Below are 144,179 nucleotides of genomic sequence, written 5' to 3'. Positions count from 1 at the left end.
CAATGTGTTCAGTTGATGAGATGCTGGTGTCAGCCAGAGAGGACTTTAAAAATCTTATTACCTGTAAGAATGCAGCTGATGATTGCGTCCATAACCTCCTACGTGAGGATTAGAAAGAAATGGAAATGGAAATGTCATGTGGCGAGGGCCTCCCGTTGGGTAGAACATCACCTGGTGCAAGTCTTTTGAGTTGACACCACTTTGGCGACTTGGGATGAGATGATGATGATGAGGACAACACAACACCCAGGCCCTGAGCAGAGAAAATCTCTGACCCAGCTGGGAATCGAACCCAGGCCCCTTGGCATTGCAGTCTGCTGCACTTACCACTCAGCTATCGAGGCGGACATTAGAAAGAAATGATAATGGAGGACTGTAAGAAGTATACTTGTCTACAAGTAATGGAGATGCAGTGAGTCGACATCAAGGTATATTTTGCGACTGTTACAGGTGGTTGCTTGTGCTGGAACTGTCCACCTTTTTCGAAATGACTTGACAATTGTCCTCTTCTACATTGCAAGAGACGATCATGTCCTCTTCTGCAGCTCCAAATTGACTGACATAGTTCACAGTCCCACCACTAGAGGGTGGAAAACGGAATCTGCCAACACCACACCCAGTGACGTCATCATCACATTGTGGATATAGGACAGGCATGATAGCTCACCAGTCTCATCTTGGGTATTAGTAAACCGCTTCAGCTGCATTTCTATTTATATTTAGTAGTACTAAAAGCCACATCTTCAGATGAACATATTGAATTATTCACATCTTCAGGTGAACATACTGATTTATTTAAAAATCTAAAGAAGTCCCTTTTTGCCTCCCTTGATAAGTGTCTCACACAGACTTAACCCATTCCCATTGGGGAAATTACTCCTTTAAGTGCCATTACCGTGTTGTATGTGTGAAAAAGAAAGCTGGAAATGGAAGACATTGAAGTCAAAAAAGAAAAACTGGAGCATATGGTGATGACAACTGCCATAAAGCCAAGACAACTGCCATAAAGCCATAAATGCATTTGTAAAAAGCAGAAGCTACTGCGGATGTGCAGACAAGGCTTACATATTGCTTTAAGCACAGTGTATGGCGAAATCTGGCTACCACTGGGGCATATAAAATATCTGCATTTATTGTTAATAGAACTGGTAGGTGGCTATAGGTTGGAGTACGTTTTCTGCATTAAAGGACACACCAAAAAAAAACGATTACATAGCTCCAGTCTCATCTCGATCTGCTTAGAAAGGATGGTTACCTTGTATCTAACTGTGTTGGACTGGATGTTGAGCATCTAGCAACAGAACATCGCTTGCAGAGATTAAAACCAACGACATAACAACATTTAATGACCACTGATTTGCAAAATGTAAACATGAAGATTTATATGGAATTCCCTCAAGAATGTGCAGCAGAAGAGCTAGTAAATGTCTATAGGAGAATGAGACAGAGTTATACTCTATAGTCCACTGAGCAATGATGTACGGCGTTGCACAACGTACCTCCTCCCATTCAGACTGAGTAAACTTCATCAACTTTCATTACACTCTCAATCTCCATTAATAGGTACTGGTCACTGTCTGCTTCTATGCCCACATTCAGATGCTTTGACCCACTACCAGTTAAATTACATGCAGAAGAGAATAGCAGTAGTGCACTTTGAGAAGTTGGTATCTTCTCATCCACTACAGCCACACTCTGTCCTTGCAGAGTCACTGAAATGTTTTGTAGTTCAATGGATGATGTGTATGCTGGTGTCCAGTACTGACCTGCACCACACCCTCTGTGCTCTGCTGTTGGGTGCCTTCATCGCAAAAATCGATGAGTTGCACAAACAATAGCAGATCCTTATTTTGCTCCAATATGCCGATGAGTTCCACTACAGGATCCCAAATACCGGAGGTCTCTATCGCTGCAACAGGTTCTGACAAGATGGGCTGTTGTTTGCTCCACCATTGCTGCAGGTCTTGGTTTTGATGCTCAAGAACAAAGAAAAATTGTTACATGCAACAGTAATAATAGCAACTACCAACAGACATGTAATATTATTAAGCAGGAGATATTTACTCTTCTGCTTTGTTCTTTTCTGCTGTGAGGTGCTGGATGATCTCGATTGCTGCTGTTGATGCTTCACGGTCCTTCCACTGACTGACTGCAATTGAGGCTGGTAGTGATTTAAAAATAAAGGACTAAATACTGCTGAAGTGGTTTATTAATATCCGAGATGACTACTCATAGCTGCAGTTGCCCTACCTACAGACAAATGCCAAGCAAGGCAAAAAGGGCCTTCTTTAGATTTTTAAATAATTCAGTATGTTCATCTGAAGATGTGCACGATTCGATATGTTCATCTGAAGATGTGGCTTTCAGTGCCACAAAATAAAAGTAAATGATGAAATGCAGCTGAAGCGGTTTGCTAATAGCCAAGATGAGTGTGGTGAGCTACCATGCCTGTCTTATATCCCCAAATGTGGTGTCATCAGATTGCGTTTTCTACCCTCTGGTGGTTTCATTGTGAACTACGTAAGTCTGTCTGGGGCTGCGGAAGAGGACGAAAGTTCGAAACAGAAATATTAATATGGAGATTCCACACGAATGTGCGGCAGAATAGCTGCCAGTGCACGCCCAGAAAGATGTGGAGTGTTATAACAATAGTGTTATGCTAAAAATTAGAGGTAAGATGAAAGTCACCGAATGCTCTCGTCTAGAAGAACTACTGGAGGGTACAAAGCTAATTGTTAAAGCTGTAAAAGAGGTAGTTTGCTGGAAAAAACTTAGATATGTTCCAGAATTCGCAAATATACATTCCTTGTACTTGCCAAATTATGGGGTGGAGAAAGAATCAGAAGAGTTCAATGTAGATTTAAATTACAAGGTAGAAATCAGGTGGATGTTATTAAAACCACACCAACCAAAAATAAAGAAAGAATTGCTTTCTGTGAGTAAATTTATAAGTAGAAAGTAATATAGATTTTTTTACAAGAATACTTATTTTCAGACTCTCTCTACACCATAAAAAACATAAAAAAGACTCCTAGTTACAATGACGTGAGCGTGCAATTGGATGACTTTGAAAAGTATTTGAAACAAGGTAATGGAAGGCAAGGTAACCCTCGTTTCCTGCCTATATGGAGAAGAGGAGTTCGATGTGTGCATAGGTGTGTGTATGTGTGCTGTACCTAAGTCTGTCAGCACTACTCATATAAAGAGAAATTAAAACAAGGAGAGTTTACAGATAGCATTCCTAAGTCTATTAATGCTCCAGTTAGATTATGTGAAATACATGCTGAATTTAAAGCATATAACAAACATTTATTTGGAAACTATTGCAGAGTGATGAATATGGCTGATGCAGATGAAAGAGAATGACGATGTTATTTTTAATGATAATTATTTATTTTCCTCAGTTCACAAAGTAACAAATGCATAAAAGCTGCAAGGTGGTGTCCTATCTTGGCCACTTACAGCAAGTGCAAGGTCCACATTATCTGCCAATTTGCATTTTTATTACTGAATTAAGTGTTCGAATGCAACCAGCAAAGCGTGTATATCAAGTTACGGGTTCTGCACACGTAATCATAACTACCACAACTCTGTTAAACACAGTGAGCACAAGTTGCATTGCAGTAAAAAATCACATATTATAAAGAACTTTTATGGGGCATAGTTCTCTGTCTGAATCCACTGCAAATGGGCTTGGTGCTGGGGAGAGATTTTATAGCACCCACAAAGAGGCCCACCCAAAGTCAGCATCCTGTGTGGAAGCATCTCTTTGATCTAACCCTAGACTAGATGCCTGTACCAGACAATGGCGGCACCATCACCAGGCGGCAGAAGGACTTCCTGTGAATTCTGAAAACACTGCTGGTGTGGTGCTCGGCCAGTGACCTGAGACAATGGTTGCCTCCCAAAAGCATTACTGATTGGACAGTTGCTTGGCATCCAGACAGCAGCTGTCCAGTTAGTAAGCCGGAAAGATGGTGATAGTGTAGTTCATAAGAAAATTGTTACTATTGGATGGGCTCTGGCATTGGAGCAGCAGGTCCATCTGATTGCTGGAGAAATTAGTGACTCACGTTTTGGCTTTGAAGAAAATGTTCGTTAAGCTCCATCCATTCCTCCTATGAACAGGATGTGATCTCATGTCTGGGCTGGCACTGCATTATTAAGTGATTTCTCTCATAAATTATTTGTGTTTTACTTGTACGTAGTACACCTAAGATTTCCAGAAAATTTTTATCCTCTACTCGCCTGTAGCGTCCAGGCTTACTACCCATCAAGAATGAATCTCTGCTATGAATTTCTAACATGTTGCTCTCATCTGACATTCCAACATCGTAAACCATGAGCAGGAGGATCAGAATTTTCCATGAAGCCACCCTGCAGGCTTCTAAGTTTAGACTCTGCAATGTTTTCAGTGATGCCAGTTACCCCATGGCACTGCAGTTGTCTACTCTCCCCACCGCTCACCCTCAGAACAGGCTTACTAACCATCAAACAAACCCACCACTTGTGATCTGTACTCCTTAGTAAAGGTTCATCATCTTCACCATCATGAAGCATCATCAGAGATCTACACCTCCAGCAGAAGTAACTGACTCATACACTCGATTGTAAGCATTAAACCATTCACCTCCCTCAACGTTTATTACTTGCTGTGTGTGTTTGTGTTTTTCGTGGTTTTCTTTTATTAACAAACTCTACTAATATTGTAAGTACCTTAATGCCGAAATTATGTTCCAACTTTTTGTAAAATGGATAGCCCCTTATAATTACACATCCACTGTTCAGTAGTGGGTTGAGAAACCAAATGTCACATTCATGTTCTACATACTTCCATGGACAGCACATTATTAAGGGAATGCAACTGCTAAATTCCAATTCCTATGTCAACAAAACTTATACTTGAATGGAGTTGCGACTGTATTAGAATAGTATATGAGGAGAGGATATGCTAATCTATGGCTGCAAAAGAGGGGGCAGCAGTGTTTTCATTAACTGCAGGGCATGATCAACTGAGATGGCTTTGTAACATCAGTTAACAATTCTGTGCTACGCTGGAATTGATGCAAGAGGAAACTACAGATGTTTATTTAGAGAGGGCGTATGGCTGTACTGTGTAATTAGGAAAAGAAGCATTTCAGTTGTGATGCTGTAGACTAATACTGAAGATTAGATAGGTAGATAGAGTAATTAATGAAGAGATACTGTATCAGAATGTGAAGAACAAAACTTTATGTCACAGCTTGACTAAAATAAGAAATAGGTTGACAATACATAGTCTGAGTTATCTAAGGTACCATTAATTTACTTATGGAGGAGTGTGTGTGTGTGTGTGTGTGTGGTGTGTGTAGATGTGTGGCAGGAGGAGGAGGAGGAGAATTTGTTGAGGAAGAACAAGGCTAGAATGCAGCAAACAGCTTTAAAAAGAGATAGGGTGCAGAACATAAAATTCAGATTTTAAATGACTTGCACAAGATCATCTGGATGAATAGTATTAGAAACTGGTCATTAAATGACTGTTACGGTGCAAATCAGCTTCATACTTCTTACTACAAATTATTTTACCCCGATTTTCTTCAAAATCCATGTTATATGCGCTACATGTTTCATTCCAATGTTAGGCCTTTTTCTAAACTTATTTGAATAATCATATGTAGAATAGTTACAAAGCACCAGCATATACTGCATTTCTGCAGTGGAAGCCTCCACTTAGAATACACTCATTATTTTCTCCATCACAGCAGACCTTTATTACACAGTTTGTAGTGAGGAGGGACAATGTAGTTACTGGCAGTGTTTATCTGAAGAAGGATCAAAGGGTAGAAATCAGTTATATATATGATGCAGGAAGCAACTCATATGACTCAATAACAGTGGCAGTTCACTTAACAGGTTACATGACGACTCCAGTAACCCAAAGACGAAGTTCTGCACTTCCCATGTGAACTGAGACTTAGATGGACTGTAAAGTGGATCACTTCAGCTCTCTGTGTACGAATTCACAGACCTAACATCAAAAGCCCTCTCTGGGCCTGTGGTCGGGTTTAACATACAGATATCATTAGAGTATATCTAAAATAAGGTTTACATACGTATTAACCAGAGTGCTACACTGATGCAGTGCATAAAATTTGTACTTTTGTACTCTGTGTCCAGAATAAAAAGACCCACATACTCACTTTACTCATACACCTCCAGTCTGAGTCTTAGTACAAATGGGATCATATCCTCTTCAATCTCATAACTTTCTTTGTTGTAGCTAAATTGCTGTTCATAATGTTAACAACAACAATAATAATAATGATAATAATGACACTTTATTCAACATTGAATGATTAATTGCATATGTATAAAAACAGGTTACAATTCTTGATACATAGCACAATAATACATTCTTCTGAATACATCATTGATTAACAAAATAATTAAACTACAAATAAAATGGTTTGCTTAACACTATTTACAAATTTTTTTGAAGCACTTTTTATTCTGCATGTAAGTATGGTAATCTTCTAATGTGTAAAATTAATTTTGTAACAGAAATTTCTTTAGATGAAATTTGAGCTTCGTTGTGGGTAGGATCAAAACTTTACTGGGCAGTGCACTGCTATCTTTAAACCTCCATACTGCTGACCCTTTTCATACGGTGCTGTTCTGTGACCACTAATGTAAAATTTTTCTTTACTTCTGGTATTGTACTGATACAAATTGGAACAAATGTTGGGTTTCAGTCTTTTAACAAGTAATATGGCTTTTAGAGTCTAAATGTTTACTACAGTTAGTACACCAGTTTTTGGAAACAAGTCACGGCATGATTCGTTATGTTTTGCTCCACAAATGATTCTTATAGCCCTTTTCTGAAGTAGCAATAGCTTATTTATATTTGCTTACACCAGTTTTTGGAAACAAGTCACGGCATGATTCGTTATGTTTTGCTCCACAAATGATTCTTATAGCCCTTTTCTGAAGTAGCAATAGCTTATTTATATTTGCTTTGGTGCTTGTTCCCAATATTTCTATTCCATAACTCTGAGTGCAACATCTTACGTCATTTTACATAAATCATAAACAGAAGAGGACCCAATACTGAGTCCTGGGCACGCCATATTTTATATTAGTGATTTTGGATTTGTGAAGACCATTTTCAGTTTTAAGCAGTACAAACTGTTTTCGGTTACTCACATAAGATTTTATTAGGTCATGAGCAGTGCCACTGATGCCAATGTTCCATAGCTTTTCTAGTAGGATTGTTGTGTTCACACAGTCGAAAGCGATCTCAAGTTTGAGGTATATGATTGCAACATGTTGCTTGTTCTCAATGCCACTTATTATCTCTTCAATTAAATGTACAGCTGTTGTGCTGGTTGATTTACGTTTTAAAAATCCATTTTGATTTTCAAACATTATGTTGTGCATCTGGAGAAAGTTTATGATTCTGCTGTATATGACTTTTTCAGCTGTTTTGGAAAATACTGAAAGTATTGAGATGGATCTGTAGTTTTGAATTTTGAGTTTGTCTCCTTTTTCAAAGACTGGTGTTACCAGAGCTATTTTTAGTCTGTCTGGGAAGTTGCCGGACTCTATTATATTATTTACTGCTACAGACAGGGGTACAGACACACTTTTTCTGCACACTTTTAATACATTAATACTGAGGCGATCATGCCCTGCGGAAGTGGAAGACTTTAGAGAGCTTATGATGTTAATTTTTTTTTTTTTTTTTTTTTTTTTTTTTTTGCAGTTTGTGTGGGCTAGATATATGCTATGCTTAGACCGATTGCCTTTAAAATTATACTGTAGGTTATTATGTTTGTCATTGATAGCTTCCCCTACTGAAAAAAATATTCGTTGAATATATTAGCAATTTCAAGTTGATCTTTTACTACCATCCCATTGTGGTCATATTAAAGTCCATGCAGCATTTGTCCCTGCCTGTTCTAAAATTGTTTATGACTCCCCAGACATCAGAAGTAACACTGTGTGAAACCTGAAGCTTGTTTGCAATGTAGCTGCTCCTGGTCTGTATTAATAATTCTTTATAGTAATTGTGATAAATTTTGAAGGCCTCCTTTAGCTTGAGATTTTGTGTATTATTCAACATTGCACTATGCAATAATTTCAGTTTTTCCCTTGTTTCAATGACATCATTATTTATCCATATACTTTTGTTTATATTTTTAGTTTAACTTTTGTGGCTACAACTGAGCATGTGGCATCAAAACAACAGTAGATGTCAGCAGCAAAGCTATCATAAGAAAAGCTATCATTCTCAAACCATTGCATGTGTGCTAACATGCAGTTCAGTCTATTGATGTTATCATTATACATAATTCTTTTGCTTACACATAGCTTCTTTTTAGTAGCAAAGGGCATCTCATTTGCCTCTAATTGAAGCTGTGCTGCATCGTGATCAGAGATGGCTAGTTTTAGAACAGCTGTACTGTAGGAAAGATGGGTCATGTTTAGTATTATATTATCCAGACATGTTTTGCTGTTGCCAGTCTCTCTAGTTGGCTCGCGGATAAGTGGCGTCAGATTGAATTCATCGAGTAGGAGATGTAGCTTTTTGGTGTTGGAATCAGTGGTTACTGAGTCTATAATTATACCCCATGTTATTATGGTATTTACATGGCTATTTAACCTACAAAATCTACTGTCTATATATATCAACAAGTCAGATAGATTTCTGAAAAATGTATCCTTGCATGCCCCAGGTGGCCTATACACACCAATAATTGCTATATTTTCTCTATCCCATTTTAGATTTATTGCAGCAAATTCAGTGATTCCTTCTACACAGAATATACTTACATCAATACCACTGAAATTACTTGCTTTAACAGTGAAGATTGCTACGTCATCCCCAGCCTTGTTTTTCATGCTAAAGGCAGAACAAAATTTCATGGAGAGTCGTTGACTAATGCTAATTAGGTCTTCTGTGTACCAGTGTTCAGTTATGACTAAAATATCAGGTTTATCAAGAGATGTAATGATATCCAGATCATTGTGCTTGTTTTTAAGACTACCGAAATTCTGGTGTGTTACATTAAGTCTGAGTTTCTTCTGCTGGACTATACAGGATGATTTAGGACTACCAAAATGTCCAGCAGGCTTTACAAGTTTCCCAGGCTTGCCTGCAGTGGCTGTTTATGTGGCAGATTCTGATTTGGCAGGTTGGCCCATTCCATGGCAATACACTTATTTACACCGCTTTGTGGAGAACTTCGTCTAATTTTCTCGACAATTAATTTGCTGACCATCTTTTCGCCTCTTTTATTCATGTGTATACCGTGAGTTGTATTCAGGCCTCTTTCTAGATTGCTGACATTAACCATGGACACATTGTGAAATTTATTATATATTGTTTTACGCCTATCATTCGTCTTGTGCTCTTGCAAGTTCACTATAGATTGTTCCATCAGATTGTGTCTCTGTGGATTATTAACTATAATTACTTTAGTGTTAATCGGCTTACTGAGTGCCACTTTCATTTGCCTGATAGCGTCATTTGCTTTATTTTTTGCTAGATCATTCGTATCTCCTATGATTATGAAACAACCATTTGATGAATAAGACTCACTATTTTGGACACACAGCTTTACCACAACAGAAAGAGGTGCTCCAGGTTGAACGTAGGCCACAGCTGTGAAGTCGTCCTGGATACTCGCGATGTTTTTTCGCTATTCCACGACCATGATTGTCTGCATATGTTAGAATCCGTCCCTTCTTGTGTTTCTGGTTCACCTTGGTTCTTCTATTGTTCTGTTGGGACAGTTCATTCCACACACTTCCACAGATTTTGCTGTTGTTGTCTTTGTTTGTTTACGTTCACTTAGGTTAGCACATGAGGTTAGGGCTTGTTTTTTGAACTTAGTACCAGCAGTTATTTTGGAGTTCGGAGTGTTGCTCTTTGTTTGCACAGATTTAAATGCTACATCTACCACTATTTTATCAAGAATCTGATACCTGTTTCTACTAATAACGGCCGGGAAGCTTTCTTTTGTTTTTAATTTAGGACTACAGTTGTTGAGCAGGCACTGTGGACCTATTTCATTCCCTTTTTATTTAGTAGAGAAACCTCAGCCGTTAGACACTGAATTTCACTTATTAGGTCTTCAACTAATACTGAAAATTCGCACTTACAGTCACAATTATTTGCGTTTGTTATTTTACCTGTGTTTTTGAGGCAACATTAAGTAGAGTTCCGGCCTATGATGAATTCGTTGCTTTCTTTCACTGATGGATCAGTTCTAGCACATCTAAAATGGAAAGAATGTTTACATTTCATACACCTGATGCCAGTTTACAACAATTTTAAACATTTTCTACACTTTTCAACGTCTAAATTAGGGTTTGTATGTGGACTAAGGAACGTTGCACTTCTACTTGCCGCCATCTGTTAAGGTATTATCCACAGAGTCGGCAAGTCGCGGTGCTCGTCATGCAGATGGGCAGGATATTCCAGATTTACCTACAGAACACATCCCTCACCAGCATCCTCATTCCCATCATGGTTCTCTTCCTTCAGTTCATCGGTTTCCTCCTTAGACAGCCTTTGGAATACTCCACATGGTAGACTTTGTTGCATGGGTTGCCCAAAGAGGTTGTTTGCACCCAGGTAAAGGCTGTAACTTAAATCGTCAGAAGGCCTCTATTCCTCCTCATTTATTCATGGTTCTTTACCTTGGTATACCAGTGCATGCACTGATGAAGTCCCCCATGAATCCCACTTTCAAAGAAGAGCAGCCTGTCAACATCAGTCTACGGTTCAATGCTGATGCATATCTTCCTTTAAATTGCGCCCCAAAAAGTCCAGGTGTGGTCAAATAGAAGGCAGGATCCAGAAATTATGTGTCGAGGCATACACTTCAGAACTTTTCAAAGATGTCCACAAGCTGATACATCAGTCTTCATGTATAATGTTGCACATTTGCCCAAATTGATGATACTGAACTCTATCCAAACATTCACCATGTGATCATACTCCACATCTGTTATGGCAGCCTCTGTTAGTTTAATGGAGAATTTGATTATGTCAGGGAATGTGGTTTCATTGAGACTCTCTATCAAATCACTTCTTTGTCACAAGCAGTAACTTTGCATCATTGAGATATACAGATCTGGTGAAATGCATGTCCTCTGGACAAATCAAGTTTCTGAAGAGATGTGTGAATGAAGTGAGGCAAATCTAAAAAGTGGAGCACTATTCTTGGCATGATTCTCTTTGAAAACGAGGTGTGCATCTCAACAATGTCAAGAATGATACTGGTCTTATCATCTTTCAACCTTAAATCAACCAAATACTGAACTAGAAACTGGAAATCACACCCACTCAAATTATGAAAAAAGACAGGTATCCACTATGGCAGTTGATACTTCAAGCTGCATGCATTATGAGCTGCACCATGGAACTTCCCTGTTAGATGATATTGGTCTCGAGGGGAGTTACATCTCTATCTTGCAGCAGCCCGCAAATATGACAGTCAACTGCCTTCTTGTAGAATGTATCATTCTCTGAGTTTGCCATGGAGACATTGCTGCTATAAATGTGATCAACCTCCCGGGTAAGTTCTTTGAACTTAGTGAGCAACCATCTAGCAGGATTGTCCCCAACATAAGATTCGAATTTGTTTTGACTAGAGTCATAAATGAACACAACTTGACATGCAGCAACATATGGTACGTGGCGTTCTGTGAAGATGGTATGGGAGACGAGGGATCACCTTTACAATGTGCCACAGGACTAAGAGACACTCAAAATTGGTGTAAATGATAAAGGGATATCGCTCCTGATGGTGGGCGTTCTTAAACTTCAAGAACATTTGATCCTCAGGAGGCATGTCCACATGTTTGGGTTCCTGGCTTGAGCAGTCATTGAAGTACTCACTCACACTAAATAAGTTGAGGCACCAATGGCAAGAATACAGTTTATGTCTTTGTTTACTCATTTGAGAGGAGAGTAGGGGGGACATGCTTTTGATCAACATGTAGTCTTGCTCAATGCCCTTGGAGCAACAGGTCTATATGTTTTGGACGTTTACTGGCTAATTTTGAGGAGTGCAACTACTATACACTTGACTTATTTGTTGTGCAGAGTGCACACATGATCATGTACACCACCTGGCTCATCAACTCCCAGGGTATAAATATGCATCGAATAATTGGGGTTCTGAGTCTTCAATTTTGTAATGTCCTGGAGTTTTACAAGGAATTCAATGGCTTGGAAAAGATAATGCCTGCAGACATGAGATATTTTATATGCATCTTTACAATATGCATGACTAAGTAAATTCTGTTGCTAGCCAGAAGCAACCATGTGAAGCAATATTTGTCCTCAAAATCGTAGACATTAATGCATAGATTTTAGCAATATTCTTCAGGAAGATGGGTATAACTGGACCCCCCAATAAGTGAACCAAAAATGAGCAAGTGCAAGTAAAAAGAAAGTGGAGTTCATAGCTGAACATTTTATCTCAGGAAAATGAGCCTGTATGACGGATGCTCTTTGTATAAGTTCTAAACCACTGAACCACTCAGCAATCGACTTGCCTTGCAGATCATACCAGTAGCCACCAACATTAACGTCCTCTTTCAGAGAGGGGAGTGAGGGGGGGGGGCGGCTGTGTCATGGGTGGTGGTGGGTACATCATAGGAGGCTGTTGCTTCATGGCCAGCTGCTGCTGGTCCATCATGGGCAGTGGTGGATACATCCATGAGCCAAGTTGATGCATCACTGACTGTGGATGCATCCATTTGTGTCTACTGCTGCACAGACAGGTGTGGATACATCCACTTGCTGGGCTGCTGCTGCATGGCTGGCATCGGACACTTCTGTGAAGCTGGCTGAATCATCATCATCAACACCATCACCACCATCAGGATGGACAGCAGCAGAGCAGCCTGCACATCATGGGTGGACCATGTAATGTAATGTGGCGAAAAATGATTTTGTGTGGAGAAGCTTGGGATATGTATCATTCCATAACACAAGAAAACAGAATACCTCATCATATTGCAGATATCCTCCACCAAGTAAATAATACATATCTTGTGTAATCTGGGGTGCTGGTTCTTAATGGTGCCATAAGTTCATCTTCATGTTACTGTTTCGCCACTCAGGAATCATGCAATGGTAGAAACAAGTTCCAGGAATTCGTGTTCACAACGAGTTTTATTTCGCACGCTAGATGTTTGGTGGTGAACTACGTGTAAAATTGACTTTACACTGTCTCATAACTGATGTCAAAAAAACTCCAACTGGGATAGGGCTGCTTACAAATGGCCTCTATTAATATGATTTTAAACAATTACTGACATTGTTACATATCAAATTTTAGGTTTAATAATTAAAACTTTAAATATACCTTACCTAATTACAAAGAAATTTACATGAAACTAAAGAGAATAATTTTCTACAAAGACAGGAAAGAATCTGTTTCTATTAAGACTAAAAATTACCTGTTTTATCATTACAACAACATATTTCATTAATTTGCATATATCACTTTACTTACTTAAAGGATAACCATCGTATCACTTTCTGGTGAACAGAGGGATAAGTTTTATTGAATGAAAGGCTGAGATTAATTAATTAAATTTTGTATGAGAAAAACTTTAAATTTCTAAATAGTCATAATTACAATTCTATTAACTAACACCAATTAAAACTTTAGTATGCTTAGTTCTGACTAAGAAATTATCATGTCATATTTCTATTACGGATATAATTTGCTTTTTAGTTTCAAACGTAAAAATAGTTGTCTTTCGATGACTAGAAATATCGGAACTTTAAATGTTAGTTACTCCACAATTATAATAGAAATTTTATTCCTACCATATGCCTGAAGTTTGTATAATGTACGAATTGTGATGGAATATCAGCTTTTAACCCAACATGTTTCCTTCATTATACATATTGGTGAGGCCCAACGTAAACAATCTCAAAATAATAGCTTAAATTAATGTAAATTATTGATTTGCTGCAAAAGAAAATCTTCAGTGTAATCGAATCCAGATAAACAGAAAATACAAAATCAAAGCAGCATATTGATATTACACATATGCCCCCTTTGCTAGAGTGGAAAGGATATAGGATCCCAAAGGATTGTGGTAATACAACCAGCTGCTGCTGGAGGCACATATCCGCCACCATCATCTCTCCCACACCACCTGCACAGACAGAAGGAGGAACAATATTAAGTATCAGGCTTAACTTTAGAAAAATGAAGATGTCTATAAGGATCTATAGTGTTTTTACTTATATTTCAAATCAACAGGCCGAGGATGCTTCATCATGGATGGCTGTAGGTGCACAGATGGTGTGATGGGCTGCTGCATACTCAGCTATGGCTGCAACATTCTCAATTGGTCTGCTGCTGCTACATGTGCGTAGCCAACTTCCAGCATCTCCTCCATATCATTTGTAAAGTCAGGAGGAACAATATTATCATGCATATTTAAAAAAAAGATATATTTAGGGGCCTATATCGTTTCTACTGATGTTCAAAATTAACTGCCTTTGAATGAGACAACAGCACGTTATTGGCTGTTATCACCAGCCAAATCCAGTCGAGTTCAAGCTGCACATCGAGTATGTCTAGAAACAAACAAGAGAACATGTGGCATTAGTAACCCTGCATGCAATTGCGTTCGTTGTTAGGAGAAAAAGAAGAAGAAGAGGAATACGAAAGAGAAATACTACGCACTTATTCACACCTCAGTGACTGGTATCATGCTTTACGAACTAATGCTGAAGTAGGAGGTAACTCATCCATCTGGGACGAATTATTGAACACACCTACACTGCCTCACAAGATCCTCAAGCGAACTGACATTCAACAGAGGTGACAGGATGCTCATGTCGCAACAGACTAAGGGGGAGGATAAATTTGTCATCTGATTGCAAATAATAAATGAAAACACACAGAAAAAACGACAGAAATCAATTCCACATACCAGTATCGCCAAAGGTCAATCTGGGACACTTATTAACGACACCATCATTGTCAGCATGGAGAAACATGGTGCTTCATAGTGCTGACAGGGGTCTAGGGAAGAAGAACAGGGGTAACGGCAATGCGAATTAATGATTGAAAGGATACTGAGAAGCACTAACCAGGCTACTCAATAGAGAGAGAGGCAAGGAATGTAGTGGTAGCCAGTGGGAAGCACCAGGAGTTGCTTTGACCAGTCTAACACAATAGCACGAGTATGTGGCACCTGTCACAAATATGATTCGAATGAGCAGCTACACTAAATTGCTCCTTCACATAGGTTAGTGCCACGTATTTCAGGGATGCTTATCCCTGCATAATCAAATTGATCCCTGCCTGCACAGGCGAGACAGAACCTGTGTAGAGGTTCCCGTGGTAAGGTGCTGCACGTGTAGCCAATGCACAACCTACAGTCAAAGGAATTGTATTTTTCACTATTACTCTGTGGCATAGTGCTGGCACTACTATACTCCAGTGCAGATGCATGATATATTATATTCAAGGTCATATCTGGGCTGCTGAACATCTGGTGATGAAAATAATACTTTCAACAGTTACAGAGCTAATGGTAGAAAATATTCACGTGCTAGCAGCAGTCTGCAAGCGACTTACTGCCACCACTATCCAGAGAATCCTACCCATGACAATAGATAACATCAACTAATGTTGACCTGCTCTGGGCGTGGCTGATAGCTGGCTACTATCTGAAACACTTAAACTAAAGCAATACTGCCTGTGGCCATTACAATTGTGTAGACTACTCACTGCTGCTGCAAGCTGACCAACTGAGGCACTGTGTGCTTGCATGTGAGATGGTAGTGATGCCTAGGAAGAACATCCATTTTCCACAAAAGGTGTGCACCTCAGTTTATGTACTAGATATACCATACACCATACACAGAAAAGCGCCTTGGATGCATGTGGCTGTTGACAAGTGATGCTTCAAGACATATATTGAGGATATTTCTAGAATTGTAAGCTCAATACTCAGTGAGCTGCACAGGCAGTGTGTAATGAATACTTACCTGAACACTTTAAGAGAAGAAGAAAGAGGACAATGTGCATAAATAAAACAAGCTTTTAAAAAATACAGTATCATTTATTGATTATCCAACTTTAAAGTATTTGTACATTTTATGAAGCACAAAAATAATTGCTTATGTGTCCACACTTTTTCCTCAGTCTCCGAAGACCTGAGCATTTATAATCATAACGATTTCTTATTCATATACTTTTGAAAATGTCATGAAACCACACAACGTTTTTATGATCTTTGATGTCAACAATGTTATCTCCATGATCGTTTGAAAGTATTGTCACCATTTTTTTGTACTGTAAAGCGTCATCATCCCACTACCTCTAATGATCACTGAAGGTTAATGTGGGTGCTGTCCAATGAATCTGGGCTCTCTTCACTGTTCTAAATGGTTTGCCTAAAATGACGATTCCTGAAGATGTTGTCAGTACTTGTCCATGATTTTCAAATGCAAGGAATGCAATATCTTTGAACACAAACTAACCATACTCGTCCTGAAAGCCCAGCATATATGCAACAGTGCTCATGATTTGAGGGACCATCATGGTGCATTTCAGCTGTGAAAAATTACCACCTCATTTATACTATTTGCTCACAATTCTTGTGATAGCTGAGTAATTAATAATATGATCATGCAAAATTAATGCATAGCCACAGTGTTTGATAGGAAATTGTCTGATTATTGAAATTCAATGTGGATGTCTGTATGAACTATCTTGATATTTTCGTTTTGCTGCAAGTAATCAATCACAACGACTAGTGCCAATTCTTTAAACTCCTGTGGATTGAAAATACATCTCAATTCATCATCCTCATAGTAAGAAGATCAAAACTCGAGTATGTATCATACAGTAAACTCATACTGTCATTGTTCCTGTCAAGCTATAGAGTATTGTATACATAACGAATTCAGGAAGGCTTTCTCATAGGTCAGGCTACAATTTTCAGATATGTTGAATCCTCAGTCACGTTCCCTCACCTGCCTCTCTGCAGCATCAGAATAATTAATTAAGGCTTTACTGTTTGCATAACCATCTTCATCAGTCAGCTAAGTTTTGAGGGCAGTGGTAGAGCTGGATGCTCATAGGGTTCCCACAAATGGAAACATAGTAGTAGCTGAGGTCCAGAGTTCAGTACATGTAAAAGTTTCAGGCATGTCTCATCTGATACTGAAATGTCCAGCACTTTCTAAAATAATTTTGCCAAAAAATTGTTTATTCCACTGCTTGCACCTCATAAACATGTGCTTATCATCTGTTGCATTTTGAACAACAATTTGTTCCTGTTTAGCATTCCAAATCGCTCCCTTATTGTCCTAAAAGAATCCCACAAGCTCTTTGAGAGTGAAGCACGTACTAAAGCACTTACTTATAGATCTGTCAGTGAGCCATGCTGCATATTATAGAACATTCAGATCAGAATTTGATGCAGATACGTGAATTTTGACTGTTGTAGAGATTCCAAAGTTTCTTGTTTGGTAGACCTTAATGCCATTAAGCTCATATCACAACTCTTGAAATAGAACAGTGAATGCGTTATGGGTAAGTCTTGATGTTACTGCTAGAGCACTTGCATCATTTTTCATAAATTGACTTCCAAGTACAGCAAACTGCTGCTTGGAATTGTTAACTCATCTTGATGTTGAACCAGTATTCATATTTCATATTTATAACTGAACATAGTCGAAGCAAATGGTTTGTGAAGCATATATTCCTGACAAGTGATTTGTTCATCATATTGAACTGGTGTTGTTATTTCAAGTAACACCATTGCAAAGGTTTCAGTCCAGTCAACTGCAAGACATGATTCTGACATGTTATCACCTTCTTCCACTACAGAATGGTGAACTGTTTGGCATGTGGGTTGTTTTTATACCTTAGTCCCATGCTGCTGCTTGAAAAAGATGTACCATGACCCTCTCCTCAAAAATCAACCAGTTTCGTGTCCTGTCAACAATATGCAGCTTGAGACGGATTAATGTCTGAACAGTCACTAGGAGATACACTGGGCTACTGGGAATGTCAGTGAGTTTGTATCCTGGTCCTATGGTAGAAAATAATCCATAGGTAATGTACAAATTCATAGTGATATTAAACCCAACATGGATCATACTAACAGGGAGAATATTTACTGATTTATCAGACCCGTAAATTCTCTCAGTACCGAGCAAGATGGCATTGTGGCTAGCACACTGGACCCGCATTTGGGAGGATAGTGGTTCAATCCCTCATCCAGTCATTGTGATTTAGGTTTTCCATGATTTCCTTACATCGCTTCAGGCAAATGCCAAGATGGTTCTTTGAAAGGTCACGGCTGACTTTCTTCCCCATCCTTCCCTAATCTGAAGAGACTGATTACCACGCTCTCCTGTCTTCTTCCCCAAACAACCCCAACCCTTCTCTCAGTATTATTAGTCAAAACTTGACTCCTCAGAAAACCAAGTACTGATCCTATTGAACCTTCCTAAAACCTATTGTATGTTCTGTCATTTTTATCTCTGTTTTAAAAGTACTATCATTCGCATGTGAGTCAGAGTCTTTTACAGATCATTTTATAATTGCATTTCACTTATTGATTCATCCTGTAAATCTTTCCGGATTGTGGGATACAGAACAGACACACACACACACACAGATACACAGACAGAGACACACACACACACACACACACACACACACACACACACACACACACACACACAGATACACACACACACACACACACACACACACACACACACATATATATATATATATATATATATATATATATATATGTGTGTGTGTGTGTGTGTGTGTGTGTGTGTCTGTGTATCTGTGTATCTGTGTGTGTGTGTGTCTGTTCTGTATCCCACAATCTGGAAAGAGATATATATATATATATATATATATATATATATATATATATGAATACAGTAATTATTTCAGCAGATACATGAATTTTAGCTTTATTCACTAAGGTTCTTGCAGATGCTGCACTGTCTTGTTTCAAGACTTTTGTATCTTAAATGATCTAGAAATTCTGCTACTGAATAGGAGTAATGATCCAATAAGAATGCCTTTAGGGTTTTACAAAAGAGTAAGAATGAATGATGCTATATCTTTTACTTTATACAGATGACTATTGTAAATTTGTATAGCGCTGTTTACTGTGGAGGTTTTATAGGTTGATGTCCTTATCGACTGGACATGAAAGTTTTCCTTTTGTCTCGTATCATGTTCATGGGCATTAAAATTTTCATTTACTTTCATTCAATTCTTTCTAATATATTTATGGGAAAGAGGAAGAATTGATGACTTTTGAAAGAGGGGTTTTCAAGAATTTACTTTCGAGCATTGCTCTTACAGTTCTTTTTTGAGTTAAGAAGATGACTGAACGAGGTGGTGTATCATCCCAGAATATAATTCTGTTCAGTAAGATGCTGTGGAATTGGGCAAAGTAGGCATTTCAGGCAATGCTATAACTTGCTTTGACAGAGAGTAAATGCAGACTGTAAGATATTTTATTTAGTGTTCCATTAATTTTGTTTATATGTGTGTGCCATTTGAAGTTATTTTGAAGCTATAGGCCTAAAAGCTTTGTTTCTGGAGAAGATGAAATTTTGTTGGAGTTCATTGTCACACTGGTGCAGCATGCATTACCTTTTAAACAAAAACTTAGGAATGCTGTTTTTTGTATTTAACTTAAGTTCATTCGCGTCAAACCATCTATTTAACTGTTCTGTAGTCTTATTAACACCTGTTTGAAGCTGGCTTGGGGTATTTCCTATAATTAGGATGCTTATCTCATCTGCAAAAAAAGTGTTTGTAACTCATTGTTCAGGTCTAGATCATTTATATACAGGACGAAGAGGATTGACCCAAGAATGGATCCATGAGGGACCCCTTTATTTAGAACTTCTGCGTCTGAGAAGCATGTCCTGGTGTTTTCCTTTAGTTCATGCTTTATTTGTGTTTTTGTTTCCTGTTCGTCAAGTACAAAGTAAACTTTATTAGTGCAGTGCCTATACTGCCATATACTTGGAGCTTCTCCAATAGTAGGTTGTGGTCCAGTATGTCAAAGGCTTTACTTAAGTCTGAACAAATGCCAGTAGCTCTTCGTTTTTTGTCTATTGCTTGCAGGGCATTTTCTATAAAATCATGGGTTGCACTAGTTGTTAATTTATTTTTCCTGGATCCATGCTGAGAACCGGTGAGAATTTTGTTTTTTTTTCTAAGATTTTCATTAACCTATTAGGCATTACTTTTTCTAAGATTTTATTAAAGCCTGATAATAATGAAACTGGTCTATATTTGTTTTGTCTCTTTTCTTATGGATACGGACCACTTCAGCAATTTTTAAACTGTCTGGAAATGTGACTGTCAGAAAAAATGAATTTCCTGTATCTGCAAGAGGAAGTGAACTGTTTTTAGTACATTGCTTTATGTTGTAATAAGTAATACCATCAATCCCTGATGACATTTTCCTATGAGCTGATGTAGCATTGATTATAACATCTGGGGTTGTTCCATCAATGTAGATTGAAGAGGAACATGAGTGCACTTTGTCTTTCTGTTTCTTTCTAGTATCTGTTTTGTCACTGACTATTAAATTATTTGTGATCTCTGGAATGTAACATTTAAAAAGATTTGCTATGTGTTGGGGATCAGTTAGACTCTTGTTCTCATGCTTAAGAGCGATATATTCCAGTTTATGGGACACTTATTTGCTTTCTTTTTTATGACTTTCCATATTGCTTAGTTTTTATATCCTGATTCTGTTGTGAACTTACCACTGGCCATTTTTTTGCCTATCGTATCACTCTTCTGTAGATTTGAATGTATTCCTGAATGTAACTGTTTAGAAGAGGGGGTATGTTATTGTTTTTCCTGTATTTGCGTAATTCTCTTTTCCTCGCACTTGATATTTCGATCACTGTTGTTATCCATAGCTTTGCTTTTTTAGTTGTGCCTCTTATTTTTTGTGTTTTAAGAGGGAACGCAATTTCGAAGTAATGAATGAAGATGCTAGAGAATTTCTTAAACTTTTTGTTGGTGTCATCTATTTGCAAAACGTCTTCCCACCTTTCTCCTGATAAATGGGAGTTGTATGTTTCTATATTATGTGTATTAAACCGTCTTGCTGTTATAGTTCTAATTTATATTCACAAATATCTGATCCAAGGCGGTAGCAGTGGTTTTTCTGATTCTTATTGGGATTGTTATTGTCTATTTTAAGTTGAAGGTGTGTGTGAGATTGAGCAATATTTCTTTCTTTTGCTGGTTCCCAGAGAATCAATGTTGAAGTCCCCACAAAGCACTACTGATTTTTTTGTCTAGATGAAGCTTTTTTTGGTACATATTCAAGCTTATTCAGAAATCAGTCAAAATTTCCATTTGGGGAACGATAAATACATGATACAGTTGTATTTGCCCCGCAGACTTCAATGAGTGCCAGTTCAATGTCTCTCTCTGCAGTGAGATGCTGAAACTTACTGACTGATTTATATTTATGCTTAATGAAAATTGCGGTACCTTCATTTTTATGGTTATTGTTACAGAAATAATTTGCTGTTGTGTATTATGGTATAGAAAAAGAGTGAATTTGGTCATTATTTAGCCAGTGTTCCGTAAAACGAGGGCTAATCACAAAGTACATTACGTTTTGGAATTAAAAATAAATAAAGTATCGGACTTTTTTTAATTATATACAGATGAAAGGCACACTTAAATACTACTTTTCTACATAGTTGCCATTTAAATGAAGGCACTTATCGTAGCGATGGACGATCTTGGAAATTCCTTCGTCGTAAAATTCGGCCGACTGCGCCTTCAACCACGTGGTTACCTCTTCTTGAGGCTGTGCATCGTCATCAAAACACTGCATAGCCAACCACTTCTTCATTACTGGGAATAAGTGGAAGTCGCTCGGTGCCAGGTCGGGACTGTACGGCGGATGAGGAAACAACTCCCACTTATAAGATTCGAGGACTTCACAAGTGCCATTTGCCGTGTGGGCCCGGACATTGTCGTGAAACAGCAAGATCTTTGAGCACAACTTTCCCCTGCGCTTGTTTTGTATTGCTCTTCTGAGGTTGTGCAGAGTTTGGTAATATCTTTGAGAGTTTATTGTAGTGCCTCTTTCCAGGAAATCCACAAAAATCACACCTTTTCTGTCCCAGAAGACAGTCGCCATCACCTTCCTTGCCATCATTATCTGCATGCATTTCTTGGGTTTTTGAGGGGAATTTGTGTCCCCCACTGCATTGACTGCAATTTTGTCTCGCAGTTCACATGCTTAACCCATGTTTCGTCACCAGTAACGATGCGATCGAGTAATGAGTCGCCATCTTTCTCGTAAGCGTACAAAAACGTTAATGCTGCAGCCATTCGCTGATTTTTGTGAATCTCTGTCAAGATTTTTGGTATCCATCTTGCACAAAACTTATGGTAACCAAGCTTTTCGGTAATGATTTCGTGCAACAAACTTCGTGAAATTTGTGGAAAACTCATAGAGACTTCCGTTATTGTGAAATTACGGTTTTTACGGACTGCGGCATCGACTTTTTCGACAAGTTCGGCAGTCACTATGCTGGATCTTCCACTTCGCTCTTCGTCGTGAACGTTAGTTCGGCCATTTTTAAATTTTATGACCTATTGACACACTCCACCTTCAGTGATTATGTTGCCCCATACACTTCACAAAGCTGCCGATAGATTTCTATCGGTGTACAGTTTTTTGTAGTCAGAAACCTTATTACAGCACACACTTCACACTTCGCGGCATTTTCAATTAACGCTGACATTTCAAACCGTCACAGTAACTCAACAGAGTACAGCACGAACCTCTCACTAGCACGGCAGGATGCCGACTGAGCGGAGGAATGCCATGACACCGAGATGGCCGTGCTAGCCCCGCCCCTAACGGACACAAACAAAAACGTAATGTACTTTGTGGATAGCCCTCGTATACAAAACACTGATAAAGTTAAGTTCTGCATTTAGTAAAATCTTTACATCTAAAACTTTGTTATTGACTCTATATTTTGAAAGCATACAGAAATATGTTTGTTGCAGTAATTTATTTGATTACCAGTACCGAGATTTACATTAACATTTGAGATTCCTAAGGGCATTTTTATTATATCACTGACCTCATTCTTGCTTGATAAGGACATGTCCATAAAAAACCATGTGTGGAAGCCTGGAGTCGTTTTCTCCATTGATGGAGTCTGCTTATTTTCTTCCAATGAACTGTGCATCGCTTCTGCATAACAGGAAGATGATTGCTGTTTTGCCAAACAGAGAAGATGTGATGATGTATCTGTTTCCTTTGATGCTGTATGTCTTATCTCTGATTTCCTGACAACAAATGTTTGTTTTTTCCACAGTAAGCTGTTTCCCTAACCCACTTAGATAAAGTCCATGTCTAGTGTGGAATCTACATTCTGTACCACTCAGAGCAATGGCTTCTACATTTTCATATTGTACACATACTTTCGAGAGTAACGTTTGCAGCACTTATTTCTCTGTTTACACACGATCACGATGGTAGGTCGTATCGGTATGGAATAGTCATTAACAGGACATTTGTATGAGTCAAGTGATCTAAATACTTCTTTAATTCATCAGTAGCTTTAGGAGTTTCGTTTTTAAATACGTCACTTGCCCCTCCAAACAATACAATAAAATCATTATGAGTTAATTTGCCGATTTCAGGCAGGTGGACAAGATTTCCAATTACAGACATGAGAGCACCAAGCTTAACAAATGCTGTTTCTTTTTCAGATATTCTGTCACTGATCCATGTAGCAACCCCACGACCACGACTATCAGCAAGGACAATTAACTTTGTGTTACTTTTTCGTGCTTTCTCACACTGGGGTTGTGCATTGCGGTAGTTAACTGTGAATCGTCATTAAACATTGAAGAGACGCATTTCCATTAGTCCTTTTCTTTGTGTACACTTTGAAGCTCAATACGATTTGTAGTACCAATAAGGACAACCTGATTTCTGTTTCCTCATCACTGTATTCCTGAATTGATTATATTGTCGGAGTTATTTTCGAGATTAGTAACAGAATAATTCATCTTGTCTTATGAAATTACACTAGAAACTGTTGGGCTTTCCTGGTGAATAGTGTGCACTTTAAGGATACAGGATACTTGTAAATGGTGGAAAAATCGAAAAAAATTTTATGATTTCATTAAATTCTGTAGTCTTTCCTGATTACATTGATATATACATTATAGGGTTTCAAATGAGAAATTTATATTTATTTATTTTATTTATTAATTCATCTGTGGAACAATAAATATTGTATGGATGTCCTCAGTTTACAACACATGAACATACATTTACATTTAGAATGAAACAGGTTTCTCATATTCTGTGCAGCTTTTTTATAACTAGTCATACACACATTTATAATTACATAATATTTTGGTGGTATTGTCATATGTTGCTAATAATCTACATCTATGTTAAACATTCTTTTACAGTATAACAACTTTTACTTACCAACCCTAGGACTCACTCTGCTAAAATTTCCCTAGTACTCCATCTGGGGTCATACATGACCCCAATCAATATATAATTGATTGTACTAATCATTCAGAGAACAACGTACTGTCGTTTAATACTGTTTGTTTGCATTTTATGTATTATTTAGACACATTTCACAGCTTTTTTAACACGTATGTACATAATAGAATTAAAATACATATGGCAGAGTAATTGCATATCAGAAGTTACAATATTACTCTAAGTCATAATTTGTTTCACTCATAAATGTTTCACAATGGCTTCAAATTTACAGAAAATGTGATGAACAACTCAACAGGAAACATAATTCTAACCGGAATCTGTACCATAGTCATCTGCACATATTTTGCAAGTAGTAACTATTTCAGAATGTTCCTTGCAAACAAATTTGTTACACTTTTTGCATGTTGAACTGTATTTTGTGTCCTTTGATCGGGGGCAAATGGAGCATCTGCCTCGCTTTCTCTTCTGATTGTCGGATATTACGTCTGCATGTCCATTGTCATCAAATCCACACTGTTGGATACTGCTAATAATATCCTTGTTCCTTGCTTGTGGTAAACTCAAACGAAGTTCCACTTGGGGCTTTGCCATTTCTTTGGCCAACTTCATTAGAAAAAGACGTCTCTCTGTTTTTTCAACAGCAACACAGAAGAGTCTGTAGGCATTGAGTGCAGCTAGATCGACAAGATCATAAAATACTGCTAATGGCCAACGTTTTGTACCCTTTTTCACAGAATAGTAAGATCTCATTTGATCTAGCGTATCGACACCTGATTTTGTTGAATTGTAATACAACACTACTTCTGGTTTTCGTTTTAAGTTGTTTTCTTTGGGCACTTCAAATGATTGATGTTTTGTTGACAGGAGTAGCACAGCCTTATTTCTTTTTGGAACATACCAAACTAATAGGGTTTTACCACTGTATGCAAATCTGGTAGTGCATTCTTCCCTAGTATTCGAAGGCAAAAACCCTTTTGGGACTTCTTTTCTTGTAGAACGTAGAGTACCTACAAGTGTCAACTTCATTTTCAACAATTCTTGGCCAAGGTCATAGCTCGTGAAAAAATTGTCAGTGGTTATATTCCTACCACTGCCACCCAGATGACGCACTAAATCTAAGACCACTCTCTTGCCTTGATTCACTTCTCTCACATCACCACTCCTTCCAGTGTACATTTGAAGATTTGTCAGATAACCATGTTCACAGCCTACTGCGCACCATATCTTGATGCCATACTTTCCTGGCTTTGAAGGAATGTAGACCTTGAAACTGCACTGACCTTTGTATACGCAAAGATGTTCATCAACAGTAATGTTGCTGGAAGGTATAAATGATGTTTGACATTGCACGGCAAACAAATCAAATATTTCCTGTACAGCTTCAGCCTTATTTCCAGTCCTCTCTTTCCTTTCAAGTCTTGTGATGCGGTCATCAAAACGAAGTGAACGCAGAATGTCCTGATATCGCCGCCTCGACATAATAGCACGGTATAGAGGAGTGCCATATTCAGAGTCCTGAAATTCGTCAATAGGTTTCCCCCGGCTCTTCTGTACGTCATACAGAATCAGCAAGCTTAAAAATGAAAGAAGCTCGCATCTGTCTGTATCACGCCAGTCAACTAATTTTCCAGACACTTTCAATTCATTTCCTCGTTGATTTGTGAACTGAACTATTCTATCCAGCAATTCATTAGTAATAAACTGCCTGAAACAGTCAACAGCTGAAGTAACACTAACTGTACTAGGAATACCTGCTGAAAATCGTTGTATATTGCGAACTGGAAATCTACGAATTGATGGTCCTTTTGTACTCCATGCAATATCCCAACCCCTGCTTACCAGTACTGCACTTTCATCTTCTCCACTGTCATCATTTTCAGCAAGAATATCATTTTCTTCTAATTCATGTAAACACATTTCATCACTTTGGTCTACCTGTGTCTCTGTTCCATCATCTTCGGCGTCACTACCTTCTGAATCACTACTGCTACGAAATAAGTCTTCCATAGCTTGTTCTACACTATAGCCAGGAGCAAAACGTATTCCATCCATGCTGAAATTACACTGCAACAACAAACGTACAAACGAACTTCCAGTTTGAGATTAGTTCTGAGTAACACCTGAATATCACCTGAATTCAGTGTTACCAACTCAAAATACCTAAGAAAGAGATTGATAGTAGACAATCTATACATTCTATGAATTTTACATATAATCTATCTGGGGTCATAATTGACCCCAACAGTAGTATTTGTTAATTATTGATTTAAATGTTGCGTCAATTGCTCTAAAAATTTTTGCGAGAGAACTACAATACTGTGTGGTAAAAGTCATAAAATTCTGGATTTTTACAAGAAATAGAAATATTATTTTATCCATAGTAAAGATGATTGGGGTCACCTATGACCCCAGAGTGAGTCCTAGGGCTAAGAAGGTTTTAAGCTTTTGTCTGAAAGTGAGGGGCTCATTTATTTCTTTAATTTCCTATGGTAATTTGTTATACAGTTTTATCCCATTATGAAGTATACTTTTTTTGTGTCTTTGCCTTGTTCTTTCTATCTAGATGGAGGTGGTGACAAGCTCTTGTTTCATGGTCATGTATTAGGCTGTTTGTGTTGTACATGTTGAGATTTTTCTTAATGAACATTATGTTCTGCAAGATATACTCACAAGAAACAGTTAGAATGCCTAGCTTTCTAAATAATTCTAGACAGTGGGCCCTGTTGCTGCTGTTTGTTATTATCCTTATGGCTCTTTTTTGTACTTTGAGCACAGTTTGTATGTTACTGGCACTTGTTCCCCAAAACATGATCCCATAGCTGAGGACTGAGTGTAGATATCCGTAATACGTTATTTTAAGGCAGGTATTATTGCATACTGGTGCAACGATTCTAAGAGCATAGCATGCTGTTGATAATTTCTTTGCCAAATTGTTGACATGGTTTGTCCATTTCAATTGGCTGTCTACATTCATCCCTAAGAATTTGTTACTTGTTACACATTCTAATTCATTATTATCAACTTTTATTCTAGTGGCATTGTGTTTTATGTTCAATTGGAAGTTAATATAGTTAGCTTTCTTTACATTTAGGTTTACTTTACTTTTCAATGACCAGTTGTGGACATCATTGAGAGCCTCGTTTGCTCTTTCTGACAGTTGTGTTGGATTTTCACCTGTTATTACTATGTTGCTGTCATCAGCAAAAAGTATTTTTTCTCCACGTCTGATTCTTTGTGGGAACTCGTTTATGTATACAAGAAACAATATTGGGCCTAATACACTTCCCTGTGGGACGCCTATATTCACATTTTCTGTGTCAGACAGGTGTTTTACAAGGGAATTGTTTGAAACTTGTGATATCTCAACTCGTTGAACTCTGTTTTCCAAGTATGATTTGAACCACTTCTTTGTCACACCTCTTAATCCTATTTGCCCTAATTTATGAAGTAAGATTTTGTGGTCAACTGTACCAAAGGCCTTGGACAAGTCTAAAAAGATACCACTTATATTTTCACCTTTGTCCAGTGCTTCTAAAATTACTTTAGTGAACTGTGCTATAGCAGATTGTGTGCCTTTTCCAGGCCTAAAACCAAATTGGTCATTGGAAAGAAGGTTATATTTATTCAGGTAATTTAGCAGTCTCTTTTCGACTAGTATTTCTATTATTTTAGAAATGATAGACAGTATAGAAATCGGCCTGTAGTTCTCTACATTTTCCACATCTCTGTTTTTAAGTATAGGTATGACTTTTGCTTGTTTTAGGTTCTCTGGAAGGTATCCAGATTCGAAAGATTCATTAATTATGTCTGTTAATGGGCCCTTTATGCAGTCTATACATTCTTTAATTACGCAGACTGGGATTTCATCAAGTCCTACTGAAGTTTTATTTTTTAGTTGGTGTACTAATAGTGCCACTTCCCTTTCTGTAGTTGGCAAGAGCACCATTGAGTTTGTTGGCTGGTTCTGAGTAGGTAAATCATACGTATCTGGAAATTTCTGCTGTAATTTTTTTGCAATACTACTGAAATATGAGTTTACAAAATCAGCTAATTTTTTAGGGTTACCTACTGGTACATCTTTGTTTTTAATATGTGAATTGAGGTCCTTTTTTAGCAGAGTTAGATGTTTCCTGTCTGACAATGTTCCAGGCTGCTTAGCTCTTGTTTTCAGCTTCAAGTGATATTTTGTTGTTTGAAAGTTTTTTTGCAGCCAGCAACACCTTTCTGTATATTTTCCTGTACTTTTTGTAGAATTGCCGAACTTCTGGGTTAGACTGATTATTTTTTATGGAGCTGAGATATCTAAAAGTTTCTTAGGATTTTTTGATACCTGTAGTCACCCATTGATTTCTCTTTGTAGTTTTAATTTGATAAAGAGTTTTGGAAAACATCTCTTCAAATCTGAGTTTAAAAATTGACATGAATTTGATAAATTTCTGATTTGCATTGGTTTCTGCATAGACTTTCCTCCAATCTTCATATTCTAGTTGGGATTTAAACTCATACAGGGTTGATTTGGAAAACATTATTTTGTATGCACACAGTTTAGGAGTAGTTTCTACATGAATGTTAGTTTTTAAGATCTGGCAGAGGTGGTCTGATAGGCCCAGGTTTTGGACAACAATATGACATTTTTTACTATCAATATCTTTAGCTACATGATCTATAGATGAGGAAGATTCTTTCGTTATTCTAGTTGGACAATTAACAAGGAAGGATATTCCATAACAGCTTAGAATATTCACATATATGTTGCTAGCCTTATCAGGCTTCATCATATTATGTTTAAGTCACAACAGATAATTACATTTGCTTTTGGTCCAGAAACCTTGTCTAAGCTTTGATTCAGTTTTGAGAAGAATATATCAATGTCTCCACTGGGAGAGTGGTACACACAAAATATGGTTAATTTTTTTGCTATGCCAGATCCTATTATTTCAACAGTGGAAAGTTCAAAATGTTTGTCCTCACCTAGATCTAAAAGATCATATCTAACTTTAAATGACATACCTTTTTTACATAGATACATGAACCTCCACCATTCATTGAGATTCTGCTACAGTAACATGCGAGGTCATATGATGCTAATGCAATGTGTTCAATTTCCTTCCCTTTGCACCAGTGTTCAGTGATACACAAAATTTGGCCATCAAAATTTTCCAATTCTACTTCTAGATGTTGTGCTTTGTTCTTTATGGCTTGAATGTTTTGGTGAAACACTGTTAGGCATTTGTTTTCATTTATCTTGGTGGCACCCTTCCCTCTAGACCTGATGCTAAAAAATCCTTTAGATGATCAGGTGGCATGGTTATTCTTCTGTTGATGACAGTGGAGGTGAAACTGTTGCCAGTTAGACTTGGAAGTTGGTGTATCTAAAGGTATCTGCCTTATGTTAGTCTTGTAACTGAGGCCGGGTACCAAAAATCCTGCAGAGTTGTAAGTTTCCTGGTTCTTGTGCTTCTTGTGTTTGCTTCTGTTACTGCTGATGATGGTGAAGCTGGTGAAAAGTCTTTCACTGTTGAAGACTGAGGAGGGGCCAATACTGAAGAAAGGTCGTTGGCTGCTGGTACATCAGGCTTTTTTTTCTTGTTAATGATGCAGTTGCGTAGTATGTAGCTGCCTCTGCTGAAGCTGCTTTGGAAACTTCTGTCATAGTTGAATCATTCATCTCAGCTGTTTTTGAGGAAAGTGGAGATTCTAGTGCTGGACCTGTTGTCAGTGATTCAGTTTCATTTTCTTGTTGGAAATTTTCAGTTGCTGTGTTTGGTGGTGGAAGTGGTATGGTCATGCTATTATTGTCCTTAACTGCCTTCACTGCATTAAGGATATCTTGACTAATGAATGATTTTCCGAGTTTATTTCTGTGAAGCCCATGCCTGGTAAAATGACTTCTCTCTGTAGATGGTATGTCCACACATGTGGCATTTGGGAGGCTTCGGCAGATTTTCTCAAATTTCCTATTAGTAACTGTGATTTCTTTGTTGACACAGGATTTTTATATAAGATCATGTCTTTGTGAGATACTGGCAATGAAGAAGTTAACATCTGTAATTTTCTGTAATGTACTTCTTAGAGCTCCTGTGGCGAGTTTGCCCTCGTTCCTATAAACATCATTAGCACCTCCTATTATTAAACAGTTGCTTCCGAGCTTCAAAGAATGTTCACAGTATTTTAAAACCTCGCGCAAAGGGGCACCCGGTTTCGTTATTCCACTAACCTGGAATATAGTTTGCATTTTACACAAAATGTCGGCTAAGCCCTTTCCATGACTGTCTGAAAGTATGAAAATATCTTCTTTGTTCTTCTTACCTCTACCAGTAGTTATCTTGTTTGCACGATAAGTATGTTCCATGTATTTTCTGGTATTTCCTTTCTTGTTATTACAGGACTTCGTAGGCCTACTGAAATGATTTGTGGTCGCTGTATTTGATGAAAGTACTTCCATTCTTTGGCTCTTTTCACATATTTCATATTCATCACATGTTAAAAATTCAAACTTATTTGCTTCTGGGAGACGAAAGTTGTTTTCCTTACGATTAACACGACAAAACTTTTTAGGCCTAGTAAAGTTACCGTTTTGTTCGTTTACAACCGTTTCACTACACTTTGAATGGTCTATCACTTCTTCCAGCTTCTGTACACTATATATCACTGATTCAAGCTTCTCTACATATAGTTTACCTAACAGAAGATCGTATTTTAATGAAGAAGTCGTGCATTCTTCTTCGCATTCCGTTTGTAAACACGCGATATAACGATAGTTACAGTGCACATTTTCATAGTCACAGGTCATGTTTTTTTCTTCTAAGGCATTTAAACAGTGACGATGGATCCATTTCTGTGACCACGAACATAATTTAACACCATATTTCGCCTTCTTACTACATTTTACACACACAGGATTTAAAAACTCGTAATTTTCCGCGGATCGGTTTATTAGTACGTCTATACGCGCCGCCATCTTGATTCCATTTGACCTATATATACCAAATTTTAAAGTTACAGTCCTGTATGCCACCACACCTCATTCGTTTCTGTTACAGAAACCAGTATTATTTCGAAAATAACTGTGAACTTTCTGTTTCCAGCGATTATATGTATGATACATTGTATCTATTGGTAACGGTGTAGGTTTCTAGTGTCTGTAAATGATTATCTTTACTAGTATTTACTTTTGTTTCACTGGAGCAGTTTGTTCAAGTGTTGCTGAACGTTTGTTGCCCAAGTGCTACATATATTTGTGGAAGTACATATCCTTTAGTGTGCAATAAATACGAACTATGCCATGCATCAAGAAATTCAATAACAGGAAATTCCGTGGTAACCAGTTCACAAACAAAGCAAGCCACACTATGTATCAGTTCTGCAGGGAAGAAACTCCCACGTGGCACGTCTTCTAGTGATTCAAATTTTTGTGTTAACAACGATGCTCTCTGTACCTGATTGTTGATGTGGGCATCTTATCTTCTTTGATAAGGGATGTGGCAGAATGTCTATAATGTGATGGTGTAGGCTGTCTGGAAATGTATAAGAAACTATGAGCGATTACTGCAATCGAGACTGATAGTTTCTTATATATTAGATTATCACGATTGCTGTCCGTGATGCAATGTTGAAAATACAAAAATGTCTGGAAATAACTGAACAACAAAGTAGCAGGAAGGGTTTAGCGTCAAAATCAGTTGTTGTGTGTAGATCCTGCAATAAATCAACCTCGAAAATGACTTCGAACATCGTGCATAATTCATTTGATGTGAATTTGAAGTTAGTGTGTGCAATGCATGCAGTAGGAAACGGAAAAAAAGCCTGCTCATACGTTTTGTGGTTTGATGGACGTTACTCCTCCTCCCAGTAGGTTCAGTATGCACATAAAAATATGTTTAGGTGCCTTGACGCTTGTGTCTAAAGCATCTATGATATGTGCAGTAGAAGAAACTGTAAATATCAGTGGAACCAGGGACATTGCTGTTGCACTTGGTGGGACATGGCAACATCAAGGACATCGTACCCTGAATGTGTTGTAAGTGCTACTTTTCTGGAGAATGGAAAAGTTGTTGATGTTGAGTGCTTATCTAAGTACTGCCACACCTGCCATGGTAACACTGAAGGACATACTGAACATCAGTGTTCTAATAATTATGATGGTTAAATAGAGGTATGGAGTGTGATGGAGCTCTAAAAATATTTCACAGATCAGTTCCTTTTTATAACAGTAGATATACAAAATACTTAGGCGAAGGGGAATCTAAAGCTTTCAATAAAATTAATGAGTTCACTTGTTTATGGCGATACCTTTGTTAAAAAACTGGAGTGTTGTGCACATGTTCACAAGAGGATTGGTGCTAGATTGAGGAAGCTACAAAGAGAAATGAAAGAAGGTTGCTATCTGATGGAAAATCTCTGTCTGGCCGAGGCATATTGACAGAAACTGAAATAGACCTTCTTCGAAGTTATTATGAACTGTCCATTACACGAACTGCACCTCTGAATGATGTTATAGCAATGAGGAAAGCTGTATGGGCCACCTACTTTCATAAGTTGTACACAGATGACCACCCTGTCCATGGACTTGGCCTTAAAGAAGCAGTTTCTTGGTGTGGTTACCAAAAAGCAAAAGAAAGTGGTCAAATACACCACCATAAGCATTCGCTTCCTGAGCCTGTGTTGAATGAAATAAAACCAACTTTTAAAGACCAGAGTGACCTGTTTTGCTTAGTAAATGTCTTCATGGGGGCACACAGAACACAAATGAAAGTTTCAACCATTGCATATTGGAAATGTTACCCAAGAATGTTTTTGTAGAACTAAATACATTAAAGGTTGGTGTACATGGTGCAGTGATATGTCTCAATGATAAAGTGATAGGAAGGTTGGAAGTTCTGAGAAGTTTTGGCATAAAATATGACTCTAATATGGGAGATCAATTGCTTGCGTGTGACAGACAATGGGTACATAAAGCTGAAAGATTCGCTCTTCAATTTACCAAAGAAGCAATAAGTGCTAAAAGGAATGCCAAGAGGATGTTTGAAGATGAAGAAATGCTGCAGGTTGAAGATTTTGCTTCAGGAAGTTCTGAGGTACAGTTTAATTGAACTTGTATCTTCATTTTCAATTTCCTGCAAGTTGTATTTTTCAGAATTCAGGTACAAACATTTCCTAAAGATTATAAAGCATTGCTCTAATTTTTTTCTGTAACTTGCAATAGCCCTTCCTTATGTAATAGACCTAAGTTTTATTGCAGAATCATCTAAATTATAGAAAAAATAACATTTTATTAGGAAAAAAATTATAAAAATTAAAATGTAAGATGTGATATTTTTTATCCTTGTAATATACATAATAGGTGGAATTAAATATGTCTAGTATCTCAGCTATCATGTCACGCATATCTGGTAAAAATTTGGTCTCCTTCAAATATATAACATTGGATTAAATGGTACCTCAATTTGAGGAAGCATTTTGGAAAAAAAAATTACCTCCATTTCTTTGTAATTTTTTTAATAACCCTAAGTAGATTCCAAAATATTCAAAACACTTCTAATTTGTTTAGATAGTGTCCTGCATTACCTGATATTAACAAAAAACTGTAAAACATATGCATTATAAACAGTGGCTGAAAGAAATAGATATTGATTTTTAAATAATATTGAGCTGGAGGAGTACCCTGTATCCTTAAACCTCTTATCTAATTCTATCTTACATTTTTCAGGTACTTTATTACTGGTATAACACGATATGCATCTTAATCGACATACACAATCCTAGTTTTACAAGTCTGGCACATTTCAATACTGTTATTAGCAACACTTCTAGAGTTAAGAATCACACTGTTCACATTCGACATAGAGCACATGGCTACTGCATTCTGTAAATTAGCCACATCCTTCTGAAGTCGATGAATTTCTTTACTGTGGCAGCTAATTTCATCAATCAACTTCTCGTACATCAGCGATAGTTCACAATTTAAGGAACTGTCCTTTAGTTTCATTGTTTTCGTCATGTTTTAACTGCAGAATTTTTGCACTTCCAGAGTGCTAGCAGTTTCGGATTTTCTTTCACTGAAGGATCAATTTTTCCGCAATGAAAATGGAAGACACTTTTACATAGCCCACAGATAATGGCATTCTTAACTGTTTTGTTGCACTTCCTACATTTTCCACTGGAGCCCACACGACTTATTCTAGTTACCGCCATATTAGATACATACACTGATGAAAGAAGATATTGTCTATGTCACTTAAACCAAGAGGAATCTCTACAACCATGCTGCCTCCAAGGTGAAGTTTATTGTTCTACTCAGTGATGTGTGCAATGCTGTTATAGGTTTCCAGACCATTCCGTGCAATAATCCACTCATTGTTTCTTAGATCTACTGAGGGAAGTAATTTGCTCTTAATACAGATGAGCTCTCTTTTAGAGAAAGAGTGTACGGCATGACATCTCAGGCTCGACTAACAAGGTGATGTACACATAGCTTTTGTTTTTACACATTTGTCAGGGGAAACATTAGACAGAAATGCCCAAAAAGGTATGAAACAAAGTCTTTGTAGTATCAAAAACTGTTGGTGAAATATCGGCGCAGTTCTACCAGCCGATGTAAATCCCCGTATGAGTCAAAGTACAGTATATTAGTATCTTAACATATGCAACACAGTGCGTTCCTAATCCTCCTGCAATGTCTAAATTTACAATTCCACACTCTTCACACTTAGGAATCTTCTTTGTCAATTTCTTCCCCTCAGTACATCTAAGAAAGGATGAGTGGATTATTGCACTGAATGGTCTGTAAACCTATAACAGCATTCCAGACATCACTGAGTTGCACAATAAACTTCACCTTGGAGCCAACATGGTTGTGGAGATTCCTCCTGGCTCAAGTGATATAGACAATATCTTCTTAGGTACCCTCTGCCACACACCGTCAGGTGGCTTGTGGAGTATGGATGTAGATGTATTCTGCATAAACATACCATTAAATCTCAGGATGTTGAGTTTCTTGACGAATTCAAGCAGATTAGTATCGGTAAGTGGTCTATTAGGTAGCGTAATTAGGGGACATCTTTTAGCAAGATGTACAAGGCTTTTTTATATGGCTTTAAATATAGTCACTAACTGATAGTGATGGCCTCTATCATCCTGTTATGCCTTTTAGGTTCTTGTAGCTGCTTCTCAACGTTTTGTGCATTCTTCACTCTTTGGGCTATGGCAATGACCGAACTGCCAATAGCCGTGCTAACACTGGAATTAGAAACAGCATAATTGCCTCGGATGTCTCACATATTGGCAAGACCCAGGGTGTTTTAACACTACATCTTCTTACTCCTTCTGCTTCTTCATGATGCTTTTAGCTCATAACATGCAAATTGGATGCAATTTCTTAAGCACCCAGTAAGTTTTTCCTGCTTCAGAATGCAACGAGTAGAATTCATTATATGTTTGAAATTTATTCCTGCATCCAGTTTGGTACCCATTGCTTTATCAGTTTCAAATGCCCCAACATGTTGTTCTGTGCCTACATCCCTTCCACAATATATTTGCTTCACCTCACCAGCTGAAATTCTTTCTGCAGCATGACATTCCACCAAATCTTGATTTGCAGCCTACATAGATCATACACCTTCTACACCTCATCAAGTACATTAATCCCCTTATCACCACAAGCCAGATGCTTTCTCACTTCGTTCCAGGTTGATTGAAACTGTTTCTGGGAAGATGAAGCTCGACAGGGAGTTTATTGAGAATGCCACTACCACTTCTGTTGATTCGCTTTGTATCACACAGGGTATGCTGCTGCACTGTCTGAGCTTTGTACACCATTATATAGCAAATTGCAAGCGTTCACCAGCTGCTTTGTGTTTCTGGAAAGCCAAGCCATTTCACTAATGCTCTGTTCATGTGATGCCTTATGACATGCTCTACAAGAAACGTGTTTGGTTCAGAAATTTTTTTATAATTCCTCTGAGAAAAAGTCCCTGCAGTTTCTCCACCATTGCTGTCCTTTAAAATGTATGTTCTCACGTTTGTCCTGTGTACTTTGGACGATATCTCTGTTAACCATTTAGGAAAGTGGGACCTCTCAAACACAGTTTTATATTTTGAAACACACACCTAATCACTTGCCCTGAACTTCTGATTGCGTAGATCCACCATTATAATATGATTCTATGCTATATTCAGAAGTCCATCATCATGCACATCAATAGGCCTCTTCCTAATTGTGTGATGTTCAGTGCATTTACTCTCCCCAATAGTTTGTGAGAGAATGCCTAACCATCTGTATAAGCCACAAAGATTAAACTGCACCAAACATATGATTCTGTTCAGGTGCTCCACAGTACTCACTTTCGTGTGGGAGAATTTTGAATAGTGATTTATCCCACATCGCTCCGTTACTTGAAATTCTTGTTGTAAAATTCATCTCCATGGTCAGCCTGTAGGCTGTCAGTACACAATCTGTACCAATATGAAGCAACTGCTACACTGATAAGTCTTTGCTTTCTCTGGAAGGGCCTGAAGAATTTCAAATATGTTTCTATGATAATTAAGATATATTGGAACCCTCTATTCGATCTTGAGCACAATGTCTGTCATATGCATGAGATGAGCCTGCCATAGATCATCCCAACCATGTATTATGAGTTGTCTGCACTGAAACATTCTGTGAGCGGACCTGTGAAGTTCACAGACCACCATCTGCATTGTTATTATTCAGTAATGCGTCTTTCTTGAAGCTCTGAGATGAGTGATATTACTTCTTTCATGTGCGCTGTATTCCCTGCTGGTGCCGACGTTTTCAGTAGCTGTAGCTGGTCTATAAATTCATTAGGATCATTGTAATATAAATACTCCAGAAGTAATGTGTTCATCTTTTTATTCTGAATGTCAGTGCCAGTTCCGGAACCGCTTGGTCACAGCGGCTGGCCATGACCTTTGCTAAATTTACTGCTTGACACTGTTCTAATAATGATAATATATTTCCTACAGTTTGTGCTTTTTAATCATCCTTCTGGAGTGTTATCTTACCTATGTACATTACTCATACATCAGTAGCTCATATATCAGAAGCTGGTGCATCCACCATTTCTGAGGTACAGTTGCAAACTGAAAGCCACTGACATCACGTATGAATACTGATATTTACTTAAAGCCTAATGCTGAGACCAATGATACTACTGTCTGTCATAATATCTTCGAGAAATACCTGTTTTGTCCTAGCCCATTCTAACTTAAAACTACCTCTAGGCTTCAATCTGAAAGGAAATAGCATGCGAAAATCCTATGTCACTAGGTAAAATATGTTGGTGGCTGATTCTTAAGGAGGATATTGCTGAAGTGTGCCCAGAAACGCCCTTTAGACACATCCTCTCATTTAAAAAGCCGATGCACTTCTCTTTCAAGGCACAGTAAGTCTTTACCTCCTCTAAGTCGGACCGCAACACCCTTTTCCTTCAACATGCAACACCTTCATACTTTCCATTACTGTTATATCTCGCAAAGAATGCTGCTCATCCTTAAAATGCTTTGCCACAACTGACAAGCCATTCTCTCTATTATTGTGCTCTTTATATCTAACTTTAAAATTCCATTCTGTCTGTCCCATATATCTTGGTTCACAATCCTGACATTTTACATCATACATTCTCGATTTTCTCATCCAGTTCTCATCTGCATCGGTCTTATGCTTCAGTCTCTGCCCTAATTTGTTGCCCATCTTGAAAGCTATTCTGACTGCTTTCTTGTTAAACAACCTCGCTAATTTATGTGACATGGTCCCTGATATGGCATTTGTCTAAATTTTTATCATTTTGCTGATTACCACGCCTAACTGTTACATCCAACACATCTATCAAACCCACATAAAAACCGTTTTCTGACACTATTTGTCTAAGAATTTTCATTTCCTTATGTTTGATATTCAGACTTAGAGGTACAGAATTAGTCCTGTGCACTGCCATTTTGAAAAATGCAGATTTATGTTTATGGGGGTGGTATGAGGACTTACCAGTAACGGCCTCTGTGAATGTGGATTTCCTAAAAATTTCTATCTTGTGTTTGTTATTCTTATTCCCGATTTTCAGATCGAGATAATTTAACATTCCATGTTGCTCACACTCCACTGTAAAAACTATGTCCTTATGCATCTTATTGAAGTTATTCACCAACTCATTTACTTCTTCCTCGGATCCATCATATATTATAAAAATATCATCAACATATCTCCTGCATGTCTGTATTTTGTCACTGAGCTTAACGTTTGTCTTTAAATAAGTTATTTTGAACTTATTAAAGAAGATGTCTGCCAAATTTCCTGCTAAAGCACATCTCATTGCTAAACCTTTATCTTGTGCATAAAACTTATCACTAAACTTAAAATAGTTGAACGACAAAACAAACTTTTGTAAGCTTATAAATTCATCACTTTCAACTTCAAATATTTTACCACGCTCATGTAAGTTGTTTTCTATAACTTGTATCATTTCCCTCTGTATACAAATTATGCAGTAAGTCTGTATAACTTATATTTCTCTCGCTATAAGAAGGGTTGTTTTATCTTGTTTCCTTGTTTTTAGGACTTGAAAATTGGATGACATTGTCCCAAAACATATTGCAACTATAATCACATCACTGTCAGCTGGGCTGAACATCCCCAATATTGCTTGAATAACAGTTGTATGATGTCTTCACTTGAGTTAACCTTGTGTTTATTGCTTGCTCACCTCCCTTTAGCCTCTCATTCATCTGAGATTCACCTTTTGCAGCTGCTGCCTTGGCTGATCTCATGTTGTGGGTCTCAATTTTTCTGTCGACTTATAAACATATGTTGGGCTTATGCTTCATCCCATCAGCATGAGCATACTGTACCCTTGGGAATTTGCCCATAGCCTATAACATACTGACAGGATAATGCCTTGGTAGACTACCTACTACACATAATCTCATCGAAGTTTAATCTACATTGCCCCTCATTCCATTTCTTGTTTTATCAATAACCAGAAAACCATAATGCGAGATATTCCAGAAATCTCTGCATATAGTGACGAATTGTTGAATGACAGATCAGTTTCTACACGAGCTTGGTAAATATGCTTTAAATTCAGATTTTTCTGCTTAAAAGCTATAATAAAGTTTGCATTATCCCAGATCAATTGAGGAGTGCGATGGACTATGGGCGTATTTGGATTTACACCCTTTTTCCATCAAAGCGCTAAATCGATACCTCCATATTTGAATTATTATTCCTGAAACTTTCAGATCGATACCTTTCATGTAAGGTAAGCAGCCATCTTATGTGTTGTGAGTCGACTGTGAGTTGCGTTACGTGTCAAGTTGAGAGATATAACGAGTAGAGTGAGTGATAATGATTCAGAAAATGACTTTACAGACAAAACAAAGAGAAAGAACAGTGGGGAAAGTTACAGAAACAAGAAAGGAATGATCGTAGGTGCAAAGAAAAGTAAGTCTGTAGATCTATGTTATCGAAAAGAGTCTAGTGCAATGGTGACAGACGCGATCCAAGAAACAGTATGTGGTGATAAATCTCGAAAGGATGCATTTCTCTCAGGATGTGTGGAGAGAAAGGATGTTAAAGAAATAAAGAAGATGCCCAAAACGAAGAACACAGAAAATGTATGGGTGTGTTCATTTTCTATCTAAGGTTGTTAAGTGCCTGTCTTCAGACATTTGCTCCTTCGTGTGCTGAACATTTCTGAAAAGCGTTTTTAAGAACTGTTCAGAAGAAGGTTCTACAAGGTGATAGCTTTGAAAAAAGACGGGGGTAAACATCAAAATAGACCCCATAAAATAGGTAAGGAGATTTGGGAGTGTATTAAAGAGCATTTAGCAACAATTCCTCATGCAAATTCACATTATGCAGCATCCAAATGAAGCAAGTTGCAATTTGAGAACCCAAATTTAAATATCAGGATATTGTTCACCCTCTTTCAAAAGTATTACTGAGCAAAATATGATAGTCAGCTTAATATGCAGTATCATGCATAGTATAAGTTCTTCAAAATATTGAACTTTGCATTCAGACAACCTAGGTCAAACATTTGCGAGCTTTGTTCTGAAACTACTACAAGGCTTAAATGTGAAGAAAATAAGGAGCTCAAAAATAGATATGAGTTGCACATAAATTCTGTTGAGGCCTATTATGCAGAAAAAACAGCTTATTGCACACAGTAAATCAGATAACAGTATGCTGTGCTTAGAATTTGATAATGCACAGAACCTTCCATTTCCAAACCTGGTGGTGAATATGCAGTTTTATAAATGACTCCTCTGGATGTTACGTTTCTAATGTGCACTGCCATAATGATGGTTCAAGTGTTTTTTACAATTTTATGGAGTTCAAAGGTAAGAAGGACCCACACTCTGTTTGCCTGAAGAGTCAAGAACATTAGAAAAATAAATTTTTCTGATGCTACAGGAAGGCAAAAAAAAAAAAAAACTTTGTTATGATCGCTTTTTGCACATGGTTAGCAAAAACACTTGGAATATAAGTATCACACATTTTCCCAGTCCATGTTCATTCATATAGTCAGTGTGACCGGAATTTTGGCATTTATGGAAAGAAATGTGAAGAAGAGGGAAACTGTATGTTCAGAGGAAGAGTATGTCCTAGTCCTTAAACAATGCAGGGAGAAACCACAGATATTTCAAGTCATTGATGGAAGTGAGCTTATTAAAGATTGGAAGAAAAGTGTAATGGACTTCTTCTCATCAAAGTCATGAGGAAATTTCTTTCCTAGTTGCAGTCATTTGTGATAATGCACTTTGGCAGTGATGGCACAATCCAAGCTTCATAATCATATTTTAAGGTCTTTATACCTTTTAAATATATTAAGAAATCAACAAGATTCCTGAAGATATTTCATTTTTGTCATTAGTAGACAAACCAACTTCAGCAACAGCATAGTTGAGGGACATTCAAGACCTGTTGCGCTTCATTTTGGATACAGTAAAAGGCTGCTGAGAAGAACTTGTTGCGCTTCATTTTTGATACAGTAAAAGGCTGCTGTGAAGAACTTCTAGAGAGAGTAAGCAATGAAGAAGCTACTGATCCTATATGAGAACTTAAACTATAATGGTCATAAACATATATTTTTGGCAATATAGAGTTTAACTGAATAATAAAATCACAAAAGGAATTTTCCAACTGAATTTCCATGATATTTTTTAGAGTTATCATGGTTTGAGGGAAAAGGGGCGTAAACCGCTCATTATATTTTGGATAACATACCACAAATAGAAGAAATATCTTCAGTTGTAAGGAACGATTCTGTATGGTCTAAGACAGAATTATCACACCATTGGAATATAATTGTTTTTCAATAAGATATAAATATGCAAATCTTCAACTGACTTTCACCTGAAACACGTTTTTTGGACTTATGCCCATAGTCTGTCAGACTCCTCAATTGCTTTGGGATCCTTGAGGATGTCTGGGTCAAATAAAATGTGTCTACTTACATATGATAACCAACCAAAGCATAAATATTTTCTTATTTCATTCTGGTTTTCCACTGCAATATCATCAAATATGAATATGCTGTATGGCTTCACTTTTTCAGGTGGCTGAAAGTCATGTATGTTCGCACAGCGTGGGCTGTTTATCAGAGACCAGATAAATGTCGTATGCTACTTTGTCTTTATATCTGACATTCATTTATTTTTCTTTGACTTGGTGACTGTGTCTCAGCAATCAGTGGTGACAGTGTCACAGAGGTGATTCTAACACCTCCGGGGGTAGTGTATCAGGCTATGTGCCAGGGGTACCAGCGATGGTGGCGTTGCTGACAGTGGCTGCAGTGCTAGCCTGGAGGTGGCTCTCTGACTCAAATTATGAGGTAGCTATTATTCTTTTAGTAGGTCATTGGACAGGAGATGGGTGGGTGGGGATTTAAACAACAACCATTCTTCACACACATCGTTCTTTGTTCACTTTATGTACAGTGCATAGTGCAAATAAATGCTCTCTGTAGGCCTCAGACTCTGCCTGAATGGCATTAAAGCCAATAGGCAGTATTAACAACATAGGAATTCCATCTGAGAACTCTCCCTCTGCAGTCGTTGTAGGTTCAACAGTTATGTACTTTGGCACAGGGGGTATACAGGAATTTAGACACTGCTCCATTTGTTTCTTTGTCACACTATTTTTGCTCAAATAATCCACAAATTCGTAGTAAGCAGCTCTTACATGTGACAGTCAGTGACACAATCTTTTTGTAGCGATCATTATTGCACAGTACATAGCATCTAATTCCACAACACTTCAATATTTCAAGTACATATTTGGACCCCATTAAGTTAATTCTAGCATGGGCTTGCCATACATATCAACTATGTTGACTTACGGCCTAGCATTTGAAAGTCAATTGGAATATGGCAAGAATCATACTCGTCCATCACCTTATTCTTTATATGATCCATCATGCTGTTCATATATTCCCACTTGCACCACAAATATTGAACTTTAGAATCAACACATTTTGTGTTTTCGATTTCAGTATCCACAGGAAAGTTATTATCTGAATCCATGCCCACATTTACACATTTAGACCCATAAGCAGTGACGTTATGAGTGCTTGCAAACAGTAGTACTCTTGAGAGAAGACTTGCCTGCAGTTCTGTGAGCTGCAGCAACTCCAAAGTGGTGAAAACCGTCACAGCCATGGCACAGTTTAGTTGAACAAAAGTGGCTGCTGCAGGGGTGATACAGTATAGTTGAATGAAACCAAGTCCAATACTTTGTGCAGCCTATCTGCAGGCTACTGCTGCTGTGGCATTGTGGCCAGTATTTGTGTGTTCTTGTTCAATAGTTCTGCTAGCACAGGTTCAGCGGCATGTTGCATTTCTGGAAAATAACAAACTGTGGCGCCGATGAATCGACACCAACATCGATATACATTCATCTTTGGACTCTAAGCACTATCTTTGGCTGTTCCGCCATGTTGAGTTCAGTTCTTTGTGATCCTTGTATGTGTTAAGTTTAATAAATGAACTATTGCTAAATGGGTGTGATTATTGGTGCAACCAACCCAGTAATCCTCCTCACTGGTGACCCCGAGTTGTTACGTCTTCCGTTTTCGCCGTTTTACTGTGTCTGCGACCTCCGCGTTGGTTATTTTCGCGTGTATTACATTGACACAGCATAATGACTTCGGCCCCTGCGTCTAACGCCGGATTTTGTGATCGACATGCATCATGTTGCGAGCGATGTACACCCACCAGGACTGCAACACAATGCCTCTCACTCGATGATTCCGCCGATTTCGCCTGACGTTTTCGAGCCTGCAACAATAAGTGAGGTTAGGAGTGCGCATGACTCCAGCTATCAAACGCCTTTGTTCCCACCACATGTGCCCTTCCTCATTGACTGTGCAGTTACCTCTTACGGACCGCTGTGCGGTGCGGGACCAATGCTGATTTCTGCAAATGCTTTGTTGGACAACCTACTACCACCAGGACAATGATTTGCCACGCCGCAATCCGTGCAGTACCACACGGATACATGCCACATGGCCGGAACTGCTTCGTTCATAGGTCTACCTCCTCAGCATCTGCACCTGCCTCGGTTCAGCAGCAGTAGATGCCTTCCTACTTCAATAACTCGGCCTGCAACAGGAACAATAACATGTAATCTGTGCCTGACCTCCAACTCTGTCCCACTGCTACGCTTCAGTGTTTTGTGCCACGACATTCACCTTATCCGCACACTGTTTTGAGTGGAGTGACTATGAACAGTGAACATTCACACATTCCGTCTCACGTTCGACATTATTTCCCACACTGTGCTTCTGGACAGCCCGCACCTCTGCAGCCTCCCTGCAACACAGGTGGCACCGGCTCTGATCATACGTTAAGCCTTCTGTGGACTAACACGTTTCAAACTTTGAGCTTTTTCTCACCTGTCGCCCCCGCGCCAGATCCAGTCGAGCTGCCGCTACGATTCTTGGCACATCTCAGTGCCTCATCCATGTCGGTCTTCCGTGACATATCGATCCGAACACACCCGCAACGTGTTGAGCTTCTGCAACCACAATCGACACATTACGGTGTCTCACCCGTGTCGACCTCCTGCCTTGCGACGGATTGCAATCAACCACAACATGTCACCTTCATGCTGCCAGCTGAACAGCCATTGTTGCCACATCCCCTGGAGGCACACTCTCCTGGAATACTACAGCAACAACAGCTCGATTCAGGCAGTGCCCCGATTAACTCAACTCCACCTGTTCTTTCAAACATTCTGCAACGCTTACCGACGCTGCCACTGCTTAATCCCGATAGAGCAACAATCTGGTTCAAAATTGTGGACGAAGTGTTCGACCATTACAAACTAGACGAGTAAACCATGTTTCTGTGCCTCATCACCCACCTGCAGAACCAGGAGGACTTGATTGCTGACCTGGTCAATGCCCCGGACTCTTCTACCCAGTACACTCTAGCGAAAAAGACAGTTCTACGTCAGCTTGCACGCTCAACTGAGGCAGCAATATGGCAAGTGCTCCATGTCGAGCAACTAGGAAATGACAAACCTTCCCAGCTCTGGAGACGGCTACGTGCCCTGGTCAGTGCCGATCTATTCTCTGACACAGCTCTCCTCGCCATCTGGTCAGATAAACTATCTCCTCTCATCCGCTTTGCTCTGGCTCAAAGGACTCCTGAACCTGTCGAGCAAAGAATGACAATTGTTGACAAGCTACACGATGCATCACTGCTCCACGTCGCCAGCCACTGCCTACCTGACAAGTCTCAGGCTCAGGCTCATCACCCTGCGGCCGGACACAGCCGGGGCCGTACTGTGCTGAGCGTTCCACTCGCTCTGGGAAGCAGTAAACAAGCAACTGGGATGTCACCGGCTCTTCCCACAGTCACGCCCCCTCCTGCAACCGAACCTGCTGCGGCCAGCGAACTTCAGCCACCGCCACTGGCAGCGAACTTTCCGCGGGAAATGCAACTGCACTACCCGTACTGTTAGTTCCACACATGGCTTGGTGAGGCAGCACGGAGTTGCAGACCTCCCTGCTACTTCCCAAACGCCAATCGCAGGTAGGTTCGGGTGCCGCCTCCTGCGCACAACATGACAGGCACCCCCCAGTACTCCATTCTGTCTGGGAACAACCAGATAATTGTGGACGACTTTACATTAAAGACATTTCGTCAGGATACCTTTTCCTAGTGGGCACAGGCGTCGTTGTTTCACTGCTGCCCACATCCTTAGCGTCGTTGAATATCCGCCATCATCATACTTCACTTCAAGCCGTGAATTCAACTAAACTACAATGCTCGGGTTCAACTTCCCACGTCATCTTACTCTCAGCAAACTGCAAACTCGAGTGGACTTCTTTAGTGTGCGAAATTGACGAACCTATACTAGGCAGTGACCTCTTGCGACAACATAAAGTTTCACCGGACCTAGTGCAAAACACCGTGTTTCATCATCCGTCCAAGACTCATTTCCCCTGTGCTCCGTTGAGTAATCCCCCACCGTGACACATCAGTCCAGTCTCATCTCATCTGTACATGTTCGTCTCTGTCGATGACGTTACAAGAAACCACACACAAGTGCCTTGTCGAGCTTGAACACGTCGCTCGCCTACACAAGGAAAACTTCGAGCTCTCTCTCCAGCTCCACAAAACTCAGCTCCAGCTCTCCGATGCAGCAAAGGAATTACAGACACCACAACAAGGACAAAGCAAGGTCAGTAACTGCGCCGAATCTGCTTGTAGTCCCAGCAATCGAGCCTCCGTGTGTTTACCTACCACTACCCCTCGCAACTGTGCTATCAAGACTGCCACAATGTGTACTGACAGTTCCACAGGGCCATACCCTCCTAACATGGCAGCGTTTGACACTCGGTCGGACACAAGTGCGCATACGGGATGAGCATCACATGTTCCCAAACTGACAGCTCCTACCCCACCCATTGCAGGCTGCACCCCAAACTATGCAATTTCAGCTCCTTAGTGCTGCCGTGCCACCACCAGTGACAACACAAACAGTGCAATCACACCAAGCATTTCGCCCGCGACCATGCTGCCACAGGCTGCGAGCCTCGGACAATGGACTCACAAAGGGCTCACGATCTCTACCGAGATCACCCAACCACGGTGCCACTGCTTCGGGCTGGCGGCCATCTTGTCACGTTGACTCCTGGGACACTTTGCCTCGGCTACCATCAGATCCGCTGAGTGGCTTCGAACACGACGACCACTCCTCGCTCGCCCTGCCCGCCACACATTGTAAACAAACTGCCTCCCGTGCCACCGGCAACATTTCTGTCATCACCAATGGCACGCTTCCCAAGCTTTACCTCACGCCAGGTCCTCTGATCTCAGTAAATCACACCGACTTTGTCCTGAGCGCCTCTCTGACCTTAAAAATCAGATTTCCGAACTACTAAGCTGTGGCGTCATTGAAGGTTGGTTGGTTGTTTTGGGGAAGGAGACCAGACAGCGAGGTCATCGGTCTCATCGGATTAGGGAAGGACGGGGAAGGAAGTCGGCCGTGCCCTTTGAAAGGAACCATCCCGGCATTTGCCTGGAGCGATTTAGGGAAATCACGGAAAACCTAAATCAGGATGGCTGGACGCGGGATTGAACCGTCGTCCTCCCGAGCGTCATTGAACCCCCTGCCAGTAGCTGGTCTACGCCCATATGTATGACACCCAAGAAAGACTGGTCCTGGCACAGGTGTGTAGACTACCATCAACTAAACGCACAAACAATTATGGACACCTACCCCATACCCAACATTGCCGACTTTACCAGTTCCCTTGCAGTGCGACCACGTTCTCTGTCATTGATTGCAAACGGGCTTACCACCAGATCCCCATGTTACCTGAAGACATCGAGAAGACAGCAATCGCCAACCCAATCGGGTTATTTCAGTTTTGATTCATGCCCTTCGGTCTGAAAAATGCAACCCAGACCTGGCAACGCTTCATCAACAAAGTGCTATTCAACCTAAAATTCTGCTTTGCATATCTTGATGACATTCTTGTGTTCAGCTCCTCTGTCGATGACAATATTCGACATGTGCAAACTGTTATGAACAGTCTCATGGCAGCAGGCATTGAGACCAACCATGACAAATCAGCTACATCAACCCGCTGTCACATTTCACCACCCCCTGAGAAAGTACAAACAGTACTAAACCTACCCAGACCTGCGTCATTCAAAGAGCTCTGGTGCTTTCTGGGGATAGTTAATTATAATCGCTTACATCTACCTCAGGCTGCGGAAATTCAGGCTCCACTGACTGACGCCTTGGCAGGCACCCACACTTCTGGATCATGGACTATTCCATGGACCCCTGTTATTACTGACTCTTTCACCGCCCTCAAGAATCTTCTTGCCAAGGCCTGCACCATCTCGCATCCTCATCCCAATGCGCACCTTTTCATCACCACAGATGCGAGCGATACTGCCATCGGCACTGTCCTTAGCCAGACAATCAACGGCCAAATTTCGCCTCTGCAGTTCTTCTAGCGCAAGCTCACCAATGCACAATGGAAATATTCTGCATTTGACAGGGAGTTGGTCACGGTCTACGAAGCGATCAAGTATTTTAAGACTGACATTCAGGGACGCCCTTTCTATGTTTTAACGGACCACAAACCCCTGGCTGCAGCCATTACATACCCGCCAGCTGACCCGCCTCCTCGCTGCTTCAGATACATGGACTTCATATCTCAGTTCACCAGTGATGTCAGACACATAAAGGGTGCTGACAATATAGTTGCTGATTTCCTTTCACGAGTTGACGCCGTCCATTTGCTGTTAGACCTCCCTGAACTGCCTAACTTCCAACCTGCTGATGTGGAAACACAAAACCTGATTTCAGACTACTTCTTCACTACACTTCGTCTGCACCACCTTCCCTGGTGAGATCTGGTGTGACGACAGTACGGGAATGTTATGCCCTCTCATCCCAACCACGCTCCGTCGAGCTGCCTTCAATGCATTGCATAATTTAGCTCACCCTGGTGTTCGTGCATCTGCCCGCCTCGTAGCAGAGCGCCAGCAATGGGCACGCTCCTGCATCACGTGCCAAAGATGCAAAGTACACAAGCGCTCTTCACCCCCCTCGGCACCTTTTTGATCCCTCCTGGGTGTTTCCGGCATATTCATATTGACATTGTCTGCCCTCTCTCCCCCTCTAACGGCTTTCATTATGTTCTCTCGTCTATCGACTGAACAACTCGCTGAGTTGAGGCTGTCCCCCTCCCCAATATTATGGCAGAAACTGTTGTTCGAGCTTTCATCGAGTCATGGGTATCGCGTTTCAGATGTCCAGCTATCATCACGGCTGACCAGGGCAGACAATTTCAGTCTGCCCTGTTCAACAGGATTTGTAACATTTGCGGCATCCGACGCATCCATACCACAGCATATCAACCACAAAGTAATGGGCTAGTTGAGTGCTGGCACCGCACTTTCAAGGCGGCTCTTCAATGCCACGACTCTCTATGGACAGAGGCCCTACCCTTGTGCTACTCGGCATTCATGCAATTTATAAGGAGACATCAAAGGCACAATAGCTGACTTCGTATATGGCCAGAACATTGTTCTCCCTTGCGAACTTGTGAGCCCTTCCGCTTCTCTCCCTCAGTCTGACTTACCTTCCTTCGTGGACTGCGTCAGACGTCACTTCATCAACCTCCATATCCCTCCGCCCACCAGCCATTCCCACCCTAAGGTTCACGTCCCTAAATCTCTGGTCAATTGTGAGTACATCATGCTCTGAGATGACACTATCCGTGCTCCCCTCCACCCCCCATATACCGGCCAGTATTGAGTTCTCCGGCGCTCAGCCAACACCTATGACATCCAGATGAAAGATTCAGCTGTTACAGTCTCTCTCAACAGACTTAAGTCTGCTCATCTTGAGCCTTCTTCTACCCCCCTTCAGGCCACGACCACGCCACTCAGTGTCATGGCTCACGACGCTCCAACCACTCCCTCCACGTCGGACTTACACACTCCGTTGAGTGACTTCCAGCTCCAATCGTCGAGCTCTCCTCCAACCTCGCCCTCTACTCTGGTCTCACGCACTCTGTCCAGTGACCACATGCTCACCACGTCGAGCTTACCTACGTTCACGCCCTTGCCGCCAGGCCCTTCGTCGGTCCCTTCGACCTCTCCCCCGTAGCCTGCCTCGCCCTGCCCCCCCGTCTTGAATGTGCCCTCGCTCGAGGTATTTGTGCCTGTCCCCCCAGACATAATCCACAACATCTCAATAATACTGCGTAATTATACACTGTTCATTGTGTGTTTCTCTTCATCCAGTGCTCATGACACAACCTCCATCATTCCCTGCCACCTGGTGAAATGTGTTCTCCTCCCGCCCTACGCTGACTTGGACATGCTTCGTGTGTTCGCCACGCCCACTGGAGACATCGTCGTCGTCGCTCTGTTCCACCCGCAAACCCCCGGCCTACCCGTTGCCACACGTCCAGCACGCCCAGTACGACACCCGACTTGCTTCAACGACTTCCAGGTTCAGTGGCCGAATCGTCCTTCACAACATCTACCCGCACAGCTCCCCAACGACACTGTCGAGCTGACCGTGGTCCAGCTCCTGCGAAACACCCCTGCCGACGCCATAATCACCCCCCCCCCCCCCCCACCCCGGCCTCTCAAGAGTACTCCATACTGGGGTACTCTTAATTGTTAGGGAATCTGTCTCTGCAGTAGGGATATTTTTTGAGAATGCAGTCCACTAGCTAACAAGGTAAGAAATGTAAGTAAAGTAATGTAGCTGACAGACATGGTGAATGAAAAAGGAGGTAGTATACAAACAAATGTGGTGTAACTGTACTGATGATCTATTTTTGAACTAGGCAACATTGGGTGCTGTGTATATTGTGCAATTCATGACACTACAGCTGGGACTGAAAGCTTAAAAGAAAGTGCAAAATTCTTGTGAGACAGAAGTCATTTAATGTTGCAACATTGGATTTATACATTATCAGAAAACTTCAATTTGTGTTCTGAGGAATTATGAGCTTAAAGTGGTAATACTGGAATGAAGAACAATGAGTTTGCTGATTAACTGATAACTGTGGTGCTAGACTGATGTGAATATTCTGACAAGTAAACTATTTGGTAGCATTTTGTGAGCATTTAATTTTCTGGTTCAATGAGAATAGTGCTCAGAGTGGAATAGAGAAGTGGGGCAATGATTTGGGACAACTTCCACCTCCAGTAATTTTGAATTGAGTAGTAATTGAGTTTTTTAATGGTGACTCTATTCTTTTTTCATAACATAATGATTGGTAAATCTATGCTCATGCACATTTTGAGTTTTTTCTATTTTGCAAATGAGTAAGAAACAAAAGTCTTTTGAGTTTAACCAATTTCAGACAGTTATGACTAAGAGTAATATTTTGTATTGAAATGTTGATTTGATTTAAAATTATTTTCTAGTTCACACCTTTCGTACTATAGTCAAATTTAGTATTTATTATTGTAATGTTATGAGAACTATGTAATGTATTTATTTATGATGTAATGCTATCATTTGCCATTAGTGTTAAAAAAATTTTTTCTTAGACTTAAGTTAGAAGTAAAAGTAAGTGTACTAAAGTAGGGTATTTTGTCTATTTTTTTTTTCATGTACATGTGGAGGAGAACCACCTCCAAGAGAACTGATAGCAGTGCATTTGCTTGCTAACTGCCACTTAGACCCGTTGAAGGTATGGACAATTTGGTGAGAAAGTGTGTAAGAGCTCACTGAGAAACTGAAAGTGCTTGTGAAAATTACTAAATATTGAGCAAGTGAAATTTTTTTGTCTAAACATGAACTGCAATGCACAGTGTAAATTAAATTATTTGCTACCCATGAGGATTTATTATTTGAAGCAAGATAGGACTTGTATCAAATGATATGTATCTTTAAATATAATCTTTGCTTACCCAAAAAGGACATAACTTATGATGAAGGTGCCTAATTTTTTGTTAAAAGTATAACTTGTGGATATTTTGTGTAATTTTGCAATAGACTGTATGTAAATATTTTGTATGGGGATTTTTATATGGCCAGTAGTATAAGTATAAATTTGAAAAAATATGTGTACTGTATGTTAAAAACAAAGATGCTGCGACTGAGAAAGCACTGGTAGATAGACACAATAAAAAACACACAAACACACACACACAAATTTCAAGCTTTAGCAGCCCATGGTTGCTTCATCAGGAAAGAGCGAAGGAGAGGGAAAGACGAAAGGATGTGAGTTTTAAGGGAGAGGGTAAGGAGTCATTCCAATCCCAGGAGCAGAAGACTTACCTTAGGGGGAAAAGGGACAGGTTTATCCCCCTAAGGTAAGTCTTTCCGCTCCCGGGATTGGAATGACTCTGTACCCTCTCCCTTAAAACCCAATCCTTTTGTCTTTCCCTCTCCTTCCCTCTTTCCTGACGAAGCAACCGTGGGCTGCAAGAGCTTGAAATTTGTGTGTGTGTTTGTGTGTTTTTTATTGTCTCTATCTTCCAGCACTTTCTCGTTTGGTAAGTTGCAGCGTCTTTGTTTTTAATATATTTTTCCCATGTGGAGTGTTTCTTTCTATTATATGTACTGTACGTTTTTGATAAGATTTCTTATGTAATTTTTCGTGTGTAGATTTTAAACCCAATTTCTGGCATCCCTTGTGGTTCATCCATCGATAGGTCATATTGACCATGAACAACATGATCTTTGATTGAGATCTGGGGATTCAAGCTGCCATGTAATTCTAGGAGTCTGCATTTATGCCTCTTGCTGTGTACATGTGTATGGCTACTGTGGAAATACATATTTATGTGCAGATATTTGTGGGACAGTTTGTTCAGTATACCTCTACACACATCTCGTTCCCATACTGGTGACCCCGAAATTTGCATATCTTGCGTGACTACCGTGCCGGGTGTTTTAGGATCAACAGGTTATGTGCACCCCGCCATGGCTGCCTCACCCAACACTTTGTTTGAAGATTTGGAATCTCCACAACGTTCCTTTACCAATGACCGGTTCTACATTAATTCACAGCAATCTGTGATCTCCAGCCACATTAACCTCAAACTTTGTCACTCTACAATGGTCGAGTGCTACACTGCTAACACAAACAATGGACTCGGGTTTTGTTGCCAGACTGTGTTCACCAACGTGTGAAGTTTGAAGTGAACAATATTCCAAACTGCGTACCTACTGATCGATCGCATAATACTCAAAGTGATCTACATTCACACATGTACCTTGACTCTCAACGGGCTGCAACAACAGTTGCTGTGGTGCCGTGTGCTGTGCTGCCATTACTGCAAAATGCACCAGGCCACAATCAACTGCGACCTGGTCTGATTTTGCCTCATTTGCAAACTAATCAAGGACATTTTAGTACGCACAATTCTCCTTACTCACCCCCCAGACCCGTCTCTCAAGTTTTCGACCATGTCGGTTTGAGTGCATCATTTGGTGTTTCGCCTTCCAATGGTGTCTTACCACACTGAAGTGACTTTCTGCAAGTTCCACCAGTCATTCATAGTGCAAACTCATGGGGCATGTCTTCAAGGTACGCAGAGAAATCAAACTTTTGCCATAAGAGTTACCAACCCACCCTCGCACTCACAGGGGGCCCCAGTTCCAGCCGCTCAGCTGCTCACCTCTCCCACAGCACCAACTGTATCTGCCACACCGGCCTTCGGCATTATTTCCAAGGTAGGTTAATTTAAATCAGTGCCTGTAGCCTACGGCCCAGTTTATGGGACCCCAACACCACACAACTGCCCGTTCCCATGGTACCGACCGTGTCAGCCGCGTGGTGTTTTCGTGACACATCAAGGACAATGCAACCTGCGGTTGCTATGGACGTTTTCGCCAGAAACACACCCAAGCCTACCGCACTGGCCTGCTGCATAGCCTCTCCCATCACAGACCAGACAGTTTTCCAAGAGACACCGAAGCCCCCTCCAACCCCACCTCCAAGTCGTCTGCCGAAGCTGCCACATTTATACGAGGACAACCCAGTGTCATGGTTTGCACTTGTCGAGCATCTTTTCGAGTTGCATCACGTGTCTGACAACAACTCTAAATTCCTATGTCTCATCACACACCTCCATGACCATTCAGACTTAACTTGCGATCAACTCCTCTTGCCACCGCCTCTACCAAAATATGAGTTTGGGAAGAAGATGGTCATTGAACAACTCGCCTGCTCACCACAAGAATGAATCATCAAGATCTTGTATGAGGAACACCAGGGGGACTGAACCCCATTACAACTCTGGCATCACCTTTGGTTACTTGTGAGTGAACATACCATGTCGGACGTCACTCTGTGGGCGGTGTGGTCTGCCAAGCTGCCTACTGACCTACAGAGCCATCTGCTCCAGCACTCCTTTGAGTCAATCGGCTCTTGTCTCCACAACACAGATCAACTGTATTCATTGCTACAACAATGCCAGGCAGCTCACCACTCACCGCTAGTTGGCACAACTGCTCTTGCTTACCAGCCATCTGCCGGCAGAGGCAGGGCTCACTCCACCTCCACGCCTTCTACATCGCTGGCAGCATCCACTTGCTCTCTCCACCGTCTGAGCACTCCAGGATTGTCCATGCTCCATACATGCCGGTATACATACCAGAACAAATCAACGAGGACAAGCCTCCTCCACTGCTGCAGTCACCATCATCACCACATCTGGCTCATCTGTACTGCTGGTACGACAAGGTTTTCGGCGAGGATGTTAAGATGTGCTGGTTACCTTGGCAGCACCCAAACGCCAACCGCAGGACCTAAAAGATGCTGAATCCTGCAGGGAACCTCACAGGCATCCTCATATATTGCACTCCGTCCATTCGTCCGCCCTGCTGAGCCGTCATTTGTACATGACTGACATTTCGTCACGGCTCACTTTCCTAGTTGACATTGGTACTGATGTGTCTATCATACCTACATCGATGGCTCCCCCCAGCTTTTCACTGACGAAGTCACTTCTACGAGCTGTCAATGCATCAACATTACAAACCTCAGGCTCTGTCAAAGTTATGGTGCACCTATCTGATTCTCTGTGTTTTCCATGGACTTTCTACATTTCTGACATTGATGAACCAATTCTCGGTATGGATTTTTTGTCCAATTACAAACTCTCTCCGAATGTAGTTCAGGGCTCAGTGCTACACCATCCCACTAACACTCAGATACTTTGCTCCCGCACTTATTTCACCCGCTTTGCATCTCTCGCAACGTGTGAGTTAGTATGCAAGTGCTCTGCCATCGCAGGCAACATTGTGAACTGTGTAACTAATCTACTGTCAGAATACTACTCAGTGGCACAACTCGACCTGGACAATGATGAGCTGAAACAATGCATCACACACACCTACGAGCTCGTTGTGGCTCGTAACTCACTGCTAAAACTGGAGTCCACAGTTCCGCCACCTAATCAAGCTTCTCTGGGTGACACCAGCTTAGACACTCATCAGGTTAGTCCAAATACATTAATCGCATGTGACGATTTGTGTCCGGTAGACTCTGCACCTCTGACATGCTCGCCACTTTCAGTGCCTTTTGTTTCAAACAGTGCTTCTAGTGACAGTCGCGTGCACGAAGCAACCACGCACACCGTGCAAGCAGCAGCCCCGAGTGTTGATAAACATTCAACCTCTCTCGCGCGCCAGCCACGTGACTCGGTGGCCATTCCTGTTCCAGGCGCAACGTCAATGCCGCTCTCACCCATGCTGGTTATCAAGTGTAAGGTTGACAGCAGACATTCACCGTGCATTCTGACCCGCTCAACGCAGTGTGCACAGCTGCCCACTCCAAACTAGTGCACGCTGTGCTCACATACTAGGCATGTGACTTCTGGGCTGCCCTTTCCCACTCACGCTAACGGCTATGTCTCGTCGCACCCTACTCATCCAAAAACTTTGCGCCACGGCAATGATCAGTCTCGTGTGCAGTTCTCAGTTTCTTCCATGACTGACGGAATGACCCACCAGATAGTTACCACTGCCGGCCCTCCTATTAGACACAAGCTTAGACACCTCAACCCTATTAAGTTGCATGCAGCCCGCACCAAAGTAACGAACTTTTGGAGGTAGCTATCCTGCAACTGTCAGACAGCAACTGGTCTTCATTGATTCACCTCACCCTCAAACATGATGGTTCTTTCTGAATTACAGACAATTACCCCATGCCTAACGTAAATGATTTCACTCATATGTTACTGGGCGCTACAATCTTCAGTGATATTGACTGTAAACATGCCTACCAGCAGATTCCCATAGTGCTGAAAGACATCCCTGAAACAGCTATTATCACACCACTTGGTTTGTTGCAATACAACTTCATGCCATTCAGCCTGAAAAACTTGGCACAAATGTGGCAGCGATTCATTGACTCCAACTTATGACAGTTGGAGCTTTGCTTTGCATATCTGTTTGACATAATCATTTTCAGTAAGTCGGCTGAGGAACATAAAAATCATTTATCCATGGTCCTCCAGACCTTGAACTCCAACGGCGTCGAGGTCAACAAAGACATTCTAATTGTCAGCCTTCCATCACTTTCTTGGGTTACACCATCTCCACCGATGGAATACAGCCTCCCAAATCTCGCATGCAGGCTATCGTGTCAATGCTGCCCCCTACTACTTACAAGAAACTCCAACGTTTCCTGGACACAATAAATTACTACCACCATCACCTGCCCTCTTCCGCCACCATGCAGGCCCCGCTGACAGACTTGGTGTCAGATAAACATACTTCAAGACCCAAACCCGTTCGCTGGACTGCACCTATGCTGGAGGCCTTCGTTGCACTAAAGACTTCTTTAGCTCATGCAGTGACGCTCGCCCAGCCCGGCCCCTCGGCCAAGTTGTTCATCACTGTAGACGTCAGTGACATCACGATGGGAGAGGTACTACAGCAATGTGATGCAGACATGGTTTCCCCTCTTCATTTCTTCTCTAAAAAACTATCAACAGCTCAGAAGAAATACTCTGCTTTCGATAGATCTAATTGCGGTCTACAAGGACGTCAAACACTTCCACCCCGACATGGAGGGTCCCTTGTTCTTCATCCTCATGGATCACAAACCACTCGCAGACGCTTTCTGCAAACCCCCCCCCCCCCCCCCCCCAAGGACCCACCCCCTCGGCGTTTCCACCACTTTGATCTAGTCTCCCAATTCACAATCAACGGTCGCTACATCAAAGGCATGGACAACATCGCCACAGATTTTTCTCGCTGATCAATACTATTTCGCGCATCATAGAATTATCCAACCTGGCCGCCCTACAAGCCTCCAACGAGAAATCTCAAGCTCTCTTCGCAGACCCTCGAACATCCCTTGTGTTTACCAAAGCTAAATTCTCCAGCATTGTGGATGAGGTGTGGTGCGATTCTTCTACTGGTACCTTACACCTGTTGCTCCCACCCCCCCTGCACCGGCAGGCCTTTGACGTACTGCATAACCTCGCTCACCCTGGCGTCCATATTACTACACGGCTTGTCTCTGAGGGTTTCATTTGGCAAAATATAAAATGGGACTGTCAGAGCTGGGCACGCAGCTGTGTCCCCTGTCAATGCAACAAAATCAGCTGCCACACCACCCCACCACTCGGCAGATTTGACATTTCCCCAGGACAATTTCGCCATGTACATAGCAATCTTGTCGGTCCTCTTCCACCGTTGGAGGGCCACAGATACATTCTATCCACAATCGACTGCATGTCCCACTGGGTAGAGGTAGTTCCTTTACCTAACATCACAGCCGAGACCTTGGCCAAGGGTTTCATCTACTCATGGATTTCTAGGGTCAGTTGTCCAACCACCATCACCACTGACCAGGGTCGGCAGTTTAAGTCTTCCCTGTTCACCCTTTTTTCAACATCTGCAACATAAAGAAAATTCATACCACAGCCTACCACCCACAAAGCAATGGGTTGATAGAACGGTGGCACTGCACTAAGAAAACGGCCCTCAGGTGCCATGACTGCCTCTGGTCTGAAGCCCTTACATGAGTGCTCCTCGGCCACCACTCAACTTTCAAGCCCGACTTACAGGGAACTATCTCAGAATTCACTTTTGCGGAGAACCCCATCCTACCAGGGGAACTCATTCAGCCTCAGGTACCTGAAGATTTCCCCCCCTCCCCAGATTTCATAAGTCGCACTTCAAACATGCGCGCCTGCACCCACCTGTCAGCCACTCCCTGCCGGACACTTATGTGCCAACCACTCTCAACACTTGCTCCCATGTGATGCTGAGAGATGCCCCAACAACCTCTGCAAACACCTTACCTTGGCCACTTTAAAGTCCTCCGGTGGGGCGATACAACTTTTGACATCATCGTCAAAGACTCTCCCCAAACTGTTTCGTTACACCAACTCAAACCAGCTGTGGGGTGGCGGGTGGAATAATAGAATAAATGTTTTGTATTTATGCTGTTTGCCATTCTCAACACTGGCTCTCTAACTGCAATATTGGCAACCGGAAAGTGATTAGCAAAACATGAAGCCTGTAATTAGAATTCCTAGTGCCCACTTCATCTGAGAAATACATTTATAGCTACAGCTTATAGCTCTGAGGAATTAGGAGATTGTCTGGAATTCATAATCAAAAACCATTCTCTCTAAAATGTTCACTATATTCTGAAAGTTACAGACCAAAAAGAATCCACACAATCCAACTACCAGAGCAGTGCAGAGTCTAATGCACTGATGCCACTATAACTGTTCAAATTAAATGTTTAAGTGAGTGCTCGCCATAACTTGATGATAATGTTCATCAAACGCCACGCTAATAATGGTAGAATGTCTGTCCTGTGGCGGCACGTGAAAATATGACATACGCAAACTAAAGATAGATCATTAACGTCATCCCAAAATTAACACTTTATTCGGAAACGATTTCATGGTTACGCGTATCCCGAGTCACTTATTACTGCATCTGAGGCTGTTTATATCAACAATATTGACATGAAGCGACTCCCGGCACAGGTGGTGCGCTAATCAGCATCTGGAGAGAACTGGGACCTTCCTTTTCTTGTGCAGCATTCTTACATATAAAGCCGCGGTGCGGATAGCTAAGAGAACACCTGATCAAATCTGCTCTCCCGACTAGCCGCTGGGCTAGTAATGCACCACTTTAAGTTATCGAATAAATCATTGCTTCCTTTGCTGATGGCCTATGAAGCTTTCAATTTTAATTGTGTAATCAGCACACAAGTAAGTAATCATAATAAAAGTCTGACGTGGCTAAGTCAAATATTTTGGGCGAGAGAATTAATTTAATTACACTACACAGCTCTGAACTTGCTCTTTGGAGATAGGCTATAGCTATAGTTTTATAGTTATTCTGTTGAAACTTCTCACATTTTTATGGTTATAGCGGATCTCCCTTCTATTTAAATTTAAATATCCTAGCCTTATTTATTCGCCTTCTTAATCTATCTTGCTTCCTTAATTTCTAAGACAAAATTCAGGAAAACATGAATTTCAACTAAAATTTTAATTTGTGAGATCCAGAATACTGTTTCTACTAAATTATTATGCAAAAGGAATCTAAATATAAATTTTTAAGTTTCTAGCTCTTTTCTGTTGCGCCAATGATTTTTACAGAAAAACATCCAAATTTCGAAAATGGTTAAAGTTATTGAACTGATATCCAACACATATTGATTTTGTATTACTCCTGACATGCTAGAAACGTTTCAGGTTATTTACTTCATTTTAAAGTATTGCGCAATATTTATGATGTCAGAGCTAGTTACAGCGGACTAGGCTGGCACACAATGGAAAGACTGATGTGAATTTTATAAGGCGTGAGTATGCTGCTTCCCTACACAGCATTTGTGGATCCCGATGCCCCCCTGCTTGTCCAGTCAGATTCTTCTAACAACTCTCCCGCCAGTCTCTCTCCTGCCATGGAGTCCGACAACTTTTCTCCTCAGGCTACCACGCCGATTTTTTCACCCGACACCTCCCTGTCGCCATTTGCAAGTTTCTTGGATATGTCAACCTCCACCCCGTGTGTGGGTTTCGCTGCTACCTCACCGACTATGAAGCACCCACTCCCATAGTCACCCTGCTCTGCAACGCAGCCCCATACGGCGTGGACGACATTTCAATCATAACTCTCGATGACCCAGTTCTCATTCTACTCACAGACCAGCCACCCAACGACCAGCTAAATTTCAATGTTGCGCATAGACTCACCCTCCCTCGTGAGTGCGACCTGATGACTTCATCTGACCAGACGGCTCGTTTAGCATCCAGGCTTGCCACACCTACACCCAGCCATCCACCGTTCCACCCACCTGCTCATAGGCCAGCCTCCACATCGTCCATCCTCATTGGCTCAACAACTTCGAAGTGGGTCTGCCTCCCATCACTCTGCCTCCACACCCCGCCCCAGTCGAGGTGGAGGTCCTGGTCGTGAGTCTACCATCTTGTACGACCACCAACACTGTCTCCAGTGAAGACTCACCTGTGGTACTCCGTAGTGCGGAAGGGTGTGGGGGTGGGGGGTGGGGGGGCTGTGTGGCACCGATAGGTCATATCGACCATGAACAACATGATCTTTGACTGAGATCTGGGGATTTGAGCCACCATGTACTTCTAGGAGTCTGCATTTATGTCTCTTGCTGTGTACATGTGTATGACTACTGTGGAAATATATATTTATGTGCAGTTATTTGTGGGACAGTTTCTTTAGTATACCACTACATGCATCTCATTCCCATATGGTCATTGAATTGCCCAGTTAGCTATTTGCAATATCTGTCTGGCCAATCCAATGAGGAGGTGATGTGTCAAAGCAAGCTGGGATTTTTTTACTTCCTCTCTTCTTTTGCCATCTGTGTCCTTAAAATTCATTTTTTTCAATTTTAACTAATTACCATTAACATACATGAGTATAACGTGCATTTTCATAAAAGGGAAAGGTTGGCCCTCAGTTTTAAAGAACATAACACCAGATCTAATTTTGTGCTTAGTTCTATGTAAGTAATTGATTTTCTAATTTATTTCGACTGTTCCTAGTTAGTATCTTTCATCATATCAGTAATTGTTTTGTAACTTAAATTCTGTTGTTGACTTGTAAACAAATATATATTTTGTAATAATTGTAAACATTTGGAAGTCAAAATTCTGGAAATCTTAAAGTATCTATTTGGCTCTCTTCAAAAACATGTATGACTACTGTGGAAATAAATATTTATGTGCAGTTATTTGTGGGATAGTTTCTTTAGTATACCTCTACATGCATCTCATTCCCACATGGTCATTGAATTGCCCAGTTAGCTATTTGCAATATCTATCTGGTCAATCCATTAATTAATTCCAAAGTAATTAACAGTTTTGTCCAAAGTATTGTCATGAGTTAAACAAATAATCTGGCTTAACCCCTGTAGTAGAAGAAACTGTTAAAAACAACCAATTTTTCAATGTATTCAGTTAATTTAATGAGTTAAGTTTTAATTGTAATTTCTGGAAATTAAACTTCAAACACTGTGTAGTTTCTGCACATATTATTATGAGGATATATAAGGGCCCAATTTTTGCTCACGAGACAGTCAGTCCATGGCCAATTTTCACACGAGGAACCTGTGTTAGTTAGAACGACAACACTGCATCATCTTAACAGTGAAACAAGTGTTACACTAATAGGCCGTGTATTCAAGCAATGACAGTGTCTGTTCAATATGTACCTGATTATTCCGAAAGAACTGTGATTTACATGGTTATGTTTTTACTGATTATTGATGTTCAACAAGAAACTCTTGTAGCAGTATGTGGATGTTCACCTGCTAACTATTAATGAGGTTTATGGGAAGTTAGAACAATAGTGCACTGGCCATATATAGCTGTGTATTATTGGGGGGCTGTGAAAAGTGAAAGTAAAATACTGTGAAATGCAACTGTGCAACTGTCAGCTACATCATTTACAGTAGATAGTAATGCACGTCCATCCCCTTATTTTTTTAGCCAGTACGTTGACACCAAGGACAATAAATGACAACAAAGATATAAAGCAAGGTGGGCATCGTTACACTCTCCTTGAGACACATCTCATAACAGTCTGTAATATATGCAACTGTCAACAAATTAAAGTCTTGCTCAAAATTAAGGTGAAACAGAATTGGCACATTAACTAATGTAAGTCACATTTTATATTATTGAAAGTGTTCTCCTGCTGCTCACCCCATCTGTTTAATTAGATCAAATAATTTCTTGTTAGTTATATCTGTTCCTGGTAGATAATGCGTAAGGAAACTGACAATTACAGGGAATGTTTTCTATTCCTTTTGTTTTCTACTCTTTGGACTTGGAAACTGAGCAATTGCTTCTACATGGGAAGGATTAGATCTAATACCTGAGCTATCAACTATATGGCCTCAAAATCTTGCCTCTTATCTTTTTTTAAATAAATTAGTTCTTTTAATATGGCAATATGCTTTTTCAAAGTTTCAGATACAACTAATTTATATTCTATGTATAGGACTGATGTCCACAATAGTTGAGGCCCTAGAGCAAAATCTAGCACTATGATGAAAACAACTACCAATATATTTAGTCCAAAAGGCACTACCTTGAATTGGTATGACTTATCTTTGAACAAGAAGGCTGTATGCTCTCTCGAATTCATATGCACTTTCCCCTCCCACTATCAGGTCCATACTGCTAATATATTTTGCTTCAGAGAGCTTCAAAAGGATTTCTTCCACCAAAATATGGCGGTTTCTTTCCATTTTGATAATCTAATTTATCACCCTTGCATGAAAAACGGATCGCACACTGTCCCCTGCTTTCTTTACCACTATTGTAAGGGTCTGGGTCTAGTAACTTGAGTGTAACCTCATGTTGCTCACGTTCTGACCAGTATTTATCTTTAAACTGTTGTAAAAATCTACCCAATTCTTAAAATGTATATGAAGTACAGCCCATTTGGTTGCTTCAACCTCTAAATGTCATATCACAAATTGCATTTCCTTGCTGTCATTCCACTTTGATGGCAAAACTCTCTCAAAAATTCATAAACATATTACTGGATGTAATTCTCCTTCTGGTTTGAAATTCAAGAACTTATGAGCCCTGTGGGTACTGTTAAGTAAATCACATTCCTCCCACCATTTTCTTGGCAAATTTGGTTTACCATCTTTATATGGTGCAAACCTTGCAAACCATTTTTCCTTGTCTCCAGTTCTGTTGATTCTCCTGTACCATTCAAATGATCAGAATTGCCTATCCACCACTTCCCTATACATTAATACTACTATCCAGTGTATGAGGACTCCTAGATACTGTAAATTCTGTGCCCATTTACAAACTTCCTGCAAATGTGTCTCAGTCTGTCCAAACTGCCCTAACAATGCTGCCTTTTCTATTCAGTAATGCTCACCACAGTATGAAGACCCTTTGGTAATATTATTTTTAACATGTTTACTGTGTTACAGTTTCAGACATTTGCTTTTCATCTTCTCTATTTCCGTACTTCTTCTTGTACATGATTATTTACTATTGTCATTTCCCACATGGAGAGAGTGTGTGTCTGGTGGCTCCAATAGAAGTGTCCTCAACACATTCCAACAGTTCATTATATGCACGGTCAGTATGGTTCATGATCTCTTGGAGGATAACAGTATTATTTTTATCAATTTCCTGTGAAACTATGAGTTTTATAGTTCTGATATGATCAGTCAGGTTCAGAATATTCTTGTTTCATTTGTAACTTCTCTGCCCTATACTTGCAAATATAATATACCCTGGGATGTGTATTCACAATCTAAGTCTTTATGCTAGTTAATGCAGATTTTGTCTCACAACTCAAATTTCCTGTTTTCTGATTAATTTCTTCATTTGGTGCCCTTAAACTGGTTATATTCTGATTTCTCTCCATATTAGTGGTCTTTAAACTGGTTATCTCACATTAGTTCTATCTGATTTCTGGTTTATCTCTACATTTGATGTCTTTCAAGTGGTTATCATTACACTGATATTATTTAATTTCTGGTTTATTACTCTTGCCCACAAAGGCCATTTCTCTATATCCATGCATTGTTGTCTGACATGCTTATTATGACTACCCACAGTGACAAAGTTAAGGTTGTTGGCACTGCACAGTACACTTGTATTGTGTATCAAAGTGAATTGCACCTACTGAATAAATTTCTATTCACAGTGAGCTGACTTTTGGTGTAAACTGCAACCTACAAGTAGCTGTAGTTCTAACCAACTGATACCATCTGGTCACAGCAAGCAGATCTTGTCCCCAGCACAGCCAGCTTCTCCATGGCTCCCACCAGGACGCATTGCTTGATGTGGCAGATGACCTGCAGCTACCCAGAGGAAGCGACGAGCCAACATGAGCCCTTCCCAGCTGCTACTACCTAATATGCTAAATTTCTCTATCGACAGCAGTCAGCTGTTACCACAAGAATGCTGCATCTTTTGGTCACTACTCACAGTGTCTACTGCCCCAGCTGCTTCCACTGGGACTTTCTTCTTATTATGTTTGTTAATGACAATTAAACTTATTTAATCTTATGTAAATCACAGAGCTGTGACCCACACTGACAGAATCTTCCTCCACATGATGACCTTCACTTTATTAAGAACAGTAGTCAGCATTCAGCTTGGTGGGAGCACCAAAGATGCTCTCTTGACATAAAAAGATGTAAAAAGCTTTTTTAAGTACAGAATTCAAACTTTACAACTGCAAAAATAACACTGACAATAATTCTACTAAATACAAGGGGCATTCAACAAGTAAAGCAACGCATTTTTCATATGAAAGCAGGCTAGCTTTAGTCAGTGTTCCAATACACCATATTACTCCCCACTATTTGGCTACAAAACCCTATTTTTCAACATAATCTCTGCTCAATCCGATGGCCTTATGGCACCTTACCTTATTGGGAGGGTCTGTGTGCCCATGTGGTACCACTCTACTGGTCGACATCAGAGCCAACATCCTGCTTCATCAATAACCACCCCATCATCCATGTATTACTTCCCACAGAGTGCATCCTTCATTGGGCCAAATAGAAGGAATTCGGAAAGTGCAAGATGGGGACTGTAGGGAGGATGAAGAAGAAAAGTCCAGTAAAGTATTGTGAACTCCACTTGGGTGCACAGACTTGTGTGAGGCCTTGCATTGTAATGGAGGAGGAGAAGTTCATTTGCATTTTTGTAGTGATGACACATTGAAGGAAGAGGTTAACAGCTTCTTCAATAGCCAGAGTTCTTGGCATAAGGTCGATGTTCAAACCTTTCCCAAGCACAGACCACATTACAGTGACCAAAACCTTATCTGATAAATTGACCAAGGAGCATCTAAAAGTATCTTTTTGCAGTATCATTGCTGACAGGCAGGCGAACTTCAAAAATTGTCCTGAAGTAGACACCTTATGGACCCAGTCCAACTTTGCCCAGATCACTCCATCAACCCATACCCAGGAAATTGATGGTAGGCTGCATGCAATTTCCATATGGATACATAACAGCTGTTTCAATATGGTGTACAATTCACGGCAAGTTGAACGAATCCTGTCTTTTGCTAGCGCTAGGACTGTCTTTTATATAATGAACTTTGCAGTGGCAGTCTGGATAAAACGTCTCACTCTGGCAAACTTTGCTTGAGTAAAAAACACAGAGGACTTAGCAGTCTTGCTCACTTATTGTGTAGCTTGTCCAAACTCTGGATTTCTAATGCCACCACCTCTCCAAAGAGGTATCTGACGTGATTCTTAAAGTTTTCCCAGCATACTGAATATTCTATGAGATTTTGGAATTGCAGCTGGATCATGTTGACTTCTTGCACAGTATTTCAGCTGGCAACTATTATTCCTAATGACATGTCTGGCGACATCGGATGTTTGTTTTTAGCACCGGCAGTGTGCATTCTGACAGAGGGTGAACATGTAGTTTCACCTTCACTCATGCAGCTGCATGCCAGAAATGAAACAGTATTTGCAGAGGGTGCAATTTCAGGTGCAACTTGTGGACCCCAAAGAATTATGAAGTCATATCATGACATCAACTCTCATGCCAGCCAATCCTGATCACTGCTAGTGTTTTAATCACAGCTATCCTTTGAATCAAGCCATTCTTTCCTGTTATTTTGTGTGTTGTGGGTGTACGTATAATGGCTGGTCCCATCAAATGTTTTGTGTGTGATAAAATGTTTCAGTTTTGAAAAACTTTATATGCATGCACCAGGAATGTGAATGATATAGAACCAAATACTGAAGGTACAGTTAAGTGCCCACAAGATGACTGCAGTTTTCATTAAAGGGCTTGGCTATTTTGAGAATACGTCTGCAGGAAAAGCACATAGTTGTAGTGGAGAAAGAAATGTTTATACTGCAGTCAATGGACAATAAGCAATTTAGTACAATAATTTTACATTACAGAATAAAAGAAAAGTGTCCAGTAACACTATAGAATTTCATTCTTTGTGGTGACAGTATTCTGCTGCAATGTTACACTGCATAGTTTCTCTTAGTGCATCTATGTGGATTATTTGTGATAATGGCGTATTCTCATAAGAACTGCATTTGGTATTTAAGTTGCAATCATCATAACTTTTTGTTGGTCAGAAATTGTATAGTAACAGTATTGTAACCTTAGTGCCCTTTAAATATCTGCTTTCAGTAACATGTTCCTGCAGACATGAAAACTTGAATATTCAAAATTACAATGACTGTAGTCAGTATTTTTCACAGAAAAATAGCTATGAACTGAAGTGACCGAAACCAGATTTGTAAGTAGTGTAATCTGTTTTTGTAATGTATGTTTCAGATTTTCTGAAGTAGAAGTCCAAGAAAGAGAAGACAGCAAGAAGTAGCTTTGTGTACGTTTCATGGCTTATAGGCCCACTGGGGAAACTTGCCATGTAAAAAAGCGAGTAATGAATTAAGCTTGGTATCCCTATGGTGATGCAGAAATCTGAGTGTTGTCAATAAAGAAATTAATTCAGTGTTTACCTGTTTCATTTGGTTCCTTTATCTTGTTTCCTATGGCTCACAGAATTTAACTGAAATATCCAACTGATAATTTCAACATAAATTGGAGTATGTGTGTAGCTGTTTCTAATGGCTCTGCTGCTTTTCACAGGCAAAGTATGAATATTACCACTCCTGTTTACTAGTCAGTTGCAGCAAAAGAAATCACTGACACAAAACAAAATTTGCTTGGTAGACATGATAGGAAATTGCCTTTTCAGTTGTAATTTATTTTTTAGATTATAGTATTTATAGATTATTATATCTGCTGGGTTTCTTGACCTCAATGTTCTGCATTTAAAATGTTAATTGACATATGGTTAGTGATGGATGTTTCACCAGCTTGTCAGGCACACTGCATTAAGTATGCTGCTCTGCTGTGGCTGCCAGCAGCCACACCAAGTCTGGTGGGCAGTTCTGCTGTTGCTGGTGGCAGCAGCAGGGCAGTCATTGTGTTAACCAGCCTCCTATGAACCTTGAACATGAAGAATATGCATCTATAACAGCCCTGGCTAAAAAGATATAATGCTAATTGCTGTTTGAGGGGTTACCCTTTACACAGTCAAGTACTCTGTGTTGAAATATGTATCTACAACTGAATTCATGGACAACTTTCTAGTCATTTAATCACTTGGTTTTGTTAAGATATTGAAATAAAAACACTGAAGGCCCAAAAACCTTCTCAAATTGTAAGGCATATTAGATACAAATAAATATTTTTGCTCAATAAGATCAAAATGCTGATATCTGGTTGTTACCATGCTGACTACCATGAGACCACTGCTGGCCACCACAGAGCTATCTGCTGTGGCCACCAGCAACTTTGTGCCAGTCAGTGGGTTAATATACAAAAGAGGGCAGTGCAAGACTTGGTCCCTAGTTCTCTTTGGTTGACACAACTAAAATTAAAAGTCTGACATATGCTGGAACTGTGTTATTGGTATATTCCCCAGCATGATTTAAAATATTTATATGGAAATGGCATAATATATTTTGCAACTGAGAATAGATGCTTAAAACTGATGTGGAATATATTTCATGTAACCCTCCAGAATCAAACCTGACAGTTGTATTGATACACAAGTAAACCCATCCAAATGGCACACTAGGTTATGCAAGCATTAGCTTTAGGTATAGAACAGATAATTTATTCAGAAAACTTTTCATACAAATAAAACATACTACATTTAAGATCTGATGCAGTGCATAGATGAGATAAACTTGGGTAAGCAAGAACTGGTTTCACGCAGATATCAGGACAATGAACTACAGTATTATACTGACATATTTGGTGTAGTTCCCTATGATCCCAACATGACATGCAAATTTATGGAAGAGGACAGATTACACTGAACCTGTAATGTGTATGGTGCACTTTTTGTTGCACTATTGGGAAGCTCTTATCAGTTTTAATATTTCAGATGAACATGATTGAAAAAGAGAGCTGCATTAGGACTTTCAAATAAATTGCAAAAATTTTCTTGTTTGTGCATTCACTGCAGCTGACTCTTAAAAGTGGCTTGTGTTGCCATTTATGTGTGTTGGCTGCAGATGCTGAATATTTTAAAGCAACAAAGTAGTTGTTGGCATTCTGATATTAACTGATAAGAGTAGGAACAGTAGCAATGAAGTAATGAAAACTTAAGCCAGGAATTAAACTAATATACATAGCTTTGAATACAGTCATTGTACACACTTCTTAGCCACTGCATATTGGTGTGCTACAACTAATAAAGTAACCTTTTGTTTTCCCATCTTTGATCTGGGACACATCACATCTCATTCATTTTTTTACATCAGCTCTAGGTTTACAAGATCCACATTTCAGAATTCTGGTAATTAGTAGTCTGACCTACTGTGGAAAGTGTGGGTTGATAGCTGTCTCTTCAGATACAGTTTGATCAACAGCCATTGTAGGGACTTGAAGCAAAATTGTGACTGTTCAATTTTCTGCCAATGATGAATATATCACTAATGTATTTACCACAGAAATATTCATGATGGTTCAGAACAGTGTGAGGCCATATTCTGGGACACCTGCTGGTATAGTAAATTGTGCACTTTGCATCCAGTGCATCAGTTCCTTCTTAGGTAATACCACAGAAGTCTATTATCTGAGACTTGTTTGTTGCCATGCTCAATGAAGCAGCATTATGCCTTGGAGGCACTAAACTAACAGTGTTCTTAGGTTTTGGGAAGAAAAATATAATTAAGTGATAAATTTTACATTTAGCTGTCAGGAAATCCTTTAGACTCTCTCATTTTATTATTATTTTTATTTTTATATGTGTCACCTTTTTTGTGTCCTCTTACCATTTTGATAAGTACATCTGCTTGCTTAATGAGGATATTTATGGCTTCAATCAAAGAAAAGAAAAAAAGATGGTGACAATGCAGCCTGCAAACAAAGTTAAATCTGCAGATATGATCCACCAGTCTAAATACAGTTTCAAGATTATTGACCAATACTTCACAAACCTAGAAAATAAGCACAATGATTTGGATATCACAGATGTGTTAATAAACCAGATGTTTCAGGCCACTGAGCACTGGTACACCAAAGAAGAATCTTATTATGCACCCATTAACAAAGATTCTCTGCTCATCTTTTAGTATGGAGATCAATCCTTATGGTGATGTTTCTATAAATGCAAAAAGTGGTAATAATTACTGCCCATGGATGTAAGTTCTTCAAGTGTTGAAGGTGTCAGTGAATTTCTGTGATAAACTATAGAAGGGAAATGAAATGTATAATTGTGGGTGTCTGCAAATGTAGATATTTTTTCAGCCAATCTCTTTCAACTGTTTGTAGAGAGAGATAGTAAATACTCTGTGAAAATGGCTGGGTAAATATGCCGATAACTGTTTGCTATTTAATAGAATCAATTTTTGCTGTTAAGAATGGCGAGTGGCACACATAGATCTAACATTACTGGTAAGTAACACAGGGTACCCAGGGCTCTGTACTGGGATCCTCCTTTTCTTGATTTATGTAAATGACATAAAATACTGCTCCCCAAATCCAAAGATAGTTCTGTATGCTGATGCTACATCTATTGCATGCATAAAGATCATGATCAACTACAAATACTGTGAAACTGTATTACAAATGAAATAATGCAGTACTTCAATGAAAGCCATCTCACTATCAGCACTAAGATAACAGCAGTAATGGATTGTAATCCCACAGCTCAGATATTGAAATTCAGTTGTGCATTGGAACTGATATTGCCATCAAAGAAAACTATTCAAAAATCCTGGGAATAACAATACTGGGATACACGTGTTCACTCTCTGGCAAGCAAACTGGCTTAAGGGGAGTTCATATGTCCTATACCCACAGTGTTAAATCTGCAATATTTCTCAGAACCTGTGACAGAGAGAGATCTGAAATTTTTGGGATGTATAGTATCACTGCTTTTCTGATTACTGACCCAGAATCAAAATGTACAGAGAAGTAATTAGCTAGTTATGATTTTTTAAAAATATTGTTCAATATTTTCTTTTAAAAGTCCACTTTTTCTTCCGTAAGTAAAAAACCATTATAGGTTGAGATGTTTTGGGAGGTTCAGTAGCTACAGTATACTAAGTGGTAACATAGTGTAAAATTAGAGATATGTATCTGTAATAGTTCCTGAGATAATGGCTCAAATAATTTTAAAAATGTCATTTCTGGCAAATCAAATTCAAACATTTTATTTGATATTAACTTACACATGGAGGCATGCCAGCTTCTAGAAACAGCCAGTCCCATAATCAGCATTATCTGGATCCTGTTCTTGACTATCCTGCAAACCTAGAAGCTTCCTTCTTTTCCTGCCTCTTGCTTCTTTAGTCATTTCCTCTGCTGAATGCTGGGCTTTCATTATCCTAAGTCAATCCATTCGCTGAAAGGCTTGCAGTGTGTTGGCGCCTGAAGTGATACCAAGTTCCTCTAGTACCCCAGTTCTTCCCTTTATACCATCATTAAATGTAATCACAGCATCACAAATACCCAAGCATAGAGTTTTCCTTTCTACAAAGACATTTTTTGGTATGCGGGTCCAAATTACATTATTGAAAGACTCATTCGGGTTTTGTGTTCGACCATGAAGGCTTTCGGAAAGAAGGTCAGGATGAGCTAATTCTCTATATATTGGTTTAATAGCTTCCATCACTGCAGATGGTATGCTATTTTTGTGCCTAAAATGGTTCCTCACTACCCGCTGCCTGAGCTTTGCGGTACTTGCACCATGAATCAGCACCAGGTGGACAAAGACCATGTATAGGTGTATCATCAGTGGAAGATTTGTCGAAGAATGTATTCCACACTGCTCGTTTCATCCCTTGTAGGTCATGTGTATTGTTTCTTATTGCCATTTCATAATAACGCTGGAGTTCATCAATGTTTTTGTCTGTAAGTCTTCCTTTACCATTTAGAATCTTTCCATCTGATAACTTATCTTTTGCTTTTGTCTGCTTCAATTTTCAGAGACGTGTTCAAATACATTTTTGAATGTGGCCCACACATTCAATCTTAACAATCTGTTTATTACCATAAGGTTGGCTTTCCAGTACTGATTTGTAAGCTTTTGAATTGAGGTGGAAGTTTGGGTCAGTTACACCAAACAACACCTTATTCACAGTAGTTCATTTATTCACCTCTTTACACAAGCAAGGCTTACAAAGAACTAGCCATGGTGGAAGAGAGCAAAGATAATCTTAGCTTAGCGTCCAAAGACAATGCTCGGAGTCTAAAGGAAAACGTATATTGATGCTGGTGTCGACCTCATCGGCACCACATAGCCACCCCCCCTCCCCCCCCCCCCTGGCAGTATGGAGTACTCATGAGAGGCCAGGGGGGGGGGGGGGTGACCAAGGTGTCGGCAGGGGTGGCCCGTGGGAGCTAGGCCACAGTCAGCTCAACAGCGTCATCAAGGAGCTGCATGGGTAGATGACATGAAGGAAGGTTCAGCCACTGAACCTGGAAGTTGTTGAAGCTTGCCGGGCATCATACTGGGCGTTCTGGTCGTGCAGCAACAGGTGGGCCGGCAGCTTGCGAGTGGAACGGAGTGACGATGACGATGACTCCGGTGGGCATGGCGGACACACGAAGCATGTCCAGGTCGACATCAAGCAAGAGGGGAACACATTTCACCAGGTGGCAGGGAATGGCGGAGGTTGTGTCATGAGCAACAGATGAAGGGAAACACATGACGAACAGTGTATCATCATGTAGTATTATAGAGATGTCGTGGATAATGTCCGGGGGAACAGGCACAAACACCTCAAGCGAGGGCACATTCAAGATGGGGGGTGTGTGAGGAACCTCGACAGGGCAAGGCAGGCAAAGGGAGAGAGGTCGAAGGGACCAGCGAAGGGCCTGGCGGCGAGGACGTGATTGTAGGTAAGCTCGACATTGGGAGCATGGGGTCACTCGACGGAGTGCGTGTGACCAGATTAGGGGGCGAGGATGGAGAAGAATCGACGATTGGAGCTGGATCTCACTCGATTGAGTGTGTAAGTCCGACCTGGAGGGAGTGGTCAGAGCGTCATGAGCCACAACAGTGAGAGGCGTGGTCGTGGCCTGAAGAGGGGTAGAAGAAGGCTTGACATGAGCAGGCTTAAGTCTGTTGATAGAGACTGTGACAGCTGAATCTTTCATCTGGATGTCATAGGTGTTGGCTGAGCGCTGGAGAACTCGGTACAGGCTGATATAAGGAGGTTGGAGGGGAGCACGGACAGTGTCATTATGGAACATGACGTACTCACAATTGTCCAGAGATTTTGGGATGTGAACCTTAGGATGGGAATGGCTGGTGGGGGGAGTGATGTGGGAACGTGATACCCATGACTCGACGAAAGCTCGAGCAACTGTTTCTGCCATAATATTGGGGAGGGGGACAGCCTCGAGCCCAGCGAGTTGCTTGGTCGATAGACGAGAGAACATACCAAGAGCCATTACAGGGGGGAAGTGTGCCGACAATGTCAATATGAATGTGCTGGAAACGCTCAGGAGGGATCGAAAAGGCACCGAGGGGGGATGAAGTGTGCTTGTGTACTTTGCATCGTTGGCACGCGATGCAGGAGCGTGCCCATTGCTGGCAATCCTTGTTGACATTTCTCCACACAAAGTGCTCCGCTATGAGGCAGGTGGATGCATGAACACCAGGGTGTGCTAAATTATGCAATGCATTGAAGACAGCTCGACGGAGCATGGTTGGGATGAGGGGGCGCAACGCGCCCGTACTGTCATCGCACCAGATCTCACCAGAAATGCCAGGGAAGGTGGTGTGGACGAAGTGTAGTGAAGGGGTAGAGTCTGAAATCAGGTTTTGTGTGTCCTTGTTGGCGGGTTGAAGGTTAGGCAGTTCAGAGAGGTCTAACAGCAAATGGACGGCATCGACTCGTGAAAGGAAGTCAGCAACTGTATTGTCAGCACCCTTTATGTGTCTGACATAGGTGGTGAACTGAGATATGAAGTTCATGTATCTGAAGCAGCGAGGAGGCGCATCCACTGGCGGGTTGTAATGGCTGCAGCCAAGGGTTTGTGGTCCATTAAAACATAGAAAGGGCGTCCCTCAACATCAGGCTTAAAATGATTGATCACTTCATAGATGGTGAGCAACTCCCTGTCAAACGCGGAATATTTCCATTGTGCATTGGTGAGCTTGTGCGAGAAGAACTGCAGGGGCGAAGTTTGGCCATCGATAGTCTGGCTAAGGACAGCGTCAATGGCAGTATCATTCATGTCTGTGGTGATGAAAAGCTGTGCATTGGGATGAGGATGCGTGATGGTGCAGGCCTCAGCAAGAAGATTCTTGAGGGCGGTGAAAGAGTCAGTCATAGCAGGGGTCTATGGAACGGTCCAAGATCCAGAAGTGTGGGTGCCTGCCAAGGCGTCAGTCAGTGGAGCCTGAATCTCCACAGCCTGAGGTCGATGTCAGCGATTGTAATTAACCATCCCCAGAAAGCACGGGAGCTCTTTGGATGACGCAGGTATGGATAGGTTTAGTATAGTTTGTACTTACTCAGGGGGTGGTGAAATGCCGTCGGTAGAGACCCGAAAACCAAGAAAAGTGACAGCGGGTTGATGTAGCTGATTTGTCATGGTTGGTCTCGATGCCTGCTGCCACGAGAGTGTTCATCACAGTTTGCACATGTCGAATGTTGTCCTCAATGGAGGAACTGAACACAAGAATGTCGTCAAGATATGCAAAGCAGAATTTTAGGTCGAATAGAACTTTGTTGATGAAGCGTTGCCAGGTCTGGGTTGCGTTTTTCAGACCCCAAGGGTATGAATCGAAACTGAAATAACCCGATTGGGGTGGTGATTCCTGTCTTCTCGATGTCTTCAGATGCCATGGGGATCTGGTGGTAGGCCCGTTTGCAATCGGTGACAGAAAACATGGTCGCACCTGCGAGGGAACTGGTAAAGTTGGCAGGCAGGGCGGGCGAGGTGTGGTCGTGGTGTTCGGAGCCACTAGGCAATTCCGTCGGGAGCCGAGGCGGCAAAGTGTCCCAGGAGTCAACGCGACAAGATGGCCGCCAGCCCGAAGCTGTGGCACCAAGGTCAGGTGAGCTCAGTAGAGCTCATGAGCTGTTTGTGAGTCCATTGCCTGAAGGCACGGCCTGTGGCAACACGGTCGCGGGTGAAGCGCTAGGCGCGAGTGCACTGTTTATGTTGTCAGTGGAGGTCGCACGGCGGCCCACAGGAGCCAAAGATGCATAGTATGAGGTGCTGTCCGTGAGTGGAGGGGTAAGAGCTGTCAGTTTGGGAACACGTGACGCTCATCACGTATGCGCACTCGTGTCCGGCTGAGTGTCAAATGCTGCCGTGTTAGGGGGGTGTGGCCCTGTGGAACTGTCAGTACACGTTATGGCAGGCTTGATAGCACAGTTGTGAGGGGTAGTGGGAGGTAAGCACACGGAGGCTCGATTGCTGGGACTACAAGCAGATTCGGCGCACTTACTGACCTTGCTTTGTCCTTGCTCCAGTGTCTGTAATTCCTTTGCTGCTTCGGAGAGCTGGAGCTGAGTTTTGTGGAGCTGGAGCGAGAGCTCGAAGATTTCCTTGCATACGCGAGTGACATTTTCAAGCTCGACAAGGCACTTGTTTTGTGTTTCTTGTAACGTCATCGACAGAGACGAGCATGTACGGATGAGATGAGCCCAGACCAATGTGTCATGGGGGGGGGGGGGGGGGGGGGGTTTGCTCGACGGAGCGCAGGGGAAGTGAGTCTTGGACGGGTGATGAAACACGGTGTTTTGCACTAGCTCCGGTGAAAGTTTGTGGTGTTGCAAGAAGTCAATGCCTGTATAGGTTCCTCAATATCGCACACTAAAAAAGGCCACTCGAGTTTGCAGTTTGCAGAGAGTGAGACGACGTGTGAAGTTGAACCCGAGCATCGTAGTTTAGTTGAATTCACGGCTTGCAGTGAAGTATGATGAGGGTGGACGTTTGACGATACTAAGGACGTGGGCAGCAGTGAAACATCGGCGCCTGTGTCCACTAGGAAAAGGTATCCTGATGAAATGTCTTTAATGTAAAGTCATCCACAATTATCCGTTCGTTCCCGGACAGAATGGAGTACTGGGGGTTGCCTGTCATGTTGTGCACAGGAGGCGGCACCTGAACCTACCTGCGATTGGCGTTTGGGAAGTAACAGGGAGGTCTGCAATTCCGTGCTGCCTCACCAAACTGTGTGTGGAAGTAACAGTATGGGTAGTGCGGTTGCATTTCCTGCAGAAAGTTCGTTGCCAGTGGCGGTGGCTGAGGTTCGCTGGCCGCAGCAGGTTCGGTTGCAGGAGGGGGCGTGACCGCGGGAAGAGCCGGTGACGTCCCAGTTGCTTGTTTACTGCTTCCCAGAGCGAGTGGAACGCTCGGCACAGTATGGCCCCGGCCGTGCCCGGTCGCAGGGCGATGAGCATGAACCTAAGACTTGTCAGGTAGGCAGTGGCTGGCGAAGTGGAGCAGTGATGCATCGTGTAGCTTGTCAGCAATTGTCATTCTTTGCTTGACAGGTTCAGGAGACCTTTGAGCCAGAGCAAAGTGAATGTGAGGAGATAGTTTATCTGACCAGATGGCGAGGAGAGCTGTGTCAGAGAATAGATCGGCGCTGACCAGGGCACGTAGTCGTCTCCAGAGCTGGGAAGGTTTGTTGTTGCCTAGTTGCTCAATGTGGAGCTCTTGCCGTATTGCTGCCTCAGTTGAGCGTGCAAGCCGACGTAGAACTGTCTCTTTGGCTAGAGTGTACTGGGTAGATGAGTCCGGGGCGTCACCCAGGTCAGCAATCAAGTCCTCCTTGTCGTGCAGGTGGGTGATGAGGCACAGAAATCTGGTTGACTCGTCGAGTTTGTAATTGTCGAACACTTTGTCCGCAATTTTGAACTAGGTTGTAGCAACAGCATCGGTAAGCATTGTAGAATGTTTGGAAGAACAGGTGGAGTTGAGTTTGTTGGGGCACTGCGTGAAACGAGCTGTTGTTGCTGTAGTATTCCAGGAGAGTGTGCCTCCAGGGGATGTGGCAACAATGGCTGTTTGGGAGGCAGCGTGAAGGTGACACGTTGTGGTTGAGCTCGATCCATCGCGATGTGGGAGGCCGACGTGGGTGAGATGCCGTAACACATCGATTGCGGTTGCAGAAGCTCAACACGTTGCGGGTGTGTTCGAATTGACACGTCGCGGAAGACCAACGCGGATGAGGCACCAAGATGTGCCAAGAATGGTAGTGGAAGCTCGACTGGAGCCGGCGCATGGGCGACAGGTGAGAAAACGTTCAAAGTTTGAAAATGCGTGCAAGTCAGCGGAAAGCTCGATGTACAATCAGAGCTGGAGACACCTGCGTTGCAGAGAAGCTGCAGAGGTGCAGGCTGTCCAGAGCGCAGTGCGGAAAATGACGTTGAATGTCGTATGGAATGTGTGAATGTTCACTGTTCATAGTCACTCCTCTCAAAACGGCGTGCGGATGAGGTGAATGTCATGGCACAAAACACTGAGGCGTAGCAGTGCGACAGAGATGGAGGTCAGGCACAGATAACAAGCTATTGTTCCTGTTGCAGGCCAAGGTATCGAAGCAGGAAGGCATGTGCTGATGCTGAACTGAGGCAGGTGCGGGCATGGTTGGATGTTGAGGAGGTTGACCTGTGAACAAAGCAGTTCCGGCCATGTGGCAGGAATCCGCGTGGTACTGCACGAATTGCGGTGTGGCAAATCATTGTCCTGGCGGTGGTAGGTTGTCCGACGAAGCATTTACAGAAATCAGCATTGGTCCGCACTGCACGGAGATCTGTGAGAGGTAACTGCACAGTCAATGAGGGAGGGCACATGTGGTGGGAACAAAGGTGTCTGATAGCCGGAGTCATGCACACCTCACTTATTGTTGCAGACTCTAAAACGTCGCCTGCAACATGATACATGTCAATCACAAAATCCAGCGTTAGGCGTTGGGCCAAAATCATTGTTTAAATGTTGTGTCGATGTGATACAAGTGAAAATAACTGACGCGGAGGCTGCAGACACAGTAAAATGGCGAAAACGAAAGACGTTACAACTTGGAGTCACCAGTGAGGTGGAAGTTCAGGTCAGTTACACCAAACAACACCTTATTAAAAGTAGTTCATTTATTCACCCTTTCACACAAGCAAGGCTTACAAAGAACTAGCCATGGTGGAAGAGAGCAAAGATAATCTTAGCTTAGCGTCCAAAGACGATGCTCGGAGTCTAGAGAAAAACGTATATTGATGCTGGTGTTGACCTCATCGGTGCCACAGAATCACCATCCCCCAAGGACTCAGTGTAACACACACCTCTCTCCTGTTGTGAACGTCTGAACATAGAAACAACTGCAGTAGCCTCCATACCCCCACTAGTTCCCTCATAATTCTTAGCACAATTTGTTTTATGGCTTTCACTTGTTTCATCAACTGATTTACACTGATGACAATATTTAGTTAGCACTTCAATGTCTAAAACATTACCTCGGTCAACACTAGTGACAGCTGCAACTGCATTTTTTGATGTGTGACCTCTCTTCTTCCATGTGCCATCAACTGCCACAGATAAGTCTGTTGTGTTATTTAATTCTACTGCTTCTTTAGCAGCAGTTTTCATAGAAGCAACAGTAACAGATTTGACACATTCATCAGTTACTTCTGTGTACTTACTTGATCTGGCTGGTGGGTTTGGCAAATTCAGCATTGCACATAATACTTCAGGTGCAGTCAATCCTTTCCCAATGCACCTCATTCCATACAGGAATGTAACATTGCCCTCAAACAAGTCATTCTTGCACTTTTCAGAAGTCCAAAATGATGTCAAGAACCTGCAAACTTCGCACTGAATATCAAGTTTGTTAGCCAGTCCAGTCCTTGCAGATGAGTCCACAGAGATGCTAATTTGCCCACCACAAACCTTACATGACACAGCATCTTGCAAAACTTGTCCTAACACACTCAAATCTAAAAGAATGTAACCTAAACTATTTTGATCTTTGCCAATAAATAAATCCTCAAGGTCTCTAAGTTTCCTCTTCGAAGCACTAGTAGGTGTGTCCTTATCACGGGCCAGTGAAACATCTATTTCAGGATCAACGCTGGATTCATATTTTGTGATATGCTGATTTCCATGGAAATGTTGCTTCTTAAAACAACCCTTTCTTTTCGTCATGTTGAAAAGAGGTATAAGAGATTACAATAACACACCAAACCACTATGTTTTCAGTTCAAAACTTATGAAACACGACAACCACAAAGCAAATAAACAAAATGCATGTGCTATACTGCCATTTCTGTTTACAAAGTGCATCCAACCTCTTAACACAAACATTAATATGATTTCAGGGAATAAATAGCTGAAAACCACAGCATTCTAGATTGAATAGTTCAAGAGATAGAGATACTTAGGCAAGTCAGTGCAGAATGACCGGATAATTTTACACACACACACTATTAACTTTGAAATGATAAAAACTACACTTTCAATTGGAATTTTTCAACAAATAATGCATCAAATTATTCAGGAGAGATCAAATATTAATAAGAGATAATAATCCAAAAATGTCACTTTTTGACCAATTCCACCCCTTAAAATACATTTGTGGTAAATATTCAGAGCAAGTACCAAAACAATACCCATGTACTACAGGCTGCTTATCATGTGTTGATGTATCCTAGTATAAATTACAGCCTAGATGTATGGGATGCTACAACTCAAGCAAACCTTCATAAGCTTTTAAAGTTACAGAAGGACACTGTAATAACAATTTGTGGTGCAAAACCAAGAGACTCAGCTGTAACCTATTCCCTAAAGTTGGAACGTTCACTGTTAAAAATATGCGCACTGATTAACTAGAACATTATGACCCCTTACCTATTAGCTGATACGATCACCTTTGGCATGGATAACAGCAGCCATGCATCATGATGTGAAAGCAATGAGGCCTTGGTAGGTCACTGGAGGGAGTTGGCACCACATATGCACACACAAGTCACCTAATTCCCATAAATTTAAGAGAAAGGGGTGATGAGCTATGATGCCTTGTTCAATCACATCCCAGATGTTTTCAATCGAGTGCAGATTTGTCTAGTTAGGGGGCCAGCACATCAACTGGAACTAACCACAGTGTTCTTCGAACCACTCCATCACACTCCCGGCATTGGGACATGGCACATTATGTTGTTGAAAAATGCCTCTGCATTGGGAAACATGATTGTCATGAAGGACTGTATGTGTGCAACCAGTGTACAGTACCCCTTGGCCATAACAGTACCCTCCACTAGTTCCACTAGACCCATGGATGCCCATGTGAATGTTTCCCTGAGCATAGTGGAGCCACCATCAGCTTTCCGTGTCCCGTAGTATGCGTATCAAGGAGCTGTACCCCTGGAGGATGATGGATTAGTGCCCTCCCATCAGCACGATGAAGAAGGTATCGGGATTCATCAGACCGTGCAATGATCTACCTCTGTGTTAAACTCCAGTGCTGATGGTCACATGCCCATTTCAGTTGCAGCTGCCAACATCATGGTGTCAACATTGGTATATGCAGGAGATGTCAGCTGTGGAGCCCCATTATTGGGTCCACTGTGTGTTCAGATACATTTGCATTCTGACCAGCATTAAAGTCTGATGTTTGTTCTGTCACAGTTCACTACCTGTCCTGTTTTACCAGTCTGTCCAGCCTACAGAGTCTGACATCTGTAATGGAAGGTGGCCACCCAACTCCACAAAGTCTGTTGGGTTTGCCATTGCTGAAGACAGTCACCGCAGCACTCCTCAAGCACCCAACAGGTCGTGCAGTTTCCGAAATGCTCGTGATGAGACTCTGGAAGAAGAAGAAAAAAGTGAGAGTGAGAGAGAGAGAGAGAGAGAGAAGAAGAAGAAGAAGAAGAATAAGATCGGCTGAAAGAGCATCTTTTCATTGTGCCTGACCTGCCTGTAAATAAACGTGTCATATTCACAGTGATTATTAATATATCTTGTCCTTGTATTGTTGATACAGATATTAGTTGAAGGGCTTATTTCAATAGTGGTACAAGTCCATTTAAAATAAAAAAAATGAAGTTATCTTCATGTATGTACTCACACAAGTCATTTTTAATTTATTTTGCATAGTGGGACAGCCCCAGCTTTGTCCTGCTGCCAACAGAGTGCACCTCAATGCTGACACATTAGAGAAAGCAAGCAGGAATTTATTTCAGTAGTGTTACAAGTCCATGTGCTTTTGTGCATTGAAGCATGTTGCTATCACTTTTCTCTCAGCATTGTAGACATTTTGTTCCAAAAAAGTAATATGTAAGAATGAAGGTTATGTTGACAATACCAATGGAAAATGACGGTGTCCAATTAATATATTTCACATATACATATGTTTTCAATCATCTGGTGCTGTATAAATCATAACTTGTCACTTTCTATGTAGATACCAGTACTGATGACGATGTAACGTCCAATGAAAGTGCAAAGAATGACAAAACAGGAGAATGATGCCTGTGTGAACGGTGCAGCCTCAAATATGCAGACAAAAAGAAAGCATACTCGAAGCAAGAAGGGTGCACGGAAAACGGACACATGTGAAAAGCATATTTGAAAGAAAAAAAGGGATACTGGGGAGTTATAAATCACAGCAACTGGTAAAATAATTCCTTCAAAAACATTTCGCAATGTGGACTGCAGGTGTGCCTGTAAATGTTTCAATAAAATTTCAGGGCTGTGGGTGATATTAATCGCCAAAATAGTTATCTGAATGGTCTATGCATGTATCATTCAGTTAACTGCCGACAACCAAGAGATGGCTCTGGTTCTCAGAAAAGCTGTATTTATGAATATCGATTACATGTGAATGGAAACTGTGCAATGGTATGCAAGAAGTTTTTCTTGAATACTTTTGACATTTCTAATGGACGCCTCTCTAGGCTTTTAACTAAAAACAAGGATGAATGTACACCTCACGTTGACGGAAGGGGCAAATATCAGAATAAACTCAGTACCAGAAGATCTGATCAATGATGTAAAGTAACACATCAAAAGCTTTCCAGTTTCCAAGAGCCATTATGCAAGGAAGGATAATCTCTGCAAAAGGTTTTTAAATCCTGAGCTGTGCGTGGCCAAAATGTACAATTTGTACAAAGATAAATGCATATCTCAGAATAAAGAAATTGTGGGGGAGCACATCTATCAAAAAGTATTTAACAAAGACTTCAACCTGTCATTTTGACCACCACGTAAAGGCACTTGCTCTTTTTGTGACAAATTGAGCTTTGAAATGGACGCTGCTACCAATGCAGAAGAAAAAAGAAATCTGCAAACTGAAAAGGAGCTTCACCTTAGGAGGGCTGAAGCTGCAAGAACAGCTATGGCTACAGACACAGCATGTAGTAAAGAGGCAGATTCCCAGATGTTCATGTTTACATTTGACATGCAAAAAGCACTTGCATTACGTAAACTGACAACATCTATATCGCACTACAAAAGAAATATGTACATGTATATTTTTGGATGCCACAAAGTAACTGACAGCAAGATCCATATATATTTTGGGATGAAATATAATGATACAGCCTTCACCAAGACTCTATTGAAGAGACTGATACCACCTGCTCAACAGCAGCTCTCGATCCCATAAATTAGGACCAAACACTTCCCTTGTCCTATATAGCTCAATAGCAGCTCCCAATCCCATAAATTGGGATCGAACATTTCCCTTGACCTATATAGCTCAACAGCAGCTCCTGATCCCATAAATTAGGACCAAACACTTCCCTTGACCTATATAGCTCAACAGCACCTCCTGATCCCATAAATTAGGACAAAACACTTCCCTTGACCTATATAGCTCAAAAACATCTCCTGATGCCAATACCAACATCCACAGCAACACATTTCAATAAAACAATTTTCTCAACCACAACACACAACACATACACTAAAACCAAAAAAATAAAAACTTACCACAAAAAAGTTCCGGTGCCACAAACTAGGTTGGCCACCACACACACACACACACACACACACACACACACACACACACACACAAACCAATGAAAAAATACTCAACCAAAAGAAAGACCCGACCCACCCACACCTCATCCCCCCCCTCAACCAACCCAACCTCCCCCCTCACCCCAAAATAATGAACCCATAAACAAAAACCAAATGCAACATAACAAAAATTCAATCACACACTACAACTCAACAAAAACTTCAATAAAATACACTCCTGGAAATGGAAAAAAGAACACATTGACACCGGTGTGTCAGACCCACCATACTTGCTCCGGACACTGCGAGAGGGCTGTACAAGCAATGATCACACACACGGCACAGCGGACACACCAGGAACCGCGGTGTTGGCCGTCGAATGGCGCTAGCTGCGCAGCATTTGTGCACCGCCGCCGTCAGTGTCAGCCAGTTTGCCATGGCATACGGAGCTCCATCGCAGTCTTTAACACTGGTAGCATGCAGCAACAGCATGGTCGTGAACCGTATGTGCAGTTGACGGACTTTGAGCGAGGGCGTATAGTGGGCATGCGGGAGGCCGGGTGGACGTACCGCCGAATTGCTCAACACGTGGGGCGTGAGGTCTCCACAGTACATCGATGTTGTCGCCAGTGGTCGGCGGAAGGTGCACGTGCCCGTCGACCTGGGACCGGACCGCAGCGACGCACGGATGCACGCCAAGACCGTAGGATCCTACGCAGTGCCGTAGGGGACCGCACCGCCACTTCCCAGCAAATTAGGGACACTGTTGCTCCTGGGGTATCGGCGAGGACCATTCGCAACCGTCTCCATGAAGCTGGGCTACGGTCCCACACACAGTTAGGCCGTCTTCCGCTCACGCCCCAACATCGTGCAGCCCGCCTCCAGCGGTGTCGTGACAGGCGTGAATGGAGGGACGAATGGAGACGTGTCGTCTTCAGCGATGAGAGTCGCTTCTGCCTTGGTGCCAATGATGGTCGTATGCGTGTTTGGCGCCGTGCAGGTGAGCGCCACAATCAGGACTGCATACGACCGAGGCACACAGGGCCAACACCCGGCATCATGGTGTGGGGAGCGATCTCCTACACTGGCCGTACACCACTGGTGATCGTCGAGGGGACACTGAATAGTGCACGGTACATCCAAACCATCATCGAACCCATCGTTCTACCATTCCTAGACCGGCAAGGGAACTTGCTGTTCCAACAGGACAATGCACGTCCGCATGTATCCCGTGCCACCCAACGTGCTCTAGAAGGTGTAAGTCAACTACCCTGGCCAGCAAGATCTCTGGATCTGTCCCCCATTGGGCATGTTTGGGACTGGATGAAGCGTCGTCTCACGCGGTCTGCACGTCCAGCACGAACGCTGGTCCAACTGAGGCGCCAGGTGGAAATGGCATGGCAAGCCGTTCCACAGGACTACATCCAGCATCTCTACGATCGACTCCATGGGAGAATAGCAGCCTGCATTGCTGCGAAAGGTGGATATACACTGTACTAGTGCCGACATTGTGCATGCTCTGTTGCCTGTGTCTATGTGCCTGTGGTTCTGTCAGTGTGATCATGTGATGTATCTGACCCCAGGAATGTGTCAATAAAGTTTCCCCTTCCTGGGACAATGAATTCACGGTGTTCTTATTTCAATTTCCAGGAGTGTAGATTCTAGATTCTCCACAACTAAATCACAAACCAACACACTCCCCCCCCCCCTTTTCCACAATCACTCTAACACGAAATTAACCACCCACCCCACCATGAGCCGCAGCCACCCATCCACCTACCCAAACCACCCTAACCAACCACTTTTGGCCTATACATTTTACTAACAGCCCTTAAAAAAACCAAAAAACCTCTTCCCCCTCCCAAGAACTGACTTAACAGCCCCCCACATCTGTTGTATTTGTGCATGCCCCCATCTCATAATTTTTGAACTCTAAGCTATGGTTAACGACTAAATGATTGAATCCCCTCTCACCTAACCCCCTATATGAAGAAAATGCTTCTGAAACTACTGTGGACCCCGGTTCTATGTACTCCTAAATTAACCCCACTAATTCCATCTTAGGCCTCCGTTCCACAACCCTAAAAACGCATTCAGAACACCCACCCCTCAGAACAACAGCCCCCCCACACCTAGACACCAACCACAAACTTACCCCTCCCATACTTCCTTTTCCCAAGCTGTGACTCGTCCACCTCCACAACAACCCCATGCCCCCTCAGCTTACCCCTGTACTTAATAAACTCGGAACACACTTCATGGCAAAAAGAAAACCTATCAACCACACTCCTCTTACTCACACCAGTCTCATGCGCGCAAAAACTGTGTGGGGATCTATAACAAAAATAATAAGCCACCAGTACAATCTCGCGCATGCCCAACCTAGACTTCTTGAACCAGGAACCACGCCGTATGGAATGCCAAATGTCATCCTTTCGACAGCGTCCCTGGTCTGAGGCACCGGAACATTAGACAACTTCATTTCTTCGCCACAAATGGAGCACTTCCCGATCTCAGCAATTAAACCACACAGCTGCAAAAACTTTATCATTTCCAAAGCGGTGTTTCCCATCATTTCCCTCAGACGCGTGCTATTAATTTTATCTGTCATATCCATTCCTGAACAAAAACAACAACTGATTAATTTACTAAAATTACCACACGACCTACAGTGAACAACACTGAATTAACCTTCACACAAAACCGCTAAATTGTTAACTCACTGAAACGAATTCCACTGCAAACACAGACAACACTCGAACAATTCTGTATAATGAGCAAGAACGAACTGAGCCCATTACACCACACAAACAAAAGCCCTGAACATACCACCAGAGGGCACAACAAACCACAACACGACGCCATCTACAAACACGCCACGCTCACAAACCAAACTCCACGCCATCATGATGTCACACACCACAACACCCTTACGTCACGGGTCAAAGCCGACGCAAGGGATTGGACGCTTCTGTCAACACTACTAAAGTTACTGTTATATGTAAGCTGACAGTGATCTTTGTTAAATTATGAAATGCTTTGTATGAAGTATGAAAGGAAAACAACAGCTGAAGAAAAAAACTATCGCTAGCTTTAAGGACTATTAGTTCCTTCCTTTGGGAAGATGGATATGTTTTGGATGATTGGGAATGAGAGAAAGGTCACCTAGGCCACCTGTGTAGAACACCATTGTGATCTATTCATGAGTACTGTTCAAATGTTTGAGATCCCCACCAGGTCAAATAAAATGGATACATTGAAGCAACTCAGAGGCAGGCTGCTAGATTTGTTATCAGTTGGTTCAAACAACATGCGAGTATTATGAAGATGCTTGGTGAACTCATATGAGAATCCCTGGAGGGAAGACAATGTTCTTCTTGTGGAACACTATTGAGAAAATTTAAAGCACTGGCATTTGAAACTGGCTACAGAACAATTCCACCATCACTGATATATATTTTGAATAAGGACCATGAAGATATGTATGGAAGCAAATAGATAGCCTTTTTTTCCATCACTCAGTTTGCGAATGGATCAGGAAAGGAAATGATTTGTAGTGGTACAAAGTACCCTCCACCATGCACCATTCATTTCTTGCATAGTATGTATACATATAAAAATGGAAGAAAGTTGTGACTGCCTACTACATTAAAAAATATTAGTTGAAACTAGCCTAAAAATTAATGATTTATTGTAAATGTTTTGTTTGACATTTAATTGTAACTGATACATTTTGATAATCAGTGTCCTGCACCTATAATAGTCTTAAAATTTGAAGCTGCTTATCAAAAGGCCACATGCAAATGAACTGGATTTTGAGAAACTACGTAAAGGAATAGGTGATTGGCATACAGCTGTTTGTTTACAGAACAACAATGATCAGAATTTAAGCATTTCAGTAACTAGATTGGTCAAGAGAACATATATGAGCTAGATTACTATATTGGATCGCCCTCTCCCACTTTCCCTAGAAGCCTCGGTTGGAGGAACATGTTACCTGTAGCGCAGTCTGAGGTCCACATTAGGTTGAAAGGTGATAATTTTGTCGACAGTTCTGGAACCCAGCAAATACGAAATAAAGGTTGTGGCAACAGACAGATGTGTAGCATAGCCTAATATTTTGCTTTCACCATTTTTAAATACACTTTCCCATATTTAATGCATTTTTTGTAATATAAACTAAAACAACAGGATCATGCCCAGAAAAATACATTAGACAATGAAAAGCATCTGTCGTGTGTTTTGATGGATATTATGTACACATATCATATGCAAACTGCAAAAATAAAGGGGGTGTTTCACTGTGTAACTTTTACCCAAATTTGGTTTGTTTTTCAGCATTTGCTACTGCTGGTATGGATGCAAAGACAAATTCAAAGTTAAGTGATGCAAGCATCTGAGTGGTAGTTACATTAGTAAGCAGTACTTAATATGATGAAAATTTTTGAGATATTGTGCTGAAGGTGTAATAATATGAATTAAGCTATAAATCACTCTGCCATTCCACTAATGATTTATAATCACTTAATTAAGTTCAGTCAATCATGTAACACTCCAATCTGTAACTCTGACTATGCTATGGATTAGTACATCACCATAACTGAGATGATTCACATTTAAACCTGGTTTCTACATTTAATTCTCGTAACAGAAGATACATTCAGAGATCTATATTGACACAACATTCCAAAAAGACAGCTGTGGACAGGTCTATATTTAAGGACTTTGGTCAACAGCTGACTGATGTCACCTATGTCAATAGAGCTGCTCACAGACCAAATCACCAGATGCAGCTGTTGGGCTTTTTGCCTTTCTGATGAAGTCATGAAGCAATTCTTCGGGATTTTGATAGATGACACTCCTGTAATGGCTGCCAGTGTGCATATGTCTGCCCACCAGTTTTTACTATAAAGCCAACACCATAAACTAGAATTCTCCAGTGGCAAACAATGAAGATGCCTGGATGGTTGCCAGCCAAAATTAATTAATTAATTAATTTATTTATTTGATTAGCCATCCGTAGACATTTTGCAATGTATGGATGTTGTCAGTTTGGATACAGTGATTTTTGCAGATACATTGACACTTTTATATGCATTTACAGAGTATACAAATACAATGACATTTATCACTTAAATTACATTCAAACAATTAAATATTCACTTATTGTTTAGAAACAGTGTTCCTGAAAATATAGTTTAAGGGTTTTCTGTAACAGTACATGTTGTTAATTTCTTTGATGTCCTGTGCAGCTTGTTATACATTTACAGAATATACAATACAATGTCATTATGTCACTTAAATTACATTCAAACATTTAAATATTCACTTACTGTGTAAAAACAGTGTTCCTGAAAATACAGTTTAAGAGTTTTTCTGAAACAGTACATGCTGTTAATTTCTTTGATTTCCTGTGGCAGCTTGTTATACAATTTTACACCCTGATACAAGAAACTTTTTTGGGTCTTATGCTTGTTTCTCCTATCTAGATGAAGGCAGTGGCTTGTTCTTGTGCTGTAGCTGTGTAAAATGCTGTTTGTACTATAATTCACTATATTTTTCTTTATATATACTATAGTGTGGAACATAAATAAACAGGGAACAGTTAGAATACCAAGTATTTTGAATAGTTCTCTGCAGTGAGCCCACTTACTGCTTTTAGTTATAATTCTCACTGCTCTCTTCTGCACTTTAAAAACTGTTTGTAAGTTGAGTACATTATTTCCCCAGAAAATTATCCCATAGCTTATGACTGAATGTACATAGCTAAAATATACAGTTCTTAGGCATTCATCGCTGCATACTGAGGAGAGAACTCTAAGTGCGTAACACGTTGTAGATATCTTTTTTGTGAGTTTTTTAACATGTTCACTCCACCTAAGCTGGCTGTCAATATGCAACCCTAGGAATTTTGTAGTGGGCACTTCGTCTACAGAGGTGTTATGTAGCTTTAACTTTAGGGGACTGTTTTTTCTGTTTATTCTAAAGCGTATGCTATTTGTTTTCTTAATATTTAAGGTCACTTTATTCTCTGTAGACCATTTGTAGACATCTTTCAGTGATTCATTACAATTTTCCAACATTTGTGCTGATGTCTCACTGGTGATTATAATATTGCTGTCATCGGCAAACAATATCTTCTCTCCATGTCGGATATATTGTGGAAAGTCATTTATATAAATCAAGAACAACACCGGACTCAGCACACTTCCCTGAGGGACCCCAATATTAATATGCTGTGGATCTGACAGGTGTTTTTCTATGAACTTTGATCTACTGGAGACATGCGAGATCTCTACCCACTGTACTCTATTTTTAAGGTATGAATGGAACCATTTGTTGATTACCCCTCTTACTCCTAGTGCTTCTAACTTAAGTAATAGATTCTGGTGGTCAACTGTATCAAAGGCCTTTGACAGGTCAAGGAATATGCCAGATACATAGTTGCCTTCATCTAGTGCTTCTAGAACCACTTTAGTGAAATGTGCTATTGCCATTTCTGTATCTCTGCCTGGTCTGAAACCAAATTGGTCATTTGAAAGAAGGTTGTATTTGTTTAGATAGCTCATAAGTCTGTTCTTCATTATGGACTGTATTATTTTGGAAAATGATGACAGTAGGGCAATTGGCCTGTAGTTCTCAATGTTTTCTACATCATCTTTTTTGTGTAGAGGTAAAATTTTTGCATGTTTCAGATAATCAGGGAAACAACCGGCTTTGAAAGATTCATTTATGATATTGGTTAGGGGGCTTTGATACTATTTATGCATTTTTTCAGCACAGACATTGGAATTTCATCTAAACCTGCTGAATTTTTGCTCTTTAATTTCCTTACCACATTACATACTTCTTCCTCAGTAGTGGGTAGCAATACCATTGAATTTGATGTATATTCCCGTGTTCGTGGATTATGAGATTTTGAAAAATTTTCCTGTAACTTTGTAGCTATACTACTAAAGTAAGAATTAACAAAGTTTGCTAGTTCTTTTGGGGTACTTGTTAGGTTTTCTTTGTTCCTGATTTGGGTGTTTATTTGCCTTTGTGTTGCTGTTCCTGTCTCTTGTTTCACTATAGTCCATGTAGCTTTACTTTTATTTTTAGCTAGATTTATTAGTCTATCATTGGCCTTTTTTTTTGCAACATTGAGCACCTTCCTATAGATTTTTTTGTAGTTTCTGTAGTAATGAAGAAAATCTGGATCACTGTTGTTGTTTTTTATAGAGTTTAGGTATTTAAAAGTTTGGGCAGATTTTCTAATTCCTGTGGTAATCCACTTATTTTTGGTGGATGTTCCAGTAGAACTTAGTGCTTTGGGGAAGGCTTCTTCAAATATTATCTTAAACTCCGACATGAATTTGGAGAATTTCTGATTCACATTATTTTCTGAATATACTTCTTCCCATCTTTCATGTCTTAATTGTAAGCAAAATTTTTGTATTGCTGCGTCTGAGTAGACTCTTTTAAACATGTGGAGGTTTACTGGTTTTTCTACAGAAGCTTTTACTTTTATGATTTGGCATAAATGATCTGACAGTCCAAGATTTTTGACAGTTATGACACAGTTTTCCCCACCTATATCTGTAGCTACATGTGGCAAGAAGTCAATGCGATCTGGCTGCAATCCGAAAACCTCATAGAATATTCAGTATGCTGGGAAAACTTCAAGAGTCACACCAGATATCTCTTTGGGGAGGCAATGGCATTAGAAATCCAGAGGCTGGGCAAGCTACACAAAAAGCGAGCAAAATTGTCAAGCTCTCTTTGTTTTTTTCTCAACCGTCAGTCCAATGGGCTTATTACGAAGTTTACCAGAGTGAACATTTTATCCAGACTGCCCCTGCAAAGTGCATCACAAGAAAGGCAAGCCTAGCACTAGTGAAAGAGATGATCTGTTTTACTTGCTGTGAATTGGATGCCATGTTGAACTAGCTGTTCATCTGCATATGGAGGTGCATCAAGCCTAATATCACTTCCCTGGGCATGGGTCAACGGAGTGACCTGAGCAAAGCTGGACTGTGTCCATAAGCAGTCTACTTCAGGATATTTTTCAAAGTTTGTCCACCTGTCAGCAAAGTTACTGCAAGAAGATACTTTTCAACACTCCTTGGTCAATTTATCAGATAAGGCTTTGGAGAACATAACAATGACTGTGTTTGGGAAAGGCTTGAATTGAGAACCCTTCCTCTAACTGATTTTATTAGTGCTGTTGAGGAAACTGTTAGACCTCTTCCTTGTGATGAGGCAGAAGAAACAAGATGTGGAACATGTCATGCACTGACATAACAAGTTACATATTGTGTCCCTACCTAACATTGTGATAGGTGGTTATTTCTGTAGAAAAATTCTTAAACATGGTGGCAGTTGTATATTCATAAGAAATAATAGAAATTTTGTATATATAAAATTTCCTGTTGAAATAGTAAAGGAAAGCTATCAGGAGTTGAGATAGTAGCCATTAAACTAGCTGTTATTTGTTTATACAGAGCTCCAACTGGTGACATAAATACTCTCCTAAAAATTTTAAAATATTCACTTAACAGACTAACACAAAGAAACAGAAGAGTTATTCTGTGTGGTGATTTTAATATTGACTTTGCAAAGGACACCAAAGAAAAGAATGAATTACTGAATCTCTTGCAAACTTTTAACAAGAAATCCACCATAGAAACAGCAACTCGTATCACAAAGACTTCACGTACCACGACTGATCAGATTTTTGTAAATGTAGAAATGAACTACACAATAGAAACATTAAACACAGCTCAAAAACTCTCTCTGAGTATGGAAACCAAGCTACAGCTTAAATACTGCCTAACAACCACCAAAGAAACTACAGTAATGAAAATATAAATCATTTTCTCCATTACTTCAGCAAAGAAAGTTGGGAAGAGATTTATAACTGCAAAAACACACATGGAAAATTCAATAACTTTATTAACAATTTTTCCTGCTATTTTGAACTATGCTTGCCTCCAACCCAGAGGAAAACATACACAAGGAAAACAAAAAATAAATGGATTACTCCTGGGATTCTAGTATTTTCAAACAAAAAAAAAGAGTACTGCACAGATTGTCCAATCAACTCACATCACCAGAATTTGACTCTTATTACAAAACCTATAAAAAGATATTCAAAAATGTTGTCAAACAAGCAAAAATAATGGCAAATGACACATACATAAAAAATTCCACCAATAAGAGGAAAGCCATATGGAATATCATCAGGAAAGAAACTGCAGCAGAACAGGTAGACTTCCATAACATTAACTGTTTGATGGAGAATTAAACTGTGATAACTGAATCTACAAAAATTGCAAATAAATTTAATTCCTACTTCACACAGATAGCTGAACATCTTATAAATCAAAATTTACAGTGTACTCCTATAAATCATCCAGATGTACTATAAATAACAAATCTATTTTTCTGTACCCCACCAATGTAAAGGAAATACTTAATATAATCAAAGAACTGAATCCCAAAGTCTCTGTTAGTACTGACAATATCCCTGACAATATCTTGAAGAAATGTGCTCCCCTCATCGCCAGGCCACTTGTCAACATCTGTAACTGGTCTCTATCAGAAGGTGTGTTCCCAGAAAAAAATGGAGATAGCAAAAGTAAGACACCTGTTCAAGAAAGGGATAAAAACAGAACTATCAAACTATTGGCCAATCTCACTATTATCTGGTTTTTCCAAAATAATTGAAAAAATCTATTGTAAAAGACTAATTAGTTTCATAGAAAAAAAAAAAATTATTTCTCAAACAGTCAACATGGATTACGAAAATCTAAATCTAGTGAGACAGCTATCTTTGCATTCATAAATGAAGCCTTAAATGCAATAGACAATAAGGAACATATCTCAACCATAGTTCTAGACCTCTCTAAAGCATTCAATGTCATCAATCACAACATCTTGCTTCAGAAACTTGAATCTGTAGGTATTAGCTGCCAAGCCTATGAATGGATAAAATCATATCTCCAAAACAGAGAGCAATTAGTTGGGCTTACTATGCAAGAAGGGGACAAGATAAAGTCCTATTGCTCAGAAAAGCAGAGCATCAAGTATGGTGTACCACAAGGCTCCATTCTTGGACCAGTTCTGTTTCCACTCTTTGTAAATGACTTGGAACTGACCAGCCCATGCCATAATTACATAAAATTGGCAGATGACAGAAATGTGATAATAAAAGGAAGGACCAAAGAAGAATTACTACACGAGGTTAAAAATTGCACCACCCTTTTTACAGACTGGTTTTCTGGAAACAACTTAGTAATAAACACAGAAAAAACAGTTACAATGCATATACACACAGTGCAAAATAAATGTCCACTAGTGCCAGACATAGAGTTGTTTACTAAAACCCTCGAAAATGCAAGCTCTACAAAATTTCTCGGGATATGGATCCAAGAAGATCTAAGATGGGTTCAACATACAAAATAATTACAAATAAATTAAATACCATTTGCTATACTATCAAAACTCTTTCTGATTGAACATCGAAAGAGGCATTAAAAGATGTATACCTCACCCAGGCAGAATCCTTACTGCGATATGGCATAATCTTTTGGGGAAACACATCTGCTAGCAAAAATTGTTTTATATGCCAAAACGAGAATTGTAAGAGCCATAGAAAATGCTGCATCAAGAAACTCACGCAAGCCTCAGAAACTACATATCCTTCCACTACCATGTCTGTACATTTTACAAGTAATCATATTTGTAAGGAAAATCTTAGAAACTAGCAACAATCTTGTGTCAACTAACCAGAGTATCCACCTGTATAACACACGCACACACAAACTAAAACAGAATGGACCACTGCAAACAGGAAACAGACTATACAATAAGCTACCTACAAACATTAAAACAATAAAAGAGACTTCAAAATTTAAAACTGCTATCCATAAACATTTATTGCAAAAATGTTATTATAGTATAGATGAATATTTTGAAATATAAAAATTTATGGCCAAATACTAAAAAAAGAAAAAAAAAACATTGAATTACTTGGGTTAAATATAATGTATGGAAGCTGAACCTCCAGTTGTGATAATATTATGCCTAAATCAATGTAAATATTCTTGTATGATTTAAAAACATGTATTGTAAATCAAAATGACTTGTCCAGTACATATTTTATACCTTGTACAACAAATGATCAAAAGGACCAATAAAAATATAATGTAATGTAACAAAAGCTGCATCTCAGAAAACCAACATTTCTGCCTTGGAAACGGCAGCACTACAAAAGCTACAAGAAGATCCTCACAAGGTGGTGTTACCAGCAGATAAGCATAATGCCACAGTGGTGTGAATAGAAGATTTATAACTTGTTGTGTGAAGACTGATAAAGACCCCACAGGGAAAGTGGAAAGGAAAATATCAGTGCAGTTGAATTCTTCTACTGTTCTGCAAGAAGGTGGCCAAAAGATTAAGATCTCACAGTTCTGAGCCACCCAGATTATATGGTCTTCCAAAGATTCATAAAACAGATGTTCAGTTACCACTGATTATCATTAATATCAACGCTCCTATGTACGATTTCACTATATGTCTTGCCTCTCAACTGAGACCTTTTGTGGGGAATTGTGTGCATCATGTTTGCAAAAAAATGGTTCAAATGGCTCTGAGCACTATGGGACTTAACTTCTCAGGTCATTAGTCCCCTAGAACATAGAACTACTTAAACCTAACTAACCTAAGGACATCACACACATCCATGCCCAAAGCAGGATTCGAACCTGCGACTGTAGCGGTCGCGCACTTCCAGACTGTAGCGCCTAGAACCACTTGGCCACTTCGGCTGGCTCATGTTTGCAACTCTGCTGACTTGTCAATAGACTGAAGTCACTTGAAATGAATGAAACTGAGTTGTTAGTGAGCTTTGATGACATCTCACTTTTCATTAAAGTTCATCTTACGGACTCTTTGTCACTCATCAGCAGTAAGTTGATGTCTAATATAACAGTACTTTTTCATCACAACGTTTCCTCAACCGACTTTTTATTTAACAGTGAATATTTTGAGCAAACTGATGGTGTTGTCATGGGTATTCCTCTTCCCCTGATAGCAAACTTTTTAATGGAAGACTTTGCGGAAAGTGCAGTTTATTCAGTAGAACTTAAATCAAGAGTCTTGTGTCAATACGTAGATGACACTTTTGTAATGTGGCCCCTTGATTTGATTTGATTTATTATTGGTCCTGTAGATCATACAATTTGTACAGCAAAGCACATCATGATATAGGACAAGTCAATTTGAAAAATTATGTTAATATGGTATTTGATGAGAGATGACAGTAGTGGCACATAACTCACATAGCAGAATACATACAGGATATATATACAAAATGTAAAAAAAGGTGGTGTGTGATGAGAGATGATGGTGGTGCATACTGCACATAGCAGAATACATATAAGAGATACAAACAGAATATGAGTTGTTGTTGTTGTTGTTGTTGTGGTCTTCAGTCCTGAGACTGGTTTGATGCAGCTCTCCATGCTACTCTATCCTGTGCAAGCTTTTTCATCTCCCAGTACCTACTGCAACCTACATCCTTCTGAATCTGCTTAGTGTATTCATCTCTTGGTCTCCCTCTACGATTTTTACCCTCCACGCTGCCCTCCAATACTAAATTGGTGATCCCTTGATGCCTCAGAACATGTCCTACCAACCGATCCCTTCTTCTGGTCAAGTTGTGCCACAAACTTCTCTTCTCCCCAATCCTATTCAATACTTCCTCATTAGTTATGTGATCTACCCATCTAATCTTCAGCATTCTTCTGTAGCACCACATTTCGAAAGCTTCTATTCTCTTCTTGTCCAAACTATTTATCATCCATGTTTCACTTCCATACATGGCTACACTCCATACGAATACTTTCAGAAATGACTTCCTGACACTTAAATCAATACTGGATGTTAACAAATTTATCTTCTTCAGAAACGCTTTCCTTGCCATTGCCAGCCTACATTTTATATCCTCTCTACTTCGACCATCATCAGTTATTTTGCTCCCCAAATAGCAAAACTCCTTTACTACTTTAAGTGCCTCATTTCCTAATCTAATTCCCTCAGCATCACCCGACTTAATTAGACTAATTCCATTATCCTTGTTTTGCTTTTGTTGATGTTCATCTTATATCCTCCTTTCAAGACACTGTCCATTCCATTCAACTGCTCTTCCAAGTCCTTTGCTGTCTCTGACAGAATTACAATGTCATCGGCGAACCTCAAAGTAAACAATAATTAAATTATTTTACTAAGTAGAAATATCTACAAGTGAATATACAGCTTATTACAAGTAATTAAAATATTGTGGTACATAGTTCACAAATATGAGATACAGACAGAATATAGATAAGATACAATAATTAAATTATCTTACTAAGTAGAAACATCTACAACTGAATAAACAGCTTATTGCAAGTAATTAAAATTTTGTTTCAAGAAATTCATGTACGGAATAGAAACAGTGATTTAGTAGCAATTCCTTTAATTTAATTCTCATTATTTTTGGGTTTTTGCTTGTTTTTATATCTGTTAGGAGGTGGTTTAATGAAGAAGAACAGTCACATTTCTTTCAACATCTGAATTCAATCCACAAGAACATCTAGTTTAAGGTGGAAATAGAATGGGGTGATGGTTTACCATTTTTGGACATCTTGGTTAGTATGACAGTGGATGGGTCATTAGGGCATTCTGTCTACCTTAAGGTCACACATACAGACCTCTACTTGCAAGTGTGAAGCTGCCAGACTTCTTAGAATGCTGCTGCACCAGGCACATGTTGTTTCTGATGGAGACAACCTTACAAAGGAGCTAGAACATCTACAGTCAGTATTCAAACATAATGGTTACCCTCCACATCAAATTAGTACAGTGCTAAGCAGGAAGAAATATGACCACTCACAACATCAAGAAGATAAGGAGTTGTTCAAGTCCATGGCATTACTTCCATATTTCAGCAACCTTTTGTCTAAAATATGTAGGATCCTAAGGAAACACCAAGTTAAAGTAATCTTCCAGCTACTGGTGAAGATTAGTGCTCTTTGCAGTTCAATAAAGAACCATCTGGGACTCCAGAAGCCTAGAATTTTCAAAATTCCTTGCCATTGTGAGAAAGCTTACATAGGCCAGACCATATGCACAGTATATGAAAATGTGTTGAACATGAGTGCTACACTTACCTTTTGCATTGCAGTAAGTTGATAATAGGTGAGCACTGTGTCACCCCATGACACTCTATGGATTATTCTGCCACGATAATCTTGGCCCCAGGAAGATTCTTTTGGCATCCACTAATTAAAGAATCTGTGGAAATACATCTCACAAGATCTTATAAAGCATGGTGGTGGCTTTCAACCAGACAAGGCTTGGAACCCTGCAATCTCTTTAATTTCATCTGAGAGGAAACATTTTGTTCATAATGACACATCTAATGACATCTGATGTTTGTTTTTAGCACCACGAGTGCACATTCCAACAGAGTGCAGATATGTAGTTTCACATTTACGCATATGCCTGTGCACCACAGGTGAAACAGAATATGCAGAGGGAGCAGATTTTGATAGATGACACTCCTGTGACAGCCATCAATGTGCATGTGTCTTTGCACTGATTTTCACCATAAAGCAAACACTGTGAACTAGGAATCACCAGTGGCAGACAATCACCTGAAGATGGCTGGATGGTTGCCAGCTGAAATACTGTGGCAAGAAGTCAACATGATATGTCTGCAACCCCAAAACCTCAAAGAATAGAACAAATATTTCCAGAAATTGGTATTGCCCAAAATCCTTTCCATGATGAAGATTTTGTTATGCTTATTTTAATGATATATATGTCAGTTGTTCCTTGGTGGTCTGGGATTGCCATAGATCCCTTGCCTGCCAGAGAAGACATTAAGAAATGCAACATTGCAACAGTGGAAAACTGATTTCGGTAGATCAAAATGGGACCACTCCTTAACATCAGCAAACAGAAGGTAAGACAGTTCTTAGAGATCATGGAGACCCAAGTACAGTCTATTTTCAGAAAATTTAAAATCAATGCTTCCCATTCAGTGAAAGAAGTTGCAGGAGAGTCTAAAGGAAGAAAAGATGGGCAATTTGAAAATAATGATTGGTCAACTGCAGAGAAATTCTGCCAAAAGAAAAAGAAGTCAAAGTTTTCTGGTTTCAGACAGAATTTTGATGTCACAATCATTCAGTCTTCTGTGCATGGTTACAAAGATATTAAGCACACAGGAAGTAACAACATTCCTGACTGTACAACAGTATGTTTAAAGAATTGCATATTCCAGTATGCTGCCCACTATTATAAAAGAAAGGACATAAATTTTGTTGTTGCTGTTTACCATGGAACGATTGAGCCACAAAATAGAACATTTCTTGCAAAATGAAGATTATAAATATCTCTTTGATAATAACTGACTGACAAACATTATTATAGATTGCTCTGCAGGATTTATTTTTCCATGTCCAGTTTTCTACTTTGGCTCTCAGATAGTGGACAGCATTTGGAAAGCAGAAATTATAGAAATAATCCTATATATTGGAAGAATGTAAATGATTTTGAAAGTATTACCATTCCAGAACAATTAAATGGCAATCACTGGCACTAGTTTGCATTCAACATGAAGATAAAAGAAGCAGTTTATTTGGATTGCTTGTGATAGCAAAATGGGAAAGAGAAAATTGCCTGCCAATAGTCAAAAACTTTTGTAGATCATGGAATTACTTGTGTATTTTCAATAAACTGACATAAAGGGACTGTAAGTTGGTTGAAGCTATGGATTATTTGTCATTACTTATTTGAATAGCATGGCTGTAGGAAAGTCACTCACTGAAGCTATAAATCCATCTGACACAATTTTTTTTTTTTTTTTTTTTTTTATGCAAATGTGCATGGTGGGTGTCTTTACTGTTGTTTAGAAGCACATGATCGCAAAAGCCTGAAATGTCAAAAATGTGGGTAAATAATATGTGCCAAATGCTGTGAAGGTTTTCGCAGTCACAACAATGTAGTAAACTTTCACCTTCTTCTGTGTGGAATATGTGTTTTTCCATCTGTCTATGACTGGGGTGATTATGGAGCTACTGTTGAACCTACCATTTATCAAAAATGGTAACTCATTGAGCTGCATACCACTTGTGTTATGTGTAAACAGCAGAAAATCTGTTATTATTACTACATTTAGAAATACTATTTCCAACAGAGTAGATGCAGTGTCAATGAGGTCAGCCAAGGTGCATTCCTGCTATCTATTTAATTACATAATCATAGGAAATCTAATAAAGTGTTGAGTGCAGGGTTTAATTATGTCGGAAAGAATTTATACACTGCTGTAGCCTGCACTGGGTTCCCATAATAAATTTGAAAAACTGATACTCGCCAACGTCTAAGCACCTTATTCCTCAAGTTGTGACCAAAGGTGGATTTAGGTCTGTTATGGTCAGGGAATAGCAAAAAATCATAGGAGTATGTGATATAATATTTCCAACTAAATTAAAATATATATAAAAACAAAGATGAGGTGACTTACCGAACAAAAGCGCTGGCAGGTCGATAGACACACAAACAAACACAAACACACACACAAAATTCAAGCTTTCGCAACAAACTGTTGCCTCATCAGGAAAGAGGGAAGGAGAGGGGAAGACGAAAGGAAGTGGGTTTTAAGGGAGAGGGTAAGGAGTCATTCCAATCCCGGGAGCGGAAAGACTTACCTTACGGGGAAAAAAGGACAGGTATACACTCGCACACACGCACATATCCATCCACACATACAGACACAAGCGTCTGCTTGTGTCTGTATGTGTGGATGGATATGTGCGTGTGTGCGAGTGTATACCTGTCCTTTTTTCCCCGTAAGGTAAGTCTTTCCGCTCCCGGGCTTGGAATGACTCCTTACCCTCTCCCTTAAAACCCACTTCCTTTCGTCTTCCCCTCTCCTTCCCTCTTTCCTGATGAGGCAACAGTTTGTTGCGAAAGCTTGAATTTTGTGTGTGTGTTTGTGTTTGTTTGTGTGTCTATCGACCTGCCAGCGCTTTTGTTCGGTAAGTCACCTCATCTTTGTTTTTATATATATTTTTTCCCACGTGGAATGTTTCCTTCCATTATATTGATACAACTAAATTAAAATTATTATTTGTTATTCACGATCTGTCTCCATTGAAATTTGAATCTGATATCCGTATTATCTTTTTATTCTCAGAATTTGTCTCACTTTAGAGCAGGTTCCTCCTGTTTGCATTTTAACTTCCATCACATGGGACATTTGTCATCTTGTGAAACAACTCCCACTATTAATGTTTCATTCCTTAATTAATGACAGCACATTCATTGTCACAAAGCTCACTAGCAATAGTTGAAGTTAAATACACAGGATTCCAAATCCATAAAATCTACTTTTTAGGGAACTTGAGCTCTTAACTTAAATTTGGATGTATGTGTTATAGCATTTTTAACAAAAAATTGTTCCTAACCCCATGTTATCCCTGGGCAGACATAACACAGTATCTGGTGAAGTTTTCAGCAACCACTAATTCTTAAAATACTTTTTCCCAAAATCCAAATTCTCCAAGCTTGTGAGGCCATTTGCAGGATCTATAAGTCGATGCTGGAATTGGTGAAGACAGGTAGCCTTTCACAAGGTGTCAAATCTATTGTAGCATTTTACAGCATCATCTCCCATCGTTTCATGCCAGGTGTAAACCAGAGAATTAGACAATATGACAATATTGGTTGCTAAATTATTGGCCATTGCAGCTCGGTAGAGAATTGCAGGACCCTCCTTAATAGGACAGACGTCCATTATGTGCAGAAAGCTAGTAGGGCATATAGAGTACATGTGAGAAGATTTAAAGAAGAGCAGCACATCTCATCACAAATTGGTATAGTAAGACTGAAAGCATCAAGCAGATGATGATTTTGATCATTCAACTCCTCTGGCAGACACTACAAGAGAAGCGTTGTATATGGTGATGTATTTACTGCTACATTACTAAAAGAGTCAACCAGCATATTACTTCCACCTACATATATCTCATGAAAGACCATTAGATAAAAATCAAAGAGATTAGAACTCATAAGTAAGCTGTCAATAGGCATTCTTCCTGTGCACCATTAGTTACTGAAACAGGAAAGGCAGGAAACGACAGTGGTACATGGAATTCCTGCACATATACTATAAGATTACTTCATAGAAAGAGGGAGACAGATGTTCCTGATTATTCTATGACCATTTCTCACACATGTGTTTTAGTGGGGCTGTAGTAGACATTGAGATAGTGTACAAATGTACCTGCATTTCTAGTATGGAAATGCAAACATGCTGAGAAGCAAACACAAATGGACAGAAAATATACCAGAGAGCCTTCCAGATGGTGAAAGAATACCCTTGAAAGATAACAGGAAAGCACTCAGAGATACACTTTTCTTTTACTTTATCTTTCAAAAGAAGTATCTTCTACATGAAAACTGAAGTAATGGGTTGTGGGAGCTAAATCAGAAACATGCACCAAAATGATAAAATTGTATTGAATTATGAATATGAAGATACAATCTTAATTCTTTTATTGTTTCTTGTTTTGTGAAATTATTACAAACCTCATCACAATGATAAATCTGAAATGAACTGGAACTGTTAATTGGAGTGAATTTAGTATTTGTGACCCACCTGAGGAGATGGACCTCTAGGCCTGTGCCCGGTTTGCTTGCCCTGATTGTGACACAAAGGAAATGGTGTGCTGAGTTTATTAGGGTTGTTTCGCACACGAAATCTGTCAGCTATAGCTACTTGCAGGGACATCTCTGGAGAGATGCGGTGGCAAACAGTCACCATCGATAGCTGCTTCTCCAAGTATATAGTACTGGCTTCATGTGCTGGTAATGCTGTGATTTGTGTTGTGATTATTACCTTTCTACAGATTACTGAATTGCTGGTGAAATAATAAGAGCAGGTGTAATCATGCCACTGCTCATTGCAACAACATTGCCTACAAAATCAAGATATTATATATCATCATTTCCCAAAAATCATTTTGTACAGGCCACATTGGTATCCTGGTGCAAATAAGTGGATAAAATAAATGTCCATAATACAAGGATATACTCTGAATAGTTCATCCTTCAGGATTATACATGGGATTAGAAAACAAAGTGTTATGTCTGCCTCTAAGTAGGTCATAGATACTGAACATCATCCTTTCACAGAAAATGAATAATTGGGTTGGGTGGTTGATGTAGGGAGGAGGGGACCAAACAGTGAGGCCATTGGTCCCACTTGAGTAGGGAAGGAAGGGGAAGGAAGACGGCCATGCTCTTGCAAAGGAACCATCCCAGCATTCACCTGAAGTGATTTAGGGAAATCACAGAAAGCCTAAATCAGGATGGCCAGATGTGAACTTGAACCATTGTCCTCCCAAATGTGAGTCCACTGTGGTAGCCACTGTGCCATTTCTCTTGGTGCATATTCGGGAGACAAGAAAATGCTGTAAGAGACTGTAGTGAGTTTGGAGGTAAACGAATGAGAGGAATGGGAGAAGGAAAGAAACTGCATTGGGTTTGTACTGAGAAAGTGTGAATTTTATTTAAATTGATTTGTGGAACAGAAGAGAAGGCAATGATGGAAATGACTCATATCTGTAATACTCATCTTCGTGGATGTCAATACAACAACTGAAGAAAGAAGCAATGGGTTACAGGAAATAGAGATATCAAGAATCGATCATAGCTGGATTCAGAAATCATGTCTGTTATAATTAATCTGTAGCAATTTTTAAATTTTTTTAGTAGCATTTGCATCCAATGTACTCAGCTATCCGTAGCATGAATAATTTCTGTCTGCCATACAGTTTTTTCCCTCTACAGTTCCTTCTAGTGTCATTGAAGTTATTATCTGATGTCGTAACAGATGTCCTATCTTGCTGTCCCTTTTTCTTGTCAGTGTTCTCCATGTTTTTTTTTTCTTCACCAGTTGTACAAAGGAGCTCTTCGATTTCTATCTTATCAGTAAACCTAATTTTCAACATCCTTCTATAGCAGCACATATAAAATGCTTCAGTACTCTTCTTTTTGTGGTTTTATCACTTACCATGATTACTACTACACAAAACTGTGCTCCAAACATATATTCTCAGAAATTTCTTCCTCACATTAAGACCGATGTTTGATACTAGTGACTCCTCTGGCCAGGGATGTGCTCTTTGTCTGTGTTAGCTTACTTCTTATGTCCCCTTCTGTCATCTGTGTGCATTAATTTGCTTCAAAGGTAGCAGAATTTCTCAATTTTGTCTACTTCATGGTCACCAGTGTGGATGTTATGTTTATTGCTAATCTCATTTCTACTACTCCTGATTGCTTTCGTCTTTTTTCAGTTTGCCCTCAGTAAATATTCTGTACTCGTTAGATTGTTTATTCCCTTCAATAGGTCATGCTATTCTTCTGCAGTTACATTGAGGACAGCAATGTCATCATCAAACTTCAATCACACTTTTGAAGCATTTTCTTATTTGCATCATTGCTTCTTTGATGTACAGATTGAACAGTAGGTGTGAAAGAGCTCATCTCTGTCTTACAGCCTTTTTAATCCAAGCACTTCTTTCTTGGTATTTCACTTTCATTGTTAACACTTCTCTCTGTTGCCAACTTTACTTTGTATTAATGAAAAAGAACAGCAGCTTAACAGCTGCTGTGTCACCCCATGTTCCAGTGTCACTTAGGCTGCATATCATCCTCGGTGTTTTGTTTTCATTAATTTTCATCTTAGTCATGATGAACAAGGCCTTGGCCTCACTAAATAGTACATCTGCTTGTTGTACAGCTTGACATACATTCTCCCCTTGTGAGAACAAAGTTGTGTCCTCTGCAAACTGCAAGGTGTGCCCATTGTAGCCTATGTCATTAACAAAAACAAAGAACAACAGGGTCCCTATTATGGATCCCTGTGGTACACCATGTTTTAACTTCATTTCACCTGATTTTGCTTTTTGCACAGATACAATCTGTCATCCGTTATTTAGGTAGGATTCGAGAGTTTGTAGAACAGCTCCCCCAATACCATATAATTTTAGCTTTCTGAGCAGGGCCTTACGTGGGATACAATCAAATGTCTTACTAAAGTCACAGACTTATTGTCTTCAAAACACTGATCTATATTTGTAATTAAGTCAAGTATTGCTGTTGTAGTTCACTTTCCCTTGAGAAAGCTGTGCTATATATCATAAAAGAGGTTGTTTCTTCAAAATATCTTAATAGCCGACCTTTCATTATGGACTCCATCACCTTAGCTTGCACTGGTATTATAGATATGGACCTGAAGCTTGATGCATTGTGTGGATTATATTTTTTGTAAACTGTACTGTGCGTGATGGTTTCAGGAAATCTGGAAATTCCGTAACATGGAGGCATTTATTTATTACTATTGAAAGTGGTTGAGCAATCTTACAGACTATAATTTTTAAAACAGTACAGGACCTGCCATAAATATTAGGGCTGCCAGGTGTTTGTAATCTTTTACTATTTTTATTAGGTTTTTTGGATATGCACTCTTCCACATTACCATGCTGCATTTATTTCCACATTTCACGGCACCTGCAGGTTTTGTTCTGAAGTCAGGAATTTCACCTACTGTGCTTTCTACTGTACTTATAAAACATTCATTAAGTTCATCTGGATTGCAAGAATTTGAGCAGGAGAGAGGTGGGCTTTTGTCTACATCCCATGCTGCCTTGCAAGAATTACGAGCTTCTTCATTAAATTTGGTACTGCTTTCTTTCTTTGCTTTCTCTACTTATTTTCTGTGCATCCTTTTGGCATTCAGATAAGTGCAGTATGGTCTGTTCTTGACACCAATGTCCTCAATGGCTTCGAATTTATCGTTTAGTAGTTGTACAATGCGTCTTATTTTAGCTAATTTAGAGGCTTACCAGCTCTTCACTTCAAAGTTTTCTGTGTGCATTTTGATTTGGCAATTCTATATCTCTAGAGTTTTAGTCGAAATATTTCATCAAATTTGGCTTTAAGGGTTTGGAACATAGATGTCAGTGTATCCGTTGGTTCCAATTCATCGCACATTTGATACCAGTCTGCAGAAGACACTGCAGTTTTGAAATCATATAAATTTTCTTTGTAATAACCCTACTTCTGTAGACATAATTTGAATACCACCTGGGAATTTGTTGAGTACTTAGTGAGTTTGTCCATAGCTTCATTATTACTGCACTGTGATCAGCAAGTATAGGATCAACCACACTTACTTTGTAGTCCCAACCATTTAGGATTGTAACAACTGTATCAAGACAAGCATCTCCTCTTGCTGTTAGACAATTTTCCAGAAATAGTTCATAGCTCCTTACTGAGTTCATAAAAGCTCTCTTTTGTCATTGTCTTCCCTAATATGGATGTTGTAGTCTCCACATAATGCAATTTTTACTTCTAGGCACACTAGATGAGACAGAAAACTTTCCAGTTAGTTGATCAAGTTATTTGGTTCAAAAATGGTTCAAATGGCTCTGAGCACTATGGGACTTAACATCTGAGGTCATCAGTCCCCTAGAACTTAGAACTACTTAAACCTAACTAACCTAAGGACATCACACACATCCATGCCCGAGGCAGGATTCGAACCCGCAACAATAGTGGTCACACGGTTCCAGACTGAAGCGCCTAGAACCGCTCGGCCACACCGGCCGGCTCAAATTATTTGGGGAAAGGTACACAAACAACAATTAAATTAGCATCTGGCAGCTCCAACACACCCAATTCTAGAGCCAAGACCACACAGAAGTTGCTTACTCAATTTTTTTGGCACTGAGCTTACCACTTGTATATTCAAACACACAACCATCTATAGGAGTTTCTCTACACCAGGCAGCCACTAGTTCCAAATATTCAGTATGGCCATAGTATTCTATTACTGTATGGGCTAGCTAGTGTTCACTTATACATAATACATCTAGTCTTATTTGTATATATATATATACTTATTAATCCACTCAATCATTCAATGTACAGAAGAGTAGAATGTGACATGGAACAAGTCAAACAAATGATATGAGAACTCATATAGACATAGAAGTGTTTCTTATGGTGCACATCTCACTGATGATGTATTATGTGTTTATTCATAATAATACCAGAGTAAGAATAAGTTCAAATAATAATTCTGGTCAAAATCAAACAGTAATAGTTCATCAATGGACAACAGATTATTTCTAATGAAACTGTTTGATTTTGAAACATTATAAAAATATATAATTTAATTTATGATAGATCACTTTCAAGAAAGTCTTCAATGATGTAAAAGCAATTCTTTGTTAGGAGTGCTCGAAGGTTTTTCTTTTTTAATTTTGTTGATTCTTGAATAGTTTCTTTGGGAGATGGTTGTAGAGTTTGAGTCCCATACACTTAACACTATTGTCATACAGTTTAGTAGTATGGGGAACTAGCCTTAGCCTTTTTTTGATGTTGTGTCATGATGGTGACTGTCCAGATTCCTGTGCAATCTACTGACATTTTGTTTAGTAAAACAGAGAAGTTCAAATATATATTGGCCAGTGAGAGGCAGTATGTTTAATTTTTTAAACAGCGGTTTGCACGTTTTTCTTTTCTTTTTGTACAGGATTATTATGACTACTTTTTTGCAGTATAAATAATTTCCTTGATTCAGTACTATGACCCAAAAAATAATTCTTTAGCATGGTACAGAATGGAAAAAATCATAATACATGCATGTCAATGTGCTGGCATTTAGCTCATCCCTCACTGAGAGGAGCATAAAACAAACTTTCCTTAGCCTGGAACTAATCATGTCAATGTGGCTTTTCCATGTAAATGTATCAGTGATGTCAATCCCTAAGAATTTTGTTTCATTGACAAATTCTATAATGCTGCCATTTAGTGTTACTGTTGGAACCTGGAGAATTCTGTTCTGAATGGTGTGGAAGGGTATGTATACTATCGTTTTTGGCATTTAGGAGTAGTCTATTTGATGCAAGCCATGAGTTTAGTTGGATTGCTTTTCTATTCACTGCTGACTAAAGCAATTCATCTTATTTGACATAAGGATATTAGTATCATTGGCGAAGAGCAATGCCTTGCTAGTGGGTAGGTTGCAAAGGGAGTCATTTATATAAAGTATAAATAACAAGGAACCTAGAACAGAACCCTGTGGCACACCATTTTTTTTAATAACTCGTGTAGATGAGTGTACCCCATTTAGGCATTTATGACACTGAGACAGTGGCTTACTGATATGATTATTGCAATGGTGAAGAAGGAAGCAAGGGATCATGTCTTCTCCTGCTGATGATTTTTATTCATTTTACTATGGATTATCTTTTCTATTTCTGTCCCTGATATTGGTGATGAAAACAACGTGTTGGCAGAGGTACTGAGGACAGGTTAAATGGGCAATTACTCTTTACATGTTCTGTTAGTTTTTCTACAGTTTCAATAAAGTGTGAGTTAAATTCCTGAGCTACTTTGTCTTGGCCAGTAATCAACATTGCATTTACTTTAATGTAACTAACACTATTCCTATTCTACCTATTCTTGCATTAATTATTTCCCACATAGATCTGCTTTTATTATATGAAGACTTCAGAAATGTGCCATTGTGCAGTTTTTTAGCAGAATTCATCACATTCCTACACATTTTTGTATGCAGTGAAGTACTTCTCAAATTGTTCACTTTTGTCAAGGTTAGTCTTGCTGAGGGAGAAAAGATCTTCCTTCCTCTTTGCTGAGGTTATAATACCTGTTGTGATCCAGTTGGAGGATAGGGGAGAGTGGGGCACATTGAACCATAAAAAATATTTCTCCATGTTACTCATCCAATAATTTTATTACAGAGTTGTGATTTACAGAAGTTACAGTTTAATCATTCAAGTATCAAATGGCCTTATATGATTGCATTGCCATAAATTGTTTTTTAGCTGAAGGCCTTTGAAGAAAATTTGGTAAATGGTTCATTGTGCCCCACATATGGGGTACAATGAACCACTTTAAACAAGTTCATTGAAAGAACCTATTTAGCATACAAAGTAAGTGTAAATATACTTTACACATAACGTGTACATATATTCCATGTGTGAATCATATAATTAAATCTGTAGGCACACAATCATGTTACTTATTTTGGAATTATTGAACATCAATGGACTTGAAGCTGATTCCAAATTTGAAATATGATTTTTGTCTCTTTGTCACACCATCAGTAGCAGGTCGTGGGAGCACATAAAGTATGATGCCATCTGGAACAAAAGCGTCATCCTTTACCTAATTCTTTCTCCTGCTCCACAGAAAATACCTTACGATTGCCATAGTTTGGTGTCAATCTTTCTCTGGAACCACATTTAATCTCTTGAACATATCAATGAAGAGTTGGATAAGGTACTAAATGAAATTTAGCTGCTTGGTGAACTGCCATGCCCTTCTTAAGAACATCCTGTATAGCTTCTTGCATAGCGTAATGGTCAGTTTTACCTCTGTCCGTCTTCCTGTGGTATGAAAGAACTATTTTCAAACCTGATAATATAGAACAGGACTGCTGAACGTCTGTGACTTAAAAGCCTTAAATTCCTACACATATGTTTTGCCCATACTAAGGAAACAAAGTACAGAGTGCTTGTATTGGACACTTAAAAGATTCCTGGGGCACAATGAACCATGGCTCATTGGGCCCCGGGAGAGCTTGGTTCAATGTGCCCCAACAGTACATATTTCAAACAAAGATCATGTGAGGTTATGTATGAACATTGTTAATATTTGAATATCTATATCATTAAAATACAGTATTGATATTGTTACAATGACTTACTTTCTCTAAAATTTGGTGACAAAGGATTGAACAAAATTGAATCTATCTATGCCCCAAATAATTACTTCACTGTCGCGAAACTAACATATCACCAGTACAACACTAATGGCGGGAACTAGATCCTGCAGAAAACAAGTGGCTGTTGGTAGAGCAGTACTGACAACATATGCACAGAGTAAAAAATAATTTACCACCTTATAATGAAATTATGCTGCCTGATTCAAGTGCCCCGTGGTTCAGAGTGTCTCACTTTCCCCTACTCTGTTTTTTTTTTTTTTTTTTTAACAGGAAATGGCATTTGAAATAGTAACAGAAAGAGTTTAAAAAGGTCACCAGTTTTTCATCTGCTCTTTGAGAAGGTATTCAGTCACCCAGTTTTCTCTCTGCATATGGTACAAAAAATTAAGGGTATCACTTTGACAAAAATTCCTGCTTTGGATTGTCATTTTTTGGGTTCAGGTTTATGGCCCAGAAAGACTGGCTGTATAATCAGTGTGTTATGATCAGAAAATCCTACATTTACAGACTTAACAGAACAATTCAACTTTCTAACTACTTGGTTAAGAGCACTTACACGTTGGTTGATTACCCTAGTTGGGCATGTGCACTTCATATCAAGTTTGTAAGAGTTCATGAAATGTTTAAACTTATACTGATCATTACATTCTGAAAGGAAATTGATATTAAAATCACCACAGATTATGACCCCTGAAGGTTTCCTTCTTACCATTTTTTCTAATACTGGTGTCAAATTTCTATAGAAGAAGCACAAGCTGCCCAAGGGACATCTATAAACTGATATTAGATACACACTGATATCTTTGATTTCAACACCTGACAACTCTATGTCTTAATTTTTAGAGTGGGAGCTGCATATATCCAGTGTGAAGCTGCAACACTGTCTTTTATAAATATGCAATCAGCTTCGTCTCTGAAGACTTTCCTTGAGAAGTGATGCACTATTTTGAATTGTGGTAACACAACTGATTCTATTTCGAGTGACTTTACGTAGTGTTCAGTAATACACAGTATTTGGGCATCTGACAGTTCACTGTTGATAACTCGTTGAAAGTTCTAGCTCATTCAGCTTACGCTTAAATTCCTGTACATTATGAAAATAGATTTTTGGGGCAGAGTCATGTTTCATACAATCAATGCCTTTTCATAAGAAAATTCGCGTACTGTTTCACTAATTACAACTGAATGTTTGGATTTATCTATAGCACTACTGTATGTCTGAACTTTAACTGATATTGTTAAGTCTAATCTCTTTTTAGCGGAGATAACGAAAATTCTCCTTCTTCATTGTAGGCCACCTTTTTAAGCAACCAGTTATAACGCATCGAGTTTTCTCCTATGGCACTGCACATGTGCACTAACTATAACTAAGCTAGCATTTTTTTTTCCTTTTCTACTGTAATATGCTGAGTCTTGGGAGTTTATCTTGCTGGAGCATTGGGTGTCTTCCAGAATAAAAGAATATCACAACGTTTTTGGACCATATATTGTTGTCCATTGTTTGATCCTTAACACCAATTTTGAAGCTTTTATTTAATCCCTTCGTTTCCAGATTTCCAACTGTAAAGCTGTTGTGACTTGGGAAAGCGTTCTGTAAGAAGGTAGTTACCGGTAGAGTATCAATTGTGGTGCCACCTGTTAGTTAGCTACAGTGAAACCAGGCTCTTTTTTCGCCATACAGTAATCCATTTTCATCGCCACTACCTATTATGATTTTAGTTCTGTTATTACTACTGACAACTCCAAACGTATCAATTGTAGTGCCACCTGTTAGTTTGCTACAGTGAAACCAGGCTCTTTTTTCGCCATACAGCATTCCATTTTCATCGTCACTACCTATTATGATTTCAGTTCTGTTTTTACTACTGACATCTCTAAACGTTCGCATTGTAGGTTTCACTGTAGGCCTGTAACATCCACTAGCTTTTCCATTTTGTAGCATAGTCTTGTACAACAATTTATTCCTTGTGCTGTGTCTGCAGTGGTTATGGACAGCTCACTGTTTTGTTTCGCTATATTTGAATACCTTCTGCCTCTTCGCTAGCTGTTCACTTCCTTACAATCTCTATTTTCGCTTTCTGAAGAGTTTAGGTTCAACAACTTGTTAACGTCCGTATCTGGTTTGTTTACAACGAGGTATTTTGTTTCACTGACACACTCGTTGTTTACACTTGAGCTTGTTGCCACTGCAGCAGTATTTGGATCTTCAATAGAGTCTTTTCCCGTTAGAAAATTACCACTTGATGGTTTCCCTGCCGTTTTGCCACTAATTTGATTGGTAATACTGGTAGATACTGCTTCTATGGTGTCCTCGAGAATTGTGTCTGGAGTTTGCCTCAGATCTGCGATGTTTACCTGTCCAGTTTCTGTCATAATACATTCTTTTCAACAACCTTGACACACTGTCTTTCCAAGTTTCACGAAGACTGAGATGTTTCTTCACTTTGTGGCATCAACATTTATAACCTACAGTTTGCAGCGATCATAGTTTCAAGTTTTTCTTTTATCATCACTGGAAAGTTCTTTCACTATTTTAATAAGATTACTCAAAAATGCAACCAAATCAACATCACCTTGCTGCCTAGCGTATAAAATTTGATCATGTCAGACTGTATTGCCGTCTTGAAAGATCTGTCTAAAGTCTTTGGAATGGCTGTGAAGCACAGTCTAACATAACCATGAACATAACAGTCGCGACCAGTGATCTCTATACTGGTTTGGAGATCATTGGTCGCGACACTTCGCCTCGATTTTGTTGCCTACCGCGCCATCAGTAACTTAAACTGTGAGTTCGGCGCGATCGTGAAAGCGAATAGTGGTTGTTTATTTTGATTTCTGCAATGGTATTTATAAGCGGGAGCCTTTGTAGCGCATAAAATTGCAGCAACAACAGGAAGAAGACACCCCAGCTGTCTTTTCTTTTTTTTTTTTTTTAGGTTTCCTAAGGATCCTGAGAGGTATATACCATTATGTTACTAAACTGTATCGTCAGGAATCACTAGCAAACCACAAGTGTATTAATGATTAACGTTTCGTTTTAGGAGCAGAACATGGCTAGTTGATAGCAGACGAGAAGACATTATGAAAAAAGGTCCAGTTCAAATGTATAATAAAATTAGGTTTTGTTTGCTACATTTTGAACAAAACCAGTTCATGAGCTCAGACAATAATAAACTCGTGTGGAATGCCCACAGTGTTTGACATCCCAAATAAGCCACCTGAACTGACGATGAAGAGGAAACTGCCACAAAGATTCGACAATCCATCTAAAGCTGTAAAACAGTCCTATGACACAGAAGCAGCCAGTTCAGCTCTCCATGTATCAGTGCCAGATTCGTGTGAATCTTCAACACAGACCTGCTTTGACGATGAAGTGGTTAGATTAAGTGCAGTTATTCGTGTCTTACAAAATCGTAATGTCTGGTACGTATTTCATTCACTTCTGTTGTTAGTCACTTAATTTTCCCTGCTTCCTTCGTGTGATATTATTTTGTCAGTACCTTGTTCACTGACAGATTGTTTGCAAATTATTCAAATATTTGATTTTGTGTGAAATGTAATGTAATCACCTCATCATTATATTTTCAACATATTTAATCCACTATTTGGCAGTTGCTTTTCCCACTTGGAATTTATTATAAAGATTTGAGTACATAATTATATAACAGTACTTGTGGCAACAGGCGACAATGACAAACACAGTAGGCATACAGAACAATACATGAGCTGTCGATCCCTTTTGCATGTAGAAGTATATGTCTGTGCATCTCATGTGTGAATCTGTGTGTTTATATTCTTTTGATATCAGCGAGGTAAGCTGCAATTCTATCCAACGCCACGTGTTTCTTCACGAATGTGTTGTAGCTTTCCACTCGATTCATGGTTTTTGTCCATACTTGCACTTATTTTAGAATCATTTTTAGAAACATATATGCCTTATGATATTACACAAACTCTTTGGGGCAAGAAAGTAACTCAAATATTTCGTAAATTACGTAGGAAATGGATCCAAGACAAACGTTATACTTTCGACGCATCTGATATTCACCTTACTCGGCGCTTGGAGCGCTAGAGTCGCTCCATCTGTCAAACGGTAACAACTTTAACAGCGGTGAGTGTCGCCACTGTTATGCATATACCGTTTTTCTCTTAACTTACGGGACACACGAATGAGAAAATGAATATGTTGCTCACGAGGCAATATTTAACAGATAAATTAGTACACAGCTATATTTCTCAGGACTGTAGCAGAAAATCGGTGTACCACAACAGTCGTTTAGCGAACATAAAACATTATTGTGCAGAGTCGACAATATGCTCTCAGAGCCAACAAAGGTGGCTTCTGCCGTAATAATCATCGCAGTCGTACAGGTGTTCCTAGTAACCAGTTTGAATAAAGCCTTTGCCTTGTTCAACATGCCTAAAGCAAAGTGCTCCGACAGCGTGAAGTTGCGAGGATATTTTCGACAGTTTGGAGAGAAGTTCTTTAGTACTGATGGGAAAATATTATTTTGTAAACTGTGTGAAGTTAAAGTTAGTGCAGAAAAGTGCTTTAATGTGCAACAACACTGTAATGCCGCTAAACACAGCAGCTGTGTGAAACGAAGTGCTGAAAATAACAGTAGGCAAACGCTGTTATTTGAACAGACAGGTCAACCATACAATTATTCTGCAAGGATTTGTGTGAGATGATGGTGTCCTGCAACACCCCATTGGAAAAGCTGAAGAGTCCACGCTTCAGGCGGTTCTTGAACAAGTACATAACACACAGTTCCAGATGAATCTGCACTGAGAAAGAACTATCTATCTGTATGCTACAATGATGTGCTCAACAAAATACGAATTACTATTGCTGAGCAAGAGATCTGGCTGTCGAGAGATGAAACTATGGATATTGGTGGACGATATATTGCATATGTTGTTGGTGTTCTAAAAGCTGATAGCCCTGGAGATATGTTCCTACTAACGTGTGAAGCTCTTGATAGAGTAAACAATTCGATGATTGCTATTTTGTTTGAGAACTCTCTGAAGCTACTCTGGCTGGATGGTGTGAAAAGAGATAATGTTTTGCTGCTTGTAACAGATGGTGCTTCGTACGTGGGTAAAGCAGCCAAAGGGCTTCAGATTCTCTACCCCAGTATGGTGTATGCCACTTGCCTTGCACGTGTGTAGCACAGAGTTGCCGAAGAGGTGCGTCAAATTACCCTGATGTAGACAAATTAATTTCCTGTGATAAGAAAATCTATGTGAAGGCTCCGCTACGGGTGCAGAAATTCAAGGAACAAGCACCTTCAACGCCCCTCTCACCTAAACCTGTTATTACACGATGGGGTTAATGGCTTAATACTGCTGAGTATTACCGCATCAACTACGCACAAATAAAGACAATCTTCTGTGAGCTTGATAGCGATGAATCAAGTGCTATTGACACATTGTCTCGAAGCTTGCATCAACGACAATTTTCCTATGATATCAAAAGCCATCAAACGACTGTAAGGTGTTGGCAGTCAGCTGTGTGAGGCCTTGAGTATTGTGCAACATGTGCAGAGTGAGTTGGGTCGAGCTCATGGTCATGTGGCTGACAAAGTGAAAACCAAATTGCAAAGTGTTCTCCAGCGGAATCCTGGATATTCTACACTGTGCAAAATTAGTGACAGTCTTTCAGGGAATGCCACAACATTTGAAGATACTGAAACAAAGCTGAACTCCAGTGACCTGACTGCCTCCAAATACGCTCCAGTGACGTCTTGTGAAGTGGAGAGGAGCTTTTCCAAGTACAAAACTATCCTCAGCGACAACGGTAGATCTTTGACAACGGAAAACCTGAAAATGCACCTTGTGATTCAGTGCAACTTTGCAGATATTGAAGATTGACATACGGTATTAAATAATGTGAAACGATTTAAATACTATGTAGAAATAAAAACATTGTTTTACTGTTTCGATAGATGATCTTTTCACTGTACTTTGTGTTTAGAAAATAAAACATTCAGACATTCAAAAAATAGGTACAAATTAGCCACTAACCTTACAGAAAGAAAGAACTATACTTACAATATTTTGAGAAGTGAATTTTGTATTACTTAATGGTGAATAAAAAATTAAATAAACAAACAAGAATGCTTTAAATAAACTTCTATTAAGTCATAGTTTATTTTTAAGGTCATATTTATGTGTTTTAGGTCATAAATGCTTGCATATTTCACTGTTTTTTAGGTAATTAAAATCTGGGCCCTAGTCATCAAGTGGATGAACAGGTATGTGACTATCATAACACAGACGACCACAGTGCATCAAGATTAAAGACATTAACTGAACGTACAACTTCAAGTACAGAATCAAATTGCTCTCAGAGGAATACGGGCAGAGACAAACTACTTACTTTTCTACAAGTTAACATCCTTTGTATTAGAAATAAGATATTAGAATTAGAACATTTATGCAACATTGAGCATGTAGATGTTATATGTCTATCTGAGCACTGGTTAACCCAAGAACAAATAAATATGTTTGCTCCCAAAGGGTATGTTGTGGGAGACATGATATGTAGAAAATAGAGAAAGAAAGGTGGTGCTGGACTTTTTGTCAAAGAAGGAATAAAGTTTTCCAGAATTGATGTGTCTAAGTACTCCTCAGAACTAGATGGGAAGTTTAGTTCTGTAAAACTAATGAATGAAAATATAGTGGTAATTAGTCTATATAGGTCGCCAGATGGTGATTTTATTGAAAAATGCGAATTAATAGTTAAAAAGATATTGAAAAGTAAAACAAGAATTGCTATATGTGATGATTTCAACATAGAAATAGTAAACAAACACAGGCCAGTTGCTAGGACATTTTTGAATATGCTAAGATCATTAGATCTCTATTGTACAAATAACCGTGCCACATGTAAGAATTCCTGGATAGACAATATTGTTGTGAATTTCCACAGGGAAGATTTTACAGTCAGATTTGCAGGAAGTGGACTTGCAGATCATGAGCCATTACTCCTTACACTTTGTAAGAGGCAGTCAGTTAAAACAGAAGAACCTAAAGTAGCAATGGTATGAGGACAAAAGGAAGAATACATAAGTATGTTTGTTGATAGATTATGAAGTGCAGATTGGGACTTTATATATAATTATCAATCTGGAAAAAGTGAAGCTGAAGTTACCTTTGTTAACTGCTTTAAAAAGTACGCAATTTTATGGTATTCTTCTTGAACAGTAAAAAAAAAGCATTAGATAGCCAAGTGAAATGAAAAAGAAAAGTCTGAACTAGTTTAAAGAAGAGCTAGCAGAAATTGGAGGAAACATGCGTGTGCTGTACCAGATGCATAAGCAAGCAGCTAACCAAGGAGCAGAACAGAGCATGAACAGCCATAGGCCATATCTGAAATGCAAAAAATACTACACAGCTAAATTTCTTCTGACAAAAAGCAAGCAGTGGAAAATTACATAGGAAGGGCTCCCAATAAATACAAGGCAGCATGGCAGATAATAAAACAAGAGAATACACCAAAATGAACAGAAACAACTCTGCTTGAAGCTGAGGAATTAAATCAATGCTTTTTAAACTCAGTTAAAGAAATAAGTAACAGTATTAAAGCAAGAAATTCATCTGCAATGGACCTTGTTGGAACACCACTGCCTGTTAACCTGGTATTTCAATGGAGGGCTGTCACACCTGCTGATGTTATAAGAGCTGTATCCTGATTTTCAGGTTCTAAAGGCAAGGACCGTTATTGGTTATAATAACATAATTAAAAACACAATACACTCAATCCCCAAACTATTAGCTTTTACTTTAATAAATGTGTAGAATTTGGAGCTTTTCCAGATGCACTTAAGGTATCAAAAGTTGTCCCAGTTTTTAAAAAAGAGGACAAACATCTTCCCCAAAGCTACAGACCAGTCTCCATTGTTCCAATATTCTCAATAATATTTGAGGCACTGATACACACACAAATAAGCGGCTTCTTTGAAAAACACAATATCCTATGTTGCAATCAATTTTGTTTTTGAAAAAGGAAAAAACACAACAGGGTCCATCTTGGAAATCATTGACCAAGCCTTAACAGCTTTTGAAAACACTGGTACTATATGACCTAAGCAAAGCTTTCGATTGAATTCCTGTTGATGTACTACTGGAGAAACTAGAGTTTTATGGGGTGAGAGGGAGCGCTTCAGCTGTGATAAATTCTTATTTAAGTAACCGAAAACAATTCGTTTCAGTCAGAAATGTTAATACTTGCGTAATGGAAATCAGCACAGGTGTACCAAAAGGGTCTATCCTTGAACCCTTCTTCTTCATTGAACCTATTAATGATTTACCTAAAAACATAGCCCATCCTGTTGTGTGTTATGCTGACGATACAACACTACTTACCACACATCAGAACATTTCAGATATGAATAAACTAACAAAAGAAACATTTGATACAGCCATGGACTGGTTAGCAGCCAATAAGCTCTTGTGCAATCCTGATAAAGTCCAACAGCTTTTAATGGAAACATCAAATGAAGTAGGCAATAAGTCTGTAAAAGTCTTAGGTATTCACATTGACTCTAAACTCTATTGGGAGGAATATGCCAATCATGTGAAAAAATATCTCAGATGGCACACTTCACCTTGAAACTAAGGGAGGTAGTGAGCTTAGAGTACCTTAGGGTGACATACTTTGGGCTATTCCAGTCATATTTCATATGGTCTGATTATATGGGGCACTCCCCTCACATCAAGAACATCTTGAAATTACGCAAAACAGTTTACACATAACATGTAAAAGAGGTCATAGGGAGCACTGTCATCCTCTTTTTTCCAGACTCAGAATACTCAAAATTATAAATGTATACATCTGTGTGTCTGTACTCTATATTAGATATAATATTTCAGAATTTATTGCCAGAGGGGAAATACATGAACACAAAACCAGGGCTAAGGGCAATTTAGATATACCACGCCACAGATTAGTGAGAACGAGAAATTCCCCCAGAGTTAACCCACTCAAAATGTTCAATAAACTGCCAGTTTGTGTTCCGTCTATGGATGTTATTTTTTTTTAAATTAAGAGGTACAGCTGGCTTTCAGATCATCCATTCTATGACATATAAAAAATTCTTTGAGATGCCTAAGGAGGATACTAGCATTTAAAAGTTGTCTGTAGTTAAACATATTATTGTATGCTGTGGTTAATCATGTGTAATTACATAGTGTATACAATGAACAATACAATAGTATATTATATTAGATTATAGTATAGCTTATTGCATTAACTTTTAGAAGCTATCCTGGTGTAGTTTGGTACACTGCCATACTTGCAATGTATTATAATGTACTGACACTTGTTTATTTTATTATTCTGTATGTACTAGTACATCCTGTATGACGAAGCCAATACCATTGTAAAATGATCTATGGTGAATAAAATTCTTGATTCTTCTGAGAATTTGTCAACTAACCTCACTTCACAGATTTCACCAACGTATTTTAACCGCACGTTTGAACATTTTACAACGAGATCTTCACTGTTGGTGACGCAAACACATTCGATGTGAAATTATTTACTGCACCAGAGTCCACAAAAACCATTAAATTTTTCTTTTTTGACGTTTCTCTCGCACTTGGTACAAAAATGCTCTCACTGGACGCCATCTATCAAGTGCAACGCCAGAACTGCTCTTCTGATGCCTTGACCTCCCTTAAGCAAGGCTGTACACCATCAAAAGATCCTAAATTTTTTTTCCTTTCTTCTGTACACGATTCTTCTCAGCGACTTTGATGCATCTGGTATTAAGCTGTCTGTACGATATTTAAAATAATCCTCATTTATTGTTCAGTCTCAGATGTACTTCTGTAATTACATTACATGTTTTGATCACTCTGGGTCATCAGCAGCTCTAAAACGAGGTGAAACTAAATATGTAGAATAAGTATACAGAAAAAAGAGTTGTACATAAATGAACCCATCTTGCCTATTATGAACCTCATATCAGCAACTGCAATTAACGTTTGAAATAGGTGTCTAATGGAAGTAGGGGAGAGGAAAGAGGAAAAAGGGGGAGAGGAAGAAGAAAATTGACTGAGGGTAATTGGGGAAAGGGAAATGAAGCAGGGAGGGGGAGTAATGGGATGTCATGAGTTTAACAAAAGTATCTTGCTGAAATTATAGAAAGCATAATTTTGCTTGTAAATATTCTGTTAAAACATTAATAATGCTGAACAATGGGTGTGTAAAACGTAAATGGTATAAAATGGTAAAATTATAAAATAGAACAAGGAGGAAAGAAGGCAAGGGACCAGGGAGGGAAAGGTAGTTTTATTTGATTGATTTTATTTTATTTTACTCCATGTTCCATAGGTCCAATTGTGTTGGGTTCACAAGGACGTGGAACAAATCAGGTTTTTATAAATACACTATGATAATCTTATAGCATATACAATCATTTGAGTACATAATTATATAAAAATTTATACAGTAAATTCCTTGAGCAGCATTTCAGAAAAAAGACAATATATATTTCCTTAGAATCATTATAGCACTATGGAAAAACAGATACAAAGCACACACAGATACAGAGCTCAAGTTAAATAATCAGTCTTAGTGGCGTTTTGTCAACTTTCATTATATAATGTTAAAATTTTACAATTTGTTTATTTAAAAATTCATCTGATCTGTAAAAAGCCTTTTCTAGCAGAGATATTTTTAGTGCTTCCTCAAACTTACTCTTGTTATGAATCTCTGTCTTTATTTCAGGAGGAAGAGCATTGAAGAGTTTTGTTCCAGTGTAGTGGACACACTTTTGCACCAAGCTCAAATTTCTATGCTCACTGAGTATGTCATTCTTCCTCCTTGTGTTATGCTCATGATAATTACTGTATGTTTGAAATATCTCCATATTTTTACATACAAAATGCATGAAAGAAAAATATATTGGCATGTAGATGTGTATATTTTAAGGTTTCGAAAGCTATTTCCACACAAGTCTCTTGGGCACAATCCACATATAACTCTTAAAGCTCGTTTCTGAGTAATGAACACTTTCCTAGCTAATGGCTGGTTGCCCCAACAAATAATGGTGTACTCAATGAGTGAGTGACAATAGCCATAGTATGCCACTTTTGCAGTGTTACGTTCAACACATGTAATGACAACCCATAAAGCATACATAGCAGAGCTAAGCCTCTTACAGAGATCTATACGTGAAGACCAGTTCATTTTCTTGTTAATGTGCACTCCAGGAAATTTTGTTGTTTCCATTCTTCCTATTGGCTGATCAGCACATGTCACATTTATCTCTCTCTCTTTTTCTGTTTTGTGCAGAACTGAATAAAGCTGGTCTTACTAGAATTTAGAGACCATTCACCTTGAAGCAGTTAACCATATCTGAGAGCAAGTGATTAATGGATTCCTCAAGATTACTATCTGTTCTACTGCTCATAAAAATTGTTGTATCATTAGCAAATAATGTAAATTTACATGGCAGGCTTGTACATGATGATAGATCGTTTATAAAAATCAGGAATAGTAGTGGCCCAAGAACTGATCCCTGAGACACTCCACATGTAACTGAACTCCATTAAGAGGAAACATCACATAATCTACTTGAGCTATTCTAGACAACTTTTTGTTTTCTGTCTTGGAGATCCTACTGTCTGCAACACCACTTATTACTACTAATTTTGCTTTTAGCAAGAGAATCTGGTGATCAACACAGTCAAACGCTTTAGACAAATCACAGAAGACACCAAGTGCTAGCAGTTTTTCATTAAGGGTTTTTAGGACTTCATTTGCATGTGCATAGATTGCATCTACTTTTGAACAGCCCTTTTGAACTCCAAATTGGCTCTTGCTGTGAACTCCATGATCAGTAATTCTTATATACATTAGCTATTCTAGAATTTTAGAGAAAGCTGTCAGCAAAGAGATAGGTTAACAGCTAGTTAGTTCAGTTTTATCACTCTTTTTGTACAGTGGCTGCACAATGGCATACTTAAGTCTACTGGGAACAAAACATTTCTGAAGGGAGGTATTGAAAATATGACAGAGAATGTACCTTATCCACACACAAGAATATTTCAATAAATTAGTAGAAATATTATCAACCCCTGCAGAGTTCTTATTTTTAAAATTTCGCCTACAGTGACAGGATTAAGGTGTATTTGTGAAATTGTGTTTGAATTTACAGCCTGACAAAGAGGTACAGCTTCATCAACATTGGGCTTGTGACCAATCTGTTGAGTTACTGATAGGAAGTGTTTATTAAAAATCTCAGCCACAGATTTGGGGTTATCTACTAGGGTACCTTCATATCTGATTTTATTTACTTGTTCGTTGCTTGTTGTATCACTTTGTTTCTTTCTTTAAAATGCTCCAAATTGTTTTTATTTCATTATTAGAATTATCTACTTTCTTGTCATAATAAACGGCTTTTGTTTTCTGTATTAGTTTCTTTAAAATTTTAGAGTATAATCTATAGTGTTCCCATTTTTCTACATCTTTAGATAATCTTATTGCAGCATAAGTTTCGCTAAGCACTGTTTCTGACCCATTTCTTTGAAAATATTTCTTAAAAAAGAGCACAGAATTCATTTAAAAACGGTTAAATTTAGTATCAACATTATCAAGGCTATATACTAAAGACCAATCCATTTGCTACAACCTATGGTTGAAAATTGCTTTTGCCTCTTTGTTCATTACTCTTATGAATTTCCAGTCAGTAAATTGTTTTTTGAACATATTAACATCATAAAGAGTGAGAATTTGTTCATCATGATCTGATAACCCACTTATAACCTGCCTGACAGTATAATTCTGATGTCTACTTACATATAAAAAAATGTTATCCTTCATAGTTTGGGATGTACTTCTTGTTGGGAAATTTAGTACCGATATCAGATAATATACGGTCATCACAACCTCAAAGTCAATTTTATTCTTATTTTCTGTCATAAAATTTTTATTGAAATCGCGTAAAACTACAGTATTCTTTGCTTTTGCAAGTAACCCCGGCAGCAGGAGTTCCATTATACATAGAAAAGTTTTTATGTCACCTGAAGGTGCCCTGTAGACAGCTAACTCTATTATTGTGTAGAATTTATATATTATTTCTGTTGCACATGCCTCAAACTGTTGTTCCATACAACATTTCTTAATGTCTATAGCTTTATGTGCTACACTATCCTGAACATGAATTGCTACTCCACCTTTGTATTTACTTTCCCTACATTAGTATGTTATATAACTTACTATAGATGGCAAGGCACATTTATCAGTAACATGGTGCTCAGTTAAGCACAAAATCTGAGCATCATTTATACAATCATTTTCATTAATGTCAATAAGTAGTTGATCTGTTTTGTTTAAGATGCCTCTTATATTTTGATGAAAGAAAGAGATGCCTTCCTCTTGTTTTTTTTATTGTATTAGTGCTGCTGTCACCTGACTGAGAATCCCCTGGAGTCTGTCTTGGGACAGGAGGGAAGAGACACTTGACACTACATACTGTTGTCCCTTCTTTTTCTTCATGCCCACACATAAGAAATCGTTGAGATGTGATGGAGGCTCCGCATTTCTTCTGCCCAACAACCTTTTATTTGGATAGCTTGATGAAGATTTCTTCCGATTTGTTGCATGTGGAATTTCGGTTTTCCCTATTGATGTCACATCTTTTTCATCTTCACATGACGTTAATCTTGTAGGTGAGATCACAACTTCAGCACAGGAGAGTGTTTTAGATGGACCTTGCATTTCGATTTGTACGGCAACTGACAAGTTATTTGTCTCCTTTACATTTTCAGCACCTGGATGTCCTTGTATTCCCATGTCTAAGGCAGTCTGTGAGTTGTTTCCCTTAGTTATGTTGTTAATATGTTCTCTTATCTGACTGCACATAAATCGCTTTCCCTTGTTTTTTAAGTGCATCCCATGCCTAGTATAATGATCCCTTTCATGGGAATGACATTCGAGAAAGGATGCATTAGGAAATGTTTTAGCAATTTTCTGTAGTTTCCTATTGGTTGTCGACACATGATGTAGGAATTAAGTCACATCTTGTTGGTATGCTCGAGAGGATCACGATTACATTTCGTAAATTGTTTAGGGCTTTCATTACTTCTCTGACAGCCTGTTTAGCATTATTATGGTACACATCATTAGATCCGCCTATTAAGACAACAACATCATTTTTTGTGAGTATCTCTGATAGCTTAGTGCAGTCCTTTGTTATTTCATACATATGTGCACCTGGTTTTAAGAAAGATGTTACGTTAATGTTCATAAGCGTCTTCGAAATATTTTGACCAGGGCTATCAGATAAAATTAGCACTTTTCTGTCTTCATAACTTATGTCACGGCACTCCATGTTGTCACGGGGAAACGTACTATCCTTGTTATTCAATTTTGTATAATTTATTTGTACTTGCGGCACTTTCAAGGGAATATTCACAGTATCTAAAGAATAACATGGTTTTCACAATGTTTGAATTATCGTACGGGTTTATTTATCATCTGAAATCACTTCAGAGCCGTTTTTGGTAGACACAGCCGTTGTAAACACTTGCTGGTATTGTTTCAAGCGTGAAGACATTTTCTGCGCAATGCAACAGTTCTTATTTTCACTACCGGTAACGTCACTAGATATTTTCACTGTTAGAGATTTTTACGACTGTCTCCAAGTTGCGAACAAATCTATTTGCTGCAGTACGTTCCTGTTGAAGCGCATCGGCAGTATTCTCTTCTACTGCAAGAGAAAACTTCGTAACGGCAGTTTCTCGAAGGTCACATGTTTCCATGCCACAGTCACAGGCATTATTTATCGTGCCTACGCTCGCCAAACACAAAATGTGAGCCCACACTTCTGTTACTGCACACAATCTGATATCTATATCAACACTTTTGTTGCAACATACACATGAGAGGTTAAATATATTGCTGATTTCTACAGAACGATTTACAACATGTACATGTACACGATGTACAGGACACCATCTGCCAGGGATGCTATGGGTTTAACAAGAGAGGACCTTATACTAAAATTGAAAACCGTCAATCATGTAAAAAATCTTCTGTTAAGATACTAAAAGATTAGACCAGTAGGTATGTAAAACTGTAAGAGTTTTACATTTTATAATTTTACTATTTTATGCCATTTTCTTTACATGCTCATTTGTTCTACACTATTAATATCTTAACTCACACTCATTCCATTTTCCCATTCCTATTCCCCCCTCTTTTTTTAATTCTTTCCCCCTCTTCTCTCCCACCTCCACCAGACACACGTTTAAGACACTGAACGTAATTGCAAAATGCGCTATTCTGGCATGAAGTTCTGAACCGACAAAATGTGTTGCAATGCGACTTAGGTAAATTCTGCGTTTACATACAACTCTTTTTTCTAGTTATGTAAAATATTACATGGTACATATTTAGTTTTACTTTGTTTTAGATCTAAAGATGTTCCAGAGGGCTCTAAACTTGTCATGTAATTAAAAATGTGCAAACGAGACTGAACAACAAATGAGAATAATGTTAACTGTCAGCACAATTGCTGGTTGTCTTGAGATGAATAGTTGACTATATTGGTTGTACCATAGTTTTCACACTTACCTGCCCTTGTTATCCTTGTGACTGTGTCGATATTTTTCCGAAAGTGTTACTGTATATCACCTGTCTCCACAGAGTCTACAAACCACCTTGAATAGTCATTTGGATTTCCACTTAACGGTATTTGAAGGATTGTTATTTACAACTTCTGCCTTATTTGATCTCAACTCTTCCAGAGCTCTGTTAAACTCTAACTCTAATAGTGGATCCTGTATATCTTCTATATCTACTCTCATCTCGTGTTCTATCACATCATCAGACAGTCCCTACCTATCATAGAGTCATTCACTGCACTCTTTCTAGCTATCTGCTCTTTCCTCTGCATTTAACAGCGGAATGCCTCATGCACACTTCCTGTTGACACCTTTGTTTCTAATTTACTGAAGTTTGTTTTAACATCTGTGTATTGTTAATCAGTTCTTCTGAGAAATATTTCTTTTTCAATTTTTCTTGCAGCCATTGCACCTTGGTTTCCCTGCACTTCCATTTACTTCATTTCTAAATAACTTATTTTGCTGAATTCTTGTCTTTCCCCAATGTTCTGGCCAACTCCTGTGAGTGCCTGTTTTAGAGATGTCTATTCCTCTTCAGCTTAATCATCTACTTTGGTATTCACTACTGCTGTATCTACAGCCTTAGAGAACTTGAAACACACATGATCATTCCAGAATGGTTCAGTATCTCATTTATGCCACATTGACTATTCTGGGCATTCTTTTAAAATTCAGCCTTTTATTATGTTAAAGTGGCATTAACAAGCACTTTTTTAAGTTAAATATGTCATCTTCGTAATTATATGAATGTGCCTTAATTGTTCGGCACCACAGAAAGAAAGCATAATGTGGATATGTGATTTGTGCATTGAGCCAGTCACCTTAGACTTCAGACTCGCTCATAGCTTGTTACTAACATGAGTTGTGCTCGCAGACACGAGGGCCCATGGGGCTGGGCGAGGCTGCCGCCACTCGCCTGCTATGAGTTTTCACTGCACTCATAAGACTCGTAGAAACTCCAGTGCCATTTCTTACAACCTATAACAACGATAGAGGATTTCTGCGAATGTGAGCAGACAGGTTGTATGTACTGCTGGACAGACAAGGAACAAGCTGCGATAGTTCCTCTTGGGATAAGTTCAAGGTACTAGTTTAATTTGATTAAGAATTTTTGTCATTTCCTGTTAGATGAACGGGGTGCTCACTATAATCCAATATTCCTTAAGTTTACTCTTACAACCATGTCCAACAAGAGTGCTCAAGATTTATTTTTGTGTCTCTGTGGGAATCGCTGCACAGAGAATAGATCGCACACAGTGTATTTGATGTGTTTGAAAAGGACACTATTGACAGTACATTTATTCTTTGGAACTGGACAATACTCTTAGCCTTGTTAAGTTCACTTTTGACAGTTTGTAAGATTGTGAGGTACGTAAAAATAAAAACTTTTGTTGTAGCATACCCAAAAGTGTCTTCATTGTCTAAAATGATCAACATGCCAGGATCACTACAAACTGGTCACCCTAAAAATGCGGGAAAGTCACACATGGCTACACAGAGTCATACGGTGTTGTTGCATCAAGAAGTCAATCAAGCTCAAGCTGCACTGCAGCTGTTAAAGATATAAGATGCCTTGCAGAAGCAGATTAAGGATTTTTAAGATGCAATAGAAACACAAGATAGAGGATAGATGTGCCCACAATTGCTGATACAAGACGAAGATTCAATACAGAGACAGGCCAACAAATATAAGTTGCGAGTCAAGTCAAAAATGAAAGTGCAAACTCCGCTGTTCTTGCCTGAAAAACTTAAATTACTCTTCGCAATGTTAGACCTAGCATTTGTCCAGAACAAAGTGACTGACGATGACGTACAATTCGCAGTAGCAGTAAACATTTTGGGCATCAGAGCTGCCACTACGGTCGTGGACATCATATTGAAACCACCGCAAAAAAAGTATGCACAGCTAAACAAAACGCTAGTTGATCAGTTGTGTAAGTCAGTAGAGCAACGAGTGCAGCAAGTATTGCACGGCGTGCAATTAGGCCACACAAAACCAACAGAATTCTGATGACATTTACGAAGTACCATCAATGAAGAGGAGTTATCGGAAGCCATGCTGGCACAGCAGCCACTTATGGTGCAAGCAGCTGTTGTCACCTACAGCATTGCTGACATCAACGTGGTAATTCCAGTTACAGACAAAGTGTATGTAACATTAGGCAAAACAAACGCATCAAACACAATTAAATTGCATGAGAAAAGCAACACAGAATAGACTGCAGCTGTACGAACAGAATGACATCCACATGTTAACAGGCAGATAAAAGCATTAAAGAAACAGTAACAGTACCGGCAGAAGATACAAAGGATATACACCAACAGAACACAGAAAGTAAAAATCAACAACATTATAAAACGAGGCAAGATTCGATATGTTGGTATCATCGGTGTTTTGGGGAGCAAGCAACGAAGCTCACTTCTCGGTGTTGACACCCAAATGAAGCCAGCAATCGGCAATAGGCGCACCAGACTGCAGAACCCAACAAAAGTACCATACTAAGACATTCGATGATCTAACAGAACCCCAACGAGAGAGTAACCAAGCCAGTCTATTAGCGTAGTCCCGCATATTGTATGTAAGAGATGTTTAGATGGATCACTGCTGTCTCGTCGGTTCGGGCTCTGATGTTAGCACATTACCAGTAGGCACAGAAAAAAGAACGTCAGTCAAGCCTGATCGGCTCACAGCTGCAAACAATTCCCCCATAGCGACATATGGACATCATGAAACCGAAGTGGGTCTCGAATTTAGGAAGAAATTTATGTGTAATTTCATGCTGGCGTATGTCTCACAGCCTATCCTGGGAGCGGACTCTATTTTTCAACAGAGGATAGAGATAAACCTCAATGCAGCACAGATAAAAATGAATGGTGAGGTCGTCACAGGATCTCTGACCGAAGTGCTGTGAGCACCTTGGGTAGTTGAGAACAAGTAAACACAGTGTTATATAACACAGTACACCACATTAAGATCACACCTTGGCTACCAGCCTCAAGATGGCCGAGAAGACTGGCTCCAGATCGTTTCAGGGTGGTAGAGGCGAAGTTCAATGATATGCTACAAACGGACCTTATCCGCATGTCGGATAGCCTGGAGGCATCCCCACAACACCTAATAAAGAAGAGGAATGGCTTTTGGAGGCCCTACAGGGATTACCAGGCCTTGAACAAAAGCACAATCCCTGGACCAATACCCGATTCCAAATATTAAAGACTTCACAACTGTACAAGCGGGATCCACAATATTCAGAGTAATTGATTGCAAGATGGCATATAACCAAATACCAATGGCGAATGAAGACATACCACAGACTGCTGTGATAACTTCATTTGAATTGTGCGAGTTTTCATGAATGCCCTTCGAATTAAAAAATGCTGCACAGACATGGCAACGTTTCGTGGATGAAATCCTCAGAGGGCTGAATTTTTGCTTTGCATACTTGGATAACATCTTGCTATTTTCCAGAACTACCACAGAGCACGAAGAACACTTCAAAGCAGTCTTTGACCTAATTTGCAACTGTGACATAGTGGCCAACGAAACAAAGTCTACTCTGCATCAGACACAGATAAATTTCCTTGGCTATGTCGTTTCAGCATCTGACATCTGACCTTTCAAAGACATGATTGAAACCATAAAGGACATTCCTCACTTGACAGACTTTCATCAGCTATGAAGATTCCCAGGAGTCATAAATTTCTATTGGTGGCACTTACGAGGAGCAGCCAAGGTACGAGCACCACTGATAGCTGCTCTAGCACGTGAACACACCACATATCAGCAGCCATTGCAGTGGACACCACAGATGTAGCGAGCTTTCAACCAGGTAAAAGAAAGCTTGCAGAAACCAATTTTGTTACCCCATTCTGTACATGATGCATCTTTAGCAGTAAATGCCTGCCAGCAAGCAATTGTTGCCGCTCTCCATCAGTATGCTGACGATTGTCAGCAGCCCTTGAGTTGTTTCTCCTGCAAGCTCGTAGCATCCGAAGTCGAGTGGAGCACTTTTGGTAGCATATAAAGCAGTGGGGCACTTTCACCTGTACATCGAAGCCAGAGCATTCATTGTATATACAGACCCAAACCTATAACTTTTGCCTTCAGCACACATAACGACAACTGGTCCCCAAGACAATTTCGGCATCTTGAATTGGCCAGTTCAGTACAGATATTAGGCACATAAGAGGGGCCGAAAATGTTGTAGCTGATTTTTTTTTTCGGTGGTTGGAGCCATCTCCTATACGGTAGATTATGGGGAGCTGGCCACAGAGCACGCTACCAATGCTCAGCTTAAAGAATATTGACACACTGAATTGACAGAACTGCAGTTTACACAGATACAACCAAGATCTGGTCTGGTATGTAGCAAGGCAAACCCGGACCTTTCATACTAAAATGACTATGCAAAGCTGTTTTTGATGGAATTCATGGTCTAGCTCATCCTAGTACAAACATGAGCATTAGGCTGCTGACAGATCAATTCGTATGGCCTGGCATTTATAAGGTTTGCCACAGGTGGGAAAAATCATGTGTGGCATGTCAACGATGTAAGTTGGGCAGGCACGTCCATAAGACAGTGGAAGAGACCACTTCTCCCATGTTCACTCGGATATTATAGGACCGTTGCCAGAGTCAGAAGAGTGCCGTTACTCGCTGACAGCAATCGGTAATTATACTTAGTGGTCAGAGGTAGTATCCTTCACTGACATCTCGGCAGAGACAGCAACAAAGGTTTTTCAGGTTTTCGCTGCTTGTCATATGTTACCACAGACAAGGTGCGACAGTTCAAATCAACACTGTTCCTAGAGCTGACTAAGCTGTGTGGGCTACACCATCGTCTTATAAGCAGCTACTCTCTAGCGAGTAATGGAGTGGTGGAATGCTGTCACACGACATTGAAAGCTGCTATTATGTGTGATGAAGACAATTGGATCTTTGCATTGCTACTGCTACTGTTAGGACTCTGGACCATACATAAACAAGACAGGAAGCAATACGCCATACTTGCTGCAAAAAGTATGAAGCCACATTCCCAAACTCTGGCCATTGCCAACAGCATGACATGGTGAACGTAAGTTTTTTTGTGCTAAAAGATCTCAGCATATGCTCACACGTAATGCTGAGGACAGATGCAGTAAGTTCCCCTCTGTGACCACCGTATGCAGGGTGACATAGTGTCTTAAGACGCGATAAACATACGATGCAGATACAATGTAACGGCAAACAATAACAGTGCTCCTAGAAAGGGTGAAGCCTGCATATATATCGGGATCAGACAACGAATAGTTCGCAGAAAAGCAAGGGGAAACTACGCTCACAACATCAGAAAAGACAGAAGAAGGACAGCAAGTGGAGAAAATGAAACCATCCACATGGCAAGCAGACCCCAAAGGAACGCTAGAACAGGCAGTAGTTCGCACCAGGGCCAGGCGATACATCCAACAGACATATCCATACATTCCAGGAGTTCCGCTCTACCGCGGTGGGGGGGGGGGGGGGGGGGGGGGGGGAGTGGGAACCGGCACACAAAGAATAGATCGCCCACATTTTATTTAATGTGTTTGAAACGGACGCTGTTGACAGTACGTTTACTCTTTGGAACTGAACACCATTCTTAGCCTTGTTAAGTTCACTTTTGACAGTTTGCGAGAGCGAGTTACGTAATAATAAAAATTTCTGTTGTGGCATATCCAAGGGTGTTTCAACTGTCTAAAATGATGAACATGCTGGATCGCTACACCTGTTTTACTTTTTGAACAGTGACGGGTTAAAGCTCACAGTATTTTATTAGATCGTTCAGTTTATTTGTGAGTACTATTTCGAATGTGGACTTGATGCGCTTGTAACAAAATTCTTTTCAAGTTATAGAGCAAAAGACACGATGCTGATAAAACTTTTATATGCCACACTACTAATTACTTTCCAATTCTGACCGAATAAGCTAGTAAAACTAAATTCCATTTGATCTCGTTGTTACTTCTAATGTTTGCTTCGTCTGTTTAAGGCTTTCCACATTTAATTGTGGAAATAAATCAGTGTCTACTAAATAGTTTGAATGCATGATGCAATTATCACGTAAGTTGAATTAGTGAAGCACGTAAGTTGAATTAGTGAAGCACTTCGCTGAAAGGGCAGTTGTGTGAAAATCCCATCAGCTCCATTGAATGAAAGTTTATCAGAGAAACTCTTGGTAGTAAAGTCTAAATTTCCTAAAGTACCTTCTGCTCTAATGGATTGTGTAGTGCAACGTTTCGTTATCTAGTGTATTTTTGTTACGAAACACGATACAGTTTAGAGCCTGCACTGTGTTTTTACGAGTCCGGTGCCAAGTTTATTTACATTTAATTCACAGCTCTAGATAAAACGAATAACGCCAGTGGTCAGGACGTTGAACATGCCCATTATAAACTGTGAAAACTTCTAATATTATTGCAGACTCTGAAGACAGATCAGAAGTGAAGAAATAATATACTCCTTACAACAAAGATTTCGAAAACGTCTGAAAATATTCTTGCAGGTCTACATGCAAAATTGTTTGATATAGATATATCTCCTCTGGAACTAAACAGTGACGTTTGTGACGATCAGGGATGAACATAAAGAAAGCTCTTTAACACCCCGAGCGTCTGGTGTGAACAGTGCACTGTATAAACAAAGCGTTAAGGAACATCTAGTGAGGAAGATGTATGAGACAGGCGAAATACCATCAGACTTCAAGAAGAATATAATAATTCCAATACCAAAGAAAGCAGCTGTTGACAGATGTGAAAATTACCGAACTATCAGTTTAATAAGCCACGGCTGCAAAATACTAACACGAATTCTTTAGAGACGAATGGAAAAACTGGTAGAAACCGACATCGAGGAAGGCCAGTTTGGATTCCCTAGAAATGTTGGAATATGTGAGGCAATATTGACCCTACTACTTACCTTAGAAAATAGATTAAGGAAAGGCAAACCTACGTTTCTAGCATTTATAGACTTAGAGAAAGCTTTTGACAATGTTGACTGGAATACTCTCTTTCAAATTCTGAAGGTGGAAGGGGTAAAATACAGGGAACGAAAGGCTATTTACAATTTGTACAGAAACCAGATGGTAGATATAAGAGTTGAGGTGCATGATAGGGAAGCAGTGGTTGGGAAGGGAGCGAGACAGGGTTGTAGCATATCCCTGGTGTTATTCAATCTGTATATTGAGCAAGCAGTAAAGGAAACAAGATAAAAATTCAGAGAAGGAATTAAAATCCATGGAGAAGAAATAAATACTTTGAGGTTCACCAATGACATTGTAATTCTGTCAGAGACAGCAAAGGACCTGGAAGAGCAGCTGAACAGAATGGACAGTGTCTTGAAAGGAGGATATAAGATGAACATCAACAAAAGCAAAACGAGGATAATGGAATGTAGTCGAATTAAATCGGGTGATGCTGTGGGAATTAAATTAGGAAATGAAACGCTTAAAGTAGTAAATGAGTTTTGCTATTCGGGGAGCAAAATAACTTATGATGGTCGAAGTAGAGAGGGTATAAAATGTAGACTGGCAATGGCGAGGAAAGCGTTTCTGAAGAAGAGAAATTTGTTAACATTGAGTATAGATTTAAGTGTCAGGAAGGCGTTTCTGAAAGTATTTGTATGGAGTGTAGCCATCTATGGAAGTGAAACGTGGACAATAAATAGTTTAGACAAGAAGAGAATAGAAGATTTTGAAATGTGGTGCTACACAAGAATGCTGAAGATTAGATGGGTAGAGGTGGAGGTATTGAATAGAATTGAAGAGAAGAGAAATCTGTGGCACAACTTGACTAGAAGAAGGGATCGGTTGGTAGGGCATATTCTGAGGCGTCAAGGGATCAGCAATTTAGTATTGGAGGGCAGTGTGGAGGGTAAAAATCGTAGAGGGAGATCAAGAGATGAATACACTAAACAGATTCAGAAGGATGTAGGTTGCAGTAGGTACTGGGAGATGAAGAAGCTTTCACAGGATAGAGTAGCATGGAGAGCTGCATCAAACCAGTCTCTGGATAGTAGACCACAACAACAACACAAGGAACATGCTGGATGACAAATTCCTTAGTGAAGAACTGTCTGATATTATGGAAAGCATCCAGGCAGTGTGTAGAAATACAGGATATATGAAATGCTCCAGTTTGGTGGCAAGATTAGAAACATCATCAAGATGTCACAGTCTCGATAGGGACGGGGAATACGATGTAGATGGTGACCTGGTAAAGATAGCTACTCAAGCTGGTGGCACTAATGTGCACTTCGTGCAACTGTTCCAGCGTCATGATCAACCTCACTTTAATGCGGCTGTTAGGCGTGTTAATGTGGGGCTGGGGAGGGTGCAGACAGCAGAGGGCATGGGTGACGTCTCATGGTGCCAGTTGGGTCTATCAACAGATCGGGTTTTGCTAGGCATGGCCTGCACCTCAATAGGTATGGGAAGGGAATTCTGGCTAAGCTTATAGGTGACAGTGTAGTGGGTGGTGTCACTCATGGAAAAATTCCTGTAGTATTTGGTGTTAGAAGTACACCTTTTTTAGACTGGAGTCAGCTGATAGGTATACCTGCTTAAAGGAAGTCCCTCTAAGGGCTTACCTTCCAAGGATATAATGTTGCCAAGTATAGAAGGAATTAGCATATTGCATCAAAGTATAAGAGGTACTAGAGCTAAAGTTAGTGAACTGCTTATAGATGTTGCCTATGAAATTATTGGTATATCAGAGCACCACTTAAATAACCTGACAATTCAGAGGCTGTAGTTAAATTGCTGAAAGGACGTGCAGAAACATATCTAAAAGAGGAAGTCGTTAACGAACTACGGGATTCTCATTACAAGGCAATAGTCTTTCATCCAATTTCACAAAACTCGTAGAACTGAGTGAAGAGAAGAAAGAAGACATTTATCAAAAATCAAAGTGTTCATTATAAGCTACACAGTGTACCGGTACTCATGGAAGGAGAGAAAGAAGATCCCATTCTCTCTAACGTAAACAAATAACGAAGTTGGCGTTCATCACCTTCTAAAGGCAAATATGAACTTGAGAAATATTTGAACATGAACGCCCCAGGCGATAACGCCAAGAACGTCTTGTCATGGTAGATGGCGAGTGCCTGGTCCTTCCCAAAGCTATTTTAAAGCTTGCCGTGCTTCTAGCAGGAATGCAACGAATATCTTTCAATTTGTTGCATTCCTGCTATAAGCATGGCAAGCGAAAGATATTTTCGCGAGGCAGGCGTAATTGCATCCAAGAAGCGCTGCAATATCGATCTAGTTATTTGTTACTGTATTTATTGAGTATCCATTTTATCATATACAATGATATAGGAGTTGCCATGTTAGGCCTACATTACATGAATTTGTAATTATACAGTAAATTAATAACATAGGCCTACGGTGGTAAAACGTATATAAATATATATCTCGTGCAGCATATAGTAGAGAATAACAAAACAAACAATAATTAATTCTTTATAGTGCATACTATTTTCATACATTTGTTTTTCAGATATAACTTAACATTATCATTGACCACTATAGTAGGGAGTAAGAGAACAAACAATAATTAATTAATTATAGTGTGTACAGGCAGACTATTTTCACATATTTGTTCAAATATGAATTATCATTATCATTGACCACTATGAATAACAGAACAAACAATAATTAATTAATTGTAGTGTGTACAGGCAAACTATTTTCATACATTTCTTCAAATATGAATTATCATTATCATTGACCACTATGTCACTATATTGTGAATATCTATGTACTCTGTAACACTGTAAAAATATTCTCTTAATAACATATTTTAAGTTCATTTTTAAAAATGTTAAACTTTTCTATCTTTTAGATGCTTAAGGGAAGAGCACTAAAAAGGATTTTGGGGTGATATATTGTACTTTTGTGATATTGGGCTGTTTTGTGTGTTTCTCTGTGAAAATCATTCCTGTGTCATGTTGGGTAGTCATGGCACTCACTATTGAAAGAAGATAATTGGGGGTGAGATTTGAAAAAGCAAATACTTTCGTAGATATATAAAGATGGAAGCGACATTATTTGAAATTCTTTGAAAATTTCCCTGCAAGGCTCTCTTGCCACAGCCCCTTTCATTATTCTTAATGCTCAGTTCTTGAATAATAAATGACCAGTTTGCCAGACTTTGATTACCCCAAAATAAGACACCATACCGCAATAGACTATGCATAAGAGCATAATAAGCACTTATTACTGTTTTTTCACTGCAGCCATTTTTCAGCATTCTGAGTATATAGCAGCATTTACTTAGCTTTTTATTGAGCATTTCAATATGTTTATCTCACTTTAGATGCTCGTCTAACCAGATACCTAAAAATTTGGGTTTGAAGTTTGTAAAATCTTCTGTTCACCAAGTTTCAAAACTATATTGGGCTTTACTTTATTCCTTACGTGGCTGAAATTCATCTATACTGTTTTTTTCTCATTTACAAATAAAGAGTTATCTCTAAACCATTTTCCTGCTTCTTCTTTTCTTATTTGTACTTTGTGTTGCAAGTCAGTCTCATTTTGAGCTTTAATAAAAAGACTTATATTGTCCGCATACAATACAGCATTAGCTAGTGATAAACAGCTTTGTGGGTCATTTATGAAAAATCAAGAACAGGAGGGGTCCCAGCACAGAACCTTGTGGCACTCCATTACCAACTTTCTTATATTCTGAAAAGTAAGAGGTTCCTCTGTGAACTATTTCTACTTTCTGGTATCTGTCTGATAGGTATGATTTAAACCAGCTGTGAACAGTACCACATACACCATTGCAATATAGTTTCTCAAACAATAATTCATGATCAATAATATCAAATGCCTTTGATGTGTCAATGACATTTTGTTAATCCAGAACTATGAGAAAGACAAGGGATTTTTTTTTTATGAAGACAATCATAGTGGTTCATGGTGTGGGCTCCTGTAGTCATGTCCTAGTTCATGAACCACAGGCAACGTATGAGTGGCCAAGTAAGTGGTCCCGACAATCGGGATACCAGTTACTTTGGAATAAGGCTGGGCATCTGGGACGTATTCTGAGTCGTGGTCACCTTTGTGCTCGTACGGCAAAGACTACCAAATCCACCGGTTAGTCCCTCAGCCGTTAGGGGTAAAACCCAATGGGACTCGGGGCAAGTAAGGCTAGCAACCTGCTTCCCTGGTACTTTAAATATGACGCTGGCAACAATCAGAGCAAAATGCCTCGGACCTTTGGAGGTGACGGAGTCCCACCTCTAACTGACAAACCAGGGACTCCTAAGATACGACCTGGCAAACAAATGGTAATGAGATGGGGAGCTATTAATATCAATGGGGGCTACTGTGGGAAGAAGGTAGAGCCGGCAGAGGCTGCAAGTAAGATGGGGCTGGACGTTTTAGCTGTTAGTGACATTCGGGTAAGGGGTGAGAAAGAAGAGGAAGTGGGAGAATACAAGGTCTACCTGTCAGGAGTCAAAGCAGGAATAGCACAATAGGGTGTAGGGGCTTTACATCAGGAAAGAAATGGAACCCAGCGTAGTTGCAATAAGGTATGTAAACGAACGACTGATGTGGATAGATTTGACAGTGTCTAGCAAGAAAATTAGGATTGTGTCAGTATATTCGCATTGTGAAGGGACAGATCAAGATAAGATGGATAGTTTTTATGAGGCACTCAGTGATGTAGTTGTTAGAGTAAAGGACAAGGACAGTGTTCTGCTCATGGGTGATTTTAACGCCAGGACTGGAAATCGAACAGAAGGGTATGAATGAAAAGGTTATGGGTAAATTTGGAGAGGATATGGAGGCCAACAGGAACGGGAAACAACTCTTGGATTTCTATGCCAGTATGGGCATAGTAATCACAAACTCCTTTTTTAAACATAAGAACATTCACCGGTATACTTGGGAAGGCAGGGGAATCAGATCTGTCATTGACTATATAATAACAGATCAGGAATTCAGGAAGGCTGTGAGGGACACACGTGTATTCAGGGGATTCTTTGATGACACTGATCATTATTTAATCTGCAGTGAAATTGGGATTGTGAGGCTGAAAGTGCAGAAGGTCAGGTCCATATGTAGGAGGAGAAGAGTGGAGAAACTTCAGGATAAGGAAATCAGGCACAAGTACATAACAGCAATCTCAGAAAGGTACCAGTTAGTTGAATGTAGTCAATTACGGTCATTGGAAAAGGAATGGACAAGGTACAGGGACACAGTACTAGAAGTGGCTAAAGAATGTCTTGGAACAGTAGTGTGTAAGAGTAGGAAGAAGCAAACAGCTTTGTGGAATGATACAGTCAAGGCAGCCTGTAAAAGGAAAAAGAAGGCGTATCAAAAATGGCTACATACTAGAATCCAGGTAGACAGAGAAAGTTATGTTGAAGAAAGAAACAAAGCCAAACAGATAATTGCAGCATCCAAGAAGAAATCGTGGGAAGACTTTGGAAACAGGTTGGAGACTGTGGGTCAAGCTGCTGAAAAACCATTCTGGAGTGTAATTAGCAGTCTTCGAAAGGGAGGTAAGAAGGAAATGACAAGTATTTTGGACAGGTCAGGAAAACTGCTGGTGAATCCTGTGGATGCCTTGGGCAGAAGGAGGGAATATTTTGAAGAGTGGCTCAATGTAGGTGAAAATGCGATCAGTAATGTTTCAGATTTCGAGGTAGAATGGGATAGGAATGATGATGGAAATAGGATCACATTTGAGGAAGTGGATGCTGGGGTGGATGAAATTAAGTCGGAACTCATCAAATACAGTGGAATGTCAGGTCTTAAATGGCTACAAAGGATAATTGAAATGGCCTGGGAGTTGGGAAAGGTGCCACCAGACTGGACAAAAGCAGTAATCACACCAATCTTTTAACATGGAAACAGAAAAGATTGTAACAACTACAGAGGTATCTCTTTAATCAGCGTTGTGGGTAAAATCTTCTCAGGTATTGTTGAAAGGAAAGTGCGAGTATTAGTTGAGGACCAATTGGATGAAAATCAGTGTGGGTTTAGGCCTCTTAGAGGTTGTCAGGACCAGATCTTTAGCTTACGGCAAATAATGGAGAAGTGTTATGAGTGGAACAGGGAATTGTATCTATGCTTTATAGTTCTAGAAAAGGCATATGACTGGGTTCCTAGGAGGAAGTTATTGTCTGTTCTACAAGATTATGGAATAGGAGGCAAACTTTTGCAAGCAATTAAAGGTCTTTACATGGATAGTCAGGCAGCAGTTAGAGTTGACGGTAAATTGAGTTCACGGTTCAGAATAGTTTCAGGGGTAAGACAAGGCTGCAACCTGTCTCCACTGTTGTTCATATTATTTACGGATCATATGTTGAAAACAATAGACTGGCTGGGTGAGATTAAGATATGTGAACACAAAATAAGCAGTCTTGCATATGCGGATGACTTAGTTGTGATGGCAGATTTGATTGAAAGTTTGCAAAGTAATATTTCAGAACTAGATCAGAAATGTAAGGACTATGGTATGAAGATTAGCATCTCCAAAACGAAAGTAATGTCAGTGGGAAAGAAATATAAACGGATTGAGTGCCAAATAGGAGGAACAAAGTTAGAACAGGTGGACGGTTTCAAGTACTTAGGATGCATATTCTCACAGGATGGCAACGTAGTGAAAGAACTGGAAGCGAGGTGTAGCAAAGCTAATGCAGTGAGCGCTCAGCTACGATCTACTCTCTTCTGCAAGAAGGAAGTCAGTACCAAGACTAAGTTATCTGTGCACCGTTCAATCTTTCAACCAACTTTGTTGTATGGGAGCGAAAGCTGGGTGGATTCAGGTTACCTTATCAACAAGGTTGAGGTTACGGATATGAAAGTAGCTAGGATGATTGCAGGTACTAGTAGATGGGAACAATGGCAGGAGGGTGTCCACAATGAGGAAATCAAAGAAAAACTGGGAATGAACTCTATAGATGTAGCAGTCAGGGCGAACAGGCTTAGATGGTGGGGTCATGTTACATGCATGGGAGAAGCAAGGTTACTCAAGAGACTCATGGATTCAGCAGTAGAGGGTAGGAGGACTCGGGGCAGACCGAGGAGGAGGTACCCGGATTCGGTTAAGAATGATTTTGAAGTAATAGGTTTAACATCAGAAGAGGCAGCAATGTTAGCACTGAATAGGGGATCATGGAGGAACTGTATAAGGGGGGCTATGCTCCAGACTGAACGCTGAAAGGCATAATCAGTCTTAAATGATGATTATGATGAGGACAATCATATCATACCAGATGGAACACAAACAATCTGTGTAAATAGCCTCCACAAATATAATATAAATGTAATATACAGGTTTGTATTCAAAGGTTTCTGTTACTAACAGATTTTTGGATTCTAGACACACTGATGTCATGTACTTTGTTACATTATCTTCAACCTCTACTTCATTAACTGATTCCATTTGATCATTCATTACCCTAGTAGTTTTCCATTTAAGTATAAAGAACATTATTTCTTCCATTAAACAGCCATGACATGACCTCATAAACTGAGTTTGATTATAGCAGAGAAAAGTTTTACTTCTTAGCACATGCTCAACGAACAAATCGTGTGACCATTTCCTGCTTCAACGATGTTGCTAAACAAGAGCATGAAAATGCAAAGTTCAAAATACTATGAAGATGAAGTAATGAATTCCTGACATGTATACATATCATACACGCTGTTTTCATCGCAGGCCTTTGAATACCACATTTGGCCTATCACCTTCCACTACGAGTATGACCTAGTCGCCTCACTGGTGAGTACCTATGCCCGAGCCATGAATTACTTGCTGCCACAGTCCCGAGCAGATGCCTAGCTCACACTAACGACTGCCGAGCAGATGCCCAGATCACGAGTAATGGTAAAGACTGAGCTTGATCTGCGTACCGACCGACTCTATCTGTCACAAACTCAGCTTTAATGAATTTTTATTTCTGGTTGTCTGAACTATTTATTTATCACAATTGTAGTTTCAAGCATTCATCATTTTATTGCAAATATCACAAACATAAATGATACGTTCTGGTACTTCAAATTGAGTCGCACATTAAATCACCTTTCTAAAAACTGCTAGAAGAGATGATTCTTTTGCTAAAATCACAGCCAAACAAACTTAAAGAAATCTTCTTAATACATTCTATAGGTTTTATAAATTGAAACAATATGCACTTCTCAGGGAAGTATTCTCATTGTTTTGCTATCATAAATTTAACAGTTTCTGTCTAGAATTTCAGTAAAAAGGACTTAGTTTTCATCAGTACATATTTCACAGTTTGTATCATGCGGTGTAAGTGCAATATTTATTCAAGTCGATATCTATTGCATTATTTAAATACCAAAGTCCAATATAGTTTCTTACAACCACACATAGTAAAGAAAGCATTACCATATTACATGGCGATGCTTATAGCCCCAAGACTATAGCTTTCCATCACATGAGAGAATCCACACTCAGATCAACCAACTACAGGATTAGGATACAGAAAATCACAGGTACACAAAATATATAGGTTGTGTGAAGGAGGGCTCTGTCCTTGGATGTGGACCTTACACAAAAGTTGTCAGGAAATGTAGGCATTGGGTTCCACGAGGAAAAGAAGTATGCAAACACCAAGTAAATAATCTTCATCAGTTTATTTGCAAAAACATTTTATAGTGTTGACCTGTTATCGCCGTGTCAGTCACCCTAGCCCTGGATAATTACACACACATCAAGATGCTCCAGTGTGACTCGAGAAAAACAAGCTCCATAGGCAGAGGATGAGCAACTTACTGTGGTGGTACTCGGTGACTGGCATCCACTTGTGCTGACATAAGTAAGCAGTCTGTCACCATTCTGAGATGGTGGTGGCTTGTGTGTGTGTGTGTGTGTGTGTGTGTGTGTGAGAGAGAGAGAGAGAGAGAGAGAGAGAGAGAGAGAGAGAGAGAGAGAGAGCGTGCGTACGCATGAGTCTGCAGCGTGCAAGCCTCTGTAACAGTGGCACTCTTCCCTCCTTGAGGCTCGAGGCTTGCTATGGTTGCACATGGGCACCTGGAGGCAACAAAACTCAGAAATAACTCAGCATCAAGACTCAGTTATATGAAATTGATATGACGGACCCATTTCATCATGTACCTTCTTAATGCAATGCAGTACAGTGACCATTCTTGCATACCAAGAAGGGTGTAACGTCCCTGTGTTAATGCAGTACTCTTTTATTTTTTTTGATGTATGGCGACCTTTCTATTTGCCTGAGTGATTGTGTTTCATATTCACCAAAACCAGCTCTTATTTGTCAACAAATTGCTTTTTCGGAAAATTTAAGAAATCTATTTCTTCTATTTTATGAACCACCAGTATACCATTAATCAAATATATATATATGTCTTTTCACTACTGGTATTCTCCCTTTCCTGAAGTTAAAAATGTTGTTTCCATTATGCACTGAGTAAGTGACATGTTCATTCAAGTCATTATCCAATGCTAAATTTAAATGCTAAGTATAGACACATTAGTTTGCTGAGGGTACCTTTCCCCTTTTCATTTATATGGAATTTATCATCCTACAGTACAATGGAGACCATTTATACAGCTCACCCTACCAGGATAAGCCTTTATGGGCACGTATATAGTTAGAGGGAGAGGGCTCGAATGTCATATTTTCTGCCATAGTCAGTTGCCGGTATCTTCTAATCAAACCTATAATCTGGCTTCATGTTATCTTATAAATAAAGCAGGAGAGTACTATGCGTTCTGCAAATGACATATTACAAAGGTGAACATTTACTGACCTTCGAGGTTAGGGGCTGGTAGCATCCACCATGTATTTTCTGCCATACTCAGTTGTCATTATCTCCTAATTGGAGTGTTAATCTGGTTTCATTTTTTGTTATTGAACTAAAGGAGGAGTGTACTCTTGATGCTGGAAGTGGCAAACCGTGTTGGCAGAAATTTATTGAGCTATTCATCTTCAAAATTTGGTTGCAGGGTCACGCATCGCATGTTTTCCACCATATTAAGCTGCTGGCATCTCCCAATCACACTGCTAATCTGTCTTCATATTTTGTTACTGAACTAAACAAGGAGTATACGCTGGGTGCTGCAAGTGGCATACTGTGATAGAAGAAATTTATTGACCTCCAAAGTTAGGGGCATGGGCACCCAAGGTGTATTTTCTGCCATATTCAGCTGCCAGCATCTTCTAAACCAATCAGTAATCTGGCTTCATGTTTTGTTATTGAAGTAAAGACAGAGTGTACTCTGGATTCGACAAGTGACATATTGTCATGGTGGCAATTTATTGAATTATTGAACTCTGAAATTAGGGATTGGTGTGCATGTTGTATATTTACTGCCATATATAGGTACCATGCTTCTTAATCGGACCAGTAATTTGGCTACATGTTTTGTTATTGAACTGCAGAAGGAGTGTACTCTGGATGCTACAAGTGGCACACTGTGACAGCGGTAAGTTTTTGTATTACTAGCCTTTTCCTGTGGCTTTGCCAGTGTAAACATTCAACACATATGTTGAACACATCTCCTCCTCCCCTCACTGTGTTCAAGTCTTCCTCCACATCATCATCCCATCTCTGTTTATCTCCATTTCCTCACTCTGTCTCTTTATCCCCTCTTCTCCCTGTTTTTTTGTCCACTTCCACATGGCCTCTCTCTAACCATATCCTCCTCATCCTCTTCCTCTCTCTCTCTCTCTCTCTCTCTCTCTCTCTCTCTCTCTCTCTCTCTCTCTCTCTCCCCCCCCCCCCCCTCTCTTTCTTTTCCACCTGCTTGCTACCCCTCTACACCTTCCACCTGCATCTCCTCTTCCTCCACTCTCATCATCCGATTCCACCACCCACTCACTCCACTCATGCCCTCCTCTATCCATCTTAACCTGTCTCAAGATGTGCTCGCTGGCAAATGAAGCTTCGCAGCACATCAGGGGCTTGAAAATAATTTACTTGCCCCTGATACATAGGCTGCCATGCAAAGCAGGTCAATAAAGTACACTGATGCTGGAACACTACAGACCTGTCATGCAAGGCAACATAGATGCTGGGGAACAGAAAAACCATTTCTTGTCCCTGACATGTAGACTGCCCTGAAAAGCAGGTTGATTTGGCTGGCTCATACTGTTTCCACACATTATGCCAGTCGTGCAGCACAGCCTACACGCCAGGGGATGGAAAAAAACGAATTTTTGACTGTTTCTCTGCTTCTGTTGTAGTCCAAAGACAGGTTTGATGCAGCCCTCCATGCTACTCTATCCTATGCAAGCCTCTTCACCTCTGAATAATATGCATGCAACTTACATCTTTCTGAATCTGCTTACTTGTTTTTGGTCTCCCTATATGATTTTTAGCCCCCCCCCCCCCCCCCTCCCCCAAATACGGACAAACACATTTCCTTCCAATACTAAACTGATGATCCCTTGATGACAGTGATCACTTGTTCTATCAACTGATCCCTTCTACTAGTCAGGTTGCGCCACAATTTTCTTTTCAGCCCAATTTGACCTTACATGATCTATCCATCTAATCTTCAGCATTCTTCTGTAGCACAACATTTCAAAAGTTTCTATTCTCTTCTTGCCTACACTATTTATAATCCATGTTTCATTTCCATATAGGGCTACACCCCACACAAATACTCTCCAAAAAGTCTTCCTAACACTTAAATCTATATTTGAAGTTAACAAATTTCTTTTCTTTGGGAACACTTTGCTTTTATTTTGCTGCCCAAACAGCAAAACTCACCTGCTACTTTAAATGTCTCATTTCCTAATCTAATTTCCTCAGTAACACCAGATTCAATTTAACTTCATTCCATTACCCTACTTTTGCTTTTGTAGATGTTCATTTCATATCCTCCTTTCATGACACTGTCCATTCCACTCAACTGCTCCTCCAATCCTAAACTTCAGCCTCCTTGAATTTTAATTTCTGCTCCAAATTTTTCTTTGGTTTCTTTTACTGTTTGCTCAGTGTAGAGACTGCATAAAATCGAGGATAGGCTACAACCCTGCTCATTCCCTTCTCAACCACTGTTTCGCTCTCATACCCATACTCATAAGTGCTGTCTGTACAAGTTGCAAACAGCGTTTTGCTTCCTGTATTTTACCCCTGTTACTGTCACAGTTTCGAAGAAAGTACTCAGGCCAACATTGTCAAATGCCTTCTCCAACTGTACAAATGCTATAAACATAGGTTTGTCTTTCCTTAACCTACATTCTAAGGTATGTCATAGGGTCAGTATTGCCTTGTGTTTCCCTACATTTTTCCAGAATCCAAACTGATCTCCCCCCAGTGTCAGCTTCTACCAGTTTCCCCATTCTTCTATAAAGAATTTGTATTAGTGTTTTGCAACCATAACTTATTAAACTGATGGTTCAGTAATTTTGACATGTGTCAGCAACTGCTTTCTTTGAAATTAGAATTATTGCATTCCTCTTGAAGACTCTGGGAATTTCACCTGATTTATACATCTTGAGCACCAGTTGGAAGAGTTTTTTCATGGCATACTCTCCCAAGGCTATCAGTAGTTCTGACAGAATGTCATCTACTCCTGGGGCCTCATTGCAATTTAGGTTCTTCAGCACTCTGTCAAATTCTTTATACTGTGTCATATCTCCTATCTCATCTTCATCTATGTCCACTTCCTTTTCTATAATATTGCTTTCAAGTTCGTCTCCTTTGTATATAGTCTCTTCTTCCACGTTTCAGCTATCCTTTCTTTGTTTATGACTGGTTTTCCATCTGAGCTCTTGATATTCATACAGCCGCTCTCTTTTCTCCAAGAGCCTCTTTAATTTGCCTATAGATGGTATCTATCTTTCCCTTACTGAAATATGCTTCTAATTCTTTATACTTCTCCTCTAGCCATTCCTGCTTATCCATTCTGCACTTCCTGTCAATCTCATTTTTTTTAAAAAAAATATATTCCCCTTTGCCTGCTTCCTTAGCTCCATTTTTATATTTTCTCCTTTCATCAATTAAATTCATTATCTCCTGTGTTGTCCAAAGATTACTACTAGGCCTTGTGTTTTAACCCATTTGATCCTCTGTTGCCTTCACTATTTCATTCTCAGAGCTACCCGGCTGTCTCATACTGTTTTCCTTTTCCCCATTGTAGTCATTTGCAGCCTATAGAGATGGGTTGTTTGCGAACTAATGGGTCCAAAGGAACAGTTCACCAAGATGAATGGAATGAGCGAGGAATGAATTCAAAGGAACGGTCTTTCATAGTTCACTTTGGTTGCAGATTTCTACTTATAGTTCCTGGGAATGGGAAACAGTCGGTCTCATTCCTGCAACAGCATGTTGGCCAGTCTTGTTCCAGCCTTGATCCCGTTCCTGTCTGTCTCAGTCTCGGTTGCGGCTTTCTACTTATAGTTACCAGGAACGGGAAAAAATCAGTCTTGTTCCCAAACAGCACGTCGGCCGGTCTCATTCCAGCCTTGGTCCCATTCCCATCTGTCTCACTCTCGGTCTCACTTGGCCAGACTCGTCTCTCTTTGCTTGGCCACTCGACGCAGTTCCACTGCCGACTGCTCGTAGTTAGTTCAGTACCAAGTTGTTGTTGTTCATTTTGTTCTCTTCACATGCCAATTCTAGATCTGTTTCAAACCTTTTTTGAACTCTGAACTTCTGATTCTTTTTGTATTCTATTCAGCGTCCATGGCCAATAATTAAAATGTATTTTATAATTA

The sequence above is a fragment of the Schistocerca serialis genome, chromosome 5, assembly GCF_023864345.2.
Source record: "Schistocerca serialis cubense isolate TAMUIC-IGC-003099 chromosome 5, iqSchSeri2.2, whole genome shotgun sequence".
Taxonomy (NCBI): domain Eukaryota; kingdom Metazoa; phylum Arthropoda; class Insecta; order Orthoptera; family Acrididae; genus Schistocerca; species Schistocerca serialis.
This window is presented reverse-complemented; position numbering follows the sequence as displayed.